General features: G+C 47.2%; 1 protein-coding gene across 1 annotated transcript; it reads right to left on the bottom strand.

Annotated features, from left to right (window-relative positions):
• Positions 1-13,775: 13,775 nt before the first annotated feature.
• KCMF1 (potassium channel modulatory factor 1) lies at positions 13,776-103,110 on the bottom strand. The gene is made up of 7 exons (XM_038759410.1): positions 103,032-103,110; positions 43,813-43,980; positions 39,743-39,882; positions 29,054-29,155; positions 27,996-28,170; positions 17,768-18,050; positions 13,776-14,405 (listed from the first exon to the last, which is right to left on the bottom strand). Exons 1-7 carry the CDS (start codon positions 103,045-103,047, stop codon positions 14,144-14,146), a joined length of 1,146 nt encoding a protein of 381 aa, XP_038615338.1. The 5' UTR covers positions 103,048-103,110; the 3' UTR covers positions 13,776-14,143.
• Positions 103,111-121,896: the final 18,786 nt, after the last annotated feature.

The raw sequence follows: 121,896 nt of genomic DNA, 5'->3' as shown, positions 1-121,896 counted from the left end.
CAACATTGATGTGCATATCATTATACTGGATGATAACCCCTATCTAATGATAATAATGATGGCATTTGTTAAGCGCTTACTATGTGCAAAGCACTGTTCTACGGGCTGGGGAGGATACAAGGTGATCAGGTTGTCCCACGGGGGGCTCACAGTCTTTTGTAATTCACTTTATTCCAACTCTCATCTGCATCGCCCTGACTCACTCCCTTTATTCATCCCTTCTCCCAGCCCCAGAGCTCTTATATACATATATGTAATTTATTTGTTTCTATGAATGTCTGTCTCCCCCTCTTGACTATAAGCTCTTTGTGGGCTTCCTGCTTCCTGGCACTCTGGGAGCTAGCCAGACCCCACCAGGACAGCTCACTGTAATTCTGACCTCTAATAATAATAATAATGATAATAGCATTTATTAAGTGCTTACTATGTGCAAAGCACTGTTCTAAGCGCTGGGGAGGTTACAAGGTGATCAGGTTGCCCCACAGGGGGCTCACAGTCTTAATCCCCATTTTGCAGATGTGGTAACTGAGGCGCAGAGAAGTTAAATGACTTGCCCAAAGTCACACAGCTGACAAGTGGGGGAGCCGGGATTTGAACCCATGACCTCTGACTCCAAAGCCCAGGTTCTTTCCACAGAGCCACACTGCATCTTCATTATGAGCAGCAGTGTGGCCTAGTGGATAGAGCATGGGCCTGAGAATCAGAAGGACCTGGGTTCCAATCCTGGCCTTGCCACTTATCTGCTGTGTGACCTGGGGCAAATCACTTCACTGGGCCTCAGGTACCTCATCTGCAAAATGGGGATTAAGATTGCGAGCCCCATGTGAGACAGGGACTGGTTACCTTATATCTACCCCAATACTTAGAACAGTGCTTGGCACATAGTAAGCACTTAACAAATACTATTATTAACTATTATTATCATTATTCTTACTCTCAGCAGGGGAGTATAATTCAGTCCACACAGCTGGGCCTCTGACCTCCCTGGGGCACAGAGTCCTCTGATATGAATTGAATCAGGTCTCCCTGCTGTGCTGTGGGAAGCAAGGGACAGAGATTCATTCATTCATTCATTCAATCGTATTTATAGAGCGCTTACTGTGTGCAGAGCACTGTACTAAGCGCTTGGGAAGTACAGGTTGGCAACATATAGAGACGGTCCCTACCCAACAGTGGGCTCACAGTCTAGAAGGGGGAGACAGAGAACAAAACAAAACATATTAACAAAATAAAATAAATAGAATATGTACAAGTCAAATAGAGTAATAAATAGAGTAATAAGATGAATAATAGAGTAAGAGTAATAATAGAGATGAAGCAGCATCACCTAGAGGATAGCGCACATGGGCCTTGGAGTCGGAAGGTCATGGGTTCTAATCCCAGCTTCACCACTTGTTTGCTGTGTGACCTTGGACAAGTCACTTCACTTCTCCATGCCTTAGTTCCCTCACCTGTAAGATGGGGACTAAGAGTGTGAACCCCATGTGGGACAGGGACTGTGTGCAACCCCATCTGGGGATTAAGATTACGAGCCCCATGTGGTGCATGAACTGAGTCCAGCCTAATTAGCTTGTATTTACCCCACCGCTAAGTACAGTACCTTGCACATAGGTGATACACAAATTCATGAAACGTTCCATATTTTTCCACCAATCACTCTTTTCCCTCTGTCTTCAAACCTCTACTGAAGATGTACCTCCTCCAAGAGGCCTTCCTAGCCTAAGGCCTACTTTTCCTTAGCTCCCACTCCTGACTCACTCCCTTTGCTCTCCCCGCCCCCCCCCCCCCCGCCCCACAGCACTAATGTATATGTTTATATGTATAATTCTATTTATATTGATGCCTGTTTATGTGTACTGATGTCTGTCTCGCCCCCTTTAGACTGTGAGTCCATTGTGGGCAGGGATTGTCTCTTTATTGCTGTAGTGTACTTTCCAAGCACTTAGTACAGTGCTCTGCACACAGTAAGTGCTCAATAAATATGATTGAATGAATGAATGATTAGCTTGTTATTTACCCCAGCACTTAGAACAGTGCCTGGCATATAGTAAGCACTTAACAAGTACCAGCATTGTTATTATTATTATTATTATTATTATTATTATTATTATTATTCCAACTCCTCACCTGCTCCCTCGGAATGACGTTCACAGAGGCTGACAGGCAGCGGCACATCCCTCCGCTCAGATCCCGCCCCTGTTGCTCCACTGCCACAGGTATTTTTAGCTCCCGTTTGTCGTTCACAGCTGTAGGCCGAAGTCTCAGAGAAAAAGCATCCGATGTCATGGCCGGTGTCGGGAGCCGGGCTTGACTGACAAACTGGGGGGGTCCCGGCAGATCTCATTAAACGGAGCCTCAGGGTTGTGAGGAGACCGCCCCCACCCCCAAGCTCTGCTCTGTCTGAATGTCAGGTCCCTCCGCTATTACGAATCTTGGCACTGCAGCTGGCAGGCCCACGGTGCTAGATTTTCCCAGAGATCCGTTCCACCTGCGATCACAGATGCTTTCCCGGATAATGAGGGGCAGGAGGCGGCCTGTACCCAGGGAAGAAGATGTTCGAAGTCTCCCTCTCTCAGGTGTCCCGTTCTGCCCCTCCGCTATTCATGAATAAAGCTCTTTCGTCTGGTTCTCATCTACTCTTCAAGCTTTGTCCTCGGGGGGAAGAAAAAGGTTGTGAAACTGAGTGAAACTTCCCTGGGCCTCGCCAGTCCCTCATCTCCTATGGCTTGGGGAATCAATCGATCAATCAATGGAATGTATTTATTGAGCTAAGCGCTTGGGAGAGGAGAGCTTACAGTCAACAGAAGAGATCTCCCAGGCCCCTGACAGCAAACGGTCAGTCAGTCGTATTTCTTGAGTGCTTACTGTGTGCAGAACACTGTACCTAAGCGCTTAGGAGAATACAGTATAACAATATAGCAGACACATGCAGCTGAAGCCAGAAAGGGACCCAGGCTTTCCTCATTCAATAATAATAATAACATTTATTAAGTGCTATGTATGACACTGACAATTGTCCTCTCCCGGCTCTCTCATTCTCAGTCTTCACGGGCTCCTCCTCTGCTTCCCACCACCTAACTGTGGGGGTCCCTCAAGGCTCAGTTCTGGGTCCCCTTCTATTCTCCAGCAAATCCACTCCCTTGGAGAATTCATTCGCTCCCATGGCTTTAACTACCACCTCTAGGATTGACAAATCTACATCTCCAGCCCCAACCTCTCTCCTTATCTGCAGTCTTGCATTTCCTCCTGCCTTTAGGACATTACCACTTGGATGTCTGTTCAACTAAACATGTCCAAAACAGACCAACTCACCTTCTCAACCAAACCCCATCTTCCCCGGCTTTCCTGTCACTAATAATAATAATAACAATCATAACAATTATAATAATAATAGCATTTATTAAGCACTTACTACGGGCACTGTAGATGGCACCACCATCCTCCTTGTTCCCCAAGTACGCCTCTCACTCAACCCGCAACTCAATCCGTCACACAATCCTGTTGGTTGCCTTCACAACATCACTAAAATTCACCCTTTTCTCTACTTCCAGTCTGCTGTTAAGCTGATCCAAGCACTTCTCACATTCCACCCTGACTACTGATTTTTTGCCGCCTTCCCTGACTCCTGTCTGTCCCCATGAAAGTCCTTACTTCACTCTGCTGCCAGGATCATTTTTTTTTTAAATGGCACATGTTAAGCACTATGTTCCAGGCACTGTCCTAAGCGCTGCGGTAGATAAAAGATAATCAGGTTGGATACAGTCCCACATGTTACACACATTCTAAGACAGGTAGGAGGACTTAATCCTCATTTTACAGACGCGGTAACTGAGGCAACGGAGAAGTGAAGTGACTTACCCAATGTCACACAGCATACGAGGGGCAGAACAGGATTATAACTCAGGTTCTCTGACTCCCGGCTCCGAGCTGTTTCCACTAGGCCACGCAGCCGTCCGTTTCCATTCTCGGTCCACTCCGGATTGACTCTGGTCATTAAAAAGCCGGTTAGAGTCACTCAGGTGCTGCTTCGAAGCCTGCCAATGTCGGTGCATCGTGAAAGACTTGTGGTGCAAACGGAGGACAGAATTTGGGGGGCAAAAAACGATTACAAGCAAAGGATTGCTCATAGGCAGCCAGGGGAAACCAGTTAGAGAAGCAGCATGGCTCAGTGGGAAAGAGCCCGGGCTTTGGAGCCAGAGGTCATGGGTTCGAATCCCGGCTCTGCCACATGTCTGCTGTGTGACCTTGGGCAAGTCACTTCACTTCTCTGGGCCTCAGTTCCCTCATCTGTAAAATGGGGATTACGACTGTGAGCCCCATGTGGGACAACTTGATCACCTTGTATCTCCTCCCAGCGCTTAGAACAGTGCTCTGCACATAGTAAGCGCTTAACAAATGCCATTATTATTATTATTATTAATATTAATAATAAAGAAAACAATAGGACAGTGTAGGCCGAGAGGAGGCCCCCTTCTGGCTGCTTGGAGCTATTGCAATAGCCCCGTAGCTAAAATCAATCAATCAATCAATCGTATTTATTGAGCGCTTACTGTGTGCAGAGCACTGTACTAAGCGTTTGGGAAGTACAAGACCTCCTCCAGAATCGAGAATAATTCATTAAGTAATAATAATTACGGTATTTGTTAAGCGCTTACTAGGTGCCAAGCACTGGGGTAAATACAAGGTAATCAGGTTGTCCCACGTGGGGCTCACAGTCTTAATCCCCATTTTACAGACGAGGTAAATGAGGAACAGAGAAGTGAAGTGACTTGCCCAAAGTCGCCCAGCAGGCAAGTGGCGGAGACAGGATTAGAACCCACATCCTCTGAGTCCCAAGCCCGGGATCTTTCCACTTTCTCATTCATTCAATCGCAATTATTGAGGGCTTACTGTGTGCAAAGCACTGTACTTAGCGCTTGGGAGTGTACCATATAACAACAAACAGACACATTTCCTGCCCACCAATCAATGGTATTTATTGAGCGCTTATCGTGTGCAAAGTGCTGTACTAAGCACTTGAGAGAGCAGAGTACTACAGAATTAGTAGTCACTCAATAAATCATATTGATTTAGGGTTTACTGATGATGGCATTTGTTAAGTGCTTACTATGTGCCAAGCACTCTTCTAAGTGCTGGGGATATATGCCAAGGGCTGTAATTAGCCCTTGGGAGAGAACGATTAATCAATCAATCAATCAGTGGAATTTATTGAGCACTTACCTTGTGAAGCACTGTACAAAGCAGTTGGGAGAGTACAACAGAGAAGCAGCGTGACTCGGTGGAAAGAGAACGGGCTTGGGAGTCAGAGGTCATGGGTTTTAATCCCAGCTCTGCCACTTATCAGCCGTGTGACTTTGGGCAAGTCACTTCTCTGTGCCTCAGTTCCCTCATCTGTAAAATGGGGATTAAGATCGTGAGTCCCATGTGGGACAACCTGATCACCTTGTATCCCCCCAGCGCTTAGAACAATGCTTTGCACATAGTAAGTGCTTAACAAATACCATTATTATTATTATTATTATCATTATTATTATTATTATTATAACAGAGTTGGTGGGCACGTTCCCTGCCCACAAGGAGCTCTCTATCAAGCACCATGGCCTAGTGGCAAGAACACGGGCTTGGGAGTCAGAGGACATGGCTTCTAATCCCGGCTCCGCCACTTGTCGACTGTGTGACCTTGGGGAAGTCACTCCACTTCTCTGTGCCTCAGTTACCTCATCTGTAAAATGGGGATTAGGACTGTGAGCCCCATGTGGGACGTTGACTGTGTCCAACCCAATTACCTTGTATCCATCCCAGCGCTTTGAACACTGCCTGGCACATAGTAAGCAATTACCAAATGTCATCATTATTATTATTAGAGGGGGAGATGGACATTAATATTAATATTAATTATGTTGCCAACTTGTACTTCCCAAGTGCTTAGTACAGTGCTCTGCACACAGTAAGTGCTCAATAAATACAATTGAATGAATAAATAAAACAGATTACAGATATGTACATATGTGCTGTGGCACTGAGGGTCGGGTGAATAAAGGGTGCAACTCCAAGTGCAAGGATGATGAAGAAGGGGGAGAGTTTGGGGGGAATAATAATAATAATGGTATTTTTTAAGCGTTTACTATGTGACAAGCACCATTCTAAACGCTGGTAGACACAGGGTAATCAGGTAGTCCCACGTGGGGCTCACACTTTGAATCCCCATTTTTCAGATGAGGTAACAGGCACAGAGAAGTGAAGTGACTTCCCCAAGGTCATGCAGTAAAGTGGCAGAGCCAGCATTAGAACCCAGGAACTTCTGACTCCCAGGCCGGACTCTTTCCACAGCTTAGTCGGGGAAGGCCTCTTGGCGGAAATGCGACTTCAGTAGGGCTTTGATGGTGGGCAGAGGTATGGTCTGTTGGTCGTTCCAGGCCAGAAGCAGGATGTGGGCGAGCGATTGGCAGTGAAGTAGACGAGATGAGGAAGGTTGAGAAGTTTGGATGGAGAAGCTTGGTACTGGCAGAGAAGTGGGCAGGCCCGGCTGCAGTAGGAAACCTCGGGCTTCTTTGAGGTGGTTTTGGCACCATCTCAATTTCATGGGGAAATGAAATTGGGGGAAGCAGCATGGCTCAGTGGAAAGAGCACGGGCTTTGGAGTCAGAGTTCATGGGTTCGAATCCCAGCTCCGCCAACTGTCAGCCGTGTGACTTTGGGCAAGTCACTTAACTTCTCTGGGCCTCAGTTACCTCATCTGTAAAATGGGGATTAAGATTGTGAGCCCCCCCGTGGGACAACCTGATCACCTTGTAACCTCCCCAGCGCTTAGAACAGTGCTTTGCACATAGTAAGTGCTTAATAAATGTCATCATTATTATTATTATCCTAAGATCCAACTGCCCCCAAGTGGTCGGTACCCTGAAAGTCACCCCTGGCAAAGCCTGGAATTTGGTAACAGCATGAACCGTTTGCTCTGTGCCAAGCACTGTGCCGACCGCTGGGATAGATACAAGATCATCACACTGGATACAGCTCCTGTCCCACGTGGACAGGACAAAACTCAGTAGCCGGAGCAACGTGCTCTCCCAATTGAAGCTTCTCTTTTACAATCTTGCACTCTTACAGCTTGCAAAATTACGGGGTTCTCCGTCCCATCTCCTCCACTCCTAGCTTCTGCCTCCTCCTCCTGTTTCCTTCGCCCTGGGTACCCCCCATTCCTAGGTGGCCAGACACCCTGGTTATTTCATCGGGATCAAGCTGAGACTCCTGCTTGCTGCTTTAGGTTCCCCAAGGTGTCCATACCTCAAATACCCAAAGAAGAAAATTGGAGGTGGTGTCCCTGTGGGTCAGTGAGAGGGCTGATGTGGGAGTGGGGAAAAGCCTGAGGAAGAGACCAGTGTCCTCCACCCTCACCCCATTGAGGACCCCAATGTGCCCACCTGCCCCTGCAATCTGCAGGGGGTTCCCCCCTCCCACTTGGCTTCTCTGCAGGCCCTCCCCCCCGTGGAGGCCATGGGTCCAATCAATCAATGGTATTTTGATCAATTTGATCAATCAATATTGAATGAGAGCTTACTGTGTGCAGAGCACTGTACTAAGTGCTTAGGAGAGTACGCAATAACAGAGTTGGTAGATGGTTTCTAACCACAATAAGTTTACAGCCCAATAATAATAATAATAATGGCATTTGTTAAGCACTTACTATGTACCAGGCACTATACTAAGCACTGGGGTGGATATAACTTGTACTTCCCAAGTGCTTCCCAAGCGCTTAGTACAGTGCTCTGCACACAGTAAGCGTCCAATAAATATGATTGATTGATAAATACAAATTGGGTTGGAAGCAGTCCCTGCCCCACGTGGGGCTCACAGTCTCAATCCTCCTTTTACAGATGAGGAAACTGCGGCCCAGAGAAGTGAAATGACTTGCCCAAGGTCACACAGCAGACAAGTGGCAGCAGAACCAGCACTAGAACCCATGACCTTCCAGACTCATACTCTATTCACTTCACCATGCTGCTTCTAGCCTAGAAGGGGAGACAGACATCAATATGAATAAATAACTCTCTTTCTCGTGTGTATGTGTGTGTGTGTGTGTGTGTGTGTTGTGCGTGCTGAGAGTGGGGTGAATAAAAGGTGCAAATCCTAGTTTAAGAGCAGTGCAAAAGGGAGTGGGAAGAGTGGAAAATGAAGAAGTAGGGAAGCAGTGTGGCTCAGTGGAAAGAGCTTTGGAGTCAGAGGTCATGAGTTCAAACCCCGGCTCTGCCAACTGTCAGCTGTGTGACTTTGGGCAGGTCACTTAACTTCTCTGTGCCTCAGTTTCCTCATCTGTAAAATGGGGATTAAGACTTTGAGCCCCCCGTGGGACAACCTGGTCACCCTGTAATCTCCCCAGTGCTTAAAACAGTGCTTTACACATAGCGCTTAATAAATGCTATTATTATTATTATTAGTGATGGAAGCCCTCTTGGAGATGTGCCTTTAATAGGGCTTTGAAGGTGGGGAGAGTGATGGCCTGTGGGCTACGAAGGGGGTGGGCATTCCAGGCCTCAGCCCCAACCAGCCGGGCGCCACCTCTACTCTCTCCTCCCTCTCCAGGAGGGGGTCATAGCCCACCCATTCACCCTCAGCAAGTGATGATGACAATGATGGTATTAGTTACTATGTGCCGGGCACTGTACTAAGCGCTGGGGTGGATACCAGGAACTCAGTTTGGACAGTCCTTATCCCACGTGGGGCTCACAGTCTCAATCCCCACTTTCCAGATGAGGTAACTGAGGCACAGAGAAGTGAAATGATTTGCCCAAGGCCACACAGCAGATAAGTGGCAGAGCTGGGATTAGAATCCATGACTTTTGACTTCCAGGCGCATGCTCTAACCACCTCATCATGCTGCTTCTCACGCTAAATGTCCCCTCCCCAGCCACCGGACCAAACCCCATAAACGCCCCCTGCTCTGTGACATCACTATGGGGGTCTCTCCACCCCCCCAACCTACTCCAACCCCAAACCTGCCCCTCATCATAACTATCTGTGAAACTAATGCTAAACTATAAAACTCAAAACTATGCCAAACTAAAATATAAACCAAAAATGTTAAACCTAAAATGCTATTAAGTGCATGTGGGGCAAGGACTGTGTCCAACCTGATTATCTTGTATCTACGTAGAAAGCGCTCCATAAATACCATCCTTTGATCGATTCCTCTGGAGAGGTCATTTCCCCCCAAACATGCAGCTGTCCTCTCTGCTCAATCAATATTTAATGACGGCTTCCTATGTGCACAGCACCGTGCGAAGCGGTTGGGAGAGTAACGAAGCAGCGTGGCTCAGTGGAAAGAGCACGGGCTTTGGAGTCAGAGGTCATGGGTTCAAATCCCCCTCCGCCAATTGTCAGCTGTGTGACCTTGGGCAAGTCACTTAACTTCTCTGGGCCTCAGTTCACTCATCTGTAAAATGGGGATTAAGACTGTGAGCCCCCCGTGGGACAACCTGATCACCTTGTAACCTCCCCAGCGCTTAGAACAGTGCTTTGCACATAGTAAGCGCATAATAAATACCATCATCATTATTACACAACAGAATTTAGCAGACACGTTCCCTGCCCGTAACAAGTTTACAGTCTAATGGGAGAGACAATATGAACAAAGAATTTATAATATACAATTTAAAGATATGTACATAAGGGCTGTGGGAGTGGGCGAATACCAAATGTATATTCAAGTACTCTGCTGCTATTTCATGTGGAGGAAGAAAAGAATCCAAGTTGCCCAACACATTTGTCTCTGAAAAGCTGTAGAACTTGTGTTTGGACCAGATTTCTATGGCTGTGTAAAACAGAAAGTCTCTTACTAGGCCCAAATGTGGTTCATTGGCTCTGTCCACATTCTTTTTTATTCATTCGGTCAATTGTATTTATTGAGCGCTGTGTGCAAAGCACTTTACCCAGTGCTTGATTTTTAAGCAAGGCTCATGCAATTTTCTCTGCACCTAACTAGTTGATGTCACCGATGCTTATGGTGACAAAAATTCATAGCCCAACACTGTTTCAACAAATTTGGTCGTTTCCTTCCTGATATCTCTGTTCCTGCCAGTCCATTAAGGGTGTTGGAACGAGAGAGCTCAGAACAGAGTCCCCCGCCACCCAATCTATTGTTTTTGAAGGCAAATAAAATCACCCCCTAAACCTGGGGCACTTGGTTCAGAAGAAATCTTTGGAAAAACACAAACACAATCAACCAGCCCTTCCTCTAAAAAGTGAATTTCTTCCTTAAATCGTGTTATAACTTGCAATTTATTTAAATCACGCTATGATCCTATATATTATTTCATGAAACTTTGGCACCCTGAAAAACAGGAATTCTTCATAAAGCAATAGGAAGTGAAAGAAGGTTTTAGGTGGTGGCTAGGAAATTAATTGAAATCTTTAAAAATAAAAGGAAACACCAGTGTACTCTTATTTACTCTGAAAAATACAAGCAGTTCCATTAATGATTCTAAGGATCCCCGGAGAGGAACTACCATTTAATTGTCCTTGGGATAGTTCCATTGCAAGGCCTGATGGAAAAAGCAGTAATTGAGGTAATAACACTTATCAAGTGCTTAATTGCATGCAGAGGACTGAACAGAACCCTAGATATGGTCCCTGTCCCTCAGGTTGGGGGATGGGGGATGAGGGGACAGGGGAAGGCTCAGTCCTAATCCCAGCTCCGCCACTTGCCTCCTTGCGTGATTTTAGGCATGTCGCTTAACTTCCGTGGGCTTTGGTTTCCTCAACTGTAAAATGGGAACTCAATACATACCCTCCCCCTCCTACTTAGGTGGTGAGTCCCAGGAGGGACAAGGACCCTGTCCTACCTGTCTTGTACCTAACTACAGCGTTTAGTACAGTGCTTGGCACACTGTACGTACTATAATTACGATTATGATGAGAGAGGCGATCCGCAATTGTTTCCAGGATCTGGAGAGGGGCAGGTACTTTCCTTCAGGTTCTAAACAGTGCCCTACAGAAGTGTCTCCTTTCTCCCATCATGTGACCTGAAAGACATCCCACTGCTTTCCAAACAAGAGGCAACAAGCACTAGAGAACACTTTAACAGCTGCAATCACAGGCATTTACTAGGAACAAAAAAAGGCCAAGATTTGGAGATTAAAAGGCACATCCGAAACCAAGACAAACATCTGCAGCATGTCTCAGTGGAAAGAGTACAGGCCCGGGAGTCGGAGGACCTGAGTTCTAATCCCAGATCCCCCACTTGCCGGCTGCGAGATCTCGGACAAGTTCCTTAACTCTCCTGAGGCTCAGTTTCTTCATCTGTCAAATGGGGATTCAGTACCAGCTCCTCTCCTCCAAACTGTCAGCCCCTTTGCAGGACAGGGGCTGTGTCCCACCCGATCAACTTGTATCATTTTCAGCACTTGGGGCTGTGCTTCGCACCCAAGGAGCGCTTAACAAACACCATGGCTATTTTCTTGCCTCCCCCAAATACTGACTTTCAATAGTATGTCTCTCAACACCTGCAACAATTCAGCAGCCAGTGGGGAAAAACCAAAACACGAAGCAGCACGGCGTAGTACGGGCCTGGGAGTAAGAAGGTCATGGGTTCTAATCCTAGCCCCGCAACTTGCCTCCTCTGTGACCTCGGGCAAGTCACTTCACTTCTCTGGGCCTCAGTCACCTCGTATGTCACATAGAGATTGAGATTGTGAACCCTATATGGGATAGGGACTATGTCCAACCCAATTTGCTTGTATTCACCCCAATGTTTAGTACAGTGCCTGGCACATAGTAAGCACTTAAATACCATTATTATAATGAATAGGACATGTCTATGAAAGGCTTAGGTAAAAGAGGAATATTTTTCTACATTCCAGGAGATTCCTCTGCTCCATGAAATCCAACCTATCATGTGCAACAAGAGACTGCAACTGATCAGATATCCTGAAGGTTAAATGTACACACACACACACACACACACACACACACACACACACATATATAATTTACTATGAACCATCCCAGATTCAACCTCCTGCTTTCCAGGTTTTTTAAATGACAAGTCCTGCTGGGAATACTGCATCTTCTAAAGCATTTTGGAGCAAAGGCAGGGCACTATCTTGGTACTGTAGCTTGGGAGAGACAAAAAGAAATGAAAAAAAAAATTTAAGTTCAGCACTCCCGAAATCCTGGCAATCGAGCTATCCGGAGAATTCACCAACGCCAAAAGAATTCAACTGAACAACAGTCTTGAAAATGCTTTATTGAACTGTGTGTCTTATTGTAATGTGCAGATGTGTTCGAAAAGACTACAGCTTGAAAATTGTTTCTGAAAATCCTCAACAATCAATAAAAAAATCCCTACTGGGGTTAACTCCTAGGATAACAGAGCCCTGGAGTAAAATTTTCCCTTGAAACATTTTCCTGTTGCAGAGACTAAAGAAAAACAAAGCTACTATTGTGTGGAAATCACTGGATTCTAAGGCTTCCGGAAAATGAGAATGAAACGGAAACAATTTTTCAACGCGGGGGGGGAGGGGGTAGGGGTGGTTTTTTTATGTTGTCGGCTATTTTAAATTAACATATAGGTCACAGTTGTGTCGAGAACACCGGTGGGTATTCAAGTCTGTAATTTAATTCTAAAATGGTGCTTTGCAGAAATGGAAGGACACAGAGAAAAGAGGGAAAGGGTGGTGGGAGAGAGAAGGATTTGAGAAGAGAGAATCCGGCAAGAAGACATGATTATGATAAGCCTAGTCATCAATTGAGTGGAAGCTGTGCACATGTTTTTCAAGTTCTAACTTTACATTCCAATCCCACCCCCTCCCCCTACCTGCTGTCCCTGTCTTGGGGCCATTATGAAAGTCTATGCACAAAAAACAAAACAAAAAACCCCACCCAAATCCCCCTTTGCCCCCCCCAAACCACTGTACATTCTTTTTACATGTAGGATTATAAGCATAGGCATGTAGGTGGCATGATTCAATTAAGAGGCTTTACTTTTTTATGCCAGAAGAGGAATTAAAAAACAATAAATAAAAGGTGCTAAAGTTAGCAGTAAGAATTCATTTGTAATATACCGACAAAGTCTGGGAAAGTGAAATCCTCGAACTCTCCTGACACTGACAAGTCTCTGCAAACTATGAAGCAAATACATAAATAACTCAGAATATGAGCGAGAATGTGAGGCTTTTAAAACGAAGACAACATAATCCAGGTTAACTTTTTTTTTTTTGCACAGAGAATCAATGAATCCATCTACACCTGAATAAAACATGTTTTGCTTTTTTTAACAGTTGGAAAGAAAAATCTTAAACAACCACCAAAGTAAAGACGGTAAAACAAACATGGAGAACCGGATCGGATCTGAGGGCGCGCAAAAAGCCCTCTGCAGCAGATTCCGACAGGAGCCGTAACGGTTGTGTCTTCTACAGATGCGTTAAAAAGCGAGGTGGAACTTCACGTGGAGGCAGGTGGCTAGCGGGTGGTGGGAGCGGGGAGGGAAGGGGAGGGAAAGAACAGTCACATCGAGTCAAAATGCCACCCCCGGGGGGTCCATGGCAGATCTGGCTTTATGCGCAGGGTAGGCACATAAAGGAAGGAGGTTCGGTCGGGCATTATTCAAAAGCTACTCCCTGGCTACAAACCGCGGCCGCCCGGCTCGACGTCGTAACCTTTGAATAATGTCTAGGAAAAGCTTTGGGTTCTTATAGTGTTACTCCTTGTATTTCATTTTTTTTTTTTTAAATGACAAGGTCACTAAAACTCATGCACGCTGCAAAAAACCTCATGCAGTAGTTAAGGTAAACCATCCAAGCAGTTTTTATTCATTAATATTCATAAATACACACAGCAGCTTCATTAGAGATTTCAATTTTCCTCTTCAGTTTGAATGTGGAGTATTAGCACAGCCTTTTGCATGTCAAGGTACAGGAAGCAGAGATCATCTCTGCACTGCTTCCTACGTTTACCTGCTAGAAGTAAAAATTAGTTAAGTGGAAATGATTATCATATATATTTTCTTTTCTCTCTCTTCCTTTTGAATGTACACAATGTAACAAGAGTGACAGACCTGAAATTACAATCACCAAAACAAACCCAAGATAGTTGTCCACTTTCATTGGCAAATACAGCACAGAGGACATTGTCTGCTTATTGGGATGTCATCAAAGAGGAGGTGGCGGAGGCTCATTTCCTTTATTACTCTCTTTTAAATTTAGATTTTCTAAAGCAACATCTAAAGGCATAATATCTACACAGCCCATAGCACCAAAATCGGCAATCTCCCCCCGCTCATCCTCGTCTGAGGAGGAACTTTCTTCCCGCATCAAGGTGGACAGGAGAAGCTCCTGAACAAACAGGCTGCGGTCGGCGCGCTCGCTCTCCATCGACTGACGCTCCGTCTCGGACATCTTTGGGTCGTTCAACCTGCGCGGGGGCGAGAGGAGGGACAGGACCTGTGAGCTGCCGGCCGATGGACGGGAGAGGACAGGAGGGGGATCCCCGCCCATCTCCTCCGACTGATGGGGAAAGAGTCGCTCTCGACCGACTCGGCTTTCCCGTCCGGAGCCGGAGGCCCCGGATCGGCCGGGATCGTCTCCGACATGGATTGTCTCCGAGAATGTACCGGTCTCCCAGGGAGTAGGGCGGGGCGTAGACAGAAGAGTTGAGGCTCCCTAGCCTATAAGCTCACCGAAGGCAGGGAACCTGTCTACCAGCTCTGAATGTATTGTACCCCCCGAAGTTCTTAGTATGGTGTTCGGCACACAGCTTCAATAAATACCACTGACTGATTCAGTCGGCCAATCGTATTTATTGAGCGCTTACTGGGTGCAGAGCACTGTACTAAGCGCTTGGGAGAGTACACTATAACTAAATGGACACATTCCCTGCCCACAACAAGCTTACAGTCTAGAGGGGGAGACAGATATTAATAAAAACAAATAAATGACCGATATGGACATCAGTGCTGGGGGGCTGGGTGGGGGGATGAAAAGAGAGCAAGTCAGGGTGATGCAGAAGGGAGTGGGAGAAGAGGAAAGGAGGGTTTGGTCTGGGAAGACCTCTGGGAGATGTACCCTTAATAAGGCTTTGAAGAGGGGGAGAGTCACTGACTCTCAACGGCTCGCTCAGGAATACTGCCAGGCCTCAGCCTGAGAATCCACTTCCCGATGTGCCTCAGGCACCGTTTAGTGTGGCTGTGAGGAGAACAGCCCTAGTTTGGGAGTGGAAGTCTGCACATAGGAAGCGCTCAACAAATATGAACCACTGATCCAGCGACACCCCAGAGCCGGGAGCCCTAACTCCAGTTCGGCTTGGCCCAGCACCCTGACGTGGAGTTTCAGGCTAATTCCAAACTCCCCTGGCCTCCGTTTTCTCATTTGCAGGGCCCTGGTCCCAAATTCCATGGTTGGCTGTTTCACAATCAATCATCAGTATTCATTGTGCACCTACTGTATGCAGAGTGCTGCTAGGTTTTTGGGAAAGAGAGTCCAATAGAAGTTTAAAAAAAGAAACCCCTCTATCTCCGTCCTTGAGAATTTTACAATCTAACACACTGGGAGAGACCTGTAGAATAAATTACTAAGGAGGAGGGAGGAAAGGGAGGGGATAATCCACAAGGCCTTTGTGGAATCAATTGTCGGTGTTCAGAGTGCTGTGTTAGGCTTTTGGGGAAGAGAGTATAATAGAAGTTAAAAAAAAAAAATAACCCTTATTCTCCACCCTAGAGAAGTTTACACTCCAACAGGGGAGACCTATGGAATAAATTCCTGAGGAGGAGGAGGAAAGAGAGAATGGAAAGCTGAATTATTTGTCTGAGTTGTCGTACATCTCTACTCTCCAAGTCAGTCAATTGTATTTATTGAGCGCTTACCATGTGCAGAGCACCATACTAAGCACTTGGGAGTACAATCTAACTAAATAAAGGACATATTCCCTGCACACAATGAGCTTACTGTCTATATGAAGCCCTCCGACGGTTTCCCGTTTCTCTCAGGGTCCTGGAGAATGTATTCATTCAATCGTATTTATTGAGCGCTTATTGTGTGCAGAGAGCTGTACTAAGCGCTTGGGAAAGTACAACCTTACTAGTGGTTCTCCATGTTGGCTCCCTTCAGGCTCTCACACTCTGGTATTCCACAACCCCCATTCCTGGCTGCACCTTGATGGACTCTCCCACCTCCTCTCTACACTGTAAACTCATTGTGGGCAGGGAATGTCATTATATTGTACTCTCTCAAGTGTTTCAAACAGTGCTTTAAACCCAGTAAGTGCTCAGATAATTCAAATTGAATGAACTCCCTCTCCACCTCCCCAACTTCTCCAAGAAGCCCTTTCCCACTCATTACTTCTACCATAAAATGGATTAAAGCCAGGTACTTATCCCCTTACTCGGCACTTAATTGTATGATAATCAGCTGACTTATATGGCTATTTCACACCAACATATCCTGCAACTATCTACTGCATCCACTTTCTCCCCAAGGTCCCTGGGTTTGAACATTATAAGCACCTAGTACAGCGTTTTGCATACCAGTACGTGCTCAATATATACAAGTAATAATAATTTATCTTGGCCCAAGCCCCTCATCAATAACTGGATAAGCCTTTAGGCTCTCTGAAGGCAGAGACTACGTCTTTCCTTCTGGAACTCTAGACTGTAAGTTCTCTGTGGGCAGGGACTGGGTCTCCCAACTCTGTTGCATTGTACTATACCAGGGGAGAAGGGCAGAGATGCCAAGGGTGGAAGGGGAGGGTGGAAAGGAAGACAGGCAGGGAGGGAGGTGGGTGCAATGTCACCAGTTCAGACCAGACTTACCCATAGCTCTAAATGCACAAGTTTCCTTTCTGAAAGAGTCATCTGGATGAACCCTAGGTGCCCCGAGGCTGAGGCTGTTTGTCCCAGTGGTAAAAAAAAAAGCCGAGTGCCCGGCTTTGGAGGGAAGAACCCCAGCTGCACATCGCCTTTTTGGGGACACTTGAGAAGTCAGGCCTGCAGCCAGTCGGGGTTCAATGAGCACTGGTGATGTCAACCCTCGACCCCTGTGGTGGACATCGTGTTCCCTGTTGACCTGTCCTTTTCTGTTTCTTGGCCTCCTTTCCCGCTTGGGAGGCTCTGGCCACTCTCTTCTCCTTCCTGCTCCTTCTAGGCGACTAGAAGTTGCTTCCTGGAGCCCCCGGGTCGGCTCCGTTCGGTCGCCACGGCTGGTTTCAACAGCGAACCCTGTTTTTATTTGTCCAAATTGCCCCTCCCTGGATAATCGGCATTTACCCTAAGGTTAACGACCATTTAAATCGAAAGCTGGTTCGATAGCCATTGGCATAGTCTCCTGCTGGCCCAAATTAAGGAAGGATTAACACTTGGAACAAACATATTCCATCTACAGTTTTGCTGTTCTGGGGGAGCTGAGAGAGAAAACAAAGTTAACCACTACCAAGAAAGGTTTACATAAGGCTAAATAGGGAAGTTTAAGAGGCCAAGCCTTATATATATATATATATATGGGTACATGTATATATAAAATCAGGTACATCTTCCTACACAGAGGAGAAAAGCTTCTGAAAACCTGGTTTTATTCCTCAGAGGTTGAATTTTAAAGATCCCATCCCGGTGGGTGAGAGAGAGGGCACTATACCATCCCAGCACAAACGGATTCTCAGCGGTCGAAACCTCAGGACAGTGTGAGTTTCCTTCGGTAGAAGGAGAGGGAGACGGTAACTTCCCATTTGGAGGTGACATAAGGGGGCAGAGCCATCGGGGCAGGATTAAATAGGGCGAGACGCGCTACCTGGTGAGAAGAAACTGGGAATTCTGAATCGTTTGTTGACTGTTTTCCGTGTTGGCTGTGTTGGTGGCTGCTGTGGATTGCGTTATTGTCGTGGTGACGCTGCTTGTGTTGGTGCGCCGGGTGGCGTTGCGGGCCGTCTCCAGCTGTTGCCGGGCTGCTTGCGCGTGTTGCCGTTCTAGCTGCAGTTGCATCTGCAGCTGCTGCAGCTGGGAAGCGGAAGGGCCGGAGGAGTTGAGCTGTCCTCCCGCTGAGCGTCTCACTCCTGAGAGCTGAGATAAAAGCTCTGCCGAGAGAGAGTACAAGACACACATTGACGTCCACTAGTCACGCCGGCAAAATGCCAGTTGGTCGATTGTACTTACTGAGCGTTTACCACATGCCCGACACCGTACTGAGCGCTTGGGAGAGGATGACAGAATGATAAACAGACGCATTCCCTGCCCGCAACGAGCTTACAGTCTCGATTCTACAGTCTAGAGCTTAGTCCAGACTACGGCCCTGATTGACAGGGTGATAATAGGTCCCCATCAACAAATCTAAAGGCACTCATTAATACTAATTATTATAATAATGACATTTGTCAAGCACTTATTATGAGCCATGAGCTGTGCTATAAGCGCTCGAGGAAGATTAAAATTTTATCGGATCAGAATAGCAGTCCCTGTCCCACGTGGATTCCTGGTTTAAGGGGAAGGGGGGGGAGACAGGTGTTGAACGCCCCCATTTTACAAGCGAGGGAACTGAGGCACAGAAGTAAAATGATTTGCCCAAGGTCACACAGCAGTCAAGTGGCCGAACTGGGAGGAAAACTCAGGTTGACCCCTAGCCATATGTTCTTTCCACTACACCATGCTACTTTTCGCCGTTTCTCAACTACAGCGGAGTGAAAGTCCACTCTATCGTGATTGTTTTATTGCTGCATCAGTTTTCAACCAGGGGTCTAGCAAAAAAAAGAAAGTGGCCGACAAACCCTTCGCTAGTGCTTCCGTTCATTTCCAGGGGCTAAGAAGGTTCCCCCCTGGCTAGCCTTCGCTTGGCCATCTTTCCCACTGGCTCTCTCCCCACTGCACCCTCGAACGGCCCAGGGAAGAAAGCGTGGGGCGACAGAGTGGAGTCTCAGTGACTGCCCCCTTACCTCCCTCCCCAATGCCAGATTTCGGGTTATCAGGAGCCAAACCGGCCTAGGTGGCTCAGGAAACACTACAGCTACTGGGAAAACCAGCACTTCCGCTGTAAAGATCGGGAGTGATTTATCTGGAAGGCCACCGCAAGCATGAAATCTGCTCATACCTATGGACCTGGGGGGTAGGGCATTTGAGGCAGGTCTTTCTGTGTCACTGGACTCTTTTCCTCCTCCCATAGCCCTCCGAGGAATATAGTCCCATAAAAAACCAGGGCGCCGTTGGCTTGGTTTTCCGTCTTCACTGGCCTTATGGCTACTGATTGCCACAGAAAGGAAGCCGGGTAAACCCCCCTTACGACCTCACACTCAGCCATTATGTCCCACTCAGTACCGTGCCCCCCTCCCCCTCCTAGGCCCCCACCCCCCACCTGCCAGGAGGGCGCAGTCACAATGGATAACAGTCTGAGTGGGTGTGGATCACATTTCCACTTTGCAAGACCACAAACACTGGATGGTTCTATAATCCTGCCTAGCTCTCTCCTAACCTATTCCTAGGAGAAAAGCACTACGGCATAGTGGAAAGAGCACGGGCCTGGGCGTCAAAAGGTCCTGGGTTTCAATTCTGGCTCTGCCACTTGTCTGCTGTGTAACCTTGGGCAGCTCCCTTCACTTCTCTGGGCCTCAGTTACTGCATCTGTGAAATGGGGCTTGAGACTGTGAGCCCCAAGTTGGACAGGGATTGGGTCCAACCTGATTAACTTGTATCTACCCCAGCCCTTAGAAATGTTCTTGGCACAGAGTAAGTGCTAAACAGGTACCATAATTATGATTAATTATTCCCAAACCCTGCCCCTTTCTTCAGGGGATGGTAGCTTTCTCCCCCCCTTCCCCTTCTGAGAGGAACGGAAAAGATACTGCTCTAACCCCTGTCACCTTCTATTTGTGCTTCACACCTAGGTACAAGCAGGCAGGCAAAAAGGCTAGGTATTCCCAAAGACTTGGGCTTCCATGCTACTTTTCCCCCATGACCTTCAAATCCCATCTGAGACTATTCACTCACCTGTGTCTGAGAACTGGGGGTAGGAGCCAGATAAGAAACAAGGCCATGTGAAGCAGCATGGCCTAGTGGAAAGCGCACGGGCCTGGGAGTAAGGGGACCTGGATTCCAATTCTGGCTCCTTCAGCTGCCTGCTGTGTGACCATGGGCAAGTAGTCACTTGAATTCTCTGGTCTCAGTTTCCCTATCTATAAAATGGTGACTCGATACTCGTTTTTCCTCTTAATTGGACTGTGAGCCCCATGGGGAACAAGGACCATGACTCATCTGATTATCCGCATCCGCCCCAGCGCTTAGTACAGTGCTGGGCACATAGTAAGCATTTGATTCCATTACAGTGTTCTCTCCTGAGCATTTAGTACAGTGCTCTGAACATAGAAGTGCTAAATAAATACGACTGATTTAACATACCATAATTATTATCATCACCACCACCAGCTCATCACTGCTCTGATATGTTGCTCCCTAATAGGTTGCTGGCCCCCCACTTAGCCGGATGACAGCCCGACAGCTACGGTCGTTGCAAAGACCGCAGACAAATCTACGACATTTCTTTCCTCTCAAAGAGCTCGACTTTTTACAAATCTCTGACGACAGCAGACGATAGCTAAAATATACCTAGGATGGTGGAACTGTACTTTTTCCAAAGACTTTTTGCCTCTCAAAACACCCTTAACAATTTTACCAGGCAGAACAGTGGTGGTCAGGGCTGAGCTTTCCTGGAATATTTGGTTCTCCTAGAACATGGGCACTATGTTCTAGATAAACCTTGCACTATGGGATATATATATATATATATATATATATATATATATATATATATATATATGAACTGCCGTCCTTATTCGAAGAACACACTACTAAAGGCGAGGCTCCCCTCTGAGGTCCAGGCCCCTGCCACACGGGTTGCACAAAAAAGTTGTCTCGTTGTTTGATGCTTGAGTGTCTGGTGCTCTTGTCATTTTTGTCTCTCTGTTCTTTATGAAGCTTTGAGTCCGAAAGAGCCACCCCTTTCTCTCTGGCAGTGGGCCACGATGCTCTGTCCTTAGCGAGCGAGTCCCGCACTGTCCGACGTCTCGTTGGACCGTGTCTGGCAAAAGTTTCCTCCGCTGGCCTTGCTGTCCATTTCCCAGTGTCGGCTCCCCACACTGCTTGGTGATCCTGCCATCATTCCTTCTTGTGCGTCACCACGCTGTGCCCCTGGGCCTATTGGTTTCTTAAACCAACCTATCACTTTCCAGATCCGCTCCGAACTCCCTGGCCGCTCCTTCTCGGCCTTGTTCGCCGGCTCCTCCTCTGCACCCCACTCCCAGCTGTGGGTACCCCAAGACCCAGTTCTGGGTCCTCTTCTATTTTCCACTGACACACAATCCCCTGGGGAGCTCACCCGCTGCCATGGCCTGCCCATGACTCCCAAATCTACCTCACAGGCCCTGACTTCCATTTCTCTGCCATCCTGCACCTCAGCCTGTCTCCATGACATCTCTCTCCATGACATCCCACTGACACTAAAGGCTCGAGGCATCCGAAAATGGAACACCTCATCTTCCCTCTCAAATCTCCTCTGCTTATTTCCAGGGCTTAGAGGGGCATTTCCCTGCCTCCGCACGAACAGACCTACTGCTTTACTGCTTCCCTGGACCTGTAAATTTATTTTAGTGCCTTTCTCCCTCAATGGATTGTAAACTCCTTGAGGGCAAGGATCAGTTTTAACTCTATTGTACTCTCCCAGATGCTTCGTAGAGGGCTCTGCCCCAAGGAAGTGCTTGACAAATACTCTCCATTAATTGATTTTATCCGGATAGTCTGGAATGGTCTGAAGAATTCTTTCCATTCCCCTAAGGTAAACTATCCAAAACACAGTGAAAACTCCTGCTACGGAAGAAATGAGCAAACAATGCCAGAAGTGATGATGCGACAGTGTTCTCCTTCTCTTCTTGCAAGGGTTTTTTCTTTTTCCTTCCTCTGCGGCTTTCCCTTATATCCACAGGGTGTGAGGCAAGGGGACCACTCGTCTCCAGAAATCCACACCTCCTTTCCTGAGCCAGGGCTCTTTTGACAGAAGTCAAAAGAGAAAAACTATAACCTAGTGAAAACAGCATTAGCTTGGGAGTCAGAGGACCTGGTTCTGGTTCTGCCACTTCCCTGCTGGGTGACCTTGAGTGAGTCACAACTACTCTATGCCTCAGCTTCCTCATCTGTAAAATGGGGATTCAATATCTGGACTCTCTCTCAGATTGTGAGCCCCAAGTGGGACAGGGACTGTGTCTGACCTGATCACCTTGTATTTACCCCAGCCCTTAGCAGAGTGTTTGGCACATAGTAAGCACTTAAATACCACAACTAGGATTATTAAATATTTCTGAGAAATAATTGGCTGTTTGGCGAGATTGTCCTGCTTCTCCTGGTTCTTCCTCTAGTTTTCACTTTCTGTAAATCAAGTCTGCTTTCCCCCATTAGATTCTTAGATGGTAGGAAATTGGTGCCTTGCTACTGGTGAACTCTCAAGCGCTCAACTGGTGCTCAATAAACGCCACTGAATGACTGAACTTGGAGGCATAAACTGAAGGACTCCAACACCCTCTGGAGGAAGAGGCCGATGTGGGTTGGGAAAGTCGGCGAGATGATAAGGTGTAAAAAGAAAGATGGTTTTCATAGTAAGTCTGAAGGGGTAGTGGGGATCTGAGATCTGGATGCAGGAGAAGATACCAAACCTTCATCATCAATGGTACTTACTGAATGCTTACTGTGTGCAGAGCACTGTACTAAATACTTGTGAGAGTACAATACAATAGAGTCGGTAGCCCGGTTCCCTGCCCACACCAGACGGAAAGGTAATGGTTGTGGCTGGAGACCAGTATTTGGGAGTCACATGTGTATGGGTAGAGAACAAAGTCGGGGGCGGTATTGAGTGAGAAGGGGAAAGGACCAAGAGCTAGGCTTTAGGGACATCCACAGTCTAAGGGAAGGAAGCCAGCAAAGGACACGATCTTGAGGAAACTATGTGATGTAGGCGGGCCAAAAGGCGATCCTTAAAACCAGGATCATGAAGAGCTACCTACCTTTTCACGATCCAATGATTAATGGCATTTATTGAGCACTTACTGTGGCAGAGCACTGTATTAAGCCCTTGGGAAAGTCAATTTAACAGAATTGGTAGGCGAGATACCCATCCGCAGGCAGCTTACGGTCTATGGGGGAGTGACAAGATGGTAAAAAAAAGACTATGGAGAAGAAAGGAGACAATGACAGAGTCTCCCATCCTAAGGGGCAGATGACTCTCAATCCAGTCCCGGAGACTTGGGGACCGAGAACCTGCGGGAAAGGATGGACTAGAGTGCTAATGGATTGGGTCAGTCGGTCAACTGTACTTACCCCTATTTTACAGATGAGGGTCGAGGTAACAGAGCCATTGAGATTTGAAATGACTTACCCAAGATCACACAGTGCAGACAAGTGGCAGAGTCAGGATTAGAATCCATGACCTTCTGAATCCCAGGCCTGTGCTCTATCCACTAATACTATGCTGCTTCCCACTATGCCATGCTGCTTCTCAGCCACTACTGGGCTGTAGCAACCCATTGAAGAGTGGGCAGTTGCCCAGGGTAGCCGCTTTCAGTAGCCGCTGCGGCCCCTGCTGCCCACATTAGCCTGCTAATTTCCCAACTCCAGCTGAGCCCGCCGTCATGAGACATGTGAGCTCGTCTCTAAACTATGAGCTCAGTGTGGGCAGGGAATGTGTCTGTTTATTGTTATATTATACTCTCCCAAGCCCTTAGTATGGTGCTTTGCATGCAGTAAGCGCTCAATAAATCCAAATGAAGGAGATGCCCTTGGTCATTTTTTACCCAGAATCCTTCGCCACGATTGGCAGAGCCTCAGTGGGCAATCTCTACTTCTGGCTGTTTTTCTCCCGCACCGAGGTAAGGGATGAGTAGCCAACTGTGAGCTCCACAGAGCGGGTCCTCGGTTACCCAAATTAAGTAATTAATGGCCTCTTATATACTTCTCTTAGCCAACCGCCTTGGTCTTTATCGCCAGACGAGTCCAGTCCAAGGGAACACCAGCCCCCCGTGGCTGTTTGGGTTGGACTGGATCCTCGCCATTCCCCTGTCTCTGACAAGACTGAAGTTTTTCCATCCTGTGCTCTTAGTTCTTGGGAGCCTGTTTCTTCCCAATGCTCATCCCTCTCAAAATCCCCACCCCACCTTCCACGCCTACGCTCAGAATGAGAAGTTGGCACCTCTGATTACTGGATCCATTCCAACATGAACATGCTCCGTAAAGTCTGGGACTAAATGTTTTCCTAAAGTGTAGGGAGATGGAGCTTCCCTCAACCCCAGGTGTGGCTCAGAGGAGGGGGGGAAAAAAAGACAGGCAGGCAGACAGACATGCACAACCATTAAAACAGAATTCTACTGGCCTTCACTGCTTACGCTGAGTCTGAGGCACGAGAGGAGACTCTGTGTCTGTGGCCAGAGGCATGAGCATGGGAGATGCTTCCACAGAACCAGCATAAAGGAGTAACCTTCTCCTAATAATAATAATAGTGTTTTTTAAGCGCTTACTATGTGCCAGGCAGTGTACTAAGTGCTGGGGTAGATACAAGCAAATTGGATTGGCACGGCCCCTGTCACACACGGGGCTCACGATCTTAATCGCCATTTTACAGATGAGGGAACTGAGACACAGAGAGGTGAAGTGACTTGCCCAGGGTCACTCGGAAGACAAGTGGTGGAGATGGGATTAAAACCCAGGTCCTCCCGACTCCCCAGCCTGTGCTCTAGCCACTAGGCCATATTGTTTCTGGCCCCTGGGCCCCAGCTACTGTTGCCCCCTTGTTCCAAGAGATCTCCTGGGCAACGCTTCTCCACCACTACATTCCTATCCTTGCTCAAACCTTCCCTGCCCTCTCACCCTTGAGCGAGGGCTGCAGGAGGAGATTCGGCTAGGAGAACATCTGGGGGTAGCAGAAGGGGAAAGAGCTCTAGCCTGCTGCTGTTCCCCTTCCAGGACCTTGTTCGCCTGCCCACCCAAAGGGGACAGAAATACCAGCAACCCTGACTTGACCCGTTTTCCCCCAGAAACCCAAAACTGTAGCTACAGTCGGTGGGGGGGCTGTGCAGTGCAAGCTTACCTCCATGTACCCCTCTGGTCTGTAGGCTCCTCAAGGGCAGGGGTAGGTATACTGAACTTTCCCAAGCGCTTGGCACAGTGCTTTGCACTCAGTAAGCGCTCAGTACATACAGTGACAGACCCGATTAGGGTGACCAGCTGTCCCTTCTGCAAGAGTCATTACTCTGTTTGGTTCTTGATCCCAGGGGGTTCCAGGAAGATGGGAGGAGAGTTAAGGCTTCCCTCTTCTTAAGAATGGGAACAGCAATGTAGGAGTCAGGGTTGTTCTCCCCTAGGAGTGTACTTTTAGCTCACGATGGGTTTTGGGAAAATTCTTCCTGCTCCGAGGCAGAGTGGGAAACAGGAGCTCTTTGGCTATCTAAAACCCAAGCTCCAAAATGGGAGGCCAAAAGACAAAACAGATTTCCCCAGGGGTGGCTATAATACTTTCCCGGTGGGCTTTTAAGAAACAAGAGGAGGCGGGGGAACTCCAGCAGATTTTATACAGCCAGTTTTACCCACGCTTTCTCAAGCTCCAAAGAGAATCAGATATAGTCCTATTTTTAATATGAAGAATGTAAACTTAACTCGAAGGAAACTGAGGAATTATCCCTTCTACTAAAACCAGTCCAAAATCCTCTCATCTTTCCAAGAGGCAACTTCTACATTTTATAATTGTTTCCATCTGAATGGACGACTCACAAGCAAACTGAAACTGCACAATAGCATGTTAGCAACTACTGCTAGAGAAAACTTCTAATCCATTATTCGGCTCACAAAACTTCCTATCGCACTCCTGCCTTATTCTTACCACAGGTGCATTACAACAGAAGAGGAGCAAAGCCCGAACGACAAGAGATCTACAAATGATGTTCAAACTTGATTATGTGAGGGCTCATCTCACTTGTGGTTTTTTCAAGGCATTTTAGCTTACTCTCTGCCCTTGGCAGTTTAGTGGGTAAAAATCCATCAATCAATAGTATTTATTGAGTGCTTACTGTGCGCAGTGCACTCTACTATACGCTAAGGAGAGTACAATACAATAGTTGGAAGACATTCCCGACCCACGAGGAGCTCAAAGTCTGGAGGGGGAGAGGAAAAGGGGAAAAAGCAGGAAATGGAATTCAAGCCCCTCCCTGTTCTTTACGACTTCAGACATGCTTGTGCCTGAAAACACCGCAGGCACTCAGTGAATCTCAACAGGATGATGACTGTGATTTATTTTAAAGACCGTGTAACCTGAACGCTTTCATCACATATGTAAACTCAGAGGGCGTGACAACAAATTGGGGATCGAGAGATGGGAGGCAAAGCTACCATCGCAACGAGATTTCCTTGGAATACAAACAAGTAAGCTGAAAGACGTGAAGTCCCCCCTTTGAGATTTCTTGCTCAAATGGAAGATGATTTCTGGAGCCTCTTTCTCGGTGGTTGCTCCGTGTCTGCCCATAATGGGAAGCCCTTGATTTTCATCGGCAGAATTCCTGCAAATACGCAACAGCCCAGGCAGAATCCATCCTCCCAGCCCACCACACTCAGGCACACAAAATGTACACAAAAATACCTTGGCTCCCAAACCCATCTCAGGAGCGTGGCCCCATTACTGGCTGCTGTCGATGCCTCCGCCTCCTCGGCCACAGCACCATTTCTAGTTTGTCGGGGGAGGCTGGGGAGGCTTAGCTGTGAGCCCGCTGTTGGGTAGGGACTGTCTCTATATGTTGCCGACTTGTACTTCCCAAGCGCTTAGTACAGTGCTCTGCACACAGTAAGCGCTCAATAAATACAATTGATTGATTGAAAAGGGATATCTGGGGTATAGTAGTAATAATAATGGCATTTGTTAAGTGCTTACTATGTGCTAAGCACTGTTCTAAGCCCTGGGGGGTATACAAGGTAATCAGGTTGTTCCACATAGGGCTCACAGCCTTAATCCCCATTTTACAGTTGAGGGAACTGAGGCACAGAGAAGTAAAGTGACTTGCCCAAAGTCACACAGCTGACAAGTGGCGGAGCTGGAATTAGAACCCATGACCTCCTGACTCCCAGGCCCATTTTCTATCCACTATGCCACGTGGTATACACGAAGAGCTTACTATGTGCCAGACACTGTATTAAGCGGTTGGGTGGAAATGAGCTAATCGGGTTGCACACAGTCCCTGTCCCATTTAGGGCTCACGGTCTCGATCCCTGTTTTCCAGATGAGGGAACTGAGGCCCAGAGAAGTGAAGTGACTTGCCCAAGATCACACAGCAGACTGGTGGCGGATTCTGTACTAGAACCCAAGTCCTTCTGACTCCTAGGCCCGTGGCTCTATCCACTCTTAGCAAACTTGGGACTGCGTCTTTAACCCATCTTGAGAGTTTTCAACAAGCTACTCTGAAGTCCTTTAAACTGCAGTTTGAGGGCTCAGGAATTGGCAGGTAAAATCTGGGCCGGCCATTTCAATTTCCATTTTCCCAAGCTTTCAGAGCACACCGCACTTCCCAAAATCCCTCACTACAATTTCCTGTTAGGTCTTTTCACTGGGAGGTGTTTCACGTGATCTTTTGTACCCCAGGAGAGAAGGAGAGAGAGAGAGCTCTTCTCACTCAAGAGCGCAAAACTGGGCTGAATTTTCTCCACCGCATACTTCCTGCTGCTGCAGAGGAGGAGCCAAAGTCATTTGGAGAGCTTCAACTTTTATCTACCACTTTGTGAAGTCAATCCGATTACTCCCATGGGTTTGATCTTTTAAATCTGCACCCCACGGGTGCACGAGAAAGTGACACGCATTTGGGAATGGGAAAAACGAGAGGGGAATGTTGTCCAGAATTGGAACCCAATTTGATAAGACACGCACGCCCCCCCGCCCAACCCCCCAACACACATACGCGACTGCGCTATACTCTGGCAGGCAGAAATACGGGGAAAAGAAAAGCATTTGTAAATCTTACCAGCTATTGGGTCCATGGCTTCCCTATTGCTTGGAGAATATGAGCTCTGTGAAGAGGAAAGCCCGCCAGTAGAACTGCTAGTAAAGTGCATGTTTGATCTACGGGCCCGGGGACCGCCCAATCCTCGGCCTGGGTGAAACATTCTACGGACATGGCGAACACCACTGGATTCATCGTGGCCAGGGAGTTAAGAAAACAGTCAGATGTTGGACCGAGATGTTAACATCGCTTAAGTTTTTGCCCTCACAATATAAAGCTCACCGAGAGCGGGTGTAGCTTTGGGGCCAAATCACTTCATAAATGAAGAGTAACAGCATGCTGTAGTGCGAATTTATTCTGCCCACTCTCCCTCTACGTCACTGGCCTCTCACCCCTTCTCCCCTTTATACGCTCGGTGAGTTTCTGCTTAACTGTGCCTTCTTTGTGAGGTCCTCAGACTGTGCGACTCATCTGAGTGTTACTTGTAATACCAAGTCCTGGTAAAATACTGGACAGCCATAATATTTAAAATAACGATCCTTTCTAACCACTTTTAACAGAAATATTTTCTTTTGAGTGAATGACGAAAAAAAAATCCACGTTTTTCTTAAACCATATAAGGTGATCCTTAATCTGGCCCAAAGAGTTCAACTCTGTTCCATGTAAATAGAAACATGGATAGTGGTTTGTTTTTGTTTTTTTGAGCGGAGGGTGAGGAATTTTATCTTAGTGCCAAATCAATGCTGGCTTATTTTACTTAATTCAACAAAATGTGAACGCCAGTTGGAATGGCCAGCCGAATCAAAATCTCCTACGGTTGGCACGGATCGTTCGCTTCAAACTGGAGACCTAATCCGCTTCCGATCGATAGGTTCGTTTGACTTTCTCTGCGGGGAAGAAACCTAAGAGGGTTTTCGCTTTTGTGATTTGCCTTTTAAATAATTCAGATTGGCAGGAGGAGGATGAACGCAGTTCTGATAATTAGTGAGGCCCAGAATGAGTGGGATAAGGGCAAGACCCAACTAAGGCCGGTAGTTACATAAACTTCTCCCCTTTTCTCTTGCCTTGTAAAAGGATATTAAATCTCTAGGGGCTCTGTGTTCAAGTGTAAGATGAGCTGCAAAGTCATCCGTGACGTGATTAGGGTCTCCTCCGGGTAACGCCGCACATATTGGACAAATCTGAAATGCAAGCAGAAAGACAGGTTTCGTGAATAAACACTCATCAACGGACTCTTGTCTGGAAGATGTAATGAGGTTCCCGGGAGTTCTATCACAAAAGGTTGAGGCTTCGGCTCCGGGGTACCGCTGGTTTTGAGCTGCTGCCGTCCGGGCTCCCTCATCCGGGATTTCTTCGGGGATATCGCCTTTCCTCTCTGAGGGTGGGCAGGGCGACGATGGGGAGAGGGGGAGGAGGAGTAAAGGGAGCAAGAAGGGGGAAAAGATGGAGTTAATCATTGAGTGCTTACACAGATTCCCTCCACTAAAGGGCTTCTTTTTAAGTGGTATTTGTCATGTGCTTTCTATGTGACAGGCACTGTTCTAAGAGCTGGGGTAAATACAAGGTAATCAGGCTGGATGCAGTCCCCAGTCCCACAGACGGCTCACAGTCTTAACTCCCATTTGACAGATGAGGTAACTGAGGCCCCAAAATGTGAAGCGGGCACACGGTAGACAAGGCGAAGACGGGATTAGAACCCAGGCCCTTCTGACTCCCAGGCCCGTGCTTTAACCACTAGGTCACGCTGCTTCTCATGCTGGGGAGAGTAATAACAATAATAATTATGGTATCTGTTAAATACTTACTGTGCCAGGCACTGTACTAAGCGCTGGGGTGGATACAAGCAAACAGAAAACACAGTCCCCGTCCCACGTGGGGTTCAGTCTCAACTCCCATTTTACAGATGAGGTAACAGAGGCACAGAGAAGTGAAGTGACTTGCCCAAGGTAACCCAGCAGAAAGGGGGGCGGAGCCGGGATTAGAACCCACGATCTTCTGAATCCCAGGCCCGTGCTCTATCCACTACGCCATGCTGTTTCCCTAAGAGTTGGTCTACAAGTTCCCTGCCCACGATTAGCTTACAAAGATTCTAGAGGGGGAGATGGACATTAATGTGAATAATTTATAATATGCAATTTATATATATGTACCTAAGGGCTGAGGAAGGAGATGGGGGAGGGAGGGAGAGCGAGGGGAGCGGGAAATTTACTCTCCAGTCATTCATTCAATTGTATTTATTGAGCGCTGACTGTGTGCAAAGCACAGTACTAAGTGCTCAGACAGTACAATATAAGACTGTGGGGCTTCATCCTCTCTCGCTCCCACAGCTATCCAACCCCAGATGGGGCTCTGGCCCTGGGGTTGTCAGGGAGGAGAGGGACGGCAAAGAAGACCAGCTCAGCAGGCTCTTCGCTGCTGCTCCAGAATTTGAATCCGGCTTGTACCCAGGTTACCCGACATTGGTGGCCAGGGGTGTGGCTCGAATTAGGAATGAGGGTGTTCCTCCCTGGGCCCTGAGAAGCTGCATGGCCTAAATGGAAAGAGCACCTGGGTTCTAATCCCAGCTCTGCCATTTGTCTGCCACGGGGCCACGGGCAAGTCATCTAACTTCTCCGGGCCTCTGTGTCCTCATTCATTCAATCATATTTATTGAGTGCTTACTGTATGCAGAGCACTATACTAAGCGCTTGGGAAGTACAAGTTGGCAACATATAGAGACGGTCCCTACCCAACAGTGGGCTCACAGTCTAGAAGGGGGAGACAGAGAACAGAACAAAACATATTAACAAAATAAAATAATAGAATAAGTATGTACAAATAAAATAGAGTAATAAATACATACAAACATATATACAGGTGCTGTGGGAGGGGAAGGAGGTAAGGCAGGGGGATGCAGAAGGGGAGGAGGGGGAGAGGAAGGGGGGGCTCAGTCTGGGAAGGCCTCCCGGAGGAGGTGAGCTCTCAGTAGGGCTTTGAAGGGAGGGAGAGAGCTAGCTTGGAGGATGTGCGGAGGGGGGGGCATTCCAGGCCAGGGGGATGATGTGGGCTGGCGGTCGACGGCGGGACAGGCGAGAATGAGGCACGGTGAGGAGATTAGTGGCAGAGGAGCGGAGGGTGCAGGCTGGGCTGTAGAAGGACAGAAGGAAGGTGAGGTAGGAGGGGGCGAGGTGATGGACAGCCTTGAAGCCGAGGGCGAGGAGTTTCTGCCTGATGTGTAGGTTGATCTCATCTGTAATAATAACTGTGGTATTTCAGTGCTTACTATGTGCCAGACACTGTCCTAAGCACTGGGGTGGATACAAGCAAATCAGGTTGGACAAAGTCCCCATCCCATGTGGGGCTCACGGTCTCACTCCCCATTTGATAAATGAAGTGAGGCACAGAGAAGTGGAGTGACTTATTCAAGGTCACAGAGCAGACAAGTGGCGGAGCCGGGATTAGAACCCATGACCTTCTGACACCCAGACCCCTGCTCTATCCACTACACCATGCTGCTTCTCTATAATAATGGCATTGGTTAAGCGCTTACTATGTGCCAGACACTGTATTGAGTGCTGGGGTGGATACAAGTAAATCGGGTTGGACTGAGTTATCCCATATCCTAGACTGGGAGACCTATGTGAGACAGAGATCATCTGATCTGATTATCTAGTGCTTAATATAGTGCTTTGCACATAGTAAGCCCTTTACCACAAAAACAGAACTCCTGGAGGCCCCAGTGAAGGCAATAATAATAATAATAATAATAATAATAACAAAAATAATGGTATTTGTTAAGTGCTTACTCTGTGCCAGGCACTGTACTAAGCCCTGAGGTGGATACAAGCAAATCAGGTTGGACACAGTCCCTGTCCCACACGGGGCTCACAGTCTCACTCCCCATTTTAAAAATGAGGGAAACTAAGGCCCAGAGAAGTGAAGTGACTTGCCCAAGATCATACAGCCGACAAGTGGATTAACCTTCTGATTCCCAGGTCCGTAGTCTATCCACTACGCCATGCACAGAAACCCCGCCGAGTGGCCAGGGCTGGAAGCCACAGGCTCCTGGCTGGAAGGAACACGTGAAACCGACATTTTGGCGCTTTGCTCTGGTCTTATCCCCAGCGGGCAGCAGGAAAAACTGAGAGGCACAGAGAAGTTGGCAACTGTTTCAAGCTCCGCCCAGTCCCAAACTCAGAAGGCAGAACGTTCATTAACTACCGTTTTCAGGTACCACTGTAACGCTCGCCCTGAGACAGCCAAACCGTCCCCCTGGGAAACTGAGGCCAACATGGTGCTCATTACGCACGTGAGCAAGTTCCCGGAGGGGAGGATGAGCATATGAGGAAAAAGGCATGAAGCCAAAGGGGGCAAAGGCCAGACAGACACAGTTTGGGTCTCAGGTGCTGATGACTGCACCGCGACTTCTGGGTGTGGAAGTCAAACCAGTTTCAGAACAACCGACTGGAACAGAGTTTTAACAATTTTCTTTGGCGGCTCTATTTAGGGAAGAGGTTATCCGTTGTCTTTTTTGAGAATAGCAGTGTAGTCTAGTGGAAAGCGCAAAGGTCTGGGAGTCAGAGGTCCTGGTTTCTAATTCTAGTACATTATATACCTGCTGTGTGACTGTGAACAAGTCACTTTACTTCTCTGGGACTCAGTTCCCTCACCTGGAAAATGGGGATTCCAATGCCTGTTTTCCCTACTACTTAGACTGTGAGCCCCATGTGAGACCTGATTATCTCGTCTCTATCCCTATGCTTAGTACAGTGTCCAGCACGTAATAAGCACTCAAGAAATGGCACATAGGAAGCTGTTATATGCCACTATTATTTTTTAAGAGTAGTTTTTAAGTGCTTACTACGTGCCAGGCACTATAGTAAATGCTGGGATAGATACAACCATGGCGTAGTGGATAGAGAGCATGGGCCTGGGAGTCAGAAGGTCATAGGTTCTAATCCCAGCTCCGCCATTTCTCTGCTGTGTGACCTTGGGCAAGTCACTTCACTTCTCTGGGCCTCAGTTACCTCATCTATAAAATGGGGATTGATACTGTGAGCCCCATTTGGGACAGGGACTCTGCCCACCTGATTCCCTTGTAGCCACCCCAGCATTTAGTACAGTACACAGTAAGCGCTTAACAAATACCACAATTATTATTATTATACAAAATAATCAGGCTGGAGACAATCCACGTCCCACATGGGGCTTGGCATCTTAATCCCCATTTTAAATTACTATTTTTTATTATCGCTCCTTCTCACATAATGATAAAAATCTCACCATCAGTAGCTTCTACAGCAAAGTGCTCCTGTGACCACTTGCTCTTTTTCCTATGGGGATTTTTAGAAATTATGTCTAAAGGGCTATATTCATCAATACAATGTGTTTTTACACTGATCTAATTTTCAATTGGTGTTTCTTTTTGCAGGAAGAAAATCTTCACTGCTTTTCTATTGCTGCCTGAACTTTGTTCACAGTCTCCTGAGGTTTAAAGTCAGGTTGACTGGCTGGAATGATTTCATTAGCATCTTACTTCTCCCACTGCTTTGGCCGCTAGCTGGTGAACGGCCTCGCTGAAGTGCACCTTCCGAGAGACCTTGTCTCCTTGAGAGGATTTTAATGCTTGCCAAGAGGGGCAACTAGGGAAGTTGTTCAAGGGGCAACGAAAATCAGGAGGAAACATTGGACCATGATGCAAAGCGATCTTTGTCTTGCTAGACCAAAGATGGGGGGGAGTGGGCTCAACAGGTCAAAAAAAAAGGATTGCCTCTTTTCTCTCCACTCTCCCGCCTGTATTTCATTCTGTTGCCTGGATTGCCAGGTTTTCCCATTCCTCAAGAACCTCCGGTGGTTGTCCATACACCGCCCCAATGAACAGAAACTCTTTACCATGTATGAGCTTTAATGCACTCAGTCACCTCGCCCGCTCCTACAACCCAGCTTGGCACACTTTGCTCCTCTAATGCCAACGTACTCACTGTACCTTGATCCCATCTATATTGCTACGGACTTCTCGCCCACACCCTGCTTCTTGGTCTGGAACACCCTTCCTCTTCATATCTGACAGACAATTGCTCTCTCCAAGTTCAAAGCCTTACTGAAGGCAAATCTCCTCCAAAAGGCCTTCCCTGATTAAGCAAACCTTCTTTTCCTCATCTCTCACTCTCTTCTGTGTTGCCCTGACTCACTCCCTTTATTCATCCCCCCCTCCCCAGCACTTACGTAAATATCTGTAATTTACTTATTTATATTAATGTCTGCCTCCCCTCTAGGCTGTAAGTTCACTGTGGTCAGGGAACGTTTCTACCAACTCTGTTATTTTGTACTCCCCCAAGGGGTTAGTACAGTGCTCTGCACGTAGTAAGCACTCAATAAATACTATTGATTTTAGAAGGAAAGATCTGGAAAGTCTTTGAGAAGCAGCATGGCCTAATGGATAGAGCATGGGCCCGGGAGTCACAAGGACCTGGTTCTAATCCCTGCTCCGTCACTTGTCTGATGCGTGACCTTGGGAGAGTCACTTCACTGGGCCTCAGTTAACTCATCTGTAAAACGGGGATTAAGACGGTGAGCCCCATGTGGGAGAGGGACTGTCTCCAACTTGAATTCCTTGTAACTACCCCAGTGCTTAGAACAGTGCCTGGCATTCTTTCATTTATTCAATAGTATTTACTGAGCATTTAGCATTTCCAAAGCCCTTGGGAGAGTACAATATAACAATAAATAAGACATTCTCTGCCCACAACGAGCTTACGGTTTTGGTGCAAACTCCCGATGGTAAGCACTAAAGAAATATCGTTAAAAAAGTCACATCATGACCTACAATGGAGTCTTTAATGCTTTCCACAGATTCAGTGGCTGAGTTCATTCATTCAATTACATGTATTGAGCGCTCACTGTGTGAAAAGCACAAGTGCTTAGCAGTGTGTGTGTGTCGGGGGGGAGGCGGCCCAGGCAGGTAAGGCAGTGGAGACAGGGGGACAGCTCCTAGAGCTGAGAGCGAGCCAGCAGCTGAGCCAGTCGACTGGCGGAACTGGTCACTCTGGCTGGCGGAACTGGTCACTCTGGCTCCGTAATGCGAGAGAGGGGCTAGATTCTGGAATGTAGCATTCCCAGAGGGGATGTCTCCCACTAGTGAATTGCCCTGGGTCAAGGCAGGGGGTGAGCAAAGGAGTGTGGGGCAGTTGCTATGAAAGCGAGGTATAAGGGCCAATCGGAGAACAGAGCAGACAGGTGGTGGAGCCAGGGCTAGAATCCAGGTCCTGTTGACTCCTAGGCCCGGGTTCTTTCCAGTAGAACATGACGCTCCTCTACTGTTGGTCCCCCAGGGTGTTTAAGACTTCACGCACATGAATGTCACTGGGTGACGTCACTTTGAAGTGCCATTAAATACACCATATCTATTAAAGAATGGCAAGGGTAAAAAAGAGGTCAGAAAGGGCACCATATTAGAATTACGAGAAGCCAAGTAATAATAAAAATAATTATGGTATTTGTTTAGCGCTTACTATGTGCCAAGCACTGTTCTAAGCACCGGGGTTGATACAGGGTGATCAGGTTGTCCCACGTGGGGTTCACAGTCTTCATCCCCATTTTACAGATGAGGTAACTGAGGCACAGACAAGTGAAGTGACTTGCCCAAGGTCACGCAGCAGACGAGTGGCGGAGCCGGGATTTAGAACCCACGTCCCCTGACTCCGAAGCCCGGGCTCTTTCCACTAAGTCATGCCGCTTCTTTCGCCAAGGAACTCGATACCTGAATGGACAATAAACTGTACTATTAACAGTTTGCAAAGTGGCGTGAATTAGGGTCACCTAACACAAACCCCAGAAAAGTACAATATCTAACTACTATCACCCACACATACTGTGTGTTCAGGCATTTGTTCTAGACTAATTCATTCTTTGGTTAGGAGGGAATCAAGGAGGCAGAGAGCACCCAGAGGAAGACAGACTTCGGATCCAAGTTACATTCCATTGAGAGCCTTCCAAATAAAACATTTCCTTCCTCTGTTGGTGCTGGGTGACCAATGCTGGAAGGCCTGAGATTGTTCAACCCGGATTAGATCCTTTTCAGAGGGCCTAGGGCCCCTGTTCCCCTAAAGTGACATCCTGGTTAGATCACTCCCGAGAGCTAGAATCAGTGCGAGAAAAGAGCTGCCCAATAAGGATGCCGAGAAAGCCCTTCTCCTGGCCTGTTTTTTTTCAGTTTCATTCATTCATTCATTCAATTGCATTTATTGTGCGCTTACTGTGTGCAAAGCACTGCATGAAGCACTTGGGAGAGTACAATATAACAATAAGACACATTCCCTGTCCACAACAAGCTTATGGTTTCCTGTGCCAACTCCAGATTTTCCCCACGTGAACAAAGTATATGGCACAGAAGGATCTCCAATGTACCAAGTCTGGGAAACGCATCCTGGAGGCCTGTCCCACACAGCTTGATAGTTTTACAGGCCCCTTCTTCTTGTCTTTTCCCGGAGGGAGTAAGCACGAGGTACAACCATTGCTGCAACCAGCCTTTGCAGAGATGAGGAACTTAAATTTACACAAAACAAGACAGGTCCACTCGGTTCTGTCTCTTCGCACAAGTTCGCTCCATATAATGGTTGAAAAACATTCCCAAATTCCCTGAATACATTCTGACAATATGCGCCTGTCTCCGGGGAAGACAGCCCCATCATGGCGGAAGCAAAGGCTGGTCTCCAGCCATGTGGCTGGCGTCCAGGCGTGCTCTAAAAATATGCATTCTCCACAGCGGATTTGTCAAGAGAAGCAGCATGGTCTAGTGGATAGAGCCCGGGCCGGAGAGGCAGACGGACCTGGCTTCTAATCCCGGCTTTGCTGGTTGCCCGCTGAGGGACCTTAGGCAAGTCACTTCACTTCTCTGGGCCTCGGTGACCTCATCTGAAAAATGGGGATTAAGACTGTGAGTCCCCTGTGGGATAGGCACTGTGTCCAACTTCATTAGCTTGTATCTACCCCAGTGCTTAGAACAGTTCCTGGCATATACTAAGCGCCTAACAAATACCATAAAAAAAAAATGTAGTGCCTGCAATACACAGCTGGGTGTCTGCCCAAATCACCACCTAAAAAATGGCTTTAGCTGGTCTCCAACAAGCAAACCCCACCTGCAGGAAGGTGTCTATTTCCCTCATCCCCCACGGAATAGCACCAAGGAATGGCTCGTGTGTATGGAGAGGGAGGAAAAAAATGTTTCAGGAGACGAAAAAAAACCAACCAAAAACCAAAAAAAACCCCTCCTGCTCTGGGAGCAGTCTAAATAAAACACTCCCTTTTGGTAAAGGCTCCGGCAAAGCCATCGAAGACCAAAAGCCGGTCATCGGGGAGATGAAAGTCTCTTTTCCTTCCGGACCATTAGAAATCGAGTAAATTGAGTTAACCCAATGGAACACAGGAAGCTATACTGTAGATTTAACTTGTCCCAGTTAAGGGTGAGGAATCTCGGGGAAGGCCCGTTTACCAGTCAAGGATTTGAGGATAATCAAATTGCTTCAATCCTGTTCAGACCCCGTGGTAATGGGAATATCATCTTTCAGGACTCTCTCACTCTACAATGGCAATGTTTTCTGAACAAGTTAACGGAAAGTTAACGAGTGAGGGACTGACGGGACTGACCTCTTGGAATTGAGCGAATCCCATCGCCTTGCGTTTCTGGGAGTCTCAGCTGAACTCAGGAGGTCTCGACTGCTTTGGCCACAACCGTGGAATGAATTTTCTTGTGGGGCGGAGAGGAGATGGTGCACCCAGACTGAGCCCACCCAAGCCTCTTGGAAACAGATGCTGGGTCAGACTCTGTGCGCACAGCTCTGTTAGGATCTCAGAGTCAACTCTTTCCTCAAGTAATCCAACTGTGACATTCACGGGCTGGCTTCTAATCCTGGCTTTGCCATTCGCTGGCCGAGTGATCACGGGCAATTTGCTTAAATTTGCGGTGCCTCGGTTTCCTCACTGGTAAAATGGGGTTTCAATGCCCATTCCCCTCTCTCTTGGACTCTGAACCCCATGTGGGATAGGGACTGTGACTGATTTGCTTACACTGCATCTACCCCGGTACTTAGGGCAGTGCTTGGCCTGGCACTGAACAGATACCCCAGTTATCATTAAGACTTGGGGGGAATGGGAGGTTCTGTCCAGCCCCAGGAGGGAAGCAGCACAGCACAGCGACCAGAGCCTGGAAGCCAGAAGGTCATGGGTTCTAATTCCGGCTCCTCCACTCCACTACACAAAGTTCAGGTTTAGCGAGATCCTAAGATCCGAAAGCTACAAATAGCTCTCAGGGTCTCCGTGGAGCTGGCCCTCTCCCATTTACGAGCCTGAGAATAGATCGGGAGGCATCGGACTCAGGTGCCAATCTGGTTCTGACCTCTTCAGTCCCATGTGCCAAAATGGGCAGAGCTAAAACGGGCCTGAGGTTGGCAGGGAAGGCCAGGCTAGGCTGGAGCTTAGGAATAATAATAACAACAACTGTGGTATTTGTTAAGCGCTTACTATATTCCAGGCACCGTACGAAGCACTGGCATGGAGATGAGCAAATTGGGTTGGACACAGTCCCCTGTCCCACATGGGGCTCACAGTCTTAATCCCCATTTTTACAGATGAGGGAACTGAGGCCCAGAGAAGTGAAGTGACTTGCCCAAGGTCACGTAGCAGACAAGTGGATTCAGTCAGGGGGCCATGGAGCCGGATCAGAACGGGTCTGCAGATCACCAATAATAAGTAAAGAAATTGTGTTATTTGTTAAATCCTTACTGCTTGCCAAATGAGTGGCGGAGGCAGGATTAGAACCCAGGTCCTCTGACTCCCAGGATCGAGTTCTTTCTCCTAGGATGGGCAGCTTCTCAAGGGGGCTTGGTGAGCCTCCTCACCTGCTTGCTCCTCCCTCTACACCAACTACATGAGCCTCTGGAAGCCAGGTTTGGTCTCAGGGACTCAACAGCTGCCTCAGATAATGAAAGTGTCTGTCACCATTGTACTACACTCTCTCAAGCGCTTAGTACAGTGCTTTGCACACAGTAAACACTCAATAAATACGACTGAATGAACGAATGACCTGACCTGCGGGCCGACACCAAAGGTATTTCACCACTGCAGGTTGGTTCGGTAGAATGATGTCTATTTGGCCAGATATTTAAACACTTCATGTGCTAAATTATCATCATCATAATAATTATAGTACTTGTTAAGCGCGAAATCATCATCGTAATAGTAACTGCGGTACTTGTTAAGCACTTACTATGAGCCAAGTACTGTTCTAAATGCTGGGGTACATACAAGTTCACTGGGTTGGACACAGTCCCTGTCCCAGATGGGGCTCACACCCTTATCCTCGTTTTACAGATGAGGCAACGAAAAAGTGACTTGTCCAAGGTCAAGCAGCAGGCAGGTGAGGTGGTGGAACCGGGATCAGAACCCAGGTCCTTCTGATTCCCAAGCCCATGCTCTATCCACTGAGCCACACTGCTTCTCTCCACACCAAGGAACTACAAAGCAGCTTATATATGTGCAGTGTAGTGCGTCGTCACAGGAGGCCCGATTCTACCAGTGTTTTTTTGTTGTTGTTGATTTAGAGTTGGTGAGTGTGTTCAAGTTCTTGCCCTTTCTGGGCCTTAGTTTATCAACCCAGCTAATGACGCGGAGGATTTCATTTTGGTGAGGAAGAGTGTCTGAAAACAAACCATTTAAATCACAGCCCTCCTATCCTCCAGGCGGAGTGACAGAGTGAAGAGCAAATCTTCCCAAAGGTAGTGCTTCCCGCTTACCACTTCGGTTGATGTTTCTGCGTGCTCAGAAGTCACGTGTTCTTGAAGAGATGTCTCCGTGTAACCCATTTTTCCACAATAGGGACAAGTAAAAGACTGTGGCTGCTCTACTGAGAAGGCTTCCCCACCATAGTATAAATCTGGAAAGACAAAAGAAAAGGATGCACTGGTGAACTCCATTCAGGATCAAAAAAACCCAAACCAAACCCAAAAAACCCCCACCTTTTTGTCAGGGGAACACGGCACCCCTCTCCCCTAATCAATCAATCAATCACATTTATTAAGCACTTACTTTGTGCAGAGCACTGTACCAAGTGCTTGGGAGAGTTTCATATAAAACAGTTGGAAGAAACGTAGCCTGACCACAAGGAGCTGACCGCCTAAATGAATACAGCTTTTCACACCAAACTCTGTATCTTCTCTGAGGCTCCTCCCCGGGGGTTGAGAATGATTAATAATACTAATTATGGTACTTGTTAAGCGCTTACTATATGGCAAACACTGAATGAATGAATTAATGCATGCCCTTGGGTGTTAGTAGTCCAAAGAGGAGCATATCGAAGTTTAACATGGCTCGGCGTGGAGCCTGTTGCTCATAATTATAATAATAATAATAATATTGGTATTTGTTAAGAGCTTACTAGGTGTCAGGCACTGTACTAAGCACTGGGGTAGATACAAGCAAATTGTGTTGGACACAGTCCCTGTTCCACGTGGGGCTCACAGCCTCCATCCCCATTTGACAAATGAGGGAACTGAGGCCCAAAGAAGTGAAGTGACTTGCCCAAGGTCACCCAGCAGACAGGTGGTGGAGTCGGAAATAGAACCCATGACTTTTTGACTCCCAGGCACCGGCTCTAGCTGCTTTGCCATGCTGCTCACGGTCGGCATGCCTCGAACGAAGGAGGGCAACCCTGCCTTCCGCCTTCTCCCTCTTCGCTGTTGCTGCCCCAAAGCAGGGCGAGCTCTCCCCTTCCTACTTATCCACACTCTTCTCTCACGCCCCCCGAGCTTGCACTAATCCCGGCTCCGCCACATGTCTGCTGGGCGACCTGGGCAAGTCACTTAGCTCTTCTGTGCCTGTTACCTCATCTGCAAAATGGGGATAAGAGTGCGAGTTACCTCATTTGCAAAATGGGGATTAGAGTGTGAGCCCCATGTAAGACAGGGACTGTGTCCAACCTGATTAACCTGTTTCTACCCCAATGCTTAAAACAGTGCTTGGCACATAGTAAGCGCTCAGCAAGTATTATTATTATTATTATTATTAATAATAATCCCTGCTCTGCCACTCGCCTGTTGCGGGATCTTGGGCAAGTCGCTTCACTCCCCTGGACCTGTTTCTACCCCAATGCTTAAAACAGTGCTTGGCACGTAGTAAGAGCTCAGCAAGTATTATTATTATTATAATAATAATCCCTGCTCTGCCACTTGCCTGTTGTGGGATCTTGGGCAAGTCGCTTCACTCCCCTGGGCCTCGGTTTCCTCATCTGTAAAATGCGGATTCAGTACCTATTCTCCCTCCTATTTGGACAGCTAGCTTCATGTGGGATGGGGACAGTAAGCTCTCAACAAATACCAGTGATTGATTGATTTCCATTTGAGATACTGAAGAGCTGATGACAGCTGAAGGAAGAGGTTTGAGATCTTTTTCTTTGTGCCATTTTAAGGGTCATCTTGACATTTACCGGGCACGGAACATTGTACTGAACACCTAGGAGAGGACAACAGCCTAAGCAAACAAGATCCCTGCCCTCAAAGAGCTTATGGTCTGGTGGAACCTATGGCTTAAAATTTAAACCATTTAAAACTGAAGGATAGGAATGCAGTCCTTTGGGAGGGAAAGGGAGAAAACATATATATGACTCCAAGGTGCTCGACAAAGCTGGAGCTCAGGAAAGGCAGTGGGAGAAGTGGCCACCATTTGCCACCCGGGGTCCTGGGACCCAAATCTCCGAGATCTGGTTCCAAAGCATGCTTACACTGGAAGAACTAAGGAAGCCTGCTTTCTCCACATCTCCCCCCACTCCTGCTCCTACAGGTCTAGTCTCCTTCGCCTGGAGAAGTGAAGTGCTCATGCCTTCTGGAGACACTGAAATAAATCTCTGGTCTCTCCTCTCCTTCCTGGTCACGAGCCATTCATTTATCAGGCTGAGGAAATGAGCCTTTTTTAATGGTATCTGTCAAGTGCTTTACCTCGTGCCAGGCACTGTACTAAGCGCTGGGGTAGCTACTCAGCTTGGACCCAATCCATGTTCCCCATGGGGCTCAGTCTTAATCCCCATTTTCCAGATGAGGGAACTGAGGCCCAGAGAAGTGAAGTGACTTATTTGAGGTCACACAGCAGACAAGGAGCAGACTTGGGACTAGAACCCAGGCCCTTCTGACTCCCAGGCTTGTGCTGTTTCCACTAGGCCCCACAGCTTCTCAGTTAGCCAGGAGGGAGATTAGTGATAGTGCTTTAAAGTTCCTGGATACTATAAAATCCATTCAACAGGCCTGAGGAGGCGCTTTCACAAATGGAACCATCCTGGATGTACGATACCATTAGTCCCTGAAAACTGTGAAATAGTCAAAACCAGTTTTCTCCTAAGACCTATGTTAATTAAAGGGTAATTGGATCCTGAACTAAACTGACTCTCCTATTTTACTACTGTTTATCCAGAATTGTGTTCTCAATCATACAGAAAGGGTAATAAGCTACGTTAAAATCTTTATCTGAGTCTGAGAGGTTCCATGATAGGAAAGGGGAGTTTTGCATCACCAGGCTGTTCCTGCTGGGGTGGACGCAGTGAGTTCCTCTTCTCTGCTTTGCATGACCCAGTGGGTACAACACGGCCTGGAAGTCAGAAGGCCCTGGGTTCTAATCCTGCCTCTGCCCCTTGTCTGCTGTGTGACCGTGGGAACATCCCTTAAGTTCTCTGGGCCTCAGTTACCTCATCATGAAAATGGGGATTAAGACCGTGAGCCCCACGTGGGACAGGGACTGTGTCCGACCTGACTAATTTGTATCTACCCCAGGGCTCAGAACAGTGCTTGACACATAGTAAGCACTTAACGAATATCACCATTATTATTACTCTCCTAATCTCCCTTTCATCCCCATAGTGACTTTTTACATTGTTTTTCTATTTCCCCTGGGCTCCCTCATTACCTGTGCTTCCAAAGCTAGTGCCATAAAGGAGGCTAATTTGTCAAGTTAGATGACTCCTGTCGCTTAACTACAAATGCCTCAGGTTGGAATGTGTCTCCACTAATGTTACAAAAACCCAAAAACATTTGCTCTCAAGCCATACAAAAGCACAGTTTTTAAAACAGTGGCAGTCCTAGAGCAGAAAGGCCAAACTGGGAGGATTTCTTCTTTGTACCTTACCCCATTTGCTCTTCTTCTGCTTCTCAGTTCTAGTCTGTGACACTATAATACTGGGTAAATTGGAAGCCTCTTCTAGTGTCCTGTGTCAGGTCTGGAAGTTTAAATTTTACGTCTAGTCTTTCCACCTAGTGGCTAACTTCATAGCCTGGAGTATCAGTCCCTGACTGTGTCACCTGAAAACTTTTATGATGACTAAGTGAGATGATAGCCCTGTACCTTGTTATCCATGCTACTGATGTGGTTTTAATCAATTAACCAGAGGTATTTATTGAGCACCTACTGTGGGCAGAACCCTGCATTAAGCACTTGGGAGAGTACCATTTAAGAGCCAGTAGACATGTTTCCTGGTCCACACACGGCTGAAAAATAAATACCCAGCTGTTCTGATCTCTGTGACTTCCCTCTGCCTCTAAGAGAAGGATGCGCAGCCTGAAGAAGCTGGCTCTGCTCATGGATTCCAATCACTATGGAAAAAGATGGACTAATTCTCTTTTTTCTTCAAATCCTGCTTTAATCATGAACGTATTTTTTTTCCTCCTAAACCAAGCCCCCATTTCACACCAATTTATGATTACTACGGGCTTGATGTATTTGTGGCTTCAGCTTGCTGCTGAATGTAAGTTTTAATAAATGCCTGGCTTTTTTTTCTCCAATCTCTGAACATTAAATCTCATTAGAAATTGTATCGATCACTTACCAAAATCTACCCTTGTTAGTATGCACTGCATTGGATGGTCAGTTGTATGCCTTGTTGTCGTCGCACCACTTTCATAACAAGATGCACAAAGATCGTAATCGTAGCAAATTAAACACTTGTATCTGCGACCTCGAAAATTTCCTTTTAAACATGCATCACAGCTGACACCTGTAACAGAGAAAATGGCTCATCAGCAGCTGCAACAAGCTACACTTGGGTTATACTGTATAATGAAAAAGGAAAAACTTTCAGCTACTTCAATATCTTCATTCATTCATTCATTCATTCATATTTATTGAGTGCTTACTGTGTGCAGAGCACTGTACTACGTGCTTGGGAAGTACAAATCGGCAACATGTAGAGATGGTCCCTACCCAACAACGGGCTCAAAGTATTTACCTTAAAACAGTGGAACTATACAGCAAACAGTTGAAGCAGAATCTGGGCCCAAAGCTATTTCTGACCAATTACTAATTGAATGTGCTTAAACACAATTTCTCTCTCTCTTTTTTAAGGTTTTAAGCGCTTACTATGTGCCAAGCACTGTACTAAGCGCTGGGGTAGATATAAGATACTCAAGTTGGACCCAATCACTGTCCCACAGGGAGCTCACAGTTTAAGTAGGAGGGAGTAAGATTTAACCCCCTTTTTGCTGATGAAGAACTGAGGCACAGAAGTTAAGTTGCCCAAGGTCATAGAGCAGCTAAGTGGTGGAGTCGGGATTTGAATCCAGATCCTCTGACTCCACGGCCTCTGCTCTTCCCACTAGGGCTCACAGCTTCTCGCCTATTCTTGATTCCTGATTCTTCATTCAATCGCGTTTATTAATAATAATAATGATGGCATTTATCAAACACTTACTATGTGCAAAGCATAGTTCTAAGCGCTGGGGAGGTTACAAGGAGATCGGGTTGTCCCACGGGGGGCTCACAGTCTTAATCCCCATTTTACAGATGAGGTAACTGAGGCACAGAGAGGTTGAGTGACTTGCCCAAAGACACACAGCTGACAATTGGCAGAGCAGGGATTTGAACCCATGACCCCTGACTCCAAAGCCCGTGCTCTTTCCACTGAGCCACGATGCTTCTTACTGAGCGCTTACTGTGTGCAGAGCACTGTATTAAGCGCTTGGAAAGTACAATTCAGCAACAAAGAGGGACAATCTATCATGCAACTCAATTTGAATGATTACCAAGATTTTGATCAGATCAAAAGTAGTTTGGGAGGGGCTGGAAGAGGTTAGACAGGGAGATAAGGGCATCAAGAGCAAAATCCCTAGACTGGGAAGAACAGGAGAGACCAAGGCTGGAAAACGGAAAAGAAATCGTGAGAAGGGCAACTTCTCAAAAACGAATGGCTACCATGGATTTGGGATTCACAGGAGGGTGGGGTTGACGTGAATGAGTATTGGCCGCATAGCTTATCCAGAAGAGAGAACTGGCTAGCATCACTCCAGAAAGTCCACAATCTCCCCTGGAAAAGAACTCCAACTTTTCCCAGTGCCCTATGTTCAGCCCCAGAGCACTTGCGTACCTAACTCTAAATTAGTTCCTTATACCGTCTACACTGTGAGCTCGTTGTGGGAAGCTTTGTACCAACTCTGTTGTGCGATACTCGCCCAAGAGCTTAGTCCAGTGTTCTGCTCACGGTAAGCGCTCAATAGATGCCAACGATCGACGTCCAGAGAAGTCCTAACAAGGCTGGGGTGAGTTGAGATGCCGAATGGTAAGGAGAGGATGGGAAGAGGTGAATGTTTTCCTACCAGCTGATGAAGGTTTTAGTCTGGGCCTATTTCTGTAGAAGAAATTCTCAGGGCCCCGGATAAATATAATTGATTACAATTGTGATTAGGGAGTTTATCAGGAGGTCATGGGTGGCTCTGCTGCTTGTCTGTTGTGTGACCTTGGGCAAGTAAATTCACTTCTCTGGGCCTCAGTTCCCTCATCTGTAAACTGGGGATGGAGACTGTGAGCTCCATGTGGGACAGGGACAGTCCCCAACCTGATTTGTTTAGATCTACCTCAGAGTTTAGCACAGGGCCTGGCACATAGAAGGCACTTACCAAATACCATAATTTTTATTACTGTTCCTGGCACACATCTGGCAGTGGGTGGCTCACAACAGCCTCTGACTGCAGGCTATTTCTAGTCCTGCTACTACTGGCTTCCTTCTCTGGCCGGCCTTTCCTCTCTTCCTTGTTCACCCTTGTTGCTGCTTAGGTGGCAGGAGATAATAGGGGTGAAGTGGTAGTAAGAACTTCGGGCACCACAAGAACCCATGGCAGCCGGATGAGTGGCAGTCTGAAACGGCTGTCACAAGTTGGCACCCTGTGGTACTTAATAGTGATGGTATCTGTTAGGCACTTATGTCACTGTTCTAAGCGCTTGGGGTAGACACAAAATAAATTGAGAAGCAGCATGACTCGGTGGAAAGAGCACAGACTTTGGAGTCAGAGGTCATGGGTTCAAATCCCAGCTCCACCAACTGTCAGCTGTGTGACTTTGGGCAAGTCACTTATCTACTCTGTGCTTCAGTTACCTCATCTGTAAAATGAGGATTAAAACTGTGAGCCCCACATGGGACAACCTGATCACCTTGTAACCTCCCCAGCGCTTAGCACATAGTAAGTGCTTAACAAATACCATCATTACTATTATTAAATTGGACACGATCCATGTCCCACATGGGGCTCACAATCTTAATTCCCATTTTATAGATGCAGTAACTGAGGCCCAGGGAATTGAAGTGACTTGCTCGAGGTCATACAGCAGGCAAGTGGCGGAACGGGGATTAGAACCCATCACCTTTTGACTCTCAGGCCAGGGTCCTATCCACATCATGTGGCAGGAAAGCGGCTGAGCCGGGATTAGAACCCAGGTCCTCTGACTCCCAAACTGACATCTTTTCACAAGGCCTCGCTTTCCCGATTCTCCCTTCCTCCCGCGGAGTGGCAAGGCGACAAATACCCACTGCTGGAATGAGCAGGTCTAGGGTGCCACTGGGCTCTGAACAGGAACCAGACGGGAGATCTTCAAAGGATAAATGCCTGGCAGCGGGCCAAAGCCACGTTATCGCAGAGAGCCCAGTTCAATTCGGGGCCAACCACTCAAGGCTCCGCAGATGAGGGATGATGACAACAATGAAATCACTTCCTGATATCTTAGCTGAGTTTTTGTTAAGCTCCTTTGATAGCCTGGCAAATGTCTGCTCTGCTTTTTGCTCAATCACGCAGGTGCAGAACTGTTACAATGGGCTAGTTAATAATAATAACAATGGTATTTAATAACAATTGTGGTATTTGTTAAGTGCTTACTATGTGCTAGGCACTGTACTGCTACTACTAATAATTGTGGTATTTGTTAAGCACGTACTATTTGCCAAGCACTGTTCTAAGCGCTGGCATAGATACAAGGTTATCAGGTTGTCCCACGTGGGGCTCACAGTCTTAATCCCCATTTTACAGATGAGGGAGCTGAGGCTCAGAGAAGTTAAGTGATTTGCCCCAAGTCACACAGATGACAAGTGGCGGAGCTAGGATCAGAACCCAGATCACTGACTCCCAAGCCTGTTCTCTTTCCACTATGCTACGCTGCTTCTCTAGGCAGTGTGACCCAAGAACCTATGACCTTCTGACTCCCAAATCCATGCTCAATCCACAACACCATGCTGCTCCCTTACTTTGTGCCAAGCACTGGGGTGGACACAAGCAAATGGGATTGAACAAAGTCCCTGTACCACATTGGGCTCACAATCTCAATCCCCATTTTAGAGATGAAGGAACTGAAGCGCAGAGAAGTGAAGGGACTTGCCCAAGGTGACACAGCAGACAAGTGGCAGAGCCGGGAACAGAACCCATGTCCGTGTTGTATAGGGCAATTTAGCAGCAAACATCACCATTAAAAAAAGCAACAGAAAAAGAAGCCAGAAACCAAATTGAGGATTATTCACCCAGCCTTTTTCTCAGCTTCACTCTGAAGCCAAGAGGGAAGCAGCATGGCTTAGTGGACAGAGCACAGGCCTGGGAGTTAGGTGGTCATGGGTTCTAATACACTTGTAGGCTGTGTGACCTTGGACAAGTCACTTCACGTCTCTTGGGCCCCAGTTCCCTCAACTATAAAATGGGGATTAAGAGTGTGAGCCCTATGTGGGACATGGACTGTGTCCAACTGATTATCTTGTATCTACCCCAGTGCTTAAACAGTGCCTGGCACATAGTAAGCACTTAAATACCATTATTATTATTAATAATAAAACCCCCAAAACTAGCTAACCTTAAACTCCCAGCTGGCCCTAGTCACACTACTGGAATAACTGTCACCCCATTTCTCTCTGGACCAAAGCATCACCAGAATGGGGACAACAAGAAAGGACACAGAGAACAGAGAAAAACTGATGTCAACCAGAAGATGAATTTGTCACCAACAGAGCATTGCTACTTAAAAAGTTAATGCAGTACTTGGACTTACTAACTGGCTTATAACACGGAAATTAATCCTTCCATCGCCATCATCTACCGCCCTCCCGGCCCCACTTCCAACTTCTTTAACCCCTTCGTCACCTTCCTTCTCTCCTTCTCCCCTTCTCCATGCCCACTCTGATCCTCGGAGACTTCAACATCCACATGGATATCCCTGATGACTCCTCTGCCGCCCGCCTTCTATCTCTCCTCGACGCTGCCAACCTCTTCCTCCACCCCACCTCACCCACTCACCAACTTGGTCATACCCTCGACCTCATCATCTCCTATCGCTGCACTGTGTCCACCCTCACCAACTCTGAAATCCCTCTCTCTGATCATAATCTTCTCACCTGCCTCCTCACTCACACTCCTTTCCCCTGTAAATCCATATTACTCCCTCACCGAGATCTCCGCTCTCTTGACCCCATCCATCTTTCGGAGCTCCTCACACCCCACCTCGCCGCCCTCTCCTCTCTACCCAGTCTTGATGATCAGATTACTGCTCTCAACTCTACCCTTTCTACTCAGCTAGACTCACTCGCTCCCCTTTCCCTTCGCCGCTCTCGTACCACTAACCCACAGCCCTGGATCACTGTCACTGTCCACCTCCTTCGCTCTTATGCTCGAGCTGCCGAACGCTGCTGGCGAAAGTCTAAACACCATGCCAACCTCGTTCACTTCAAGTTTATCCTTTCATGCCTTAACTCAGCCTTCTCTTCTGCCAGACAAAACTATTTCTCCTCCCTTATTGACACCCATGCCCATCACCCCCGCCAGCTCTTCCGTACATTCAACTCCCTTCTCAGGCCCCCGGTTCCTCCCCCTCCTCCTTCCCTCACCCCCAACGATCTGGCCTCCTACTTCATTAACAAAATTAAATCCATCAGGTCCAACCTCCCCAACGTCACTTCCCCCCCTTCTCCAACCCCCCGGCTCTCAACACTCTCTGCTACTCTCCCATCCTTCCCAGCAGTATCCTCAGAGGAGCTCTCCTCCCTCCTCTCAAGTGCTACTCCGGCCACCTGTGCTTCTGGCCCCATTCCCTCTCATCTCATGAAATCTCTCGCTCCATCCCTTCTCCCCTCCTTCCCTTCCCCACAGCACCTGTATATATGTATATATGGTTGTACATATTTATTACTCTATTTATTTATTTATTTATTTATTTTACTTGTACATTTCTATCCTACTTATTTTATTTTGTTGGTATGTTTGGTTCTGTTCTCTGTCTCCCCCTTTTAGACTGTGAGCCCACTGTTGAGTAGGGACTGTCTCTATGTGATGCCAATTTGTACTTCCCAAGCGCTTAGTACAGTGCTCTGCACATAGTAAGCGCTCAATAAATATGATTGATTGATTGATTCTCCCCTCCTTAACTTCCATCTTGAACCACTCACTCTCCACTGGTTCCTTCCCCTCTGCCTTCAAACAAGCCCATGTCTCTCCCATCCTAAAAAAACCCTCTCTTGATCCCACCTCACCTTCTAGTTATCGCCCCATATCCCTCCTACCATTCCTTTCCAAACTCCTTGAACGAGTTGTCTACACGCGCTGCCTAGAATTCCTCAACACCAACTCTCTCCTCGACCCCCTCCAGTCTGGCTTCCGTCCCCTACATTCCACGGAAACTGCCCTCTCAAAGGTCACCAATGACCTCCTGCTTGACAAATCCAACGGCTCATACTCTGTCCTAATCCTCCTCGACCTCTCAGCTGCCTTTGACACTGTGGACCACCCCCTTCTCCTCAACACGCTATCTGACCTTGGCTTCACAGACTCCGTCCTCTCCTGGTTCTCCTCTTACCTCTCCGGTCGTTCATTCTCAGTCTCTTTTGCAGGCTACTCCTCCCCCTCCCATCCCCTTACTGTGGGGGTTACCCAAGGTTCAGTGCTTGGTCCCCTTCTGTTCTCGATCTACATGCACTCCCTTGGTGACCTCATTCGCTCCTATGGCTTCAACTATCATGTCTACGCTGATGACACCCAGATCTACATCTCTACCCATGCTCTCTCTCCCTCCCTCCAGGCTCACATCTCCTCCTGCCTTCAGGACATCTCCATCTGGATGTCTGCCCGCCACCTAAAACTCAACATGTCCAAGACTGAACTCCTTGTCTTCCCTCCCAAACCCTGCCCTCTCCCTGACTTTCCCATCTCTGTTGACGGCACTACCATCCTTCCCGTCTCACAAGCCCACAACCTTGGTGTCATCCACAACTCCGCTCTCTCATTCACCCCTCACATCCAAGCCATCACCACAACCTGCCGGTCTCAGCTCCGCAACATCGCCAAGATCCGCCCTTTCCTCTCCATCCAAACCGCTACCCTGCTCATTCAAGCTCTCATCCTATCCCGTCTGGACTACTGCATCAGCCTTCTCTCTGATCTCCCATCCTCGTGTCTCTCTCCACTTCAATCCATACTTCATGCTGCTGCCCAGATTATCTTTGTCCAGAAACGCTCTGGGCATATTACTCCCCTCCTCAAAAATCTCCAGTGGCTACCAATCAATCTGCGCATCAGGCAGAAACTCCTCACCCTGGGCTTCAAGGCTCTCCATCACCTCGCCCCCTCCTACCTCACCTCCCTTCTCTCCTTCTACTGCCCAGCCCGCACCCTCCGCTCCTCCACCGCTAATCTCCTCACCGTACCTCGTTCTCGCCTGTCCCGCCATCGACCCCCGGCCCACGTCATCCCCCGGGCCTGGAATGCCCTCCCTCTGCCCATCCGCCAAGCTAGCTCTCTTCCTCCCTTCAAGGCCCTACTGAGAGCTCACCTACTCCAGGAGGCCTTCCCAGACTGAGCCCCTTCCTTCCTCTCCCCCTCGTTCCCCTCTCCACCCCCCCATCTTACCTCCTTCCCTTCCCCACAGCACCTGTATGTATGTTTGTACATATTTATTACTCTATTTATTTTACTTGTACCTATCTATTCTATTTATTTTATTTTGTTAGTATGTTTGGTTTTGTTCTCTGTCTCCCCCTTTTAGACTGTGAGCCCACTGTTGGGTAGAGACTATCTCTATATGTTGCCAACTTGTACTTCCCAAGCGCTTAGTACAGTGCTCTGCACACAGTAAGTGCTCAATAAATACGATTGATGATGATGACGACCAGGTCTTTATCAGAGTACTGAACCCAGCTTTGATCCCTGGATTTTAAAATGGTTTAGAGATGTTGAAAAGGATTCAGAGAAAGCAACGAAACTGCCTTAGGTGACGGAAAACCGGACTCTAGGGGAAAGATTACAGTTTGGTAGATTTAGAGAAGGTGGAGGGGCAAATTTCATTGCCAAATTACAGGAGGAGAGATTTCGGTTTGGATACAACGTGCACGTTCTTGATATCAGGGGTATAAAATACTGGAGTTGAGGAACTTCCATTTCTGGAGTTATCTGAGTTAAGAATAGATAACTATCAGTTCTAAGTGGCTCTGCATGGGACGCAGGGAAGCGTCATGGTGTAGCAGACAGGTCTCTATAGGTTGCCAACTTGTACTTCCCAAGCGCTTAGTACAGCACTCTGCACACAGTATAAATGCTCAATAATACGACTGATTGATTGAATGAATGAATCCTGGGCCTGGGAGTCAGTAGGTCATGAGTTCTAATTCCTGCTCTGCCACTTGTCTGTGTGACCCTGGGCAAGTCACTTCGCTTCTCTGGGCCTCAGTTCCCTGATCTGTAAAATGGGGATTGAGACGGTGAGCCCATGTGGGACAGGGACTGTGTCCCACCCGATTTGCTTGTATCCACCCCAGTGCTAAGTACAGTGCCTGGCACATAGTAAGCGCTTAACAACCACCACAATTATTATTATTTGCTTTACAGACAATTCCTCAAAGACTCTTTTGGCTCTAGGCTTCTATGATATTCCTAGGTCAGGTCTTCTGATTCCCAGACCTGTGCTCTTCCTTCTTGGCCACACTGCTTCCCCCTATTAGCTAACATTACAGGCAACTAGCAAACAAGTTCACTGGGTTTTTGGTTTTATTTTTTTTGGCTTATACTAATAGTTGGATTTATGGAGCACCCACTTGGTACAATGCACTGTACTAGGCGCTTAGGAAGTACAGAAGCATAAAGCTTTCACTCAAATGGGGAAGCCAAACACATCAAAAATGCACAACTAGAGAGAGAAAAAAAATCAAAGAAAGAGCGAAAAGGGAGATCTTGAACTTCAATATTGTTAAGGGATGGGGTGGGATGTTCCAAAAAAACCTGCTGAAATGAATCCAGATGATGATTAAAAGAGGATAAGTTGTGGGTTTGTGATAAGCAATTTTGCCGGGATTGGACTGTTTATATCCTTCATTATCCCGGAAGACCCTGTCCCTGACCAAGTCTGCATTAAGGAAAACTCCCCTTTTCAGTGAGCTTGCTTCTCTTGCAAAAGTGCACCAACACACAACTGCTACTGCTGCTCTCACACTGTGTTCTACTCAGACCGACATGCACTGGGGAAGCCCGGGCTCTATCTAAACAGCCTTACAAGTACCAAGTTTTCTTTTTCAAAACTCCCTTCCCTGCCTCTGAGATGAAAAACTTGGAGGGATCCAGAAGGGGCTAAGAAAGGGAGGATTTAGGTGGCAGAAGAGGGATTTTTGGGGAAAATGAAAGGTTTATTATTAGATGCGACTGATGGTTCTCCATTTCCATGAGAAGAGATGGAAATAAGAAGGATTTGGGTTAGACGTTGAGACATTTTTAGGCCCTGAAATGGGGTCACACAGAAAAGTCATAGACTCTGTGTTCCCAGAGATAATGGGGTTCTAATCCCAGCTGAGCCACTTGCCTGCTGTGTGATCTTGGGCAAGTCCCTTAACTTCTCTGTGCCTCAGTTCGCTCTCCTGTAAAACAAGGATTAAACTCTGCTCCCTCCTACTTAGACTGTGAGCCCCTTTTGAGGCAGGGTCTGGATCCAACCCAATTATTTCATGCCTACCTCTGTGCTTAGTACAGAGCTTGGCACATAGTAAGCACTCAATAAAATATCACAACTAACACCTGGAAGAATAAGAAGGCCATCATTTATCCAAAAGGATGTAGATGCCACCCTTTCTGAAAGAGAGAATGCACTATACTAGATCATGTTTTACACTTTCCATAAGTACAGAAGCAAAAGAGAAGAAAGGGTAAAGCCAAAATATTTTGATAATTATGAGCTCTACTATGACTGCAACCCTAAGGAAAATCTCTGTCTACAGAGATCAAAGGAAGGGGAAGCAGGAGAAAGAGACGAGGTAATGAAGAAGAGAAAAGGGAGTGAGAGGGCAGAGGCTAAAGGGTTGGGAGTGACCAATTTTTTTAAGCCACAACATTGGAAAGGAGCTCTTGGGGCAGACACAAAATCTGAGTATGGTTTTTCAAGTTTAACCTGAGCTATTTTGGAAAATAAATCAGGGAGTTGAGATTGGAAATGAGGACTAAGAAAAGAAATCGGGCACACACACCCCCACCCATTCCATACCCCAAGGATAAACCGGTTAAGTCATTATTAAAACAGGCTACATTTTGATCAAAATGCCAACTTCAGACTACCCTTGTGTTTAAAAGTGTCACCCATTCTGGAGGTGGCTTTCTAAGAAGCCAGCCTATGGACCCCTTAAGGCAAAAGGGCCCATTCTTAAGGGGTGAGGATTTGCCGTACCCCGGATTGTGGAAGTTAGACGTGACAGTTCCCCTAGTGATCCACCTTGGGAAGCCCCACCAATGGTGAGAAAAATGTACCCAGCCAGACTGAGCCCGGCCTCCTTAACAGGGCTCCAGGGGAATCTGGGTTAATCTTTCTTTCCAACCAGATGGTGAGAACTAAAGGGCAATAAAACCTCCTGAGCCATATCAGCAAAAATTTCATTTCTAAAATCTTCGAGTTACCAAAGCTGCCTACGTCCTCTACTACTCCACGCATTTAGTCCAGCTAAATTCCCACAGCTCTGTACGTGACGAATGAGGTTCAAACATGAACATACAGGTGTTTTACGACCAACCTTGCAAGCTTACTTGAAACGAAAAATGTTTACACCGACATGGTGCCTGCCAGCTGCATGTTGCATCAACATGATGACGAGCAATCCTGTTTCCTTTCATGGCAGTGGCGAGACTGTGAGCTCCTTGTGGGCAGGGAATATGTCTGTTATACTGTTCTATTACATTCATTCATTCAATCGTATTTACTGAGCACTTACTAAGTCCAAGCACTGTACTAAGCGCTTGGGAGAGTACAACAATGAACAGATACATTCCCTGCCCATAATGAGCTCACGGTCTAGAGGGGGGCTTAGTACAGTGCTCTGTACACAGTAAGTACTCAGTAAATACAAGTGGCTGCTTGACTAATGAAAGACACTAGACATTGAGGCATAATAAAGGTACCTGACTTCGTTTCTCCACAAAATGGTGGCTCTTAAATCTGTTAGGGTGGCAACTTGGGGCTTACAGTCTTAACCCTCACTTTACAGACGACGTAACTGAGGCTCAGAGAAATGAAATGACTTGCCCAAGGTCACACAGCAGATGTGTGGCAGTGCAGGAATTAGAACCCACGTCCTCTGACTCCCAGGCCTGTGCCCTTTCCACTAGAGGCAAACAGTGATTAACAGAAGAGGAAAATAATAATAATAATAATTATGGTATTTGTTAAGCGCTTACTATGTGCCAAGTACTGTTCTAAGCACTGGGGTAGATACAGGGTAACCACGTTGCCCCACATGGGGTTCACAGTCTTAATCCCCATTTTACAGATGAGGTAACAAGCACAGAGAAGTTAAGTGGTTTGCCCAAGGTCACACAGCGGGTAAGTGGCAAAGCCGGGAATAGAACCCACATCCTCTGAGTCCCAAGCCTGTGCTCCTTCCACTAAGCCACGCTGCTTTGTTACTTATTTATATTATTGTCTGTCGCCCTTTCTATACTGTAAACTTGTTGTGGGCAGGGAACGTGTCTACCAACTCTGTTGTTCTGTACTCTTCCAAGCACTTAGTACAGTGCTCTGCATATAGTAAACCCTCAAAAAATGCCACGGATGACGATGATGGAGGTAAATAAACAAGCATTCCCACAGTACGTAAATTGACACCCACCAAAGGTACAAATGGTTTAATGCTACTGACACCTGTCTACTTGTTTTGTTTTGTTGTCTGTCTCCCCCTTCTACACCGTGAGTCCATCTGTTGCCGAACTGTATTTTCCAAGCACTTAGTACAGTGCTCTGCACACAAACGTTCAATAAATATGATTGAATGAATGAATAAATGCTGAACTGTTGTCTGGGGAGGAAGGCTAACTAACAAGGGGCTGCCTCCTGGAGGAAGTGGGATTTCAGGAGGGGATTGGAGATGGGCAAGATGTCGATTTATTTATTAGATTATTAGATTTTACTTGTTAGATTTATCAGTCAAAATAATGGTAGCATTTGTTAAGCACGTTCTAGGTGCCAAGTGCTGTACTAAGCGCTGGGGCAGATGAAAGCCGATCAGGTTGGAAACGGTCCCCGCCGCACACAGCACAGAGCTGAAAGCAGCATGGCCTAGTGGAGAAAGCACAGGCCTGGGAATCAGAGGACCTGGATTCTAATCCCACCTCCGCGACTTGCCTGCTTCGTGACCTTGGTTAAGACAAATTCAGTGCTCAGTGCCTCAGTTAGCTCGTCTGTAAAAAGGGGATTAAGACTGTGAGTCCCATGTGGGACAGGAACTGTGTCCAACCCAATTATCTTGCACTTACCCCAGTGCTTAGTACGGTGCCTGGCACAGAGTAAGTGCTAAACAAATACCATTAAAAAATAATGATAATAAGCATTAAAAGATACTGAGGATTTACAGGTGACCATAAAGCTTCTGAGAAACTTAAGAGGAGCAGCTTTAGGAGGGAAGATGGAGATCCATTTTAGATTTGGTTTTATCAGAAACGACGGCAAAAAAAGATAGTAGCAACTCCACCTCGCCCAGGCACCAGTTTAAAAGGATGAGAATTCCTGGGAACATTGAAGTCTGATGAAAAGGTGTCCAGTGAATAGCTCAAAAGGTCTGACAGTAGATCGAAGGCCTGACAAACACTCTGAAAGGCAGAAAGGAGAGGAAGTTGAAAAGGTAGGGGAGGAAATATTAAAGAAAGGATTAAAAGGCAGAGAACAGAGCTTGAAAGATGGAAAAAAGAAGACATTAAACAGGAGAGGCAGAGTAACACGGAAGGAGGAAAAAAAAGGAAAAAAGAAAAACACATTGGTGGGTTAGGGTGCATAAGAAAATTCTGTAATTAAGACATGAGAAAAAAAAATTCAGAAGGTAGCGTAGAGTTTGAAGGCTCCTGTGGCACTGTGAGCGATACGTGGGAGAGAATGGCTTTAGAGCTGAGTCAGAGAGAAATAAGTGAATCGTGGGAGAGAGTGTAAAGACGGAAAGGTGAAGGCATGACTACGATTTGGTTAGAGAAGGGACTTCAGGATTCTAACTGGGGAGAAAGGCTCATGCCCTCCTCAGTAGCGGTCACTCAATCCTCCAACGGTCAGCATTCAGTCAATCAACTGTATTTACTGAGTGCCTACTGGGTGCTCTGCACTGGATTAAGCACTTGGGATGGTCCAACCCGATAGAGTTGGTAGACACATTCTCTGCCCACAGTCAAAAAACATTCGTCCACTGACTGATGTCCTCACGTTCTGCGCCTTTTTTAGCCGAAGTGGGAGAGACCTCTGAATTTTTTTTGGCCTGGCCGCAGACAAAAGAAAGCAGAGAGAATCAGCATTCTCCCCAGAAAGGCTGGAGAATGAAGGGTGTGGTGAGTTCCTACTTTCACAACTTAGCCAACGCATGAGTAAGAAAAGCTGACAAATCCTCTTTCTTCATCCTTTCCCCAAAGCCTGGCTTCAACCAGTTAGGTGTTTCGTAACTCGATGACTGTGCATCAGTCAGTGGTATTTACTGAGCGCTTACTGTAGGCAGGACACTGTACTGAGCACGTGGGAGAGTACAACAGAGTTAGTAGGCCCATCCCCTGGCCACGACAAGCGTGGCGTCTACAGGGATTGTAAGGAAAGAAGAAAAAGTTTCCTAACCTTTATATACTCACATAGATGTCTAATGTCTGTATGATTGTTCTTGGGAGAATTCGACTGGAACCTACAATAGGATTGGACCTAAGAATATCAAAATGTGAGAAACGTCATTCCCAGATTAGGCCAATGGTTCATCCAACAGTGGCTACAGGAAGATCGGAGGGCCTACGTGGTCGACTGCCCTCTTTGATATCCTTAGTTCCCTCATCTGCAAGAGCTTAATACAGTGCTTTGCACACAGTAAGCACTCAATAAATACAACTGAATGAATCTGTAAAATGGGGACTGAATCACTGTTGTCCCTCCTACTTATCCCACGAGCACCACATGGGACCTGATTATTCACTCATTCAATCACATGTACTGAGCGCTCACTGTGTGCCAAGCGCTGTACTAAGCACTTGGGAGTGTACACTACAACAACAGACCCACAATGAGCGCACAGCCTCTACCCCAGTGTCCAGCGTAGATTAAGTGCTTAACCAATACCACAATTACAGTTCATCCCAGCACCTGGGGACGGGACGCCTAAGTGCCTTAAATTTTCTCTATAGTTTCCCCCAACTCTGCCTTTAGTAAACGACTAAGGTTTACCCAGTGCCTAGCACAGTGCCTGGCATATGGTAAGCGCTTCACAAATATCATAATAAATTAAGGTGAGACACTTCCCCCACTGCCCCCACACACTTCTTTATGCTTGTATTGCACCATTTCCTAAGGCCATGAATTCCACATAACTACCCCACCATGTGCCAAGGAACCTTTCCTCTTATTTTGGGAATATATCCACCCGCTTCCACAGATACTTTTGCATCCTGTCATCAGGGGATTTGATGATTCCTCATTCGTCCTGACCACATCTTTCATGACCATAAATTTCAACTATAAGCCCCATCTGGCCTTGGTTTCAGCAACCGGGGGAGGCCAAATCCTGTCAGTCTGTCCTAACGTGGGATGTTTTTCATTCCTCTGATTGCCTTGGTTGCACTTGCTCTGTATCCAGTCCTATTCCATTATAATATCCCTCCTAGGACGTAATCAGAGAAGCAGCAAGGCATAGTGGATAAAACACGAGCCCGGGAGTCAGAAGGTCATGGGTTCTAATCCCGGCTCCACCACTTGTCTGCTGTGTGAGCTTGGGCCAGTCACTTCACTTTTCTGGGCCTCAGTTACCTCACCTGTAAAATGGGGATGAAGACCATGAGCTCCTTTTGGGAAATGGGCTATGTCCAACCTGAGTAACTTGTAATTACCCCAGCACTTAGTACAGTGCCTAGCATATACTAAGCGCTTTAACAAAGATCATAAGAAAACGCCAGGGAAAGGGTCTTGGAGTTGTTGCTTCAGAGTGATTCCTAGCTGTTTGCCCTGTGAGAGTCTTTGCCTGATTTCATCTTCGTGTTACTCTGTATTCCCTCTAGACTGTAAACTCGTTGTGGGCAGGGAACGTGTCCGTTCATGGTTACATTGTACTCTCCCAAGAGCTTAGTACAGTGCTCTGTACACAGCAAGCACGCAATAAATCTGACTGAAAGAAGGAATGAAAAAGAAGCTGGGCACTAGTGTGAAAATAAGGCTCTACTCCTCCAGGAAACTCTTTCAGGAAGCTGTTGACTGTCTCTCGAGTAGCTGTAAGTGGGTAAGCATTCCCTAGAGGCCCACAAACAAAAAAACAAGCCAAGGACTGAACCACTTTTCTTTCATCTGTGTTAAGAACTGGGAAGAAGCATGAAAAAACAGAGTACTGTAGTAGTAATAGCAGCTGTGGCATTTTCTGAGCACCCTCTACGTACAGTTCACCGTATTAAGCACTTTGGAAGTAAAACAAGTGTGACATTTTCCTGCCAACCCCACAAGAGGTTATACTCGAATGTGGGAAACAGACGAAAGGATCTGCAGAGTAACTGAATATCTTTCCCTGTCGAAGCACCGTGGCTCAGTGGAAAAAGCACGGGCTTGGGAGTCAGAGGTCATGGGTTCAAACCTCAGCTTATCAGCTGTGTGACTTCAGGCAAGTCACTTAACTTCACTATGCCTCAGTTACCTCATCTGTAAAATGGGGATTAAGACTGTGAACCCCACGTGGGACAACCTAGTTACCTTGTATCTACCCCAGTGCTTAGAACAGCACATAATAAGAGCTTAACAAATACCATTATTATTATTATGCCGTCGAGTCATCTCCGACCCAGAGCGATGCCACGGACATATCTCACCCAGAATGCCCCACCTCCAACCAATCAATCGCATTTATTGAGCGCTTACTGTGTGCAGAGCACTGTACTAAGCACTTGGGAAGTACAAGTTGGCAGCATATAGAGACAGTCCCTACCCAACAGTGGGTTCACAGTCTAAAAGGGGGAGACAGAGAACAAAACCAAACATACTAACAAAATAAAATAAATAGAATAGATATGTACAAGTAAAATAAATATGTACAAACATATATACATATATACAGGACTTCCACCTGTAATCGTTCTGCTAGTGTATCCATAGAGTTTTCTTGGTAAAAATTGAATGTACAACTGCACAAATTGGCTTGTATCCCCCCCGCCCCCCGGTGCTTAGTACAGTGCCTGGCACCTAGTAAGGATTTAAATACCACGATGTTATTCTCTGGGCTTCAGTTATCTCATCTGTATAATGGAGATTAAGAGTGTGAGCCCCATGTGGGAGAGGGACTATGTCCAACCTGCTTAACTGTTATCTACCCCAGTGCTTAGAACAGTGCTTGGCACATAGTAAATGCCTAACACCTTAATTATTATTATAAAATTAAAAACCTGAGAGCTGAGGAATGGGTATGGCAAAGCAGTATGGCCTAGTGGATAAAGCACAGGTCTGAGAGTCAGAGGATCCCCCACCCCTAGTCTGCTGGGTGACTTTGGGCAAGGCACTTAAATTCTCAGTGCCTCAGTTACCTCATCTGTAAATTGTGGATTAAGACTGTGAGCTCCATGTGCAACAAGGACTGTGTCTGACCTGATTAACTTGCATTTACCCCAACACTTGGTACAGTGCCTGGCACATAGTAAGCTCTTAACCAATATCATTACCAGAAGAAACAACAAAAAAAGACCAAATGGCTGGTGGATTTCTAGAACATGGAGTTCTGGGAGTTAATCGGGAAAGACTTGTTGGAAGAGGTACAATTTCAGGAGTGCTTTAGATATGGGTTGAGCTGCTATATCTGCTTATTGTTATACTGTACTCTCCCAAGTGCTTAGTACAGTGTTCTGCACACAGAAAGCACTCAATAAATACGACTGACTGACTGACAGGATTTGGCATAGATAGTACACGAGTACTGAAAGGCCATAGCGGGTCCAGGACCACTCAGATTCAAGGATTGTCAATTTTGCCCAATACAGAAAAGTTCGGAGAGGTGTATTTTGTTGCGTGCTGTATGACCTTGGGTAAATCACTTCGCTTCCCTGTACCTCAGTTCCCTTAACTGTAAAATGGGGATTGAGACTCTGAGCCCCACGTGGGCACGGCCTGTGTCCAACCTGATTTGCTTGCATCCACCCTAGTGCTTAGTACAGTGCTTGGCACATAATAAGCACTTAAATACCACAATTATTATTTACCAGGAAAAGATAGGCAGCTCCACTTGGGACATGTTGAGTTTGAGGTATCAGTGAGCCATCCGAGAGGATGTATCCGGGAGGCAAGCTTCACATTAGATGAGAGAGCAGCATGAGAGGTGAGGATTTGGGAATCCTCCTAATAGAGACAGGAGATGAAGCAGGTGAGCAGATGAACTCCCCCAAGAGAGATCAATCAGTCTGCCAATGGTATTTACTGAGCACTTACTGTGTGCAGAGTCCATACTACGCTCTTAGGAAAATACAATCTAACAGAGTTGCTATAAACGTGATCCCTGCCGACAAGGAGAAAAGCAGAGGATGCGGCGTGGAGCCTTGCGGGATGTCCCCAGTAAGAGGAAGAAAGGCAGTCGATCGTATTTCTTGAGCACTTACTGTGTGCAGAACACTGTACTGAGCGCTTGGGAGAGTATGAGGCAGAAGAGGAGCCACTGAGCAAAACTAAACACCTGATCAGAGAGATAAAAAAGCTTTTCAGGTTAGTTCTGTGTCCATCAAACCGAGGTACCTCAGTGTTGAAGAGGAAGTGGTCCACTGAGGTAATCCAACAGCATAACTTAGGAAAACCAAAAATCTTTAGTGGCCACACTAAACTGAATGCTGTGGTAGAATTCTGCCTGCTACCTAGGCAACTACGGTCCAATGGTAATGAAAAAGGAAGAAGAAAACCAGATCGAGAAAGCTACCATTTCTTTTAGGAGAGTATGCCTAAAAGTTGGCCTGGGGTGCATCTTTGGGACAGAACAGCTTCAGGGTTTAGAGCAAACTAAACAGCCACCAATGTACTGGGCTTCAATCAATCAATCAATCAATGGTATTTATTGCGTGTTTATTATGTGCAGAGCACTGTACTAAACGCTTGGGAGAGTACAATACAGCAGAATTAACAGACATGTTCTCTGCCCATATCGAGCTTAAAGTCTAGAGGGGGAGACAGATATTAATATGAATAAATGAATAATAGGAATGAATAATATGAGAATTTTGTCTCTCTTGCCGCTGATCCACATTCTCCCTCTGGCCTGGAATTCCCTCCCCCATCATATCTGACAGACCACCACTCTCCCTACCTTCAAACCTTATTAAAATCACATCTTCTCCAAGAGGCCTTCTCCGACTAAGCCCTCCTTCTCCCCCTCCCTTCTGCATTGCCTAGGAACTTTGATCTGTACCCTTTAAGCACTTGATAATCACCCAACCCTCAGCCCTGCCAGATACATATGCATAATGTATTTTAAAGTTGGTCTCCTCCTGTAGGCTGAAAGCTCTTACGGGCAGGGAACGAGTCTACCAACTCTGTTGTATTTTACTCTCCCAAGTGCTTAGTACAGTGCTCTGCACAAGGTAAGTACTCAATAAATACTATTGATCAATTGATGGCAGTGTCTCAATAGCCCTAAAAAATCTGAGACTGTCCCTCGGAATTCTGGAGATCAAATTTTTATAACTCTTAAGCCTCCACTTGCAGATGGACATATTCTCAAACCATTACTCGTGAATACCACCCTCAAAAATGGTGTAACTTTCAGGAAACCAATAATATCGCCAAGCAACCCCATAAGGTTTGGAAAGAGAAGACAAAACACTGGCCCCTGCTTTTGAAGGGCCCCGTGAAGTATAAAATATCAATGTCAAGAACATTAATAATAATTCCACTCTGAATTTAACACCCATCTTTTTCCCAAAGAGCCCAAAGCACACCATCTCATTCCCAACAGCAGGAAAGTAGATAGAGGAAAGTATTACTTCTCCATTGTACAATTAAAGATGAATAACCAAAGCACAAGAAGGCTAAGTGACTTGGCCACAGTGATAAAAATCAAGACTAGAATCCACTTTTCCTAATTCCCGGTCCAGTTTTCTACCTCCATGGCTGACTGCGGTGCAACTCATTTGTACAAATGTTGCTAAAATGTTGTGTATGGGTCACATCCTTCATCACTGAGAAGATGCATTGTCTGCTCTCTCGTAAGAGCTCTTGCAATTAGCCGCTGGCAAAAACTACTTTGCCTGGAATGTATCTCTCGTGCTAGGAAAACTGTTTAGCATTTAATCTATACGATGACACAATCCTTGAAGTTAAAGAAACTGAAAAGGATAACTACACAACCGGGCAAGGCTATGCTAAGAAATTTTTTTCACGCCGGCCAAAGCTCCCCTCATATGCTTCCTCCACCGTTTTCCATGTTGCTGCAATCCCTCTGGACAGGGAAGGGAGTATAGGTGAGCTGTTGGGAGTGATAACTTTCATTCTTTCATTCATTCAATCGTATTTACTGAGCGCTTACTGTGTGCAGAGCACTGTACTAAGCGCTTGGGAAGTACAAGATGGCAATGGTCCCTACCCAACTTGGGAGTTGGAGGACCTAGGTTCTTATCCCAGCTCTGCCAACAGCCTGCTGTGTGACCTTGGGTAAGTCATTTCACTTACTGGGGCCTCAATTTCCTCAAATGTAAGTGGGATAAAACATCGACTCTCCCTCCTTCTTAGCTGAGAGCTTTGAGAGGGACTAGAACTTCATCCAACCCAATTATCTTCTATCTACCCCAGTGCTTAGTACAGTGCTCGGCACACAGTAAGTGCTAAACAAATACCATTATTATAATTATGTGCTCACTGTTATCTCCGGGGCACCATCACCCCGGCCTCTTCAAAGGAGAAGACTAGAAGATGCCATGGTCTTGTTCCTTGTTTGAGGCTACCTCTGGCAAACACCACAGTAGTACAAAACTGCCACTGCCCAACAAATGGTTACACACATGCACAGAATCATCCTCCCCTGCCCCACAGGTCAGAAAATACTACTGCATCATGAGTACAATATCGAAGCCTAGGTATTGCATATGTAAGCTTAGCTACTCCTGGAATCACCACATATTGCTAGGCAAACTACTGGGCTTGGAAGAGTAACAACTTTGTGGAAGCAACTATTTTAATCTAAAGGAGTTTAGAGATAGACACACACACACACACACACACACACACACACACACACACACACACACACACACACACACACACGGTTTACAGACAAATCAACCCCTGGCCCAAACTCTAAGTAAGACTAAAATGCTCCAGCAAACCGAATTCCAAGGCTTTAGACTTGAGGGGAGATAGGGAGGGAAAAAGGGAATTATTTTTGCCTCTGTCCTTTGCAGCACCATGGGACTCAAGCCAACAATGGGTGGGATGAGCAGGGTCTCAAGGAGGGTAATAACTGCAGTATTTGTTAGGCACTGTTCTGAGTGCCGGGGTCGATCCAAGCTGATCAGGTTAGACACTGTCCCTGTCCCACATGGGGCTCTCAGTCAACCTCCATTTTACAGATGAGGTGAAGTGACTTGCCCAAGGTCATGGGTTCGAATCCCAGCTCTGCCAATTGTCAGCTGTGTGACTTTGGGCAAGTCACTTAACTTCTCTGTGCCTCAGTTCCCTCATCTGTAAAATGGGGATTAAGACTGTGAGCCCCCCCGTGGGACAACCTGATCTCCTTGTAACCTCTCCAGTGCTTAGAACAGTGCTTTGCACATAGTAAGTTCTTAATAAATGCCATAAAAAAAAAAAGGTCATGCAGCAGACAAGTGGCAGAGCTGGGATTAGAACCTACACCCTCTGACTCGCAAGCCCAGGCTCTTTCCATTAGGTCACGTCACTTCTAAGACCAGAGGAGAACTTGGAGATGAGGGGAAGACAGGGAGAAAGAAAGACGGGGAGAGGAGGGAAGGGAAGCTGCGGCTTGGCAGGGAAGAATGGGGATGAAAGAAAAAAATCAAAGGTGGGAGAAAGGGCAAAAAAGAGGAAAGACAAAGGGCAAAAAGGAGGGAAAAGGGGCAGCGGTTGTGATGGGGCTCCCCAAACCAAACCTACGGGAACTGGGCAGTCATGCCAAGGGCTCCCTGGGTTGGGGCGACTGTCTTGTGACCTAGCTGGCCGGGGCGGGCCTCCAGCTCGCCCATGAAGGGCTCTGGGGTGAAGGGAAGCAAGCCAAGCCTCGATGGAAAGTTCCAGCCTGCCGGGAGGCTCTGCTCCTGGCCCACTTTCAACTCCTCAAGGTGGTCCCAAAATCCATACGGGGCCCGCTGACACGTTTGGCATTAACCACTCCTTGCCGGAGCCGAGCATTTGGCAGGGCAAAGGCCCCCATCCAACTCAAGGAGTTGGTCCCTCTGTTTGGAAGCACCAAGGGACAGGCCTACTTGATCCACCAATGATATTTATTGAGCACTTATTGTGTGCAGGGCACGGCACTAAGCGCTCGGGTAGGTGCAATACCGCGGAGTTGGTAGACGCACTACTTGACATCTTGCAATGGGAGGACAGGAGGTCGAAAACAAGAAAATTGAGTGGCAGAAAACAAAACATAAGACTGCCACAACTGCAACGAGAGTCAACTGAAAAGTAACGCTGCGGAATCAACCCATCAAACAGCAAGTGGAGATGGAATGATTGATTTACTGTGACCCTTAAGATGCTGTGGAAAAAGCCAAAGCCGGCAAGCTCGATTCTCTCCTATTATGGGGGGGAAGCTCAGGAGCTACAGAATTCTATAGGCCAAATTACATACAAAAGCGCAGGTATCGGTTATCTTCTAGTTTTCTCGCTCTTCCAAAAACTCGGGCGAATCAAGTTGTCTTTGAAACCAAACTTTTCAACTCCAGAAGTTTACCGGGATTTCTCTTTCCCTCCCTACTGCCTCACCTAAGCACTTGCGGAGCCGGTATTAGAACCCAGATCCTTTTGCCTCCCAGGCTCTATCCACTAGGCCACACTGCTTCTCCCCTTTTGTTCCTTATGTTTATTTCTCGACTTCTCACTCAAAATTTCCCCTTCTTTCTTGCCACCCCTCTTCATCATATTTGACGTATATATATATATATATATATATATATATATATATATATATATACATCCTGTATATATGTATATATATGTATATGTTTGCACATATTTTTTACTCTATTTATTTATTTATTTATTTTATTTGTACATATCTATTCTATTTATTTTATTTTGTTAGTATGTTTGGTTTTGTTCTCTGTCTCCCCCTTTTAGACTGTGAGCCCACTGTTGGGTAGGGACTGTCTCTATATGTTGCCAATTTGTACTTCCCAAGTGCTTAGTACAGTGCTCTGCACATAGTAAGCGCTCAATACTATTGATGACGATGATGATGATGATGATTTATTTATTTTACTTGTACATATCTATTCTATTTTATTTTGTTAGTATGTTTGGTTTTGTTCTCTGTCTCCCCCTTTTAGACTGTGAGCCCACTGCTGGGTAGGGACTGTCTCTATATGTTGCCAATTTGTACTTCCCAAGCGCTTAGTACAGTGCTCTGCACATAGTAAGCGCTCAATAAATACGATTGATGATGATGATGATGATGATGATTTGACTGTAGCTATTGTTATCTCCTCTCAATTCCCTCTCTACCTTCCTAGCCAGATTCCCACTGGACATCTTGCCCCAACATCGGAATCTCCCTAACATTAGGATTACAGGATTCTCCTCTACCTATCGGCCCTCTCTCTCCTCCTATATTCCTGCCTTGCACTGTGGGAGTTATGCCAGGCGGTGAAGTGGGATGGGCTACATCTGGAAGCCTTCTGGCCTGGATTCCCGAGGCCGTGGGCTAGGCAGTTTCAGAAGGACAGTCAGAGAGCTGGCTAGCCTCACTCCGGGGTAGAGATAACATCCGCCTGTTTCTCTCTGATGTTTAACTAACACTCTCCGTTTGCTTTCTCCTCTGAGTGATCAGGACCTCTGAATCACTCCAGATTGAGTAAGCGACTCACAACTATCATAATGATTAATTATCAGTCGTCCTTGTGAACACAATGCATGTTACTCAGAATAAGTTTGGTATCTGTTCAGCGTGGCTCAGTGGAAAGAGCCCGGGCTTTGGAGTCAAAGGTCATGGGTTCAAATCCCAGCTCCCCCACTTGTCAGCTGTGTGACTTTGGGCAAGTCACTTAACTTCTCTGTGCCTCAGTTCCCTTATCTGCAAAATGGGAATGAAGACTGTGAGCCCCCCGTGGGACAACCTGATCACCCTGTAACCTTCCCAGCGCTTAGAACAGTGCTTTAAACATAGTAAGCGCTTAATAAATGCTATCATTCTACGTATCAAGCAAAAACTCCTCACTCTTGGCTTCAAGGCTCTCCATCACCTCGCCTCCTCCTACCTCACCTCCCTTCTCTCCTTCTCCAGCCCAGCCCGCACCCTCCGCTCCTCTGCCACTAACCTCTTCATTGTGCCTCATTCTCCCGTCCCGCCGTCGACCCCCGGCCCATGTCCTCCCCCTGGCCTGGAATGCCCTCCCTCCACACAACCTCCAGGAGAGCTCTCTTCCTCCCTTCAAAGCCCTACTGAGAGCTCACCTCCTCCAAGAGGCCTTCCCAGACTAAGCCCCCCTTTTCCTCTATTCCTCCCCACCCCCCTGCCCAACCTCCTTCCCCTCCCCACAGCACCTTTATATATGTTTGTACAGATTTATCAGTCTATTTATTTTACTTGTACATATTTACTATTCTATTTATTTTGTTAATGATGTGCATCTAGCTTTATTTCTATTTGTTCTGACGACTTGACACCTGTCCACATGTTTTATTTTGTTGTCTGTCTCCCCGTTCTAGACTGTGAGCCCGTTGTTGGGTAGGGACTGTCCCTATATGTTGCCACCTTGTACTTCCCAAGTGCTTAGTACAGTGATCTGCACACAGTAAGCGCTCAATAAATACAATTGAATGAATGAATGAATGTTTAATGTGCATCAAGCACTGTTCAAAGCACTGGGGCAGATACAAGATCACCAAGTCAGATGGTCGTATCCCATACAGGGCTCATAGCCTATGTAATATTAATAATAATAACAACAATACTGGTGGTATTTGTTAAGTGCTTACTATGTGCTTACTACGAGAAGCAGCGTGGCTAAGTGGAAACAGCACAGGAGTCAGAGGTCATCGGCTCAAATCCCGGCTCCGCCAATTGTCAGCTGTGTGATTTTGGGCAAGTCACTTAACCTCTCTGTGCCTCAGTTACCTCACCTGTAAAAATGGGGATTAGGACTTGAGCCCCCCATGGGACAACCTGATCACCTTGTAATCTCCCCAGCGCTTAGAATAGTGCTTTGCACATAGTAAGCACTCCATAAATGCCATTATTATTATTATTATTATTATTATTATGTGCATAGCACTGTACAAAGCAATGGGGTGGATAGAAGCAAATCAGGTTGGACACAGTCTCTATCTCACGTGGGGCTCACAGTCTCTCCCAAGTACTGTGCTAAACACACAGTAAGTGCTCAATAAATACAACTGAAAAATAGCCAGGTATGTGGACAGTTGAGAAAAGGCATGGGCAAGCTTCCTACTTCGCCTTAGACTGATCGGACAAAGAGACAGACAAAACAGAGTCTTCCGGGTCAACTGGCAGGATGGATCCAGGATTACCTCTCAACTCCTCTTTGTCCTTCCCCAAAGGCAGGAAGATAAAGTCTCTGAAATTGCCTTATCCACATGTGGGGCTACATTAAACCAATAACTCATTTTGGTTTTTTTTTTTGGTCCAGGGAGGGGAAGGGAAGAGGAGGAAAATGACCAAATTTAATTCAAACAATTTGGAGTGCCCACTGACTTGATTTTTCTAGTGAGGTTCGACTCACTCCGGGCAACTTTCGGGGCAGCCTTGGACCTCCCCCAAGTCCTCACCCTCCCGCCTTGAGAGCTGCTGCCCTAGGGAATAAAAAGAGGGGGAAGATCAAGGTTGGTTGTATGAATGAACGAGCATTTTAACATTATTAAAATCTGTGTCTTCCTCTGATCTGTGAGCTCCTGGTGGGCAGGGAATGTGTCTATCAACTCTACAAAAACGTTCGGTACAGATCACCTGCTTCTCAGAAAACTCCAGTGGTTGCCCATCCACTTCCACATCCAACAAAATCTCCTCATCACTGCCTCTAAAGTATTCAATCACATCACCCTCTACTACCTCGCCTCGCTACTCTCCTAGTACAACCCAGCCTGCAAACTTCACTCCTCTAGTGCTAACCTTCTCACTGTGCCTCGATCTCATCTATCTCGCCCAACCCCTCACCCACATCCTGCCTCTGGCCTGGAACGCTCTCCCTCCTCAAATCCTCCCTCCTCAAATCCGACAATGACAATACCCCCACTTCAAAGCCTTATTGAAGGCACATCTCCTCCAAGAGGCCTTCTCTGACTAAGCCCCACCTTTCCTCTTCTCCCCCTCCCTGACTTGCTCCCTTTGTTCTTCCCCTCTCCCTGCTCCACAGCACTTATGCCCATATCTGTCATTTATTTATATTAATATCGGTCTCTCCCAACTCTAGACCATAAGCTCATTGTGGGCAGGGAATGGGTCTGTTTACTGTTGTGTCATACTCTCCCAAGTGCCTAGTTCACTGCTCTGTACACCGTAAGTGTTCCATACGTACGAATGAATGAACTTTACTATACTGTCTGTCTGGCACACAGTAACCATTCAATAAATACAATTATTTATGGATCGCAAAACTATCCACAGTGGCCATTAGCAAGCTTTGGGTAAGTACTGGCTGGAGCTGTGCCAAGGCTTGTCCTGTGGCCTAGAGGAGCAGAGTGGCCTGACGGTTAGAGCACAGTACAAAGTCAGGAGACCTAAGCTAATCCTGGCTTCGCCACTGACCTGCTGTGTAACCGACCAATCAATCGGTATTTATGGAGGGCTGTGTGCAGAGCACCATACTAAGCACTGGGGAGAGTACAATAGTGCAGGTCGACATGATCCCTGCCCTCAAAGATTTTATAATCCAGGAAATCACAAGGGGGAGGGGGAGAAGCACAATAAAATAATATGTACATTAATGCACATATGTACACTTACGAGTTATTGGGGGGTGCGGTGCTATTAAAGGGCTTAGAAGAGGGCAGACTTGAATGCATGAGTGACTCATGAGACACAACATGGTATGCATTTGTTCACCGCTTATTATGTGTCGGAAGCTGTACTAAACAATGGGACAGATACAAGATATTGCAGTTGGACACAGCCCCTGTCCCACTTGGGGACGAAGACTGTGAGCCCTATTTAACAGATGAGGCATGGAGTAGTGAAGTGACTCATCCAAGATCACACAGCAGATTAGTGGTGGAGCTGGGATTAGAACCCACATCCTCTGACTCCCGGGCCTGGACTTTTTCCACTCGGCCACACTGCTCCTCATTAAATACCCAGGGATTAAACAGTACCCGTCTCCATCCCGCTTAGACTGTGTGTAACATGTAGCACAGGGACTGTGCCCGATCTGATTACATGTACCTACTCCAACACTTGGTACACAGTTAGAACTTAAATGCCACAATTATTATCATTATTACTATCACCATTTTTATTGGGACTAGAGAAACAGTCTCATTTCTTAACAGTAAACTGAGGAGAAAGCAAGCGTCAGGGTGACAGGAGTAGCGGGTGGAGAGGGTGGATAAAATGGAGAGAAGTTTTGAGGAAGGGACTGGGGGGAAGGCATGAAGGAAACAGAGGCAGAGAAAAGGAAAATCCAGGCAGGGAGAGAGCTTCTTCTGGCGTGTAACCCAGTGTTTGTTGAAGTTAGCCCACTAACACAAATTTCTCTTAGAGCAAAATAAATAAGAGATCAGAGGCACAAAAGTACCTTCACTTTTACAATTCTATCACACCCACAGAGAGTTTCGGAGAGATGGTTTAAAGGCTTTCACTCCCCCAGGTCCTGACCCTCTCGATGTCCGATCAAGTACTGAGTCTGCTTACAGAAGGAGGGGCCAAACCTCCACTTCCCCATCTCTCCGCAGACGATGTTTTGTTCACTTACAGCATGCTGTTTCTGTATTCCTACTGCCCATACTAACACAAGTGCTGAGTAATGGATAAAGCCCGGGCCCGGGAGTCAGACAGTCATGGGTTCTAATCCTGGTTCTGCCACTTGGCGACTGTGGGACGTTGGGCAAGTCACTTCACTTTTCTGGGCCTCTGTTACCTCACCCGGAAAATGGGGATTGCAACTGTGAGCCCCATGTGGGACAGGGACTGTGTCAAGCCCGATTTGTATGTACCCACCCCAGCGCGTAGTACAGTGCCTGGCATGTAGTAAGTGCTTAACGAATACCACAATTATTATTGCCTCCCCAAGGGTGCTGCAAGCAGGTTAAGCTGACCCTGCCCTGGTTTTTGCCTCAAGCGCTCATCTACATCCATGGTGAGGGATTTTTGGTCAGTCAGCAATGCACTTGGCAAAAATTCCAGCATCCACCAACGCCATTCATGAAAGGCAGTGGGGAGGGCCACTGAAGATAGAGGCGGGTGGACTGTCTGGCCAATCTGAGCTCAGCTGTCACATTAATTAGGATGCCTGGAAGACCCATCTCTCTTGCAGCTGTGGTTCTCCACAAGGCAAACATCGGCCACTCCTTAACGCGGTTCGAGTCCTCCGTGGGTAAAAAGCCCACCGGAAACAATGACTTCCCTGTTTCACCTCCCAGCCTCCTCATCATTTATCATATTTAGAATCGAACTGATTCGCTGTTCCCTCCTCCGCTTTGTTGTGGCTCCGAGAGTAACTTGAAACCCAAATCGTTACAAACGGGAAATGGGACGTTTCCATGGAAAATCCTGACTCACTGAGGGTGGGACTGTCGAAAATGGTAGCGGTCGTAGTAGTGACCCCTGAGAAGGCTTGTTTGTTTTTCAATACATTGTCTGATATCAATGGCAAGGGTTTTTTTCCCCCCCCTGCTTCATTCTTTCAACTGCTTCATCATTAAAGCACTTGATGAGCTCTCAAGACATCTTGAGCCAGCACCTAATAATAATAATGGAATCTGTCAAGCACTTGCAATGTGCCAATTCACTATTCTAAGATCTGGGGTAGGTACAGGATAATTAGGTCAGACACGGTTCCTATCCCACAATCTAAGTAAGAAGGAGAAAGGGGAATTTTAATCCCCATTTTCTGATGAGGCACAGAAAAGTCTGACTTTGCCAAGGTGACAAGGCAGGCAAGCAGCAGAGCTGGGACAAGATTTTCAGGTACCTTGTTCTTTCCACTAGGCCACGCTGCTTCCCTTGACCGCCTGTGGAGAGAGTTGAAAGGAAAATCTTCCCTGTAGGCATGGGGAATGCCTAAACCAGCCAAGAGATGGGATTTCTTGTTTTTAAAAAAGACTCGAGGGATGGAGATGCAACAACCTCTCGTGTCTTAGACCGTTTTTGCGTTTAAGCCAAGAGGCTTGTTGCGGGGTGGGGAGGGGGGAATAAACTGAGATAGCAAAGACGAAAACACCCTGAACTGCTCACAGGTGTGATGCAAACCCAAGTCATCAGATTGCTATAAATCACAGATATATGCGGGCAGAAAACTTGACCCAATAAGCTATTCATCTAAAACAGCACTTCCTGGAGGACTGGCTTATGCGGAGAGGGTGGCTGGTCAAACTTAGCCCAACTTCCTCCCCGGACAACACAGTCACTAGCCGCTTTTCCCAACATAACTGCTCCGTTATTGGTAAGCACCTAACAAATACCATCATCATCAAAGATGGGTTAAAAAAGGTGACATATTGGGAGAGGCAAAAACACTATTTCACAAGTGGTATTCTATGGGCTACCAGGGAGGTTTAGAGTGGCTACAGAATTAATAGCAGAGCAGAAACTAATAATGGATGAAGCATTTTCAGTAAAGAAAATGAGCAGGTGGGGAGGAAGGGGGGGAAGCTGAAAGTGACTGAATAGCACTTAAATATAGCAATAGCAATTAAATATAGCAATTAAATAGCAATTAAATATAGGCATAAAACCTTTAAATTACTCTTTAAAAATTCCAACAAGTTTAAAATCCAGTGACTGATAAATTACATTCCCATGGCCCTTATGCATTTCATAACTAAACACGCATACATGTTTCTGAATCACTCTTTCAAAAGAAATTCTCTTAATTCTACAGCATAGTTTTGTAGTGACCGCGGCTTATCTTTAGGACATGGATTTTACTGGTCTTAATCCAATCACTCCCCCGACTCCCTACCTTGTCTCCCCAATCAATCAACTTTTTAATACTAGACTTAAACCTGAAAAAAAAATTATTATATCGGACCACACAACTTCCATTGCCAAAATGCATTTAAGTTGAATTACAAATCCACTCTAACTCTGCCTCAGTCAATTTAAATCAGGTTAGTGTTCCGTCAACCTCTCCACGGTCATTTAAAAGACGGATGTGCATTTTGAATGGTCATTTTAAAAAACTTTTTTTTCTTGGAGATTTCCCTTCACTCCATTGTGAAAAGACTCTTGGGTGTCCCCGGGTAACTTCTCTCCTAAGTCTCCTTCTCTCCGATGCCATCGCTCTTCTGGCTCCGAGAGACCTTCTCCTTAAAAACCAAGATGGGTATCCGGTTCAGTTTAGAACCGATGCTGGATTTCGATAAAAGCTTGGGGGCCGGAACATCCCCAGGTATGCCAAAGTGGAACTGGTGTGACTTTGAGCAAGTCACTTCACTGAGCCTCAGTTCCCTTATCTGTAATACAGGGACTACATCCAACCTAACCTGTTTCTACCCTGGTGCTTGGCACATAGTAAGTGCTTAACATGTATTATTAATTTGTTGGTAAAAGGAGATGTTAATAACAACTTTGCATTTTTTCCTTCTCCAGGAGAAGAGACGTGAGGAGAAGCAGTGTGGCCTAGTGGAAAGAGCACAGGCCTGGGTGTCAGAGCACCTGGGTTCTAATCCCAGCTCTGCCATGTTGCGTCTGCACTTTTGGGAGGGAAACTCATAATTCAAATGCATGAGGAGCTTTTCCATTCCCGGCGGCCACGCAGAGAGACCAAGAGTTGCAAGTGGCAAGGCCTCTGTCCCCTGATCCCACTGGGTTTTTGGGCTCACTGGCCACCACCACGTCAACCTTGTCGCCCACCTGGCCTAATCGCATGGCAGCCGAACCCAACCGAGCTGAAGTACGTGCTCTGAGCATTTCCAAAAATCGAAGGATAAAAATACACTTCATTTGGATTTGAATTTTCCACTCGCTACTTTTACTACGGTAATAAAAAGTTAAGTACATTTTCCACTTGACGCAAGCAAGCGCCGCCTTTCGGCACAGCCTTTACATGTGCTCGATAGTAAGTCGTTCAATGGGATTTCTTGAGTGCTTACTGTGGGCAGAGCACTGTCCTAAGCGCTTGGGAGAGGATGCACCATGAACGGACCCATTCCCTGCCCACAACGAGCTTACAGTCCAGACTATGAGCCCATTGTTGGGTAGGGATTGCCTCTGTTGCCGAACTGCACTTTCCAAGTGCTTGGTACAGTAGTAATAATAATAATAATAATGGCATTTATTAAGCGCTTACTATGTGCAAAGCACTGTTCTAAGTGTTGGGGAAGTTACAAGGTGATCAGGTTGTCCCATTGGGGGCTCACATTTAATCCCCATTTTCCAGATGAGGTAACTGAGGCCCAGAGAAGTGACTTGCCCGAAGTCACACAGCAGACAAGTGGCAGAGCCGGGATTTGAACCCATGACCAGTACTCTTCACACAGTAAGCGCTCAATAAATACAGCTGAATGAATGAATGCAGTCTAGAGGGAATACAGAGTAAGATGGAGATGAAATCAGGCAGAGACTCTCACAGGGTAAAGTGAGCTAGGAACCACTATGAAGCGTGAATGGTGGTTAATGTAACTCAGATGACTAAGTCCAAAACTGCAAGGATTCATTTGATTCTATTAAGTGCTTACTATGTGCACAGCACTGTACTAAGCGCTTGGGAGAGTACAATGTAACAATAAGAGGACATATTCCCTAACTACAATGAGCTTCAGCGGCAAGCCTAACTAGGATTAGTAGAGATTGCCCCGGATGGATGAGGCTAAGATTTCTGGAGCTCCGTTTCATTAGTATCTCCAAACCAACCGAGTCACCGAACTGAAAGTCGTCTTCCCCCGAGCCTTCCCTACCCATCTTGACCCCCACAGGACGGAAGATGAGGAATTAAAAGGACCCCTGCTGCTGTCGATCAATGCAGGTACCAAGGATAATCGTGAGGCAGCGTGGCTTTGTGGAAAGACCGTGAGCCTGGGAGTCAGAGGGCTTGGGTACTAATCCCGGCTCTGCAACTTTCTTGCTGTGTGACCTTGGGCACATCACTTCACTTTCTGTGCCTCAAGTTCATCATCTGTAAAACAGGGATTCAAAACCCGTCTGCCTCACTAAACAGACTGTGAGCTCCACGGGGGACAGGAACCAGGCCCAACCTGATGAATTTTTATCTAACCCAGAGCTTCGTACAGGGCTTGGCACACAGAAATCACTTAGACACCACAATTATTATTACCAGGAGGCATAACCTTACTGAAAACACCTAGCTACATCTTTTCCATCGCACTGCCTGTTGCAAATGCCTTCCATAGTACTCAGCACACAGGAGGCATTCATTTAAACCTGACGATGATGCTGAATTGTGACACGAAATTCCCGTTTTAAAATCCCTCATTGGATGATGACGGGGAAGCAGTGTGGCCTAGTGGAAAGAGCACTGACCCGGGAGTCAGAGGATCTGGGTTCTAATCCAAGCTTCATCAATTGCCTGTGTGACCGTGGGCAAAACACTTTTGTGTCTCGGTTCCCTCATTTGCAAAATGGGGATTCAACATCTGTTCTCCCTTCTACTTGGACTGTATCCCCACTTGGGCCTTGATTATCTACCCTAGCACTTAGTACAGTGCTTGGCACAAAGCACTTAAATACCACAATTAATATTTTTATCATTATTATTAAGTCAAATATCATGACAGTAAATACCAACGGGGATTCTGAATTTTTTTTACCCTCTTTCACCAGGGCAAGCACATTTTCTAATGAGCACCTCAAACAAAAAAAGATTTAATGCTTTTCTTGGACCATCCCAAAATAGCAACAGCACACCAAAGTCCTCTAAAAAGTCAAAGTTAACCACAAAAATCAGTTTAATCTCCTTACATGGCATTCTCCAATAGTTAGGGGCAAAACAGGTCACAATTTGACTCTCTCCCACCATCTCAGTTTAGAGTGGAATGCTTGCACTGAACCATGAGGCCACTCACAGTTTTTACCTTTTCAGAATTGTATTTCCAATCCAAGAGAAGCAGCATGGTCTAGCAGACAGAGCATGGGCTTGCGAGTCAGAAGGACCTGGGTTCTAGTCCTGGCTCTACCACGCACCTGCTGTGTGACCTTGGCCAAGTCACTTCACTTCTCTGGGCCTCAGTTAACTCATCTGCAAAACGGGGATTAAGAGGGTGAGTCCCAAGTGGGACAGGGACTAAACTGATCAGATGGTATCTACCCCAACGTTTAAAACACTGCTTGACACACAGTAAGTGCTTAACAAATACCATCACTATTACTGTGAACCTGAAAAGTGCTTATTTCAGCTCTACTCTACTGTACTCTCCCAAGCGTCTAGGACAGTGTCCCACACACAGTAAGTGCTCAATAAATACCACTCACCAAAGGCGGCCTATCTCTCTGACCCTGATGAATGAGCCAGTGACCTAAAGTTTAATATTCTCCGTTCAGAGTAGAAACAGCTCGCCATCTCTGGCATTTTTGTCATTTACAACACTCAGCAAATATTGGCTTAGCTCACTACACAAAAGAAGTTGCTTTCATTTGCCTCTGCTTTAGTCTATGTGGCCACCTCTGGTTGAGCTGGAGGTTGGAGTTTGCTGGCATATCAATTCCTATCTGTCCCCTGCTTCTGTGTCTGTGCATTACCCAGAAGATTATCTGGGTCACCCTTGATTTTTCACTTGACGGCTGTTGACTGGACAAATGTAATTCATATACTTCAGGAGACAAATTTAAGGGAAGGGAGCCTAGCGCTAGAATAGGCTTCTCTTGAAAGTTAGCCCTTAAGTTTCAGTAGTCACAGAGAAACCCTGAACTCTTCCGACATTAAAGTAGGATTACAAACCCTGAAGTCTTCCTAGAGAAAAGTACAGTTTGAAACCTATCTCCTCCAGGAGGGCTTCCCCAACTGAGCCCCCAACCAATCCAGCAATCCGTGGTATTTATGGAACTTTTACGAAGCGCAGAGCCCTGAACTAAGCGTTTGGAAGAGTATGACAGAATTAGGGGACATGTTCCCTACCCATAAACTTCTGGGGGCACATGAGAGGCTGAAAAGGTCACAGTGCAGAAGCCACAGTACCAACCACCCAGTAAAAGTGCTCCTTATCATGCTGGCATGCATGCCTTTACCAGTGGCCAGAGCTGTTGGCTGTTTTTCCTCCTTATCTTCTCATAACTATAATAATAAGGGTGCTCGTTAGCACCTACTATGATGATAATAATAACTGTGGCATTTGTTAAGCGCTTACTATGCAGCAGGCACTGTATTAAGTGCCGGAGTGAGCACAAGCAAATCAGGTTGGATGCAGTCCTCGTCCCACATGGGACTCAGTCTTAATCCTCACTGTACAGATGAGGGAACTGAGGCATAGAGAAGTTAAGTGACTCACCCACGGTCATGCAGCGGACAAGTAAAGGAGCCGGGATTAAAACCCAGGTCCTTCTGACACCTAGGCTAGTGCTCTACCCACCAGGCTACGCTGCTTCTCATGCCATCCACTGAGGTACTAAGCACTAGGTAGGTAGATACAAGATCATCAGGTCCCACATGGGGCTTAACTGGGGAGAGAACAAGTACTGAATCCCCCACTTGGCAGATGAGGTTAACTGAGGCAATGATTAGTTAAGCGACTTGCCCAGCAGGCAACTGGGGGAGCGGGGCATTAGAGCCCAGGTGCTTTGACTCCCAGGCATGTGTTCTTCCCACTCAGCCTGCTGCCTCTCTAAGATCAGCATGATCATCACGTTGGACGCGGTCCCTGTCCCACTTAGGACTCACGGTCTAAAGAGAAGCGAGTACGATTTAACCACCACTTTACAGATGAGGTAAATGAGGCACAGAGAAGTGAAGTGACTCTCCCAGGTCACACAGCAGACAAAGTACAGGAATCAGATTTAGAACCCATTTCGCTTGTCACAATCCTTACGAAGGAAGCAGCACGGCCTAGAGGACAGAGCACAGGCCCCGACGTCAAAAGGCCTCGGGTTCTAATCCTGGTTCTGCCACTTGTATGCTGTGTGACCTTAGGCAAGTCACTTCACTACTCTGTGCCTCGGTTACCTTTTCTGTACAGTGGGGATTAAGACTGTGAGCCCCATGTGGGACAGGAACCACGTCCAACCTGACTGCCTTGTATCTAACCCCAGCGCTTCGAACAGCACTTGACACACAGTCAATCAAAGCAGCAGCATGGCTTAGTGGAAAGAGCCGGGGCTTGGGAGTCAGAGGTCGTGGGTTCTAATCCTGGCTCTGCCACTTTTCAGTTGTGTGACTTTGGACAAGTCACTTCACTTCTCTGCACCTCAGTTCCCTTATCCGTAAAATGGGAATTAAGTCTGTGAGCCCCACATGGGACAACCTGATTACCTTGTATCTACTCCAGTGCTTAGAACAGTACTTGGCACCAGTGAGTGCTTAACAAATACCATTATTATTATTATTATTATTATTATTATTACTACAGTAAGCGCTTAACAAATACCATTATTATTATTATAATTATCATATTACTCTTGTTCTGTCCTTCCTCTGTTGCTAAATCATTTTTGTCTCTTTTCTCCATTACACTGCAAAGTGCCTGAAGCCAAGGGAACTTGTCTTGCCTTTCTGTACTCTTCTGAGCCACTGGTAGTGCTTTTTACTCAACAGACACGCAACAAATACCACTGGATTGCTGGAATGATGTATGCGTGTCTTATTAAATCGTGTACCCCTCAAGGGCAGATGCCATGTCTTGAATTTCTCTTCCCCCAAGGCAGGTAGTCGGACAATGGGATAAGACTTTCTAGGTCAACTAGAAGGTCAATTACTAGGTCAATTATTTCCATTTGTCCCATTTTAGAGAAAAATCTCTCAACGCGTGTGGGAGATTCTGAATTTCCACCTTGGTCCGCACCAGACCTTTCTTTGTTTTTTTAGAACTCACAGGTTTCTCAAAGCCAGTTCAGGTACATTGCCAGAGCATTAGAAAAATCTCATTTCTTGACTTCAAAGAGGGGAAGTCGAGAGCAAGACGGAAAAGAAATTTCAATTTTGGACGCTTTGAACGCGTAGGAGCTCCTTAACCCAATCTGAAAAGGCACCGAAAGAACTCACCCTTCAATGCCTTAAACCTATCTGACTTCTCTCCGTCCACAGGGTAACAGACAGGGGTGTATACTAACGGCACTAACCCGCTGCTCTCCGGAAAGCATCCCTCTCTTCCGAAAGCTGAGGATCCAGCAGAAGAGCGGCTGAGCTTGGATCTTTTTCGAGAAAGAAGACGATTGCTATATTAATACCTCGTATGGGAAATCCGTGCTAAAGAGCAAGCTACAGCCCAATTCATTTCTCTGCCCAACTGCTACAACCTCCCTGTTCGCGGGTGAGGAACACACCCTCGCCAGTGCTTCGTTTCCCAGTCACGGCGCACCGCCCTGTCCCCCGTTGTTGCCGTTGCTGACTGAAATCCATCATGCTTCAGCATTTCTCTCTATCCCACACACGTTCTCCAACAAAGGGAATAGATCCACTGCAGGTACTTTTGCTAAACCCTGCGTAGACCATTACTCTCCCCGCCTTCAAAGCCTTATTGAAGGCACATCTCCTCCAAGAGGCCTTCCCTGATTAAGCCCTCCTTTCCTCTTCTCCTCCCGCTCTCCTCTGGGTCGCCTTGACTCAATCCCTTTATTCAGCCCTACAGCACTTATAATAACAATATTATTATAATTACGGTACTTGCTAAGCGCTTTCTATGTGCCAGGCATTGTACTAAGCACTGGGGTAAATATAAGCAAATTGAGTTGGACACATTCCCTGTTCCACATGGGGCTAACAGTCTCAATCCCCATTTTACAGATGAGGGGACTTAGGGACAGTGAAGTGACTTGGCCATGGTCACACAGCATACAAGTGGCGGAGCTGGGATTAGAACCCATGATGTTCTGACGCCCAAACCCTATCCGCTACGCGATGCTGCTTCTCTGCACATACGTACATATCTGAAATTCATTTCTATTAATGTCTGTCTCTCACGCTAGACTGTAAGCTCACTGTGGGCAGGGAATAAGGGAATCACTTAGTACTCATTCATTCATTCAATCGTATTTATTAAGCGCTTACTGTGTGCAGAACTTTGCAGAAAGTGGCTCAATAAATATGACTGACTTTCTTAATCCCAGGGGAATAAAACTGCTATACTCCCCCCCGCCTGCCCCATTTGGTGAAAGGTAAATTGAATAGAGTGTGGTTTATCAGCTATTACAATTATCCAACAATGGCTCCCCTTGATTTGCGGGGCTATTTGAGACCACTCTGAGACAACACACCAAATAGTTACAGGGCATTCCGTTAGTGGTGTTTCTCATTTCTGGCTCTGCAGTAGGACGCTGTCTTTCTTCCTCCACCCATCTTCACTACCTCACACCCTATTGGGAGCATTTATTTCGATTTATCCCGCTTTGGAGCAAATCTCTCTGTATGCACGAGAGATCTTTAATTTCCATCTTCCCACCAGATCTTTCTCCGCTTTTTGAGGACCCCCAGGTTCCTTAAAGCCAGTTCAGGTACATTTGCCAGAGTGTTAAAAAACTCTCTTTTCTTGGCTCTGAACAGGGAACATTGCCAGCAAGATGGAAATGAAATGTAAATCTGACATCTTGAACAAGTATGGCATTGGCATTACAGTTGGCAGCTGCACACTTTCCATCTGATTTCCTATTTCCTCCAGGGGCTCTCCCTGGATCCTCAAATACTTCAAAACGGATTCTTTCTCTGGCTCCTTGGCTACTGCTTCGACACCAAGCTTTCCCTGGTCAGCTCTCTTCCCCAGGCTTCATGGGCTGGGGGCAAAGAGGGCAATAACAGTGAACAGGAATTTAACAATGCCCACACTGGCTTATCATCAATTGTACTGACTGAGTGCGTGCTTACTGTGGGCTAAGCACAGTACTGAAGCACTTCATTACCGGGATATTTCTGCTTACTATGCGCCAGGCACTATACTAAGCACTGGGATCGATACAAGCAAATTGGGTTGGACACAGTCCCTGTCCCACATGGGGCTCACGCTTTTAATCCCCATTTGACAGATGAGGTAATTGAGGCCCAGAGGAGTGAAGTGACTTGACTAAGATCACAGAGCAGACAAGGGGCAGAGCAGGGATTAGAACCCAGATCTTTCGGACTCCCAGGCTCATGCTGTATCCACTAGGCCACGCTGCTTCTTACTTGGGATGATAAAATAACAGATTTGGGCAGATAACGATTTTTAAATGCTGGCTGTGTGCAAAGCAGCTGGGGTAGTACAATACAAGAGTCGGTGGACACAATCCCTGCCCACAAGGAGTTTACTGTCTAGATACAGTAGATGGTCATCCTTTCCATCACCCTACATTCAAATTTTACAGTCCAAACAGCAAAGCAACCCTTCCGTTTACACCAAATTCCATGTTTAGGAATGCCAAGATAGGGATATTTAACTTGTCTACTTGACAGGGTCTACCGTCTCTGTTCTACCACACTCTCCTAAGCACTCCACAGCGTGCTCCGTGAAGAGTAAGCACTCAATAAGTGTCCCTGATTGAACTTGTACAGCAAATCACAATGGTGAACCTCCAGAAGGCAGGGCTTCAAAGCCATTTGACTTTTCCCTTTCTAGGGGGAGCTCTCCTTGAACACACTGTGCCCCAGGAATTCCCAAACTCCCCTGTAGCCAGAAATTCCAGGAAGAAAGGGGACTGGTTTTAAATCTGGTCACCTCTGACATCCAAACCAAGTAGCCTGAAGCTTTCGGGAACACGTGCTTTAGCTTAAAGCAACCTCGAACTCTGAACTTTGAGAGAAAGCCACGGAGTCAGAAGGTCACCAGTTCTAATTCCGGCTCCGCCACTTGTCTGCCGTGTGACCTTGGGCAAGTCGCTTTACTTTTCTGGGCCTCAGTTACTTCATCTGTAAAATCTGGATTACGACTGCGAGCCCCATATGGGACAAGAACTCTGTCCAACCCCATTTGCTTGTATCTACCCCAGTGGTTAATATGGCGCTTGGCACATAATAAGCATTTAACAAATACCACAAGTATTATTATTATTGTTATAACCTTTTTTGGGGGGACTGGGGGAGTGGGAGTTGAAACAACTGGAAAATGTTCGCCTAATTCGCCAAACAAAAATTTGGCCGGACCACCAGCACATAAATTCACGTTCTGTGTTCCATCAGTTGAACATCCGTCAATTTTTCTGACAGAGAACAAACATCTTTTAGCATCACCGCTAGCAGACTAAAGCTGCCGAAAGCAAAAGCTCGCTGTTTCAGAAATGACAAGTTTCTTCAGCGCTTCTTCCACAGAAATATTTTTGTTGGCTCTGTGACCCTTCCTGGGATGACCAAGACAGAGTGCCACATTCAGTGACTTACTCCATCGTGGCTTAAATTTGCTGATATTCTCTCTAAACTGTTCATCAATCGCTCAGTCCACAAATGCTTCTGATCCCCCTTGATCTGTTCTGTCTTTAAGAACTCCCACCTTAGCATAGATTAGTGATGTCACCTCCAAAACTTTTCCTTAAATGGCTATCAGCACATCTTTTATGCTCCTTGTCTTGCCCATCAAAACTGTCTTACGCCTGAAACACATTTGCTTGGATCTATACCATTTAGCAAACAGGTTAGTAGAAAGCGCAGCATGGTAGTCGCTTCTCTGGAGTTGCTAGTGAAAAGAGCAATTCAAAGAGCACTTGGAAAGAGGGCCCAATTCATTCATTCAATCGGATTTACTGAGCCCTAACTGTGTGCACAGCAATTTAGGGTTTAGGGAATCCCTTGTGGGGTGTCACTGGGGTGGTGTTAATTAGCAATTCAAAATGAACAATTAAAAACATAAGAACATTACTGGGTTGGGTCAGTCAATGGGTCATCTAGCCCAGGATTTTCTGCATCTGCAGTAGGGTGCTTTTAAAAACCAATTCAACCATTCCCTACTTAAATCTTAAGTATTATAGCACTATTATTTCTGTTACGATACTTTTTCATTCAATTGTATTTGAGCGCTTATCGTGCGCAAAGCACTGTACTAGGGGCTTGGGACAGTACAATATAACAATAAACAGACATATTTCCCACCCATAATGAGTTTACAATCTAGAGGGAGAGACAAACATTAATATACATAACAAATTACAGATATGTACATAAATATTTACTACATCAAGCACTGTTCTAAGCACCAGGGTAGGTTTGAGTTCATCAAGTTGGATGCAGTCCCTGTCCCATTTGGGGTTCACAGCTTAAGTAGGAGGGAGAACAGGTAGGTACTTAACCCCTATTTTACAGCAGAGAAAACAGAGGCACAGGTAAGTTAAGTTACTTGCCCAAGGTCACAGACCAAGCAATCAGCAGAGCTGGGATTAGAACCCAGGTCCTATGATTCCCAAGTGCCATGCTCTTTCCACTAGGCCATGCAGCTCAGTATACACAGTAACTTTCTTTATAATAATTGTAGTACTTGTTAAGTGCTTACTATGTGCCAGGCACCGTTCTAAGCACTGGTGTGGATACAAGTGAAACAGGTTGGACACAGTCCCTTTCCCACGTGGGGCTCATAGCCTCAATCCCAATTTTAACAGATGAGAGATCTGAGGCCCAGAGAAGTGAAGTGACTTGCCCAAGGTCACACAGCAGACAAGTGACAAGAGCCGGAATTAGATGCGACTGTCAGGATTTCTGGGTTACTTCTAACACTGAGGTTGTCAACCAGGGTCACGAGTACCATTGTGGATGTGCCTGAAAGAACTATAAGGGGTCCTGCGAATAATATTAATGACAAAAACCCTAACGTGATAGTTGTTGAACTTGATAGTTGTTAAACTTGATAGTTGATAGAAGCACTTACTACTTGCCCTGCACTGGGGTAGATACAAGACAATCGGGTTGGACACAGTCCCTGTACTACATGGGCTCACATTCTAAGTAGAAAGAAGGAGGATTTAATCCTCATTTTGGAGATGAGGACACTGAAGCACAGAGAAGTGAAATGACTTGTTCCAGGATACAACAGGCAAGCAGCAGAGTAAGGATTAGAACCCACGTCCTCCGACTCCCAGTCTTGTCCCTGTCTATTAGGCCCGACTGTGGGCCTGGGTCATGTTTAATTCCCTCCCACCCATGCCCACTTTCCCAGCACTTAATGCAGTGCTCTGCCCACAGCAAGTGTTTAATAAATACTACCTCTGCTATTACCACAGCTATTATTACTACAACAAATGGAGAGGGAGAACCAGTTCAAGAACGCTTTAGGAGCCCTAGAGAAACGAGAAGCATGGTATCAGTCAGAGCAAGTGAGATGGGAAAAGACCGCTGCTGTTGCAAATGCCACTAGTTTTGCAAAATGTTCCATTTCCTTGGCTCCAGGAATATTTGGGGGGCAGGGGGGAAGAGTGAGAGAGAGAGAGAGAGAGAGAGAGAGAGAGAGAGAGAGAGAGAGAGAGAGAGAGAGAGAGAGAGAGAGTGTGAGAGAGAGAGCAAGAGAGAGAGAGAGAGAGAGAGAGAGAGAGAGAGAGAGAGAGAGAGAGAGAGAGAGAGAGAGAGAGAGAGAGAAAGGGTGGCTGAGTGTGACAACAGAAATAGGGATAATGCCTGGAGGATTAAAGTACCTAAAAGAGATTGAAAAGTCCCTGCCCCAGCAAATGTGAGGAATTTTTTGGAACAGATACCCACGTTTACATCATCATCAAGTGTTGTAGCTGAGAGCTGGTTGCACAGCACTTGGCTAGCCATGCACTTTATGTTTAGGGAGTGAGCTTTTTGTTTTGACTTTTTTTTTAAATTGGCATAGGTGTTAATAGGGAACTAGTACATAGTAAGGAGTTCTCCAGCTCCGGAAAACTGGGAAGCAGCGTGGCCTAGTGGATAGGGTGTGGGCCTGGGAGTCATTCTACTCCTGGCTCTGCCACCTATCTGCTGTGTGACCTTGGGCAAATCACCTGACTTCTCTGTACTTCAGTTCCCTCATTTGTTAAATGGGGATAAAGACTGTGAGCTCTACCTGGGACACAGACTGTGTCCACCGGCTCAGCTTGTCTCTACCCCAGTGCTTAGAACCAGGCCTGGCATTCATATATTCATTCAGTCATATTTATTGAGCGCTTACTGTATGCAAAACACTGTCTTAAGCACTTGGGAGAGTACAGTATAACAGGCACATCCCCGCCCACAATGAGCTCACAGACTAGAGGGGGAGACAGACATTAATATAAACACGTAACAGATATACACACCTAGTAAACATTGAAATACCATTAAAAAAAGAGTGGCGTTGAATTTACACCTGGAAACTTCCTCGACCCCGCGAGATCAAAAAATCCTACATTTCCACGCACTTCTATGCTGACTCCTTGGGATGATGCATCTTTACGTATTTCAAAAGTCTCTAAGTATTTGGAATGTACAAAAACTCAAAAAAAACCCCAAACAAAACAACAATAAATAAAACCCCCCAAAAAGTCTCACCCCTTCTTCTCCACCCCGCACCCTGTGGCCACGGCTCTGTCCGCAACCGGCGGGGGGTCGCGGACGCAGTGGGGCGACTTGAGACGGTGACGCAGGTCCAGTAGCCGTGGCTTTGCGGCTCCAGAAGTGGCAGGGGCAGCTGCTTCTCAGAGCCTAAGGCTGCTCGTGCCAACTTCCCCCAACCTTCCCCTGCAGTAGGTCACCGCAACCATTTTTGATTTCTCATCCGTTCCCGAGGGCAACTCGGCTTCAGGAGAGTGTGTCCTGGCCGTCTGCCATTAAAGGGCACCTTTATTTCAAAAGCTTGACTCGGGTAGCCTTCGAAAAAGGTACCTCCGGCCGTTTTAACTGACCGCCCTGAAAGAAGTCCGTACAAAAATACTTGCTGGGCGGACTGCACCCTCACTTGGCAGTCGATCCATTTCTTTAAAGCGCTGGTCTTGGAATATTTGGTTTTGCAACGTGTGACTAGCCAAATTGATGATGACGGCATTTGTTAAACACGTCCTATAATCACAATGATCAGGGTATTTGTTAAGCGCTTTCTATGTGCCAGGCATGCTTCGACTGCTGGGGTAGATACAAGATAACGGGGTGGGATACATTCCTGTCCCACATAGGGCTCAGTCTTCTTCCCCATTTTACAAATGAGGGAACTAAGGCCCTCTGAAGTGACTTTCCCGAGGTCACATAGCAGACAAATGGTGGAGTCGGAATTAGAACCCATGACCTACTCAGGTCCACGCTCTATCCACTACGTCATTATTATGTGCCAGGCACCGTTCTAAGCTCCAGGGTAGATAAAAAGTAGTCAGGTTGAACACAGTCCATGTCCCACATGGGGCTTACACTCTTAACCCTTGTTTTACAGATGAGGGAACTGAGGCCCAATGAAGTGAAGTGACTTGTCCAAGGTCACACAGCAGATAAGTGGCGAAGCCGGCATTAGAAGCCAGGTCCTCCTGGCTCCAGGGCTCATGCTCTATCCACTAGGCCATGCTGCTCTGAAAACACTGCTTCCTTAATTTGACAGACTTGTGTTCAATGAGACATCTTTCCTGAGAAGGGGGGCAAAAAAGTTGTTGGTTCCCAATCTCCCCCTTCCCCAATTTGTCGCCTTTTGTGAAAGGGTCCATTAGACCAATATATACCGCAGCCCCTGACAGCTAAGAATGTTGGGGCACCTCGTTACGGAGTTTTCATTTTTCTAATCCGTCTGCTAACTCTGTTGTCTCTCCCAAGCACTGTGGAGAAGCAGTGTGGCCTAGTGGATAGATCCTGGGCCTGGGAGTTGCAGTGTGGCCAAGTGGAAAGAGCACAGGCTGGGAGTCAGAAGGACCTGCCTTCTAATCCCAGCTCCGCCACTCGTCTGCTGCGTGACTTGTTTAAATCCCTTCGCTTCTCTGGGCCTCCGTTCCCTCACCTGTAAAAATGGGGATAAAGGCCGTGAGCTTTATGCAGGACGGGGACTGTGTCCACCCCGATTATCTTGTATCCATCCCAGGGCTCAGAACGGTGCTTGCCCCCTAGTAATCGCGTACCAAATATCATGAGTCCATACAGTGCTCTGCACGCAGAAAGCGCTCAATAAAACCATCGATGGACTGACTGATAATCAACCTAATCTGAATTTTTAGGTTGTACTTCGAAGCACGCCTCAGCCATCCGGGACCACGTCGGCTGCCCCCACGCTGGGTCTCCCTCAGAAGGCCGGCCAGCCCTCTGGCCCAGGATGCCACGCCAGGTTTTCTCGCACCTCACCTGCTGGGTACCTCCTTCTGGCCAGGACAGCTGCCTGGGCCTGACCTAATTAGCAGATCTGCTGGCCTTGCTCACTCAGACCTGCCTGAAGGCCCACTGGGCTCTGGTTTGCCGGTCCTCACCCTTCCGGGGCGCGCCGCTTCAGACGGGACCGAGCGACGGGGTTCAGGGGCCCACTCCGAAAGTACCAGGCGGCCCCTGGACAACTGCCCAAGCTACACCACCGAGGTGGCATACACGGCCCCTTCCCGCCACCAGATCTTTTCTTAGAGCTGGTAATAAGGAGCAGAAGGTGGACATCAGGAGGGAGAAAGGACAAGAAGGTCCTAGATAAGCTGGGGACTGGATGATCAGTCCTGTATTTGGCTAATCAGAATGCGAGAGATAAGATTCACTCATTCATTCATTCAGTCGTATTTATCGAGCACTTACTGTGTGCAGAACACTGTACTAAGCATTTGGAAAGTACAATTTGGCAGCAGATGACGTTCAAGTGTGGTCTCCCCTGAGGTTTTTCAGGCCACGACATTCTCATAGTTGCTGTTTGCCTAAACGGACTGTACTGCATTAATAACAATAATAATAATGACATTTGTTAAGTGCTTACTATGTTCCAGGCACCTGTCCTAAACACTGGGGTAGATACAAGGCTAGCTGGCTTGAACACAGTCCCTGCCCCACGTAGGGCTTTTAGCCTTAACCCCCATTTTACAGATGACAGAATTGAAGTGCAGAAGTTAAGTGACTTGGCCAAGGTCACACAGCAGACAAGTGGCAGAGTTGGGATTAGAACCCTGGTCCTTCTGACTCCCAGGCCTGGGCTTTATCCACCTGGAGACACTGCTTCTGAATTCTTGGGCAACATCAAACAATGGTATCTACTGAGCACTTACTGTGTGCAGAGCACTGTACTGAGCACTTGGCAGAGTCCGATAACAGAGTAGGCAGACACGTGCCGTGCCCGCAATGAGCTTAAATCTTATATGGAGTTTCACTCCTGTTCTTGGGGTTCTCATTTTTTCACGCATGTCTTCCCAATGCCCCCCCGCCATGCCCCGCCAAATCAATAATAATAATGATGGCATGTGTTAAGTGCTTACTATGTGCAAAGCACTGTCACTCAACAGTGGCAGTTGTCTTCACTTAAACCATCCCGGTCAAAACTGTCTGTGACAATAATAATTATGGTATTTGTTAAGCGCTTACTACGTTGCCGGCACTGGACCAACAGCTGATATGTTGGGGAATGCGCTTAAGTCATGTGACATTCCTGGGACCGGAATCATGATGCGCTTCCATTCAGTATGGCAACCATTGCTGTCTACGCCAGGTCAATATAACGAGCGAATTTCCACAGCATTTTTAAAACTTTTTGTTGTATCTCACAGTGCCAGGAGTCAATGGCACCCAGCTGGAAATAGGGAAATACCTAGCTGGAGGAGTAAGAAAAGAAGGAAAATTCTTAGTTCTATAATACTATAGAATACATTTTCCATCCTCTAACTCCTCAATGTCAAACACCATGGGTCCACTAAATTTAAATTATTTAAAACTTTCACCTGGCTTATTGTTTAAAATAAGATATTTTGCCTGATCATTTTTCCCTCTCTAGAACACATCCCATTTGCAATCACTCTTATGGGGATATTTCATTCCTTTAACATCCTTTCTTACACATGGAGGGGGAACAGTGAGCCAAGGGTAGCTGATTCTAGCGGTAAGAGACACTCAGAAAGCCAGAAGGATGAAGGGAGGAGCTAGGTGAGGCCGCCATAAATCTTCCTCCAATCATACTTGGGAGGATAATTCTCTGGAGAATTAAGGTTTGAAAACAATTACTCATGAGTTACACAGTGGAGGAAAAAAAAAGAATCTAACACATGTGAGGGTATCTAATATTGCTGTATTTGATTCTCTGCTCTAAAAGTTGAAAAGTTCAACTCTGATAGAGTACATTGAAAACCCTGCCCAAGTCACCAATATGTTCTAATTCACCACAGCACTGAATCATACCACTACTTCTGGTATTTGTTTAGCATTTACTATCTTCTAAGCACTGTACTGACCACTGCCATAGATACAACATAATCAGGTCGGACACAGTCTCTCTCACTCAAGGATTCATGGTCTAAGTAGGAGAGAGACTAGTTATCTAATCCATATTTTATAGAAGGGGAAACCGAGGCACAATGGTCACGTGGCAGACAAGTGGCAGAGGTGGGATTAGAACCCAGGTCCTCTGACTCACAGACCCATGCTCTTCCCACTGGGTCACACTGCTTTCCCACAAAATCCAGTGCATTTGAATTTATTTCCCATTCTAAATATGGTGAACTGAATTTGCAATTCTATAAATGACCAACACTTGGTGAAGGAGAAAAAAAAATGTTAAGAACATACGAAAAAGCTTAGAGTAGTTTCTGTTGGACAAGAAGCAGTGTGGCCTAGTGAAAAGAGCACGGGTCCGGGTGTCAGAGGACCTGGGTTCTAATCCCAGCTCCACTGCTTGTCTGCTGGGTGCCCTTAAGCAAGTCACTTACCTTCTCTGTACCTCAGTCACCTCATCCGTAAAATGCAGATTCGATCTCTGTTCTCTCTGTGACACTTGTCCCACTCTGTGCCCAGCCTGATTGACTTGTATCTATTCCAGAGCTTACTACAGTGCCGGGCAAGTAGTAAATGCTTGGCAAATACCATTAAACAGCAACAGAAAGCCCAGTAAAACTTGAAAAGCTGAACAACTTAGCTGACAATCAAATATGTTGACAGGGCAAAATTACCATTTTTCCGGCTAATCGACTTTAAAACAAAGAAGAGTCAAGCATTTCAAGCTCCTTGTTCTCAACTGTCCTGCCTTTTGGTTGGGTCTCCCCTTCATCTCTTTCAACTGTCCGCACTCTCAAAGCCCTAAGGAAAATCCTTCTCTTCCGGAGGCTTTACCCTCTTCATTTTCATTCTCCCTGGGCCACGTCAGCCCGCAACTACGCACTCCCAGCTAACCCTGACATTCTTAGCTATTTACACCCAAGGACTTGTTTACCCACCTATTCATCTTTCCCTTCCCTTCTTCCTCCGCTCTGAAAATTCATTCAATCAGATTTATTGATTAATTCATTCAATAGTACTTACTGAGAGTTTACTGTGTGCAGAGCACTATAGTAAGAGCTCAGGAGAGTATGCTATAACAATAAATGTTCCCTGCCCACAACGCGTTTACAGTCTAGAGGGGGGAGAAAGACATTCGTATAGATAAATTACAGATCTGTACATAAGTGCCGTGGGGCTGGAAGGAGGGATTCATTAATTCGATTGTATTTATTGAGTGCTTACTGGGTAGAAGGCACCGTACTAAGCGCTTGGGAGAGTACAATGAAACAACGAAAGGACCCATTCCTCCTATCCATGGTCATGGTCTAGAGGATGAATAAAGGGAGCAAGTCGGGGTGACGCAGAAGGGAGTGGGAGAAGAGGAAAGGAGGACTTAGTCAGGGAAGGCCTCTTGGAAGAGGAAATCATTCGGCCGTCAAAACTGCCTCGACTACAGCCTCCCCAGCACTCAGTCTAGCGTTTGGCCCACACACGCATAATCAATATTAGCGACCGGGGGTGCTGCAGAGACACAAGGGGTACCTCTACCTACCATGTCCGCAGAGAGCCAATGGGGAAGGCAGACAGAAACCCTTCAACAATGACGGGTCTAAGGTTCCCCGAGCCCATGCAGAGACGGAGACTCCGGTCACCAGCTCCCTTCTGCCACAGCTAAAGATCCCCATCTGCTGGTGACCAAGTTGGGACCTAAACATTCTTGGAACCCCAAAACACCCCTTTCCTTCTCTTCCTCGCACAGAGGCTCGCTCGGCCCAGCTGAGTTTGGTGCCCAATGGCGACGCCTCAACTCGATTTCCGACTCGACTTTTCCATTCGATTGTGAGTTCCCCGTAAACAGGGATCGGTTCTTTTTGACAGCAGCTGGCCTGACAGCACGCAATTCCGAGTGCTTATCCTAGCGGCAGAGGTAGCGTTCGTTCGATCGCATTTATGGAGCGCTTACTGCGTGCAAAGCACCGTACTAAGCACCTGGGAGAGTATAACGGAACAATAAACAAGACACATTTCCTGCCCACAAGGAGCTTATGGTCTAGTGGGGCAAGCTACGGGAGATCTACACAGAGTAACAACCATCACCTAATTTATCCACTGTCGCTCCAATCCCGTCCCACCGTTTCCACTCCCAAAATTTCCCAAGGGGGACTGAAGTTCAACAGGTACCAGCCTCAAGCCGGCGTTTTAAAGTTTCTCTGTTTTCCTTACCCGTGGGAAGAGTCGTATCCAAATCAGATGCTCCCTACGCAGAAGAAACCTGAGAAATGCCAGAAGATACACGGACGTGATAGAGGGCGACAGATATGAATCGCTATGCAAGCCGGTAACAAAATAAGCGCATTCTGTTTGTAAACAGAGGTAGCGTTGACCAAAAAGCACAGTAATTGACTCTGTCTTTTCTAGGACGGGAAACTGCATTCGTGTGGAACTGCATTTGTGTGCCACTTAGTACGCCTGCCTACTTCATTAAGTAGGAGCTGAAGGACCAGGGGTGTGATTAGGGGAATGGAGCTAGAAATGTGCAACAGAAAAACAGATACAAGATCAATACAAAACCGTTTCAAATATTTATAAACAATGCCCCCCAGAGCATAATCCTGAGGAGGAATAAAGGGCATAAGAAAAACGGGATAAAATCAAGCACGGAAAGCTTTCGCCTCCCCAGAAGGAAAATTCCCGAGTGATTTAAAATTCTGAGATCATGAGATTAGAAAGGCTCCCAGATGATCTAGAGGCTTCAACGCTTGAAGAGTTAAAATCATTCTGAGTTAGCAGGAAGATAAAAACGGGATAAAAAAAATCCAGCATGGAAAGCTTTCACCTCCAAAGAAGGAAAATTCCCGGGTGATTTAAAATTCTAACATTATAGTTGGAAAAGGCTTACAGATGATCTAGTGGCGTCAACCCTGAAGAGTTAAAATCATCCCAAGCGAGCGGGAAGTTAAGATAATGACCGGTTAGGGGGTTTTACAGCTCTAGTTTCAAAACCGGGAGATGTAGTGTGGCCTAATGGCTAGAGCCCGAGCCCGAGAGTCAGAAGGACCTGGGTTCTGATCCTACCACTTGCCAGTGGTCAGACAGCAGACAGGTCACTTCACTTTTCTGGGCCTCAGTTCCCTCATCTGTAAAATGGGGGCTAAGACTGCGAGCCCCTTGTGGGATAGGGACTGTGTGTCCAACCTGATTAGCTTCCATCCACCCCAGCGCTCAGAACAGTGACTGACACATAGTAAGCACTTAATATATACCATACAACAGACAAACAAAAAATTAGGCAAGCCCATTTGGACTATTACGGTCACTTCAAATTAGATTAACTTCTCCGGCATTTGGTCACGGCTAAAAGTGCCAAAAAAATAACCTTTTCTAGAGTTAAAACGGTAGTTTTATTAACACATGGCAAACACAGAGCACAGACTTCCTGCTCCAGTTATTCCCCAGTCCACGCATGACCATTTCAGCCTGGTGGAGGAGTGACGGGCTCACGCACAGCATGTACGTGGATGACTGGTCACAGTAAAAGAAGTCGGATATTTTTAAATTTGTGGGTGATTCATAAAGAACTAACTGGGGGAGTGGAGTGGGGGGAACGGTGTCCTGAAAACAAAATGGCTGCCAAGAAGGACAACAGCTCTCCAAGTGTCCCCTCTAGAGCCCCGAAACCCGTGATCTGACCCCAAATGCCATGTGTAATGTCCCGTAAGCAGCAGTTTTGTTTCTGCAGGGCTCCTCGGCACCTTCCCTTACCACCCACCATTTCCAGTTAAGTCGTTTAATTTTAATAAAGTCACTTTTTCTACAGGCCTTGCTCTGGGCCAATGTTTCACATTTCTGTGGCTTCCCTTTTTTTAAAAAAAAACTGGCTAATAATGATCAATGGTTTTAACATGACATTATCTAGCAAATAACTTCATGACACACCTGGAATTAACTTTCAATAAGGGTTTTTTTTGGGGGGGGGGGATGTTGGGGGTTGCATTTAAGTGCTTAGCACCAGAGTAGCCTCAAGGTTATCAGATTGAACTCGGGCCCTCTTCTGCCTGAAGCTCAACAATCTAGCTTATCCCCATTTTACAGATGAGGAAAAGGAGGCCAGAGAAATTGACTTCAACTGTTACAGTGTACCTTCCCAAGTGCTTAGTACAGTGCTCTGCACACAGTAAGAACTCAACAAATACCAGTGATCGACTGATTCTCCCAGGGTCACCCAGCAGGCAGGTGGCAGAGTCAGGATTAGAACCCAGGTCTCGTCCTTGACTTCCAAGCCCCAGAGAAGCAGCATGGCCTAGTGGATGGAGCACGGGGCTTGGTGTCAGGGGGACCTGGGTTCTAATCCCAGCTCCACTACTCGGGCAAGTCATGTAACTTCTCAGTGCCTTAGTTACTCTTCTCCGCCCTCTCAGCCCCACAGCACTTATGTATATATCTGTAATTTTATTTGATTTGATGTCTGTCTCCACCCCCAGACTGTGAGCTTGTCACTCACAGGGAACGTCACTGTTTACTGTTGTACTGTACTTTCCCAAGCGCTTAGAACAGGGCTCTGCACACAGTAAGTGCTTAATAAATACAAATGAATGAATGAATACCTCATCTGTAAAATGGGGATTGAGACTGTGAGCCGCACGTGGGACAGGGACTGTGTCCAACCCAATTTAATTGTATCCACCTCAGCGCTTAGTACAGTGCCTGGTAAATAGTAAGCACTTAAGAAATACCACAATTCTCAACGCCCTTACAAAGTGAGCTTTCATGTTGGATAAGAACTGTGCCTGACCTGATGATCCTGCATCTACATAACAAGGCCTTAACAAATACCACAGTTATTACTATTATTATTTTCTGGCAGTCCCAACGCCCTCAGTGCAAGAATACGACCAGGCATCCACAGGAGGTTGATCTACCTTCACTAATTGATGAGACGTCAATTTTCATCTATCAATGAGAAGAAAAAAAATCGATTATCCAAACTAATTGGTTCGTTCATATAACTGGAGGCCCAATCCCTAATTTAATCTGGCTATTTAGAACCGGTCCATGTGCAATCTGTTCAGCGACTTAGTTTTTTTATTTTGATTACCCAAACTACCCATACCTGAACTAAACATTTTTCTGAAGTACGTCAAGTGGCAAACTGACCACTCAAACGACATGCCCGCTGAGAAGCAGCGTGGCTTAGTGGAAAGAGCACGGGCTTTGGAGTCAGAGGGCATGGGTTCAAATCCCGGCTCCGCCACTTGTCAGCTGTGTGACTTTGGGCAAGTCACTTAACTTCTCTGCACCTCAGTTACCTCATCTGTAAAATGGGGATTAAGACTGTGCACCCCCCCATGAGACAACCTGATCACCTTGTAACCTACCCAGCGCTTAGAACAGTGCTTTGCACATAGTAAGCGCTTAATAAATGCTATCATTATTATTATTATTATTACTCCCCTTCTCTAGACTGTCAGCTGGTTGTGGGAAGGGAATGGCTCTCTTTACTGTCATATTGCACCCTGCCAAGCGCTTAGTACATTGCTCTACTCATAGAAAGCACTCAATAAATACGACTGAAAATGAATCAAATGCAATGAACCCCACCCCTCCCTACATCTGGTCCCTGGAACATACTTCTCCCTAGCTCCCGATGATGTAAAAGTTGAAACAAGCAACAAACATTTTCTGATCACACCTTTAAACACACGTGAAAGCACTTGGAACTCTTATGAGGAACTGTTCATTCATAAACCTAGGGCACAGTAATGATTTAATGAATGACAGCACTGGGGCAGAATTAAAGGAAAATGGAAAAAGTATAAAAACACTACAAGTAAATTCTACTCAAAGGTATAAATTAAATGTTTAGAAAAAGTGAGCCAATTACCCGCATTAGAAAATACAAACTCCCAGGGCTGAAGACAGTTAAAGGGGCAGGAGGTTGTTGTTTTTTTTTTTAATCTTTAAAATCTGAAGTAGAACTGACATTTCAGAAAACTACTTCTGATTCCTAAACGTATGAAGTTTTAGGGTGGCTGGGCATTGCAGGTATATAGGAATGGCTAAATATGATAAATATATACAACAAAGGAAATTTCACTTCTCTGTGCCTCAGTTACCTCATCTGTTAAATGGGGACTAAGACTAGGAGCCCCAAGTGGAACATGGTCTGCGTCCAACCTGACTAGCTGGTATTTATCCCAGCGCTTAGTACAGCGCCTGACGCATAGTAAGCACTTAAATACCATTGTTTAAAAAAAGAGACGGTGGTTATTTTCACTGAAGAACTTGTGGAAGGACGTCTTAGCATCCCTTGCCTTAGATCAGCATCCCGAAGTGACTTTTCCCCAAAGAAAATTCTTTCACTATATAAAAGGCAACTGTCAGAATGCATGCCACTTTCCATTCTGAAGAGCTGAGTATGTGCAGAGGGAAAAGGGAAAAAATAAGCTTACTATTCCGCCCGACAGGAATATGCAAATGTGACATCTAGGCATTCTCCAGACAACCTCCAGAACCGACAGCCTGGGAGAACCGTACCCTTTGCGTTGAACACCCCTTCCCGGCATATGCCACTCACTCAACTCCCCAAGGGGTCACTTCCTAGCCCCGTTATTGCAGACCAACCGCCCAAGATACGGGTTCAGGGTACAAGATGCTTCCACAGGAGATTCCACCAACCCTGGGTCACTTCCTCCCATCTTGGAGATTCCCTCCCTTAGTACTTCCCGGCCTGAGATCTCTCGCCCGACCTGGGCAAGAAGCTTCCTCATACGTTTTCTTCTGGGAAGCAGCACAGGTCTTGGAGTCAGAAGGTCATGGGTTCTAATCCCAGCTCCCCCACTTGTCCGCCATGTGACCTTGGGCCAGTCACTTCTCTGGGCCTCAGTGACCTCTCTGGAAAATGGGGGTCGAGACTGTGAGCCCCACGTGGGACAGGGACTACTTCCCACCTTATTTGCTTGCAACCACCCTGGCGCTTACTACAGTGCCCGGCACAGGGTAAGTGCTTATCGAACACCAAGAGTATTACTCTCTCCCTCCCCCTTTCACATCGGAAGGTCTGCCACTTTCCTCACCTTCAAAACCCCCTAAAAATCATGTCTCCTCCAAGAGGCCTTCCCAGACTAAGTCCTCATCTCCTCTACCGGCCCTATCCATTGACTGTGCAGCGGTTTAAGCAATCTGATCTTCACACCAGCCCCACAACACTTATACACACAGCCTATACCCGGTCTCCCCCTGTAGACTGTAAGCTCCTTGAGGGTGGGGATCAGGTCTTGTACTTTTCCAAGCACTCAGTACAATGTGCACCCAAGGCCCAGTGCAAGAACTCGATAAATTTCCAAGCACTTAGTACAGTGCTCTGCACACAGCCCTCAATACATACGATTGACTGGATGATAAATACCACTGATTGATGAGACCTGCTGAGTTTCTCTACTGCCATAAAAGCCGACTTCCAACAAGCTACGGCCAATTTCTAACGCATTCGATACAATCTTTAAATTCCGACCCGCATTTCTGAAGTGCTTAAACTACGTCAAATTCCTCCTCACAACCATTCTGCAGGATTAATCTCTCCTGCTGCTTTAATTTTACAAATAAATCCACTGAGCCGACGAGGTCGAAATTTAACCGATGCCAAAAAGTAGGAAACGCAGTTTGAACATTCAGGGATAACATTACAGAGTCAATCTTCTTCAGAATAGATACGTTTTATTCTTCATCAGATTTCCGTCCTCTCCTCTGGTAATAAGGAGACATCTTTCCAAAATTTAAAGTTCACGGTCTCATCTGGACCACGCGGTACTTCTAACCAGAACCCTTTCAGAGAGGTGATGAATATGGTACCGTAGCTTTGATGAATATGGTACCGTAGCTTTAACTAGATCAAATCAAAGGACATTTCCAACCCAGTCTATGCCCGCGCTTAGACAATTCAGATGCTGGGGAACGGTCTCCGCTTTCTAAAAACTTGGGAAGTTCAAATTCTCGAAAATCATCACATTCCCAAGGTAAGCAGTACGACGGGGCAGATTTTCTTTTAGGACCTCGAGTCCCCATTTTCCCTGCCAAGTTTCCAGGCTTCCATTAGACGCCGACCTACGGGTGCGAGTTAATAAACTGAAGCACCGTACAGATTGGCGTTGAAGAAATGCTCTAAAAAAAATCAGAAAAACCACACAGGCTAGATCATCGCCCATTAGACAGTGAACCCCGTATGGGACAGGGACCGTGTCTAACCTGATGACCTTGTACTTACCCCCAGGTTTTAGTCCAGTGCTTGGTACGTGGCAAGTGCCCAACAAATACCCCATCGGTAACTACGGAGCGCTACTCCAAGCACCATACGAGACCAACGGGGAAGCCATAGGTACGGCCGCTACCCTCGTGGGAAAAACCCTAATGTGATCGAATCCGCGCTACCGAGAAATCTGAATGTAACTTTGAACGGGATCGCTTCTGAGATTTGTACCACAAGGGACTTGCCCGACCGGATCCCCGGACTAAATAGCGTCACAGACCTTTCTACCACCGCGTAATGGCAAAAAAGGAAGAAAGACATGCTGTTCTCGGGTCGGGGGGGCTGTAGAAACCAAGGTCCCCCCCGAAAAGGGTGGGCTACCTCAGGTCTCCCCATGGCTACCCGGGGGCCCAGGACCAAGTGGCCACCGTGGGGTGGGGGTGGGGGAGGGTCATCACTTTTGGGCATGAGGGTGTAGTGGGGAGAGGAGGAGGTGGATGAAGCAGAGCAAATACTTACTGGAATGAGGGGCGGTAATTCTACGCCTTATACCTGCTCCCCAGGCCACCCCACCTTTTTTTTTTTTATCCCCAAAGACCCTGACGTGAGTCACCAGACGCTACCGAGCAGGGGACCAGACCAGCGACCGACCCGCCGGGCAATGCCACATGCCGAAATGGACGCCGCCAGACCTTCCCAAGAATAGGAGACCACGGGCCGATTACACGTCACGACAAGTTGCAGAATGTTTGATTCCTGGCTCCGGTCACCCAGATTTTGTTGCAAGGCACCAAAAGGCCTGTTCGAGGTTCATTTCGGTCAGTCCCTGGCCGGAGGGCCACCCGAACCAGCAATCGGAACTTCAGCTCTGAGAACCGATCTGACCGGGCCCGGCTACCTAGGCCCGTGAAGCAGCGGGGCCTAGTGGGAAGAGCATGGGCCGGGCCAACTCCGGCCGCTAGCCTGCTGGGTGACCTCGGGAAAATCACTTCACTTCTCTGCGCCTCAGTTTCCTCTTCTGTAAAATGGGTGTTTGATACCTGCCCTCCCTCCCGCTTAGACTGCGAACCCCCTGTAGGGGAGGGAAAGTGTCCTGCCTGATTACCTTATAGCTAGCCCAATGCTTAGACAGTGCTTGGCCCACAGCAAGCACTTAGCCTATACCATAATCATCACTGTTATTATTACGACTGAGTCGGAGACGTGCCCATCTCGGGAACCAGAATTTTCCAATTATCGGAATCGGCCTGGGTTTGGATGACCGATCGGGATAGTCGACGTTTCAATAACAGGCTTTCCTCTGTATGGGAGACAAGTTTTATTTTTTAAAACCAAGTCCTTTGCCATCCTATGCCCCGAAAGGATGGAATTCGGAAGTTAACCATGAAAATATTCCTTGTGGTCCGTTTAACCCATTCCCAACGAGAAAAGCCAATAGGACCCACTGCGGTCGTTTTAGGGAGGAAGAAGAAAACCCTTCTTCTGGATGGGAAATAGCCGGATAGGTCTAAGCCTAGCACAAGGCAATCTAAGGGGACCAGAAGTCAAATATTCAAGGGAAAAGGAATCACAAAAGAAATCATGACACAGATGCCCAAAAGCGAGTGCCTCATGACAATTCTCCCATTCCATTTTTCAGGCTGATTCTCCGTAGAGTACAACAACCCAGCCACACCTTACTAGGATTCAGTTAGGATGGCTAAGAGAACGAGAGATGCAGCGCGGCCTACTATAAAGAGCGCAGGGGCCTGCGAGTAAGAGGCCCTGGGTTCTAATCCCAGCCCCACCATTTGCCTGCTGTGGGACCTTGGGCAAGTCACTTCACTTCTCTGTGCCCCGGTTCCATCTGCAAAATGGGGATTCGATGTCTGTACGATATCTTCAATTCTATTTGTTCTGACGATTCTGACACCTGTCTACATGTTTTGTTTTGTTGTCTGTCTCCCCCTTCTACACTGTGAGCCCGTTGTTGGGTGGGGACCGTCTCTATACGGCCGACTTGTACTTCCCAAGCGCTTAGTACAGTGCTCTGCACATGGTAAGCGCTCAATAAATACGACTGAATGAATCCCTCCTGCTTTGACCTTGAGCCCCATGTGGGACCTGACTCTCTTATAATAAAAACAGTAATAACAACATTTGTGGTATTTGTTAAGCGTTTACCATGTGCCAGGCACTGTACTAAATGCTGGGGTAGATACCCGCAAATCAGGTTGGGTCTCACAATCTAAATACCTTTTATCTACCAGGCACTTAGTACAGTGCTTGGCACACAGTAAATGCTGAAATATCACCATTGCTATTATTAATAACAACTAGGATTATTAACCCTAGAAATGCGTAAGCACTTGGTACCTGCTCGTCTCAAAACAGACACTAAGTACCTACATTCAAGAAGTATGTTGTAAAACGCATAATCTGCTGCACTTTGCAGTTTCCTTAACTTTCTCCCACATTTCAAGCCAAGTCCGCTTTTGTGCGCAGGCTGCCGAGCCAGTCAGTCAGTCGTATTTATTGAGCGCTTACTGTGCGCAGAGCACAACAGAACAGACGCATTCTCTGCCCACAACGACCTTACAGTCTAGAGGGGAAGCTGGGCATTAATATAAATACATAAAATTGCAGGTATGCAGGTTCAGACATAGTGGGCTTCAGGCGTAGGAAGAGCTCTAAGCCCTCCTCGGTCTTGGCAATTTTTATTTTGTGAGCCCCTGCAGGGAAAGGGACCTTGTTGAATTCCCATCTGTACATTTTTCCCAGCGCTCAGTACAGTGCTCTGCACACACTAAGCGCTTAATAAATTCTACTGCAACACGGAGGACGATGACCAACCGTTCTTCCAATTTCAGAGAGCAGCAGAGGCGAAGGGTTTAAACTGAAGCATGAGGGAGTTAGGTTAGACGTAAAGAATACCTTCCTGACAGCGAACGTTGTTTAAGCCCGGAGTGTCAGTTGTAGAAGGTTGTGGACGCTCCTTCTCTGGAGATCATTAAAAATAGAATGCTAATCTGTCAGGATGATTTTGATAAAAGTCTCGTGACCAGGTGACTTCTCTAAAGGAACGACGGACCTGATAGTCAGAAGACCCAGGTTCAGGGCCCCGGCCAACTGGGTGACCTTGAGCAAGTCACTTCACTTCTCCATGCCTCAGTTTCCTCATCTATAAAACTGGGATAAAATGCTCATCCTCATAATAATAACGATGGTTTTTATTATGTGCTTACTTTGTGCCAGGCACTGTTCTAAGCGCTGGGGTGGATACGAGCAGATCGAGTTGGACACAGTCCAACTCTCACGTGGGGCTCACGGTCTCAATCCCCATTTTACAGATGAGGGAACTGAGGCCCAGATGGTTGAAGTGGCCTGCCCAAGGTCACACAGCAGACAAGCGGCGGAGCTGGATTTAGAACCCATGTCTCAGACTGGTCATAGCTCCTGTCCCATCCGAGACTCCCAATCTAATTATTTTCTATCTACCCCATCGCTGAGCACACAGAAAGCGCTTTGAAAACGTCGTTATTATGCTCATTACTCCAGAATTATCCAGCGGGCTGAGGGTTTGTGGGATAGCCTGATTTTCGCTTTAACCACTGGCTTTTGTTTACTCCAATAAGTTTCAAAGATGGTCTCGTGTGTAAAGTGAGGCCTAAAACAGGATTTAACGTTCCTCCCCAAATTAACTTCCAAACACAATTTTTCCTCTAACCTGTTGCTGAACGGCCCCCTAAAATTATCAACCTAATGCGGGCGCTTTATTGTTCTCTCCCAAGAGCTCAGTACAGTGCCCTGCGCATAATAAGTGCTCAGTAAATACCAGGGATTGATCCTAGAGGCTTGGCCAGAAATCTGTACAAGAGAAAGAGCTGAATATCATTCACTCGATCGCGCATAACTGAGGGCTTACCGTGTGAAAAGCGCCATACTGAGCGTCCGGGAGAGTACGCCTCGACAAAACACACCCCTTCCCTGACCACAACGAGCTCATTTACAAATATTTCTGCGTTCCGACACCGGCTTTCTTTTGAAAATCCGAGCCCCGCGAAAATCCTTGGTGGTACCCAGCTGGAGAGAGACCGTTTCCTCTACTTCCTAACAGTTCTGTAACTCGGGTAGGGGGTATCAGCCTATTATTAATAACACCTCAAGTTCAGGCAGCGCTCCCCCCAAAAAGGAACTTTTGCGGGGTTTCTCCATCCTTCCTCCCAACACCCTTGTGGGCTAGGGAACTGGAATCCTCAACTTCCCGGTTTAGGGAAACTATAGCCCCTAAGATGAAGTGACTGGGCCAAGGTCAGCCGGCCGCCCTTCAACCACCCGGGTGTCCAGCCCCGGGTTCAACGGCGATGTTCCCAGCCCCCCCACCGCGACTCTCTCCCTGCCCTAAACGCTGCGCGGGGGCCGAGGTGGGGAGGGAGAGGCCGTGCTGCCTCCGATAGAGGGTCTCCCTCTAAAAAGGAATGAAAAAAATCACGGCCAAAGGTCCGGGCCCCACCAAGTTTCCCGGGCCCGCCGGGCACCGGGGGCTTCCTGCCACCTCACCCGGTAGCCAGCCGCTCCGGGAGGATGAAGCTCGGGGACCACTTCCTTTTAGGTAAATACCGGACCGACCCGGGGCTCCTCCTCCTCCTCCTCCTCGTCTTCCCCCCACCCCCGCCATGGGAGGGAATTCCAGTTGGCAGATTTCTGGGCCACCGGGGCCATGGGCGGGGGAAGAAAGCAGCTCCTTATTTCCCCCGGTGCCCGTCGCTGGGGGGGCTTCACCTCCGTCCAAGTGTCCGCCCCCCCCCCCAAAAAAAACCCCACCGTGTTTGGGGGTGTGTGTGGAGGGGGAGGGGAAGGCGGGCGGTTTGGTGGCCTAGGCCTGATGGGGGGCGGAGGGAGGCCTCCCCTCCGGGCCCCGGCACGTAGGCCGGGCAGGGCCGGGTCCTCCTCCTCCTCCTCCTTCTCCGGTCCCTCCCGGCCGCAGCGGCCTCGGCCCCGGGCCCAGGGTTGTGGGGAGGGAGGGAAGGCAGGAAGGAGAGGTAGGCCGCGCCGAGCCCCGGCCCTCCCGCCTGGCACTGCCCGGCTCGGCCCGGCTCGGCTCGGCCCGGCCCGGCCTGCTGCTCCCGCTCCGGGCTGGGCCCCTAACCGGCCGCGCCCGCTCCGCCCCATGACGGTGCAAACCCTCCGGCCGGGATCGGGGCCGAGCGGGGCCGGGCCGGGCCGGGCCGGGCCCCGCCGCGCAGGGCCGCGGCGCCTCCGCCAACAACTGCTCCTCCTCCTCGTCCTCGTCCTCGTCCTCCCCGTCGCGGTCCCCCCGCGAGCCCGGAGGCCGGGGTCCCGGGTGTGCCGGGGTGTGCCGGGGGCCGCCGGCGGGGTCCTCACCTTCATGTCGGGACATCCTAGTCGAGTCGTCGGCGGCGCGGCCCCTTCCGGGCTCCGGCTGCAGCGTCCCCGCGGGGCCCCGGCGCGGCCCGCCCCGGCCCGCCCCGCCCCGACACGACGCGCGCTGGGCCGCCTCCCGGGGACGGGACGGGAAGGGGCGGGGCGGGGCCGCGACCGGGACGGGCCGGAGCGCGGGCCGGACCACTGGATGCCTTCGAGGCCGGCCGGACCGGAGGCCGGGGCGGCGGCGGCGGCGGCGGGGCCCGGCTCGTCCCGGGGAGGGCGGCGGCTCGGCGGGCCTGCGGGCGGGCGGGCCTCTGGGCGGTGTGGGTCCCGGTGGGTGGGTGGGTGGGTCCCGGCTGCCGGCCCGCCGGCCGGCCGGCCTGCCTCCCTGGGCTCCGGTTCGGGTCCGGCTCCGGCCCCGGCTGCCCGCTCAGGCTCCGGCGCCCGCTAGGCCCCGCCGCGGCTTTGCCCCCGCCCCCGGCCCGGCCCTCCCCTCCCCTCCCCTCCCCGCCCCCGCCCGGCCCCGGCCCCGGCCCGCCGCGCTCCGAGGACGAAGACCAGGACGAAGAGGAGGAGGAGGAGGAGGAGGAAGAGGAAGTGCCCCGGGCCCAGCTCCCTCCTCTCCTTCCACCCTCTTCTCCCTCCCCGCCACGCGCCGCCGCCGCCGCACACACAACACAACACAGCCCAGCCCTCCCCTCCTCTTCTCCCTCCTTCCTTCCTTCCTTCCCCCCCGCCCCCTGCGGCCCTCTTCCCTTTCTCCCCCTTCTCCTCCTCCCCTTTGACCTCTCCCCTTTCTCCTACCTCCTTCCCCCCTCCCCTCTTAATCCTTCCTCCCCTTTTCCTTCGTCTCCTCTTCCCCTCCCCCTTTAACCCTCCCCCCTTCCAACCCTTCCCTTGCTCTCCCTCCTCCTCCTCCTCCTATTCCCCTCCGGCGGGCAGGGGGTGCAAAACGTCCCCGCAAACCGGACTCACCTGCCTCTCGGGCCGCCCCCCGGCCCCCCCCTTAACAAATACCATAATTAGAATGATTGTAATTATTGTTCCATCCCGTTACGAAGTTCCCCTCGGCGGTGACCTGGCCTGGGGCGGCCCCCCTTCCCTACCGGGAATAAAGATCCCGATCCTGGTGCCTTACCTCTCCCACTCATTCCACTCCCGGGCCCGTCCCGGTGGGGAACCCCTCTGAGGGGGGTGGGTGGGAGGGGTCACGACCCGCCTCGGCTTGGCGCTAACGTCCCCGGGCTCCTCACCGCCGACAAAAGGGCTCTTCCACCAACCGCCACTTCCTTCGGGAAAGGAAGATTTAGAGGGATGGGGCTGGAACCCCCGTTTGGGGATGGAGGAAAAAGGCCTATCCTGACCATCACCCGCATACGCCCCTAGCCTGAAAGATTCCTGGGAGCCAAGACCGGTTCCCTTTGTGCTCTCCCCAGTGCTCAGTACAGTATCAAGCGCTTAGTACAGTGCTCTGCCCCCAGTAGGTGCTCAAGAAATAGAGAAGCAGCGTGGCCTAGCAGATGGAGCCCGGGCCTGAGAGTCAGAAGGACCCGGGTTCTAATCCCGGTTCCTGCCATTTATCTGCCGTGGGACCTCGGGCAAGTCGTTTGGCTTCTCTGGGCCTCAGTTACCTCATCTGGAAAATGGGGACTAAGCCCGTGAGCCCCATATGGGACATGGACCGCGTCCAGTCTGATTGGCTTGCATCTACCCCGGCGCTTCGTACAGTGCTTGGCACATGGCAACGACATTTAGATGCCATTAAAAAAATAAATACAATGAATGGTGATCATTCAGTCCAGCAGTGAAATACCACCTTCCCGATGTAAGATTTAAATAGGGGGATTTACCCCACTGTCGGACATCCCGCTTAGAACCGATCTCACAAAATGTCCCGAGCTCCTTATGAAATCGATATGAAATGTCGATCGGGGCCATCAGGCCAGCCCCACTGCCTGAAGCCAAATCTTGCTGCCTAGCTTTTTCTTTTAACCTTCTCCCTCTCTGAGGCTGTCCTGGCCTGTGAGTCAGAAGGACCTGCCTGGGTTCTAATCCCGTCTCCGCCATTTGTCGGCTGTGCACCCTTGGGCAAGTCACTTCACTTCTCTGTACCTCTGTTACCTCATCTGTAAAATAGGGATTAAGACTGGGAGCCCCGTGTGGGACAGGGCCTGTGTCCAGCCTGAATTAACTTGTATCTACCCCAGTACTTAAAACAGTGCTTGACATATGTTAATCGCTTACCAAATATAAAATAATAATAATAAAAGGATACATGTGACAGGATTTTGCGGTAATACAATATAATGATATCCCTGCCCTAAGGGAGTTCACAATTTAATGGGGGACCCAAGTGGCAACACAGATTGCCAAAGTATGCAATAGGTTAAAAAAAATACAAAACGGTAAGGAAAAAACAAGATAAGCACAATAATATGCGTGCTCTGAATGCTAAGGTAGCTGATGGGATAGCATGTCCAGGAAGTAGGGGCAGAGTCTGGGAATGCCTCTTAGAAGAGACAACTTTTTATGTGGGGTTCGCTGGAGGGGAACTGCAGTTTGGGGGGAGCTGAGTAGGGGAAGACGTTCTGGGCGGGTTCCTCCTCTGCCTCCCACCCCCTAACTGTGGAGGTCCCTCGAGGTTCAGTTCTGGGTCCCCTTCTATTTTCCATCTACAGTCACTCCCTTAGAGAACTCATTCACTCCCATGGCTTCAACTACCAACTCTATACAGACGATATTCAAATCTACTTCTCCTTCCCTGACCTCTCTCCAGGCTTGCATCTCCTCCTGCCTTCAAGACATCTCCACCATCCTTCCCATCTTACAAGCCTTGGCATTATGCTTGACTCCTCTCTCTCTCATTCAACCCACATATTCAAACCATCACCAAATCCTGTCAGTCTCACCTTCACAACATTGCTAAAATCTGCCCTTTCCTCTCCATCCAAACTGCCACCACTTTAATACAATCATTCACCTTATCCAATTCATCCTATACAGCCTAGATTACTGCATCAGCCTCCTTGCTGACCTCCTAACCTCCTGTTCCTGCCCACTCCAGTCGGTACTTCACTCTGTTGCCCAGATCAACTTTCTACAAAAACATTCAGGACAGGTCACCCCCGTCCTCAAAAACCTCCACTGGTTGCTTATCTTCCTCCGTATCAAACCAAAACTCCTCATCATCGGCTTTAAAGCACTCCATCACCTTGCCCCCTTCTCCCTCACCTTGCTTCTCCTACATCACAGCCCACACACTCTGCTCCTCCGGTGCTAACCTTCTCAATGTGCCTCGTCGCTGACCACTGGCCCACATCCTGCCTCTGGCCTGGAACGCTCTGTCGGAGCTTGTTGTGGGCAGGGAATGTAACTGTTTATTGTCTCGGACTTCCCCAAGTGCTTAGTACAGTGCTCTGCACACAGTAAGCACTTAATAAATACGACTGAATGAATGAATATGCAATCAGTTAATCAATCTATCTATCAAGCACTTGGGAGAGGACAATATAACAGAGTTGGCAGACATATTCCCTGCCCACAACGAGTGTACAGTCTAGAGGGACGGGGCAAAGGCAGTGGATTGGAGACAGGACTCCCTCTAGACTGTAAACTCGTTGTAGGCAGAAAATGTATCCCTTATATTGTTATATTGTGCTCTCCCAATCGCTTAATACAGTGCTCTGCATACAGTAAGAGTACAGGAGAGTCGTGAGCAAGGGGCAGTTGGGAGGTCAGCTTGGGAGGAGGAAGGAGTGCGAGAAGGGGTGTAAAGAGGAGAGAAGAGGGCAGTACTGAAGGAGATGGCGGAAGGAGAGCATTGAAGCCGGCAGCTGAATGTTTTTGTTTCTGCAAGAAGGCACGCAGAGCAACTGGAGGTTTTTGAAGAGGGGAGGGATGTGTTTGAAACAGCGATCTGCAGTTCTCTGTCAGCACCAAAATGCTGCATAGTAGGGCACAATAATGACAATACTAATAATTATGGTGCTTGTTAAGCGCTTCCTTTGTGCTCAGCACTTATTCTAAGCGCTGGGGTAGATACACGTTAATCAGGTTGGACCCGGTCCCCGGCCCACACGGACTTAATCCCCATTTTCCAGATGAGGTAACTGAGGCCCAGAGAAGTGAAGTGAGTTGCCCAAGTCGCACCAGCAGACAGGTGGCGGAGCCGGGATTAGAAACCAGGTCCTTCTGACTCCCAGGCCTGTGGTTCCATCCACTAGGCCATGCTGCTTCCTTGGGAGGGAACTCCCTTGTGAAGACAAGGGCCTGGGCATTCCGTGCTTTAAACCTTGCCCCCTCACCTCCTCCAGCTTATTCCTACCTCACTCCCACTGACTCCCCTCAATGACCGCTGGCTTCACCTGTCCATCCGCTTCATCTTTTCCCTCCACCACTGACTGAGGGTCAAAGACCGTGGACAGATAAGGATTTTTCAAGAATCACCTGCAAGTGGCTGATCCAGAACTCTGTGAATTGTGAATTTCAGCTTCAGTTTGTCCACCTAATAGGCAAAACCCATGGGTTTCAGTTCTACTCAGCCATGAAATAACAATAACTATATATATATATGTATATATATGCATATCTATATATATATGTATATATTGTGTCTCACTCTCATCTCTCTTGCTGTCAATACCTTGCTCTTGCCTTCCCTCCATCCTGGACCTCCCACCCCCTTCACAGATTCACTCATTCATTCAATCGTATTTATTGAACGCTTACTGTGGGCAGAGCACTGTACTCAGCGCTTGGGAGAGTTCGCCATAACAACAAGAAGACATATTCCTGTCCACAACGAGCTCACAGTCTACAGGGAGAAACAGATGTAATATAAATAAATAAATAGACATATAAATAAATTACGGATATATACATATGTGCTGTGGGGATGGGAGGGAGGATGCATGAAGGAGCTATTAAGAGAGGTGCAGAAGGAAGTGGGAGAAGGGGAGAGGAGGAGGCTTAGTCAGGGAAGACTTCCTGGAGGAGATGTGCCTTCAATAAGGTTTTGAAGTGAGGGAGGGCATTCCAGGCCAGACGTAGGATGTGGGGGAGAGGCTGGCGGCGGGATAGACGAGACGGAGGTACAGTGACATCTCTAAGCCGCTGAACAACCTCTACCCTCACCAACTCTGAAATCCCTCTCTCTGCCCACAACCCCTTTACCTGCTTTCTCTTCCAAACACCTCTTCCCCGCAAATCTGCACTGTTCCTCCACAGAAACCTCTGATCTTTTGACCCCATCCAATTTTCTCAACTCATCACACCCCATTTAGCCTCCACCCCCAAACTACTCACCCTTGATGACCAAACTGATGCTCTCAACACCACCCTCTCCACTGAACTCAACTCACTCGCTCCCCTATCCCTTTGTCGATCTCGTACCACTAGCCCGCTGCCCTGGATCACCTCCAGTCCGCCTCCTTCGCTCCTGTGCACGAGCCGCATAGCGCTGTTGGCGGAAATCTAGATATCAGGCCAACTTTGTCCACTTCCAGTTTATCCCTGCGTGCTTTAACTCTGGCCTATCCTCTGCCCAGCAAAATTATTTTTCCATCCTTATTGACACCCATGCCCTTCGCCCTCACCAGTTGTTCCAGACGTTTAACTCCCTCCTCAAACCCCACCGTTGCTGCCTCCCTCCTAGCCCTTACCCCTAATGATCAGGGCACTTACTTTATTAAGAAAATTGACACTATCAGGCATACTCTCCCTGAAATCTCCCCTGCCCCTCTCCAGTCCCTCCCCACCTCCTGCCCCTTCTTCAACTCTCCCATCTTTCCCAGCAGTATCTCTAGAGATTTCCTGCCTTCTCTCAAAATCCACCTCCTTTACCTGCACATCGGACCCCATTCCTTCCTTATCAAAACATTTGCCCCCTCCTTTCTTCCCTCCCTACCTGCCAACTTCAACTGTTCACTCTCCAATGGCTTCTTTCCCACAGTTTTCAAACACGGTCATGTCTCCTCTATCCTAAAATAAACCCTTCCCTTGACCCCATGGCTCCCTCCAGTTATCGCCTCATCTCCCTCCTACCATTCCTCGCCAAACTCAAGAGAGTTGTCTACACCCGCTGCCTCAAGTTCCTCTCCCCATATTCTCTCCTTGACCCCCTCCAATGTGGCTTCCGTCCCCTTCACTCCACAGAAACCGCCCTCTCAAAAGTCACCAATGATCTCTTTCTTGCCAAATCCAATGGCCACTACTCCATCCTAAACCTCTTCGACCTCTCAGCTGCCTTGGGCACTGTCGACCACCCCCTTCCCCTGGAAACATTATCCAACCTTGGCTTTGCTGACACTGTCCTCTCCTGGTTCTCCTCCTATCTCTCTGGCCGCTCATTCTCAGTCTCCTTCAAGGGCTCCTCCTCTGCCTCCCACCCCCTAACTGTGGAGGTCCCTTAAGGTTCAGTTCTGGGACCCCTTCTATTCTCCGTCTACACCTAACTCCCTTGGAGAACTCATTCACTCCCATGGCTTCAACTACCACCTCTAAGAAGATGATACCCAAATCTACACCGCCAACTCTGATCTCTCTCCCTCTCTGCAGGCTCCCATTTCCTCCTGCCTTCAAGACATCTCTACTTGGATGTCCCACTGTCACCTCACACTTAAAATGTCTAAAACAGGGCTCCTCATTTTACCACCCAAACCCTGTCCTCCCTCTGACTTTCCCATCACTGTAGACAGCATCACCACCCTTCCAGTCTCACAAGTCTGTAACCTCAGTTATCTTGACTCCCCTCTCTCATTCAACCCACACATTCACTCCATTATTAAATCCCGTCGATTCCTCCTTCACAACATCATTAAAACACGCACTTTCTTCTCCTTTCAAACTGGTACCACATTAATCCAAGCACTTATCTTATCCTGCTTTGATTATTGTATCAGCCTCCTTGATGATCTCCCTGGCTCCTGTCTCTCCCCACTCCAGTCCATATTTCACTCTGCTCCCTGGATCATTTTTCTACAAAAACGTTCAGGCCAGGTTTCCCCACTCCTCAAGAAACTACAGGGGCTGCCCATCCACCGCTGAATCAAACAAAAACTCCTCACCCTTGGCTTTAAAGCAGTCCACCACCTTGCCCCTTTCTACCTCACCTCGCTACTTTCTTCCTATGACCCAGCCTATGCACTTTGCTTCTCTAATGCTACCTTCTAATTGAACCTCAATCTCTTCTATCTCCCCGCTGACAGTTCGCCCATATCCTGCCTCTGGCCTGGAAAACCTCCCTCCTCCTATCTGACAGACAATTTCTCTCGCCCCTTCAGAGCCTTATTGAAGGCACATCTCCAAGAGGCCTTCCCTGACTAGGCCCTCCTTTCCTCTTCTCCCACTCCCATCTGTGTCACCCTAACTTGCCCCCTTTATTCATCCCCCTTCCCAGCCCCATAGCACTAATGTACATAGCTGTAATTTATTTATTTGTATTGATGTCTGTCTCCTGCTCTAGATTGTCAGCTCACTGTGGGCAGGGAATGTGTCAGTTTATTGTTGTAGTGTACTCTCCCAAGCCCTTAGTACAGTGTTCTGTACACTGTTAGTGCTCAATAAATATGACTGAATAAATGAATGAATTAATTAATGAATGACCACTGCTCTTCCATTCTTCAGAGACCTACTAAAATGGTATCTCAAGGAATTCTTCCCAAAGCATCGCCATCATTTCCCCATCCCATTTCCCCCGCTTTTCAACCAGTATTTCCTAAACACTTAGATAACTCACCCCATCAGTGCCTTAAATACATATCTGTAATCATTCGCTTCCCCCTCCCCGCAATTTATTTTAATGTCCGCCTCCACCCCTGGATTGTAAACTCCCTGAGGGCAGGGATCATGTCTATTGTACTCTTCAAAGTGCTTAGTACAGTGCTCTGCACAAAGTAAGCCCTCAATCATTCATTCATTCATTCGATCATATTTAGTGAGCTCTTACTGTGCGCAGAGCACTGTACTAAGCGCTTGGGAAAGTACAACAGTGACATTCCCTGCCCACAATGAGCTCAAAGTCTAGAGCTCATAAATACAAATAAATAAAATGACAGATATGGACCTGGGTTCCAATCCTGGCTCCGCCACTTGTCTGCTGTGTGACCATGGTCCAGTCACTACAATTCTCTGTGCTTCAGTTACTTTGTTTATAAAATGGGGATTGAGACTGTGAGCCCCACATGGGACAGGGACTGTGACCAAACCGATTTGCTTGTATCCACCCCAGCGCTCAGAACAGTGCCTGGCACATAGTAAGCGCTTAACAAATACCATTATTGTTATTATTATTATTATTATTATTATGAGAATTGTTCATGGTAACTGGGTAAGATCCAATACCTCAGGATCAGGCAAAGCAGGATTTGGGCTGCTGTGAAGAGAAGTCAGAGTGAGCAAGAGGACCCAAATAGCTATTATTAAAAATAATAATGATGATAGTTGTTAAGTGCTTTCAATTTGTAAAGTGCTGTTCTAAGCACTGGGGTAGATCCAGGCTAATCAGGTTGGACACAGTCCCTTGTCCCACATGGGGCTCACAGTCTTAATCCCCATTTTACAAATGAGGGAATTGAGGTCCAGAAAAGTGAAGTGACTTGCCCAAGGTCACACAGCAGGCATGTGGTGGTGCCAGGATTGGAGTAGAAGATTTAAAGACAAGAGTGTGGGATAGTGGAACTACCCTGAAAGTCTTTTAACTATATTTAACACCAACAAGCAGAACCAGGATCACCCCTTAAGAAGCCTTGAAATTAGCTTGTCTTTATGATGATAATTAGCATTTATTAAGCGCTCACTATGTGCAAAGCACAGTACTATGTAATGGGGTACATTTAAGATAATTAGTCCATGGTCCCATGAGGGACTCACAATCTGAGCGGCACAGGCCAGACACACAGAACAAGAATAAATTATAAACAACGATTAGAACACATTAAAATTCAACAACCCAAACGAAAAACATTAAAATATATAACAAAACAGCACGTTTGGGTGGCAGTCCCCAGAAATCCACCAGACTGTGTTTCTGGAAACTGTAGTTATATCCCGAATGGTTGCACTGTGGAATGCATTTTCCCAAAGGCTTACGCTTTATAATAATAAGAATACTCCCTCTATAATAATAAGAATACTCCCTCGTATTCTCTACTCTCTTTTCTTTTCCCAAAGCGCGTCTATGTTAGTGATCTCATTTTACCTTCACAATACTCCTGTGAGGTAAGGACAGTCAACCTTACTATTAACCCCATTTTACAGCTGGGAAAACTGAGGACCAGAGCTGTCAAGTGACTTGCTCCAGGTCACCTGGAAATAGGTATCGTTTTATTATATTATTATACTCGTTAAATGCTTACTATGTGACAGAATCTGTGTCTAATTTTCAGCCCCGTACTCTTTCTGGGCACTTAGTAGCGTGCTCTGCACAGTGTGAGCACTTAATAAATCCTATTTGTGTAGTCGCTAGAGCACAGGCCTGGGAGTCAGAAGGTCCTGGCTTCTAATCCTGGCTCTCCACTTTGCTCTGTGGCCTTGAGCAAGTCACTTCACTTCTCTGGGCCTCAGTTACCTCATCCACCTCTGCCACTCGTCAGCTCTGTGACTTTGGGCAAGTCACTTAACTTCTCTGTGCCTCAGTTACCTCATCTGGAAAATGAGGATTAAGACTATGAGCCCCACACGGGACAGCCTAATAACCTTGTATCTCCCCCAGTGCTTAGAACATTGCTTGGCACATAGTAAGCACTTAACAAATACCACCATTATTATTATTATTTTTTTTAATATTTCCACCAGGCCACGCTACTTCTTCAAAGGCCTCAACAATTTTTCCCTTAGATTCTCATTTCTCCAGGTACCCTCCCTGGCCTTCCATTTCTTTGTTGGTACTGTTTTCACTTGCGCCTGACTTGTTGAGATTATACGTGTATGGAGGAGTACATCGTAATAGCTGCCAATTCCCCTGGCATGGTCGTATCGGAGGCTCAGTGTGCAGAATTCCTCTGCAAACACTCCTTCGCGAAACTGACATTTTAGTGTTGGTTTCTAAGCTCTTTAATTTGGTCTTCTAAGACAGTGATGATGTTTTTCTCTGAAAACAGCACCAGGAGATTGGAGCCAATGAAAATGTTGCTTTCACCTACGGTCATGACATCGAAGAAGATTATGTTTGTGATCGGCTAAACAGCCGGTCTGGAGAAGCAGGGTGGCTTAGTGGAGAGTGCCTGGGCCTGGGTGTCAGAAGGACCTGGGTTATTCTAATTCTGGCTCTGCCATACGTCTGCTGTGTGACCTTGGGCAAGTCACTTCAATTCTCTGTGCCTCACTTCCCTCTTCTGGAAAATGGGGATTGAGACTGAGGCCCACGGGGCACAGGAACTGTGTCCAAACCGATTTGCTCCTATCCACCCCAGTGCTTAGTACAGTGCCTGGCACATAGCACTTAGAACATACTATCGTCATTATTATTATTATTGTTTAGCACTGAGAGGCATCATGCTCTCTGGCCTGCTTTTTGCCTCAGTTTCCTCAACTATACAATGGGGATTAAAGTAGTCTCCCTCCTACTTAGACTGTGAGCCCCATGTGGGAGAGGGACTGGGTCTAACCTAATTAGCTTATATCTAACCCGGCTCTTAGAACAGTTTTTGACACATAGTAAGCATTTAACAAATACCATAAAAAAGAATATTTTCTGGGCCTCTGACATTGTTGTTCTTTGGGAAAAATTGGGTTCATGGCCCACAATAGTTTACTCTTTGGCCATTTCACTGTCCTTTTCCAAGCTTGCCAATGAAGAACTCTGGGTCTTTCTCATTCTCTCCTTTTATAACAATAAAGGTCCTTCATCAACCTCTTCAGAAGAGTAATACCACCACCATTTTCTCTTCTCCCCCAACTTCCACCCTAATCTGCTCCTGGATCCCCAAATCAGGGAGCAGTAGAGGCTGAGGGAAGGGTGTGCAACAGGAACTGCAAAGCAAAGATCAGCAGTATTGGAGAAAATGTGTCTGTTAACTGTTCTATTGTACTCTCCCAAGTACTTAGTACAGTGCTTTGCACACAGTAAGTGCTTAATACCACGGAATAAATGAATGGAGCTCTAGGAGAGATATGTCAGTAAAAGAAGACAGAGAATAGAAAGGAAGCGTGGAAGTCCAGGAAAATGGACAAGTGGAAAGCCACTTGATTGATTCTCTCCCGGCTACTTAACTTTGCTCCTTCCCAGTACAACCCAGCCTGCACACCTTGCTCCTCTAATGCCAACCTAATAATAATAATGACATGATTTGTTAAGCGCTTACTATGTGCCTGGCACTGTACTAAGCACTGGGGTGGATACAAGCAAATGGAGTTGGACACAGTCCCTGTCCCTTGTGGGACTCACAGTTTCAATTCCCATTTTACAAATGAGGGAACTGAGGCCCAGAGAAGCAAGGTCACACAACAGACAAAGGGTGGAGGCAGAATTAGAACCCATGACCTTCTGGGTTGTATTCATTACACGATGCTGTTTCTCACTACACCTATTCATTATACTTAGCTCTCTTCTCTCTCCCCACCAGTCCTTTACCCACATTCTCCCACTGGTCTAGCTCTCCCGCCCACTCCATGAGAAGCGGCATAATGTAGACTCTATCCACTGATAGAGTCTGAGAGTCAGAAGGTCCTGGGTTCTAATCCCGGCTCTGCTACTTGTATCCTGGGTGACCACTGACAAGTCACTTCACTTCTCTGGGCCTCAGTTTCCCTCATCTGGAAAATGGGGGTTAGAGACTGCGAGGCCCACGTGGGACGGGGACTGTGTCCAACCCGATATGCTTGGATCCACCCCAGCACTTAGTACAGTGCCTGGCACACAGTTATGCGCTTAACAAATGGCACAATTATTATTTCCAACAGACCTCCACTCTCCCCACCTTCAGAGCCCTACTAAAATCACATCTTCTGCAAGAAGCCTTCCCTGACTTCCCTTCCCTCATCTATCATATTCCTCACCCTCTACCTGTGTCACTTGAGTCCTCGCCCCCTGAGCACTTATGTAGATATGTTTAATTTCAGATCGTTCATTCAATTGAACCTACTGACTGCTCAGTAAATTCGATTGAATTCCCTCCTCTTAGACTGTGATCCCCGTGAGGCACGGGCACTGTGTTAAACTGGGTTGTCTTATATCTGTCCTCAGTGTTTAGTACAGTGCTTGGCACTGAGTGCTCAGTAAATTCGACTGAATTCCCTCCTCTTAGACTGTGATCCCCGTGAGGCACGGGCACTGTGTTAAACAGGGTTGTCTTATATCTGTCCTCAGTGTTTAGTACAGTGCTTGGCACATAATGAGCAATCAATCAGTCAGTTACATTTATTGAGCGCTTACTGTGTACAGAGCACCGTCCTAACTGCTTGGGAGAGGACAATACAACAATGAACAGAAACATTCTCTGCCTACCACGCACTTCCAGTCTGGAACAGAGGCTCTTCCCCACACCTGTCATTGAATTTAGTAATAATAATTATTATTACGGTATTTTTAAGCGCTTACTATGTGCCAAGCACTGTCCTAAGCGCTGGGCACGGTATCTGCCACCTCTGCTAAACCGTCGGCACCTCAAAGACGAGGTTCCCGTCTAGTCAGACTACTGCGCTCAATACGGAGTAAGCATTCAACGAACACGGCCGAGGACTGAGAGGGTGAGGGGAGAGGCCCGAGAAGAAAAAGAAGTGAATAAAATGGCTTACCTGAGCCGGGCCGGGCGGCCAACTTGCACGGAGAGAAAGTTAAAGATGGCCGACCTCCCTGGGCCTCTCCACAGCTCTGTGGAATGAGGTTGCAGTCAGCGTGAGGTCCTTCCAGAACCTTCCTCTCCCGCCTTGCCCTATGGGACCGAAACTCCTCCTCCATGAGGAGTCGCTCCCTGGCTGGCTGGAGTTCTGGGGTTCTGGGGCGGGGTGAGGTGAGGTGGGGCGGGGCCTGCCATTGATTGGGGTGCGGTTGGAAGATTAGCCTCGCCCCCCTCCTGCCGGGCCCAGCCGGTGTGAACCTTGAACCTGAAGACCCCACCCTCCAGAGACCATCTTAAACTACCTACTATTCCTTTTTAATAGCTGAATTTTCTCCTTGGTTGCTGCTCGGAGTCGTGGCTCTTTGTACCCTAGTCCCATTTATTTCCATTCCAATCTCGGATTCGCATTGGATTTGAAAGCAATCTAAATCTTCCGGGAAGAGCGCAGGCCTGGGAACCAGAGGGCCCGTTGAGTTTTTGAGTTTAACTTTGTCATTCTTGTAACTCAGAAGAAACGCGATGATTTAAAAAGTGGGTAATAGTCATAATAACGATGGTATTTGTTAAGCGCTTACTATGTGCCAAGCACTGTTCTAAGCACTGGGGTAATCAGGTTGCCCCGCGTGGGGCTCACATCTTGATCCCCATTTTGCAGATGAGATGACTGAGGCACAGAGAAGTTAAGTGGCTTGCTCAAGGTCACACAGCAGACAAGTGGCAGAGTAGGGATTAGAACCCACGTCCTCTGACTCCCAAGCCTGTGATCTTTCCACTAAGCCACGAGCCCGGGCCTGGGAATCGGGAGGTCCTGGGTTCTAATCCTCACTCCATCATTTGTCCTCTATGTGACACTGGACAAGTCATTTCACTTTTCTGTGCCTCCATTCTTTCATCTGTAAAATGGGAATTTAGACAGTGATCAATCAATCAATCGTATTTATTGAGCGCTTACTGTGTGCACAGCACTGTACTAAGCGCTTGGGAAGTACAAGTTGTGAACATATAGAGACAGTCCCTACCCAACAGTGGGCTCACAGATCCTCATGTGTGACAGGGACTTGTCCAACCCGATTACCCTATATCTACCCCAGCGCTTAGATCAGTGCCTGGCACATAGTAAGTACTTAACAAAGACCATAATTATTATTAATTATTATTACCTGGTTCCCAATTCTGACTCTGTCACTTGTCTGCTACATCACCTTGGGCAGGTCACTTAACTTCTCTGGGCTTCCGTTTCCTCAGCTGTAAAATGGGGACTAAATATCTGATCTCTGAATTTGTCTGTTTAATAATAATAATAATAATAATAATAATAATAATAATAACAATAGAAATAGTACCTGGAGGCCCTTGTGGGAGAGGGTTTTTTATCTTGTATTTACCTCAGTGCTTGCTAAAGTATTTGGCTCAAAGTAAGTGCTTAAAAAATCTTATAATAATAGTAATAACAACAGCACAATAACCATAATAATAATAATGATAACAATAAAAATATTTGGAGGCCCTCGTGGGAGAGGGTTTTTTTATCTTGTATTTACTTCAGTGCTTGCTACAGTATTTGGCACAAAATAAGTGCTTAAAAATTGTATAATAATAATAATAAATGTGGCATTTGGTATACTTCATTCATCCTCCCTCCCTTACCCACAGCACATATGTATATTTCTGTAATTTATTTATTTATCCATTTATTTATATTAATATCTGTGACTGTGAGCTCGTTGTGGGCAGGGAATAGGTCTGATGTTATATTTTACTCTCCCAAGCACTTAGTACAGTGCTTTGCACATATTAAGCACTCAATAAATACTATTAATAATAATAATATTTAATCTATTATTTCCACACCCAAGGCATTTCTTCTCCTCCAATTCCTTTCTTGGCCCTGTTTAACCTGGTTTCCACCCTGTTCACTCCATTAATAATAATAATAATAATAATAATGGTATTTGTTAAGCACTTACTATGTTCGAAGCACTGTTCTAAGCGCTGGAGTAGATGCAAGGTAATCAGGTTGGACACAAACCCGTCCCACATGGGGCTCACAGTCTCAATCCCTATTTTCCAGATGAGGTAACTGAGACCCAGAGAAGTGAAGTGACTTGCCCAAGGCCACATGGCAGACAAGTGGTGGAGTCAGGATTAGAACCCAGGACCTACTGACTCCCAGGCCCATGTTTGATCATTCATTCACTCAACTATATTTACTGAGTGCTCACTGTGTGCAGAGCACTGTACTAAGCGCTTGGAGAGTACAATTCGGCATCAAATACAGACAATCCCTACCCAACAACGGGCTCACAGTCTAGAAGGGGGGAGACAGACATCAAAACAAGTAAACAAGCATCAATAGCATCAATATAAGTAAATGGAATTATAGACATGTACACATCATTAATAAATAGAATAATAAATATGTACATATATACCCAAGTACTGTGGGGCAGGGAGGGGGGTAGAGGAGAGGGAGGGAGTAGGGGTGATGGGGAGGGGAGGAGGAGCAGATGAAGAGGGTGTTTAGTCTGGGAAGGCCTCCTGGAGGAGGTGAGCTGTCAGCAGGGCTTTGAAGTGGAGGAAAGTGATTGTTTGGGGGATGTGAGGAGGGAGGGCGTTCCAGGCCAGAGCTAAGATGTGGGCCAGGGGTCCACTGACGGCGGGACAGTTGAGAACGAGGCCCAGTGAAAAGGTTAGCGGCAGAGGAGCGGAGTGTGCAGGATGGGCTGTAGAAGTGGGTTCCGGGTCTGGATGAAGAGTGTTCCATCCACTCTGCCATGCTGCTTCTCACGCTAAGAAGACTACACTGAACTACACTCCCTAAGGTCACCGATGACCTCACCCTTGTCAAATCTAATGATCTCTATTTTCATCCTCTTTGACCTCTCAGCTGCTTTGACCCTGGGGACCACTCTTTTCTTCCGGTTTTACCAATCCAGTTCTCGGAGGGTTCTCTTCTTACCTTTCTGGCTGCTCCCTTTCCATCTCTTTTAACATGTTGGACAGGGACAGGGATTTGCTTGTATCCACCCCAGTGCTTAGTACAAGTAAGCGCTTAAGAAATACCACAATTCTTCTTCTTATTATTATTACCATGCAATCGATGGATGGTTGAGAAGAAGGAGGTAGAAAAGGAAAGGAAGCCGGGGGGGGGGCGGGGGGAGAATGTCAAGAACAGGGAAGTGTTAGCACATCCTCAAGCCAGCCCTGAATAACAACAGATCATTTGGAGAGGGGGAAGAAGGTTATGCTAAAGGCAGTTTACTGGTGGCTCAGAATTCAGTTTAGGAGCAGGTGCTATAATATTCTTCATTGAGCAACAGTAGCAACCATTGAGATTACTGAGCTGGAGTGCTGGAGCTCATCTGGTCGGTCTAGATCCCCTGAGCTTAATCCCTGAGTGGCTAGTTCTATTTCTCTCCTAAAAGCCCTGAAGGATTTTTCTGTGGTTCCTGACAAACTAGCAGCAGCCCAGCCTTTTGTCCCTGTGGCGTCCCTAGTAGGTAGGGGTTTACCTTTTACCAATTCTATGAAAAGTTTGAAGAGCAAAGAAGGTTTTTTTTCTGGTATTTGGTCTCTCTGGTTATCCTCTTCAGTTCATTTGTAAAAGTGTTTGGGGTCATTCTAGGGACCAAACTTAGGAGAAGTGGGAGACAGAGCAAACCTTAACACCCTCCGTAAAGATGAGATTACAATTCAGTTCTCCTGTGAAGTTCAAAAAAGTATTATTATTAGATTTACAATTTTATTATTTCAAATCTGAGATCACATGAATGCTAGACTCTACATAGAAGAGAAGCAGCGTGGCTCAGTGGAAAGAGCACGGGCTTTGGAGTCAGAAGTCATGGGTTCAAATTCCGGCTCCGCCAATTGTCAGCTGTGTGACTTGGGCAAGTCACTTGACTTCTCTGTGCCTCAGTTACCTCATCTGTAAAATGGGGATTAAGACTGTGAGCCCCATGTGGGACAACCTGATCACCTTGTAACCTCCCCAGCACTTAGAATAGTACTTTGCATATAGTAAGCGCTTAATAAATGCCATCATTATTATTATTATAGAAAACATTTTAAATAAAGCACTCTATTATTCCATGATCCCAAATATTAAAATTGCAAAATTAGAGAAAAAAATGAAAGAAAATAAAGTACAATAGTATTTAAATATTGGGTGGGGAAATGGCAGAATACACATTCAGAAGACAATTCTGGAAGACAAAATCGGAAGCAGTATAGCCTAGTAGAAAGAGCCCAGGATCGGAAGTCAGGAGAATTGGGTTCCAATCCTTCTGACTCCCAATCCTGCACTCTAACCAGTAAGCCATGGTGCTTCTCGCTTCTTCTTTCACCTTGGCTGCATCAGCTGTCACACTGATACTTGAGGGGCATGCCAAGACCAGGGGCATGGCAGTGAGAAACTTGGCAAACTTCTAATCCCAACTCCGCCTCTTGACTGCTGTGTGCCCTTGGGCCAGTCACTTCACTATCACGCTAAAGTGGATAGTGGCGTAGTGGATAGAACTTGAGTCTGGAAGTCAGAAGGTCTTGGGTTCTAATCCCAGCTCCACCACTTGTCTGCTGTGTGACCCTGCACAACTCATTTCACTTCTCTGGGCCTCAGTTGCCTTATCTGTAAAATAGGGATCGAGACTGTGAGCCCCATGTGGAACAGGGACTGTGTCTAACTCAATTCGCTTGTAATCACCCCAGCACTTGGTACAGTTCCTGGCACTTAAGAAGTGCTTAACAAATACCATTATTATCATTATCATTATTATTATTGTTATTATTCTCTGTACCTCAGTTACCTCATCTGTAAAATGGGGATTAAGAGTTGGAGCCCCATGTGGGACATGGACATGGACATGGACATGGACGTGGACATGGACTGTGTCCAACCTTATTAGCTTGTGTCTGCCCCAGGGCTTAGTACAGTGCCTGGCACATAGTACGTGCTTAACAAATACCACAATTATTATTATTATTACTATTGGGGTGAACACAGGCCAGGTAGTTTTGCCATCTTCCTCAACCACTCAGGGAACGAGGTGAGGGAGGGTAGCTGGCTCATTCCTTCCTCCCCCTTTCTTCCCTCTGACCCTTTCTTTCATTCGATCCATTCAATCGTATTTATCGAACACTTACTGTGAGCAAAGCAGTGTACTAAGCACCTGGGAGAGGACAAGACGCTGGCAGGCTCGGGGTGGGAGCTGGCGGGGGGATTCCAGGTAGGAGGAGTGTCATGGGGCATCCTGAGGAAGGGTGGAAAACCCTAGGGGGAGACAGCTCCCTCAAGAAGGTTGGGAAAGGGACTCTCTCAGTGGTGGGGTGCGGAGAAGGTGGAGACGGATTGGACTCCTTCCGGTTACTTCCGGCTCCTGTCTGAAAAGGAGGATCTCCACATCCAGCACGTTCTCTCCCATTAAAGTTTTTGTCCTCAGTTCCCTCTTCTGAAAAATGGGGATAAAGACGATGAGCCCTGTGAGAACAGGGACCGTGTCCAACCCAATTACCTTGTGTCTACCCCAGCGCTTAGTACAGTGCCTGGCATATAGTAAGTGTTCAAGAAATACCACAATTACTATTATTAACAACTCCTACAGCCTTTCTCCAGAAGGAAGGTCTTACTCCCCTGTTACAAGAGGGTGATTAGCTATAACCATGCTCCTTTGCAAAGTTCTGAGAATTAACTTAATGACCATTAAAAAAAATGTTTCCAGAAGGCCTGTTTCTCCCTCGGCATTCCTTCTTCTACCACCTGTATCTCATTAGTTGATTCCAGTTGATTTTATTCATTCAAAATGTGACTGGGTACATTTCTCAGGATTTGCCTCCCTCTACATTCTGAACTCTTTGAGGGCTAGAGCCTGTGCTTGCTACATTTCTGCCACAGATTTTCAGCCCCTAGGACAGAGGATTGTGCAAATGCAATAGAGGTGCATTAGAAGAAAACAAAAGCAAAAAAAAAAAAAATAAACGCTCCCACTCCTCCCTGGGAATTCAATACATGCTTCTGACGTCTTGGATGAGGGGAAATAAAACGCAAAGTGATTCGAACAGTGAAGGTCAGAGACAGCTACAAGGGAGGAAAA

The sequence above is a fragment of the Tachyglossus aculeatus genome, chromosome 17 (genome assembly GCF_015852505.1).
Source record: "Tachyglossus aculeatus isolate mTacAcu1 chromosome 17, mTacAcu1.pri, whole genome shotgun sequence".
NCBI lineage: Eukaryota > Metazoa > Chordata > Mammalia > Monotremata > Tachyglossidae > Tachyglossus > Tachyglossus aculeatus.
This window is presented reverse-complemented; position numbering and strand designations above follow the sequence as displayed.

Excerpts from the sequence above, each read along its gene's own strand:
- KCMF1 (XM_038759410.1), bottom strand. Across the intron at positions 39,883-43,812 it reads ACTAACAAGGGTAGATTTTG|ATTTATACTATGGTGGGGAA; the intron begins GTAAGTGATCGA and ends TTGTCTTTCCAG. Across the intron at positions 14,406-17,767 it reads TCCCAGTTTCTTCTCACCAG|GTTGAACGACCCAAAGATGT; the intron begins GTAGCGCGTCTC and ends GCCCCCGCGCAG.